Raw genomic sequence first — 144,179 nt, 5'->3', positions numbered from 1 at the left:
GAACATGTCTCCCCTGACTCTATGTTGCCTACATGTTCCGAGATACGTTGTCGCAACATGCGTTTTGTTTTCCCTATATAAAACACCCCGCAGGGGCATAGAAGAAGGTAGACAACCAATTTGGTCTTACAATTTACAAAATGGGGCAATTTAAATCTCCTTCCTCCAGGTAGAACAATATGTTTGCCCACTTGTATGTAGCGGCAATAATCACAACCCCCACATGTGTATGTACCCTCAACCTTACAGTGGGCCAGGGGAGACGAGCCCATGAAGTGACTGCGGACCAATGCGTCCCGCAACGACCGTGCCCGTCGGAACGTGATGATGGGTGTGGGCGGCAAATATTGGCCCACAGTGGGATCATTTAATAATAGGTACCAATGTCTGGACAGAATCCTGCGGATTGAGGGATGCTGCTCACAATATCGCGTGTATAAATGTATAGACCCTTTGTCCCGATTTCTCATTATATTAGATGTTAAAAGTTCTCGACGGTTGGCCGATTTCGCTCGATTGTATGCACTTGTATGATTTCTGTCAGGGTAGCCACGCGCTCTGAACCTTTGTCTTAATTGTGCAGACTCTTTTTCAAAAGTTTCTATTTGAGAACAGTTACGACGTACACGTAAGTATTGGCCCATTGGGATACCCCTCACTGTGTGTGGTGGGTGGAAACTTTGTGCATGTAACAACGCGTTACTGGCCGTCATCTTACGAAATAATTTAGTCTAAATGTATCCATCCTTATCAATCGATATAAAAATATCAAGAAAGGGTAGACCAGTGGAACTGATCTCTAGCGTAAAACGCAAGTTTCTGTCATTAAGATTCAAGTGCTGCACAAATTGTTCCATGAGCACGCGGGTGCCCGTCCACAGAATCAAAATATCGTCAATGTACCTGTGCCACGCTAACACATGACACAGGTACATCGCCAAGCCCTCATCAGAGAACAGGGTACGTTCCCAATTCCCCAGGTACAGGTTTGCGTAGGATGGGGCGCAAGTCGTCCCCATCGCCGCCCCCTGCACCTGGAGGTACAGGTCTCCATCAAATGTAAAAATGTTGTTATTTAATAAAAATTGCAATAACCTCAACAAAAAACAATTGTGGTCAGCATCCTGCGTCCCCAACTCACCCAGGAACGAGGCGACGGCCCGAACCCCGGGGCCATGGGGGATGTTCGAATAAAGGGCCTCGACATCCAGGGAGACCAGTAAGGTCCCTGCTGGGGCCTGAAGGTCCTCCAAAACTTACAACAAATGTGTAGTGTCCTTGATATAGGACGGCAAGGCTCGCACATGTGGCTGTAGATGACGATCTATATACATACTAATTTTTTCAGTCAAAGCACCTCTACCCGACACGATCGGTCGGCCGGGTGGGTGTACCAAACGTTTATGAACTTTCGGTAGAGCATAGAACGTTGGAAGGATAGGATGCAAAACTTTCAAAAACGTAGCGATCTTGTCATCCACAACCCCATAGCGAACCGCCTCATCAATAATTTCAAAAAGATGACTCTGACATCTTTCAACTCTGGATGCCGAGACCCTACCATAGCACCCCCGCTGGCCCAAGAGGTCCAGACACATCGCCCGATATTCAGATGTGGTCATAATGACCACATTCCCACCCTTACCAAACACACAGGAGATACTCACTTCCCAAACAGTTCTCTGCTGCTTATATAAAGCCTGCAGGCTGCTTGTAAGCCAATCAAGAAGTGCACATACACATTACACCTAGTCTGCAGTGATTAATTCAAACAGAAGCTGAGCTACTCAGCTAGTCATAGGAGAGGGTTTCAGTTGCATATAGATAATGGCTATATGGCCAGCAGGAGGCACCAGCGTGCAGGATATACCCTCTCATCTGCCCTCCTCCTAACTAAACTGCATGGGAATCTACATTAAAATTTAAAAACAATAATGGTGCACAAGCCATTTAAATTTTAATGTAGATTCCCATGCAGTTTAGTTAGGAGGGGGGCAGATGAGAGGGTATATCCTGCACGCTGGTGCCCCCTGCTGGCCATATAGCCATTGTCTATATGCAACTGAAACCCTCTCCTATGACTAGCTGAGTAGCTCAGCTTCTGTTTGAATTAATCACTGCAGACTAGGTGTAATGTGTATGTGCACTTCTTGATTGGCTTACAAGCAGCCTGCAGGCTTTATATAAGCAGCAGAGAACTGTTTGGGAAGTGAGTATCTCCTGTGTGTTTGGTAAGTTTCAGAGCAGTTGGGGACAAGCTCCTGGGTGTGGCAGATCCAGGGCTTGGCTGCGCTCACATATGGTGTTGCATGCTGGTTCTGGGGCCCCGGGCAGTGAGAGTTCCTGGGGCCCCAGGCTGGCTTGTGCACCATTATTGTTTCACATTCCCACCCTTGTCGGACGGTTTAACCGTCCAGTCCATGTGTGCCGTAAGAAGGTCCATCGCTTCGCATTCATCCGCAGTCAGATTCGACATGCCCTCTCCTTCCGGGCCCAGGGCCGAGATGTCCTTTTCCACAGCCCGCATAAAGGTTCGTATGCCTATATTACTCGAGAGTGGTGGAAATACTTTAGATCGATTAAATATGGTCTTATTAATCTCGGTAAATCTTGGTTGAGCTAGGAGGGGTCTGCCCTCCCCAATGTTCCCCTCTATATCCGAAAAATTGAGTAGTCCTGAGGATGATTCAGCCTCCAAAAGGTTGAGATCCTCTAGGGCCTCACGGTCGCTCTGTGTCAGAGTAACCATACTGTCAACTGATGGTAAACACCTATCATCCTGATGGTATTGTTTCAAAAATAACTTTCTACAGAATAAATGTAGATCAACAATAAATTCAAAATGGTCAAGCTGTTGTAGTGGGCAGAAGCCCAGACCTTTACTTAGCAGGTCTACTACCGATTTCGGCAGATCTGCCCCTGTAAGGTTAATCACCTGTAGGCAATTTTCTGACTCGTCCGGACCCTTTACGGGTTCGCTCAATCTAAAAAATGACCCGAAGAGGAACATGAGGAGCCACCAACCGCCCCCAGCTCTTCCAAATCTCCTGTCTCTATTTCCTGTGTGCATTTTTTATCCTTAGTCTTGGACGATTTTTTATGTATATTCTTCTCCTGTAACCGAGTCGGATAAGTATGTCCAGATTTGATATTTTTTGAATTGATACCACTCGAGGCCGAGGAGGCAGATACAGAACTGTCCGTTGATATATCCGACTCCTCTGCCGTATCTGTGGGTGGTTGACCCGTGGGTTGTGCTTTTGGTTTTGGTTTACGTGGTTTTGGTTTTGGTAGGTAACCCCGTTTCCCACCTGTAAGCTGTACCCGATTTATAGGCCAGGCGGTCTTGAAAAAGTTTTTTATCACGAAGGATCACCAGATCCTTGTTATATTTTTTAATATGGTTTTCAAGTTGTTCGTTGCGTTTTTTATAAAAGGGTTCCTCAGTTAAGGGTTCTACTTCTTTTGAAACTTTTACAATCTCTACCTCCGTAGTACCTAGTTCAATCTCATCCAATTCTGTCATCAGAGAGAGACAGACCTGTGCACACTTTTCAAAATTATCTTCCCATCTTTTTTTTAAAATCCGTAGTTAAATTCTTCCTATGTGGGAACGTTTGAAATCGCAACCACATGGGAGCGAAATGATCATGAGTATATTCTTTATTGTATTTGATATTCCACCACAGCCGCGATTTTTTTTTCGTACAAGCGTTCTAACTTTCTAAATGCTGAATTAATGGATTGTTGTGCGTCTCTGCTCGCCGATGTGCGTGCACAGTCACCTTCCACCTGTGTCACCAACTCGTTCCAACGTAACATCGTCGGAAAATAGCTGAACTCTCACTGGAGTGGCTGCTTACTAGAGGGAATTTATTTCCCTATAACCCACAATATTGGGGTCTCCACTTCCACTAGTACAGCAGGTCACTATCTATAAACTAATAAACTATCAACACTGTCAATTAACAATCAATATACCCAAAACAAATGGGAAGTGGCGTGTAATTATTGACTAGTGCGATATGAATACTATACAGGCATTGATAAGTTCAATTATAGAAAATGTTTATTGATACAAAAATCACCTAAAAAGAATTAATAAAAACACATGGGATGGCCACCCCACCACGCGAACCTCTAGATCCACACACACCAGGTGCACCACTCATACTAGCCACTGACTGAAGTCATGTAATGGAACCAAAAAATTGTAATAAGGATCAAAGAGTCACTGTTCTGGAGTAATTATTTTTTTTTCACTTTTACTGTGTGATTTTATTATCATCTGTAGTGTGTGTAATAAATAAGAGTTACAACACATACAGGACACCACCAGCATCCGTTGTTGTGAGTGACCTGTGACTGTCTGTCGCCTGCCCGAGCCTATTGATTGATTGCGTCTGACCGTGTGTGACCGTTTGTAATTGTCACCGACTGTCTGCCGCACGACTTACTTGTAGCGTAGTACGCTAGGTGTTTCTTAGTTACCTGCGTGCGTGCTACTACTAGTGTCTACTACTATACTACTAGTCTACTAGTACCTGTTCAATTATATTTTTTTTTTCACTTTTACTGTGTGATTTTATTATCATCCGTAGTGTGTGTAATAAATAAGAGTTACAACACATACAGGCCACCACCAGCATCCGTTGTGAGTGACCTGTGACTGTCTGTCGCCTGCCCGAGCCTATTGATTGATTGCGTCTGACCGTGTGTGACCGTTTGTAATTGTCACCGACTGTCTGCCGCATGACTTACTTGTAGCGTAGTACGCTAGGTGTTTCTTAGTCACCTGCGTGCGTGCTACTACTAGTGTCTACTATTATACTACTAGTCTACTAGTACCCGTTCACTTATTTTTTTTTCACTTTTACTGTGTGATTTTATTAGCATCCGTAGTGTGTGTAATAAATAAGAGTTACAACACATACAGGCCACCACCAGCATCCGTTGTGAGTGACCTGTGTCTGTCTGTCGCCTGCCCGCGCCTATTGATTGATTGCGTCTGACCGTGTGTGACCGTTTGTAATTGTCACCGACTGTCTGCCGCATGACTTACTTGTAGCGTAGTGCGCTAGGTGTTTCTTAGCTACCTGCGTGCGTACTACTACTGCCTACTACTACTACTAGTCACCACCAAGTCACCACCAACACAGACTTTATTAAAGTTTACACCCTTTCCCGCCCTCTTCTACTTATTTTTTTTACTGTATTTGTACAGTGCACAATGACTGTCAGAGGTAGAGGTAGAAGGCGAGGCACCACCAGGAGAGGAAGCGCCATTGCAGGAGCCACTGCCAGCAGCAGCAGGTCTGGGACTGGTCCGCCGCCAGCCACTGACCACAGGGAGGAGGGAGCAGAGGCGCAACAGGGTCATCGCCCATGGCCCATTGTGGAGAGTCAGGTGCAGGCTGTGGTGGAAATGATGGCGGGGCAGGAAGCCACCTTTTCCAGCCAGGCCTCCAGCACCAGCGAGACTAGTGCCACCAGCACCAGCACTCCTGTCCGCAGCAGGCCTCCACCAGCGCTTGAGGCCATGGTCACGGTGACCCCATCGACCAGCCTGCCCTCAATGAGCACGCTCTTCTCCCCTGAGACTGTGACCATGTACAGGGATGTTTTTGAGAAGTATGAGTTGGAGATGATGGGGCCATCCAAGGAGGAGGAGGAGGAGTTTGAGGTGCAGAAGTTTGTTGTTGGCGCTGAGGAGGAGGGGCGTGATGCAGGGGATGTTGGGGTAGAGGAGTTGGTTGAGTCGGGCTCACAGGATTTGTTTGGGGTTGATGATGATGATTTGATAGATCCTCCCTATGTGCCACCAGTATCACCAGCACAGTTGGTTGAAGGCAGCTCGTCATCGGAGGAGAAGGCGTCTCTGGCGCAGAGGCGCGGCAACAGCAAGGCGGCCAGCACAGGGCGTGGAAGGCAGGAGCCACAGCCTGCTGCTTCCGTTGCTACCACCACCCGCAGCAAACCTCTAACTACAACCAAAAAGGCACAATCCTCCAAGGGCACCCAAAACCCCCAGCCCTCAAGCTCAAAGAGCAGGTTGAAGTCCCCAGACTGGCAGTACTTCACCAAGTGCCCAGTGGACCCGACCAGTGCAATTTGCAACAGTTGCAATCTCAGTCTCAGCAGAGGTCACGATATCCGCAAATTGAGTACCTCGTGCCTGCAGACCCACTTACAGAGCAGACATTTTGAGGACTTTAATGAGTTGGAGAAGCTTATGCAAAGTGGTGCGGCAGTGGTCACAGCCAGACAGCCACTGCACAGATTTCAGCAGCAGCAGCAGCAGCCGACCCTCCTGCCCATCCAGCAGCAGCAGTCGACCCTCCTGCCCATCCAGCAGCAGCAGCAGCAGCCCCTTCTGGCCATCCATCAGCAGCAGCAGCAGCAGGAGCACAGCAGCAACTCACTCCCCCCCCCCCCCGGGCAGCCAGTCCTCAGTGGCCTCATCAGCTCCCTCCACAGTGGCCTCCTCATCCTCCTGTGCAGGCAAACGCCGACAGACCCTGCTCAGCGAAGCATTCCCCGGTGTGACCAAGGTGCTGCCTCCCGCCCACAGGCGCATCCGGTTGCTGAACGGGTTGCTTGCCCAGGCCATGTGCTCCCAGCTCCTGCCATACTCCTTTGTGCAGGAGGGGAGTGACATCAGAGCGCTGCTGCAGGTTGGGATCCCAGAGTGGCAAGTCCCCAGCCGCCACTATTTCTCCTGCAGGGCGATCCCAGCACTGCACCGCTCTGCCATGGAGAATGTGGGCCGCGCGCTGGATCATGCTGTCAGTGCGCGGATCCACATAACCATGGATTCCTGGAGCAGCCGGTTTGGGACAGAGCGCTATCTGTCCTTTACGACCCACTGAGTCAGCCTGGTGGAAAGCCCGAGTGAGGAAGCAGCAGGTCCATCCTCGGGCGCAGCAGCACCAGTCGCCCACTACGTGGTGCCACCGCGCGGGGTCAGGGGAGAAGCAGCAGCTCCCACCACCAAGCGATCCAGTCTCTCCAACAGCGTGAAGGCCCGCCACTGCCAAGCGCTGCTGGAGATGAAAAGCCTGGGGAAAAACTCCTTGACGGCATCCAACATGCTCCGGTACCTCAGGGAGCAGGAGAGGACGTGGCTGACCCCCAGAGGCCTCACTGTGGGATTGGTGGTGTCCGACAATGCTGCCAACCTGCTGTCTGCCATCAGCAGTGGGGACTTGCTCCACGTCCCTTGCTTGGCCCACGTCCTGAACCTGGTGGTGCAAAAGTTCATGCGCACCTACCTGGGGATGGAGGAGCTGTTAGAAGCGGCGCGGAAAATTGTGCGTACTTTCCGCCGCTCAGCAACTGCCGCAGCAAAACTGGCAGACATCCAGCAGCAGGAGGGCCTGCCACGACACCGCCTCATCATAGATGTGCCAACTCGCTGGAACTCCACCCTGGCGATGTTGGAGCGGCTGGTTGGGCAGAGGAGGACTGTCAACCGGTACATCTATGATGCCACTGTCGCCGGCACCAGCAGCAGAAGCAGCACCACACTCCAGCTCCTCACCAACGTGCAATAAGGGCAGATGCAGCAGGTCTGCTTGGTGTTGGCTCCCTTCCTGCAGGGAACCAACCTGGTGAGTGAACAACGGGCATTCCTCTGCCAGTGGGTGCCCTTTGTTTGTCTGCTGGACAGGGCACTTGGCGATTTGGTGGATTTGGGAGAGGAGGCCCTGAAGCAGCTGGAACAGCAGCCACCTGCGCAGTCCACCTCTCCGCAGGTATTTGAGTCCCTGGAGGAGGCGGAGAAGGAGTTGGAGGTGCTGGACGTTGCTGCTGGGGGGGAACATCGGAGCGCAGCAGCAGTGGTGCGAGGGTGGAGAGAGGAGGAAGAGTCTCAGGGGCAAGAGGAGGAGGAGGAGGACGCTGACTCTGATGTCTCTGTTAGACGGTCCACCCTGTTCCCCATGGCAGCGCACATGCTGCGCTGCCTGCGCACAGACCCCAGGGTCAAGCAGATGCAAGCGAGGGAGGACGCCTGCATCAGCATGATCCTGGACCCACGGCTGAGGGAGGTGGGATCAGTTTCTGCCTGCCAGAGACCGTGAGCAGCGAGCAAGGGAGTTGCAGGAGATCCTTGTTTGGCGACTGGAGGAAGCCTTCCCCCCGCCTTCCACTCCCTCTGTCCCTGTCAAGCAGCCAGCAGCACAGCAGCAGGTGCCTGTGGCCAGCAGCAGCGTCAGGAGACCTGCTGTCATTGACGCTGGTGTTCTACATGAAGGTACAGCAGCCGAGAGAGGAGGTGCGGGCAGCAGCCACCTTTGGTGAGCGTCACAGCCAGCGCATAATCCGGATGGTGGCCGACTACATGGGGTCCTTCAGTGGGCTTGACACCGGCAGCGAAGAGCCTGTGGACCCCATGGAGTACTGGGTGGAGCGCTTGCACATCTGGAGGGAGCTTGCGCAGTACGCCCTGGAGGTATTGTCTTGCCCCCCTTCCAGCGTGCTGTCTGAGAGGTGCTTGATTTACCTATGAATTTATTTATGCATTTATTGTATTTCTACCTGACTCCTCCTGCTGCTGCTGGCCTGCTGCATTGATTTACCTATGAATTTATTTATGTATTTATTGTATTTCTACCTGACTCCTCCTGCTGCTGCTGGCCTGCTGCATTGATTTACCTATGAATTTATTTATGTATTTATTATATTTCTACCTGACTCCTCCTGCTGCTGCTGGCCTGCTGCATTGATTTACCTATGAATTTATTTATTGTATTTATAAATATACAACATATTACACCGCGCTCATTTTCATCCTGCTGCTGTCAGTGGTCCCACCGCCAGGGTCAACACAATGCATTGCCTGCTGTCAGTGCCACGTGTCACTCCACCTCCTCCTCCTGCTGCTGTTGTATTTATCCTGCTGCTGTCAGTGGTCCCACCGCCAGGGTCCACACTATGCATTGCCTGCTGTCAGTGCCACACGTCACTCCACCTCCTCCTGCTGCTGCTGTTGTATTTATCCTGCTGCTGTCAGTGGTCCCACCGCCAGGGTCCACACAATGCATTGCCTGCTGCCAGTGCCACACGTCACTCCTCCTCCTACTGCTGCTGTTGTATTTATCCTGCTGCTGTCAGTGGTCCCACCGCCAGGGTCCACACTATGCATTGCCTGCTGCCAGTGCCACACGTCACTCCTCCTCTTCCTGCTGCTGTTGTATTTATCCTCCTGCTGTCAGTGGTCCCACCGCCAGGGTCCACATTATGCATTGCCTGCTGTCAGTGCCACATGTCACTCCACCTCCTCCTGCTGTTGTATTTATCCTGCCTGCTGTCAGTGGCCCCACCGCCAGGGTCCACACTATGCATTGCCTGCTGCCAGTGCCACACGTCACTCCTCCTCCTACTGCTGCTGTTGTATTTATCCTGCTGCTGTCAGTGGTCCCACCGCCAGGGTCCACACTATGCATTGCCTGCTGCCAGTGCCACACGTCACTCTTCCTCCTCCTGCTGCTGTTGTATTTATCCTCCTGCTGTCAGTGGTCCCACCGCCAGGGTCCACACTATGCATTGCCTGCTGTCAGTGCCACACGTCACTCCACCTCCTCCTGCTGTTGTATTTATCTTGCTGCTGTCAGTGGTCCCCTGCCAGGGTTCACACTATGCATTGCCTGCTGTCAGTGCCACACGTCACTCCTCCTACTGCTGCTGTTGTATTTATCCTGCTGCTGTCAGTGGTCCCACTGCCAGGGTCCACACTATGCATTGCCTGCTGCCAGTGCCACACGTCACTCCTCCTCCTACTACTGCTGTTGTATTTATCCTGCTGCTGTCAGTGGTCCCACTGCCAGGGTCCACACTATGCATTGCCTGCTCTCAGTGCCACACGTCACTCCACGTCCTCCTGCTGCTGCTGTTGTATGTATCCTGCTGCTGTCAGTGGTCCCACCGCCAGGGTCCACACTATGCATTGCCTGCTGCCAGTGCCACACGTCACTTCTCCTCCTACTGCTGCTGTTGTATTTATCGTGCTGCTGTCAGTGGTCCCACTGCCAGGGTCCACACTATGCATTGCCTGCCGCCAGTGCCACACATCACTCCTCCTCCTACTGCTGCTGTTCTATTTATCCTGCTGCTGTCAGTGGTCCCACCGCCAGGGTCCACACTATGCATTGCCTGCTGCCAGTGCCACACGTCACTCCTCCTCTTCCTGCTGCTGTTGTATTTATCCTGCTGCTGTCAGTGGTCCCACCGCCAGGGTCCACACAATGCATCGCCTGCTGCCAGTGCCACACGTCACTCCTCCTCCTACTGCTGCTGTTGTATTTATCCTGCTGCTGTCAGTGGTCCCACCGCCAGGGTCCACACTATGCATTGCCTGCTGCCAGTGCCACACGTCACTCCTCCTCTTCCTGCTGCTGTTGTATTTATCCTCCTGCTGTCAGTGGTCCCACCGCCAGGGTCCACATTATGCATTGCCTGCTGTCAGTTCCACATGTCACTCCACCTCCTCCTGCTGCTGCTGTTGTATTTATCCTGCCTGCTGTCAGTGGTCCCACCGCCAGGGTCCACACTATGCATTGCCTGCTGCCAGTGCCACACGTCACTCCTCCTCCTACTGCTGCTGTTGTATTTATCCTCCTGCTGTCAGTGGTCCCACCGCCAGGGTCCACACTATGCATTGCCTGCTGTCAGTGCCACACGTCACTCCACCTCCTCCTGCTGTTGTATTTATCTTGCTGCTGTCAGTGGTCCCCTGCCAGGGTTCACACTATGCATTGCCTGCTGTCAGTGCCACACGTCACTCCTCCTACTGCTGCTGTTGTATTTATCCTGCTGCTGTCAGTGGTCCCACTGCCAGGGTCCACACTATGCATTGCCTGCTGCCAGTGCCACACGTCACTCCTCCTCCTACTGCTGCTGTTGTATTTATCCTGCTGCTGTCAGTGGTCCCACTGCCAGGGTCCACACTATGCATTGCCTGCTCTCAGTGCCACACGTCACTCCACGTCCTCCTGCTGCTGCTGTTGTATGTATCCTGCTGCTGTCAGTGGTCCCACCGCCAGGGTCCACACTATGCATTGCCTGCTGCCAGTGCCACACGTCACTCCTCCTCCTACTGCTGCTGTTGTATTTATCGTGCTGCTGTCAGTGGTCCCACTGCCAGGGTCCACACTATGCATTGCCTGCCGCCAGTGCCACACATCACTCCTCCTCCTACTGCTGCTATTCTATTTATCCTGCTGCTGTCAGTGGTCCCACCGCCAGGGTCCACACTATGCATTGCCTGCTGCCAGTGCCACACGTCACTCCTCCTCTTCCTGCTGCTGTTGTATTTATCCTCCTGCTGTCAGTGGTCCCACCGCCAGGGTCCACACTATGCATTGCCTGCTGTCAGTGCCACACGTCACTCCACCTCCTACTGCTGCTATTCTATTTATCCTGCTGCTGTCAGTGGTCCCACCGCCAGGGTCCACACTATGCATTGCCTGCTGCCAGTGCCACACGTCACTCCTCCTCTTCCTGCTGCTGTTGTATTTATCCTCCTGCTGTCAGTGGTCCCACCGCCAGGGTCCACACTATGCATTGCCTGCTGTCAGTGCCACACGTCACTCCACCTCCTCCTGCTGCTGCTGTTGTATTTATCCTGCTGCTGTCCGTGGTCCCACCGCCAGGGTCCACACTATGCATTGCCTGCTGCCAGTGCCACACGTCACTCCTCCTCCTCCTGCTGCTGTTGTATTTATCCTCCTGCTGTCAGTGGTCCCACCACCAGGGTCCACACTATGCATTGCCTGCTGTCAGTGCCACACGTCACTCCCCCTCCTCCTGCTGCTGCTGTTGTATTTATCCTGCTGCTATCAGTGGTCCCACCGCCAGGGTCCACACTATGCATTGGCCACGCCCCTTTGGAGGTCAGTGTGTGTTTGGCTGCTGAGGAGAGAGGACCTCTCCTGCTGAGCTCCAGCAGATCCGGCTGCTGGTGTGGATTCCAGTGATTCCTGTCTAAGACCCAGGACCCTGTCAAGGCTGAGTGAAGGAGGAGGGAAGTAGGACTTCGTGTGGAGGTTTAGGCTCCCCTGGGCTGGACGGCTCTGGGGGGCCTGAGCCCTGAGAAGGCATCCCTGTCCTCCAGGATGGAGGCTCATGAAGCTAGGGACAGTGCTCCAATGGCAGGTGGAACTGTGAGTACGGTTGTAGAGTGGCAAAGGAGTGTCAAATCTGTACAGGAGACTTTGGACTCCCTGCAATATGACTTGAAAAAGCGTATTAATAAGTATGGTCAATCGTGGAAACCGGCTTTTTTAAAATCGAATCCGCAGCTACTGAAGCTGCAAGAGCAGATACAGCTGAAGAAGCAACAACTGGAGGAGTTAATTGCAAGTGGTGGTGTGTTTGCTGAAGGTTTGAAAAACCAAAGGCGGTTTGCGGCAATAGAGACTGGGAATGTGGATGAAAGTGTGCAAGGCACAAGTGGAGGAGAGAAGCCAAATGCTGTGCAGAATGCAGGTGTTTTGAAGGAAACTGGATTACCTGTGATGGCTGGAAGCAGCAGTATGCAGTCGCAGGTTGTGCAGGAGACTGCCAGTTCAAACTTTATGCAACAGGGCTTTAACAATTTTTTCCCTCCACAGTATGGACAAAATGTGCAACATTTCCCTGGACAGTTACAGCAATATGGGATGTATCCCAATATGCATTATCAAAGCTTTGCAAACAGTATGAATAACCCGTTTTTTCAGCAGCAGAGTATGTCTTTATCCCAATCCCCCTCCTCCTTTCCTAATGTATCCCCAAACCTTTTTCCCAGTGTAAATTTCCCAAATGTTTCAAATCCCTACCTTGTCAGTCCTTCCCTTGTCTGTAATACTCCAAGTTTGTCAAGTAATGTCTATGGGCAAGCTTTGCCCTCACCCAAGATGGCGCCGGGGCATGGCCTAACGGCGAGGGGGCATGGCCTAGCGGCGAGGGGGCGTGGCCTGACGGGTGCGACAGAGAAGGTGAAAAAAAACAATTTTTAGGCATTCCTGGGGCTGGGGGAGCCTTTGCAGAGGTGCCTGCAGGTGGGCAGAGCTCCCCCAAACCCCCAGCAGTGGCGAAACAGGCGGCGGACGGGTGCTCTGAAACTGGAAGTGATGTCAGCGTGACCCCACAGGTCACTTCCGGGTCGGCTGGCCAGCCACAGAGTGTGGCTGATATTTCAGGAAATGCTTCTGGTGGGGCAGCATTATCTGATGTTGCCCCAGAAGGTCATGCTGGCAGGATTGACCAGAAGGGAAAAGATGGAGGCATTGATAGGGCAGCGTCATCTAGCACTGCTCTACAGACACACAGGGAGGATAAGGTAACAGGCACTGCTGCAAAAAGGAGAAGAGAGGATGGTTTGGAGAGAGAGGGTATGGCGAGTGAAGAAGGTGTGCAGGGGTATGGGAGGGTACTAAATGTCTCTGGGAGAAAGCCTGTGAACAAACATATTGCAATGCCTGCTGTTGGTGTGAAAAATGTGCCATATGCTAATGTGTTAAAGAAAGCAGTGAGCAATGAAAGTGTAAAGTGTCTGTGCATGATGTGGCTGGTCAATCAGCTAGTAACAGAAGAAATGTGGTGAGGGTGAGTTACAGAAAGGGTGATAGCGTGACTTACACACGGAAGACTTTTATTCAGCTGCTGCTGAAAATGGGCTTCAAGGCGGTGGACTTTTATGCCATTTTGGCCCCTGAGAGCCCCCCTCTTTTTTCAATGTCAGCTTTTTGTCCCCGACCGGCTTAGACACATTCTGGGAGAAGTCTGAAAAAACCTGGAAGGCAAGTGAGGAGTGGTCTGGGTTAGTTCCCCAGTCTGTGTCTGGTCGCTCGCTGGACAAAAAGGTGACGATCGTGGTCCCGAACGAGTCCATTCCTGTACATGACCTCATGGTTTGGCTGAGGAATTATGGAAAACCGTTGAATGAGCCAAAGAAGGCAATGGACGAGTTCGGGATCTGGGGGGGAGGATGGGAGCTGATGGTGAGGTTGGACAGAGTGGGGAATGTGGTCAAACATATCCCTACTTCTGTCTTTATCGGAAAAGACAGGGTGGCGGTCTACTACCAGGGGCAGCCTCGTGTATGCTATAAGTGTGGTTCTCGCAGCCACTATAGCATTTCTTGTAAGGAGGTGAAATGTTCACGTTGCCATGCTTTGGGGCACTTAGCAAAGGACTGCAAGGACATCCATTGCAGTATTTGTCTTAAATTGGGTCATCTGTATTTGCAGTGCCCTGAAGCATGGGCTAATGTGGATGAAGAAGTTGTTAAGGAGATGGAGAAAATCTTAGAGGAAAATTGTGAAGAGGAGGCCTCTGGTAGTGGACCGTTACACTCGAGGCCTGCTGCCTTGGAGCCCAAGACTATTGTGCCGCCTTTCCTGTCTGTGTTAAAATCGATGCCTCCACCTTCCCCTCCCCCTTCCTTGGTCCCGGTAATTAAAAAAATACCGGAGGTGGGATTGGGCGCTGAAGCAATTTTTAAAATTGCTGTTCCTGGGGAGGGAAAAAATGTATTTTCTGTCTATAAAGAGGATGTTGTTCAAAAGGGAGAATAAAAGCCCTTCTGAAAAAGCCCCTGAAGGTAAAAAGATGGGGGAGGGTGGGAAAGGAAAAAATGGTAATACTAAGCTCCCTAGAGAAACAAAGACGGAAGTTGCAAATAAAGTTAAAGGGAGGAATAAACAGAGTGAGGAGGTGGAAGAAAAAGAAGTGGAGGAGTCAGAAAGGTTTATAGAAGTAAAGTCAGCAAAAGAAAAAAGGAAGGAGAGAAGGAAAATGGTGACGGAAAAGAAAGCTAGTGAAAGGCTAGAAGAGATTAGGAAGAAAAAAATCTGTTATTGTAAAAAATAAGTTTAATGCGTTATCTGACCAGTCTGAAATGTTTGATGGAAATATTGTAAATAGTGATGATGGTGAAGGGGAAAGTGTGGATATGGAGGTGGGTGGTGCAGTATAAGAAAGGCTAGGCAATCTCTCTCATTTGCCCTGATGGAGGCCCCCCCTTTAAAACTGGCAACCATTAATTTTGCTAGTATGAGATCTGTGAGTGCTCGAAGGGAAGCCATATTTTTTCTCGGTCAGTTTGATGCCGACATTTTATTTTTGCAAGAGACCAGGTTGCAAACGCTTGGTGACATACATGAGGCTAAGAGGGATTGGCACCATGGTCCCTCTTACTGGTCTCCTGCGGCTGAGCCTTACACTGGGGTGGCGGTCCTTTTTTAGACCGACATGGTAACTTTCCGGCGGGTAAGTGAAGTAGAGATGGGGCGATGCTTGGTCATGGACGTCTCTGTGAGGGGGCCGAATTTGAGGCTGATTAATATTTATGGGCCTCAGTCTGAGAGGGAGAGGAAGCGCCTCTTCACAGAGATCAAGCCATTCCTGTTTACAGCCCAGGAGGTGGTCTTTGGTGGTGATTTTAATACCGTAGTCAGGTTAAGGGACAGGAGAGGTACCAAGACCCGCCTGGGCTACGATAGCAATTTTTTGAATAATATGGTTAGGGATGCGCAAAGTCAGTATGACCGGCATGCTTCTTTGCTTCTGGAAAGGGATTACGGTAAAAGTCACTCGCCGGACCCTTATCAGAATTGCAAACAAAGTGTAGCAGTTAAGGTCGTCTATGGTCTCAAGGATAGTACAGGATCTCTGGTGCAGTCTAGAGCAGGGATTCTGGAAATCGTGAGATGCTTTTATGCTGAACTGTTGGGTAGCAGACCTCTTGATGAGACAGAGATGGAATCTTTCTTGTGTGATATTCCAGGACTGGTGAATTTAGATGTTTCTCTTGCGTTTTTGACAAAAAGAATTTCTGCTGAGGAAGTGGCGAAAGCCATAGAGCAGCTTGCTATTAAAAAGACTCCAGGGCCTGATGGCTTGACAGCTGAATTTTATAAGGTTTTCAAGGACATTCTGGCACCTGAATTAGCAGAGGTTTACAATCGCAGTCTTGCAGAAGATGAGCTTCCTCCTTCTATGAGAGAATCAGCAGTTATTCTTTTGTCAAAGGGTAAAGATTCTTCAAGGATTGAGAATTGGCGTCCTATCAGCCTTCTCAATGTTGACCGAAAGATTCTGGCCAAAATAATTTTCTGGCGTCTGAGTCAGGTGACAAATGAGGTGCTTTCTCGCCAGCAGCACTGTTCTGTCCAGGGGAAAAGCACTTTTTCAGCCGTATTAACGGTTCGGGAGATTCTGGAGAGATGCAGGGCTGCTGGTTGGGGAAAGTACTTACTGGCGTTGGATCAGGCAAAGGCATTTGATCGTGTCAATCATGAGTATCTGTGGATGCTCCTTAGTAAGTATGGTCTGCCGGGGAGGTTTATCAATTGGCTTAAAGTTTTGTACAAAGGTGCTGAAAGTTTCCCGCTTGTCAATGGTTGGGTTGGACAGACCTTTGAGGTTAGATCTGGGGTGCGCCAGGGGTGTCCTTTGAGTCCCCTGCTATATGCTTTTGCCATTGATCCTTTCATAAGAAGGACTGAGGGTGGAGCCTTGTGTGGGGTGCTGTCGGGCATTGCTGGTGTGCCTCCTCTCAAGGTTGTGGCTTATGCTGATGATGTGACTGTGGTGATCTCTGGGCAAGAGGAGGTAGAGGGCGTTTGTGCAGAGATTGCCCGTTACTCATTGGCATCAGGTTTCAAGATCAATCAGGATAAATGTGAGATTTTCTGGATGGGTAAGGAAAATGAGAGCTTCTTGCTTCCGGTCTCTTTTCCAGCACCAAAGGAAAAGATCAAAATACTCGGCATAGAATTTGGCCCGGGTGACTATGGTCACCAAAATTGGGAAAGCAGACTAAAGTGTGCTGAGGCTAAGGTGGTCCGCTGGAAAGGTTGGCGATTGACTTTCAGAGAAAGGATTGACATAATCAAAACCTATCTGATTCCAATTATGTTGTATGTCAGTTTTGTCTGTATTTTGCCAGTGTCTCTTCACACAAGGATCTACAGCTTGTTTTTTCAGATGCTCTGGGGAAATAAGATGAACCACGTTAAGAGGAATGATCAAGGCAGAAGGGTGGCTTAGGGATGGTCAACCCAGTGGTTTTCTTTTCTCTGTTATTTATTAAGCACAATCTTGGTAAAATGTATGCGGAGGAACTCCCTGGATGGATGGGTATCTTCCAGTCCTGGTTTAAACCTTTTCTCAGGCAATGGGAAAGTGGTGGTTTGGTGAAAAGACTGAGAGCTGGTCCTGATTATCTCCCGGCCTATGTTGCACCTTGTCTGAAAGTGATGAGGCAATGGGAACTGACTAAGGAGGAGATTATCTCAATCCCTAGGAAAGCCCTAGAGGAGAGAGTGATTGAAACTTTTTTTCAGGACCCATTGGCCCTGAAAGATTGCCCAAGCCCAATTATGGAGGAGGGTTTGCGCTTGCTATGTTCTCCTAGGATTCCTAACAAATTCAGGGACTTGGCTTGGCTTTCCTTTCATGGCAGACTCTTTGTTAGAGGAAATTTGAAGTTCATTGGGGATAGGGATCGTGGCTGTCCTCATGAGGAGTGTGGTGGTGTGGAGGAGACCATGGATCATTTCCTGGTGGACTGTTCCTTTAAGAAAGAAGTATACAAACAGGTGCTTTAGGTATTTCTTTCCTTGAGCGGCTTAGTGGACTTATGGAGCATTCAATAACTGGGGGTCATTTAATTTGGACACTTTATTTTTAGTCAGTTTAGTGATCCGGTATTAAACTTGGAATGCACGGTGTCAAATTGCGATCCATCAGAAAGTCCTCCCTGTCCAGGTGGTGGTGCATGGCATTATTGGTGAGGTTGGGAAAATTCTGGGTCTTGAGGAGGGAAGGTTGAGTCGGGGGGAATGGTGTCTGCTTTGGCGGAGCATCAAGCCTCCATGACTTGGCCAAACCTTCTCTTTGGTGAGCTTTCTTTCTCTTTCCACTTAGATGACCTAAAAATAAGGAATGGTTTGCAAGCATAAGGAGGAGTAAGATTGCCTAGTCTTTCTTGCTGTAATATGTAAATAGGGTGCAGTGTTGTTGTATATAGTGTATATAGTAAGCCAGAGTGGCATGATTTATGGTTTCAGTCTTTCAGTTGGACTTGATATGAACTAAAAAATGAAGCCAGAGTGGCATGATTTAAGTTGTGTTGAATTTTTTAGTTCTTTTCTAGGTATGGACTTATTATGGACTAAAGTATTAAGGTACTTAAGGCGGTTAGCCTAATGTTTTGTTATTTATTTACTTGGATATTTTATAATTTTTGTATATATGTTGCAGTATTTTTAATAAAAGAGTTACTATGCATTGCCTTCTGCCAGTGCCACACGTCACTCCTCCTCCTACTGCTGCTGTTGTATTTATCCTGCTGCTGTCAGTGGTCCCACCGCCAGGGTCCACACTATGCATTGCCTGCTGCCAGTGCCACACACACGTCACTCCTCCTCCTCCTGCTGCTGTTGTATTTATCCTCCTGCTGTCAGTAGTCCCACCTCCAGGGTTAACACAATACATTGCCTGCTGCAAGTGCCACACGTCACTCCTCCTCCTGCTGCTGCTGTATTTATCCTCCTGCTGCTGTATTTATCCTCCTGCTGTCAGTGGTCCCACCGCCAGGGTCCACACAATACATTGCCTGCTGCCAGTGCCACACGTCACGTTTTTAGTTTTGTTTTTATAAGTACACATATTTCAATGTGAATTCCCTTTAAAAAACACAAAAAAAACCCAGAATTCACGAACACGAATGTTTACAGAATTTTGAGGCGTAACCCCGAACCGAATATGAATTCGAACCGAATTTCGTGGTCGAATGCGAATTCAAATTCGAATGTCATGCGGACCCGAATTTAAATGTACCCAAACCGAATTTTAGTACATCTGAGCATGCCTGCATTGCACTTCCTCCACGTCATTTATATGTGGAGGTTTATAACAGACTCCACTTACTCATAGGGCTCATTCACACTGTAAGAGCTTTTCTAAGCCTTTTTGTGATTTTAAAAGCTTTTGGTAATGTTATCCTATGTGTGTGTTCACACTGGAGCAATGTAATTTTGTAAAAATCCCCCATAGCATTGCATTAGCAAGAGCTTTTAAAATCTCTAGCGTTTAAAAAGCTCTTGTAGTGTGAATTAGCCTATACAGAATCCACGTTGTTAGAGTCCTCAGCCATGTCATCCATCAAAACTAGAAATACGGACATTTTTAGAAACATTCAGTCAAAGCTCCCTCCCCTCTTCCTTTATTGGATCTTTTTGTTTTCTAAAAACACATCTAATCTACCATCCAGTCATGGCTAGCATTCCATTCTGTTATGACTCTAATAGCTGAGTCTTTATCTCTCCTAGCAACTCTAGTTTACCAATTTTATTTGAAAGCTTTCTAGAATTGATTAGCATGAATTTTATGTTATTATCACAACACTTTACTTGTTTTCAGTATCAAATACTGAGACAGCAGAAGTTTAACCACCTCCTAATGGTTAGTCCTCTCCTTACTCTTTGAGCTTCCCATACCCACCTCTCCAGCCTCCATATTCCCAGGATCCCATTGTCTATCTACTCTGTTTAACCCCCATGTAGATTCTACTTCTACCCCCGCCCCAGGTCCTAGTTTTAACCTTCTAACCATCTTTCCCAACAAAGCAGCACCGCCCCCATTTAGGTGCAGGCCGTCACTACAGTGGAGCCTGTAGCCGACTGAAAAGTCTGCCCAGTTCTCTAAGAACCCAAACCCTTCCTTCCTGCACCAACTTCTTGGCCATTTATTTAACTCCCTAAGCTCCTGCTGCTTTTTTGGTGAAGCACGTGGCACTGGCAGTATTTTGGAAAACACCACCTTGGAGGTTCTTGACTTGAGTTTGTCTCCTAGTTCCTCTGAAATAGTTTTTTAGGACCTTCCATCTTCCACCAAGTTTGTCATTAGTACCAATGTGCACCAAGACAGCTGGGTCCTTCCTAGCCCACCCATCAATTTGCCTATGCGATCCATCACAACCTACAGTATGGCATGCACGGTCTCTTCAACAAATTACCCGTCCTCCTGCTAATAGAGTCCCCTACCACCAACAACTACCTGGCCTTAGCTGCACTCCTACTCCCACTCTCCTTGAAGCAGTAGGTCCTGTGGTTGCTAGATGGCATATCCTGATGCAGACTTGCTACTCCAGAATAAGTTTTCCCCAAATCCTGCAAACATGCATATTTGTTAGGATGTGCTAATCCAGGACTAGCCTCTCTTAAACACCACTTCAGGATCACAGTTTTTTTCGCCTTCAGGACCAGAGCAATTTCATTTGCCAATAACTTTATTGCTACTTATCATGCTGAAATGATCTATATATTATTTTTTGTGGGACAAACTAGGCTTTCTCTGGGCAGTACTTTTTGCTAACCATTATTTTATTTAAATGTATTTTGCAAGGAAGAAGTAGATTAAAAAGAAAAAAAAATCACCATTCTCAGCTTTCAGCCAATGTAGTTTAAAAATAAAATGTGCTATTGATGAAGAAACAGACACATTTTATTTGCTCATTTGTCCCGGTTATTACAACATTTAAATTGTGTCCCTAGCACAATGTATGGCAATAATATTTTATTTGGAAATAAAGGTGTCTATTTTTCCGGTTAGTGTTTTTTATATTATAATAATAATTCCAAGACTTTAATTACAAAATCCACAGTAATGACATACATAGTAAAAAATTCCCTAAGGTAACTATTTATATATATTATTTTAAATGGTGTAATTTTTTAAAAAAATGTTTTTAAGTGTTTTGTTTTGGTATCTATGGTGTGGGGAGGAAGGGGTTAAAAATAATTTTAAAAAAACGATGTAATTCTATGAATTAGTGTTTAGAGTGCATTTGGATGTATTTTTACTTTTTGGCCACAAGTAGGTGCTAGACTGTGTTCCGTGTTGAGTAAATTTAACACGGAACCAATGTTTACATACTGTTTCTGTCGGATTTTTTTCTGATCTACGCTGCAGGAAGCTGTAAGTCATAGGAGACTCAGTAATCGGGGATGGGAACAGCTGTTATCCATTCCCCAATGACGGAGGGACAGGATTGCGGCAATTGCAGACGGGAGAAATGCGGCGATCGTGAGCGGTGTCAGTAAACAAACAGTATGCTTATCTACTCCCCTGCAGGGGTGTAGATAAGCATAGCAGAGATCCGGAAGTGGTTAATCCTTTTCCCATTCCACTTCTTACTGTGACCCAGGAACCTACCTCACTATACTATTGCCATTGCACTCCACACTCATCTTCACTAATCCCTGCCAGCTGCCAATACTTGTTCAGTGAAAACAAGGCTTGTCTCCATATTGTTAATGGATCTCCGTGTTTCAAGCTGCTCATTTAGCTCCCTGGTCAATTTTTCTAACTCAACAACTTGCACACATCAAGGACAACAGTACATACCCTTGAACGCTTGCTCTAGGTATGTGTACATTGCACAAGATGTACACTAAACCGCATTGGTCAAGATGGAGGCCATGCTAAAACATAAGGGGATATAATTTAAAAAAGGTAAATAAAATGTGGCGGTAAAATAGCCAAAGAGTTAAGGTCCTGTTTTCAATATCTGTGCCACTTGTCTGAAGCCACAGACCGAAAGAGTCCTAAAGTTGAATAAATCGCTTCTGTTTCAGCTAATCCCCTCTCCTGGCTAATCCTGTCTGCTATTCAAACCAGCGGGGAAAAAAAACAAGGAAAAGTACAAGTTGAAAAACTGACACAAAGTAGAAAGTAATGTTGCTATTTTAGCAGATGATACAAAGTTGAGCAGACTTATCATCAAACAGGAAGATAGTGACATATTGCAGAAGGATCTGAATATGATGGCTATATGGACATCTAAATGGCAGATTAAATTCAATGTTGAAAATTGTTAAGACATACATCTTGGTTGTACCAACAGTCTAGCACCATACAAAATGAATGGGATATAGATGGGGACATCAAGCAAAGAGAGAAACTTTGTAGTAGTCATTGACAGACACGTTAAATAATCATTTTCAACAACAATCTACTGCAGCTAAAACAAAAAACATTTTGGGAGCAATAAATCGAAGTAAAAACACAAGATGGTAGCATAATACTGCCCCTGTTTGGCACTCTTGTAAGGGACCATTTGGAATGTGGAATGTAGTTCTAGGCACACATTACAGGAGGGACATTTCAGTTTAACAGTAGGTGCAGAGACAAGAAACAAAATTGATTGGAGGTCTTACTTACAGAGAAAGGTTAGATAAACTGTGTTTATTTGGCCTGGAGGAAATATGCTTTAAAAGATGCATTAGAGGAGATCTAATTTACATGTATAATAGGTCAGAGGACAATATAAAAGCTGGTCAGATGAGCTTTTGTAACTAGTGTGACATCGCCCTTTAATTCCTATTGCCTTTGTCACAGCGTACAATTCAGCCTCAGACCCTGAGTGAATCCTGAAGGCTTTCAGCACTGCAGGCAAAGTAACCATTTGGATTGGTCGGTGAGTCCACACACAATACAATTGTGATTGTATGTACAATCGGTACAATATGCGATCTCCTATAGAGATCAGGTAGCATGTGAGTACTGTGGAAAGAATTTATGAAGATTTATAATTAATCATATGTATATCCTTTATATTCCCACGTGGCTATAAGAACCACATTAATGTAATCAGACCAGTGTGCTAGAGTGACACTTTAAACAATATGATTATAGGAATTAAATTGTTTTAGGAATTACACAATGTAACCAAAATTAATGTGTATGTAGAATACAGTTACTGTTTTGAAGTGTTTCTATTTCAGGACGACCTCCCCCCCCCCCCCCCCCTTCCTTTCCGTTCTAGAGGACACAGAGAAAGAATCCTTTGGAAAAGCAGTAGCAGAACAGAGGCGCCAGCAGGATAAAAGCGGATAGAAACTTTAAAATTTGCTGGGAGGAAGTGGTGGACTTACCTCCATAAAGCAGACACGAAAGACTGTCTGAATAGTAGCAATCACATTTATTAAATAGTACCCCAAAAAAGTGCAGGCCCAGCCCGCTTCATCAGGCAATAAACGTGGGGACAAAACAGAATTTCGGCATTAGCAGGTGTAGCGCCTCCCCTATAGCACTTTTTTGGGGTACTATTTAATAAATGTGATTGCTACTATTCAGACAGTCTTTCGTGTCTGCTTTATGGAGGTAAGCCCACCACTTCCTCCCAGCAAATTTTAAAGTTTCTATCCGCTTTTATCCTGCTGGCGCCTCTGTTCTCCTACTGCTATACCGTGTCCACCCCTGGTGGAGGGGTGATCTACCCCCTTTCGCATCTACAGAGAGCGACTTCTTATCCCTGAGTGAGGACAGGTCTAATCTCCTCACCTGCCTATACAGTGGTTGCCTTTGTGGTAACCCATGTTTGTGAGTATAATTTTCTCACGATAACCTTTATTTCATGTATGCTTAACATACTGCACTATATTGGGCTCTCAGTTTCTCTACACTTTACCTTTGGAAAAGCAGTTTGAACCAGATTCTGGGGGCAGGTTATCCTTGGGAATCACTTTGAAAGAAACGTAACTGTTCTGACTTCTGACGTCATTTCACTAAAGTGGAAGTTAACTTTACAGGAAGTCTTTTGAAGGACACAGGTGATCCTGCCCATGAAGGAGGTCTAAGTCACCTTAACATGATGCTGATTGGATTCATACCAGAACAGAATGCCCGGAAGGAGGAATATGTTAACATATTAACTGGGGTATAAAAGATGGAGCACAAAGAGGAGTAATTACTTTTTCTGTGTTAGTTGCGGTTTCTGTATGCTGGCACATGAAAAAGTCCTCAGCTGAGTAAATAAAGATTTCTACTGTTTTTGGCACCAATTGGAGAGGTCTCATCCTGTAAGTTATTTCTTTTAACATCTGGTCCTCCGGACCGGAAAACCTATAGTCCCGAGGAATTGAGGCCTAGGAGCGTGTTTGTGACTGGCGAGCAATCTAATAGTAGCCCAGTAAAAGACCCCCGGAGCAAAACATTCCCTTCAAAAAGGTGGCCAGATGCAACTAGGTCTCATGTCCTTGTGACATACGGTTTATTTCGAACCGTGAGACTTCTTCAGCCAAGGTCGGTGAAAGCGCCTGCTTAGGATTTTAAAACAAAGTTCTCGGGTGTCCTGAAAAGTTCATAATTGTAAGTACTACTTTTTATTTTTGTATCTTCTCGTACACAGGGCTGCGCTTAGAGTATAAGTATTGATGTGTTGTCATATTGTTTTGCATGACACAATCCGTGGTCAGTCTCCTAAGCTACCGTGTGCCTCAGCGGAATTGTAAATTCCTTGTAACAGAATACAGCCACGTAACAGGCAGTAATATCGGAGTGGATCTACACCACTGATTGTGTCAGTACCTTAGGTGGAGGTGCCTCTCCATAGAAGTTCAACACACGGAAGTTGTGTCAGGTACCCCATGCCTATATTTAAGTGCGGATAGGGGATCCAGGTGACTAATAATCCTTCAAATAAGAGGTGTGTGAACGGGGAGGTAAAGAATGGGTCAAGGTACAAGCAAAATTATGGCAACTAATGATGAATGTGTTATGCGCAGGAAAAATGGCAACTGAGTAAAATATCGCAGCCTGTGGAGGGATAAATATGGGTTTTTAGGACATCTGCATCTTGAAAGTTGTAAAAAACTTGTTTCTCAAATTAAATGTGATGCTCAAGGTAATGCGATTTTGGAAAAGCAATATGGTTTACCAGAGGCTCAAAGATGGCTACTAGAGGCATATACGAGGAGGGGCCAAGTCTTAACATATTGGTTAGAAAAGGAGAACAAAGACTTGGAGGAGGTACCATGTACTGTATGTCAGGTTCCTTAGAAACCTCCCCAAGCCCAAGACCAAACCAAGCCCCTTCCACAAAAAGTGGATGGGGCCTCCCAGACACATGAGGTGAAAAATGATGCAAACGGAATAGATATAGATGAGCTAGTGGATAAAGTGATGGAGGTTTTCAGTAAATATAGAGGTATAGCTCCCCTACTGACGAAGTAACAGATTCCCTGTATGAACAGCTTAAGATTGCTATACGTGAAATTTTGACTGAAGGGATATGCAAGGGTGTCACACAGTATGTGGTGGATCATAGAATTTGCGGACTGAGTGATTTTCTAGAATGCACCTGATACCCTGTATGTGTGATCAAGAAGAAAGGGAAGAAAGCTGCCGCATATGCTTATGATTGCAATGAGGATGAAAGTAATTGTTATGTGAATGGCGGTGGCAGCCACACGCGCTCACAAAAGCGCAGATTTAAGGAATACGAAGGTCGCAGAGAATGTTTTGAATGTGGTTTGAAAGGTCACCTGGCCCGACAGTGCCCCCAGAGGGCTTGAGGTCCACAGTGACAAGGTGTGGGTAAGGGTACCGCAGTTGTGGAAAATCGCTGCAACCTTGAGGTCACCCTAGTAAGAAGGCAAATGTGTAAGTGAATTTATTGATGGACACGAGAATGTGAGAATAGAATGTTAAGGTGTAGTATTAAAAGGATTGTGTAGATATGTGAAGCTGGGAATTCAGGAGCTCTGAGATCTCATCACCAGAGCCCCTGGGAGGTATAAGTATCCAACAGTGGGGGGGAGGAGGGGGTCACAGGAGAGATTTCCCCCACCAGTACAAGTTACGAGCTGCTGTTTGTTTGTCTTTGTGTGGTTCTGGAAGTAAAGAAATGTTTGTAAAAGTTTTATAATCTGTTTGTCTGATGTTTTGTCTGAAGATTGGAGATTCAAAAGCGATCCTTACTGTCTGTAATTGTCTGTCTGTATATGTCAGTTATGTTGGATTGGGTCTGTAATGTTAAATTCTGTAAAATTTAAGTGGAGTTTCTGCCTGGGATGTGTGTGATGGTGTTCAGTTTCAATAATGTATGGTTTACGCCCACATTCCTGAGGTGGGGGCAAGAAGCCTCATGGACTACTGATCCCAGCTAATAGTGGATTTTGTGTGTGTGTGTGCAGGCAGAGAAGAGTGATTTGAAAGAGTGCATGTAGCAAAATAAGAGGTTTGTTTGAAAGAAATATATATTCTGGGTAACCCAGAAAGCGGGATATATATAAAAAACAAAACAAAAAAAAAAAAAACAAACAACTCCGCAATACTACTTTTAGTTATAAGAACGAATATGATGATTTTCTTTTTCTGGGAACAATTGGTTGCTGTATTACTGTGGAATATGGGTCATTGTCATTGACTGATTGACTGTTTGATTGTCACATGATTAAACTTTTATAATTTATGGGTATGTTAGAAGAAGTTAAGTAAAATGACTGATGGAACATTTTGACCACAATGTTTTGTCTAATGACGAACTGCGGAGAGGGATGCATGACTGTAGTTCTCTGCCAAGAGCCCGCCACCAGTCACCACCCCACCCCCGCCAGCCCCACCCCACCCCACCAGATCCACCCCCACCCCCTTCTCCCCACCTCTGCTGCACAGCCAGTTTGCTTGGGCACCTACGTATCATTGTCTAAAGCTGCACCACCCTGGCCCCGTGCAACTTTGCTCTCTTTGTTGTCTACTGACCAGTCTTCATGTAATAGTTTTGAGGATGTCTTTTCCCCGTCCGCACCTGCACGGTGACCTTTCCGCAGGGGAGCTACAAGATCTTTGCGGATTAGTTCTATGTGCACAGGAGGGAATAAGCCAACAACTAAGCTGGTCTTGCAGTAGTGAGCTGAAGAACATCGTAGAATAGATAAGCTTCTTTCTGCGTCTTTGCTCAAGCTGTATGTTTTATCGTTTTCCCTACGCCAGCCTGCTGCACGGGATTCAATCACCCACTGTCCTTACTGACAGTCTGTATGCTTTTCCATCATGCTTACATTTGCGTCTTAATGACGTCAGCAGGGTTAGGTGACAGCAACTGGGGAGCCCACCCGTCCCGCAGAGAAGCTTTCCGGGCTCCCATAACACTGGCCATTTATATGTGTGCAACATCCCAATCCCCTGATCTCCCGTGGCAACGACTTGGCAGTCCTGACGTCTACAACTACAGCTCCCTCTGCTGACTTGCAGTCTAAGACTCTGGATGATAGAACATGTAACTATATTGCCCTATGAGTCTTTTAAAGTTTTGGTGGATAAAAAGGTACACCGGAGTAAAAGAGACACCAAAAGGGAGTTTGGACCCATATGTATATTTTGATGCGATAGGGGTCCCCAGAGGGGTGCCAGATGAGTTCAAGGCTAGGAACCAAATTGCTGCAGGTTTTGAATCAATTTTCCTATGGTCAACAGTTAACAAAAATGTGGATTGGATTAATTATATTTACTACAATCAGCAAAGATGTTAATTATACTAGAGATGCTATCGAAGGTTTGGCAGAACAACTGAAAGCAACATCATTAACAGCATTGCAGAATAGAATTGCATTAGCTATGCTGTTGGCAGAAAAAGGGGGTGTATGTGAATTTTTTTGGGAACGATGTTGTACCTACATCCCAGATAATACGTCCCCTGATGGAAAAGTGACAGTGGCTCTTCAGCAGTTAAAAGACCTATCTGAAGAGCTAAAACGGAACTCAGGTGCTTCAAACCCAATAACAGACTGGTTACAGAAGTGGTTTGGAAGCTGGACCTCATTTTTTCAGAGTTTTGGTATCGCATTCCTAACTGTTCTTATGGTTCTGTTCCTGCTAGCCTGCTGTATTTTCCCAATGCTGAGAACATTTTTTGCAAGATTGATAGATAAGCATATGAGTACTACTATGTATGCAGCCTTAGCGCAGCATGATGAAGAATCATACGGTGATCTGGGAGGAGATTATGATGGCATGCTGGAGGGGGATGGCCAGGCCAACGTGTGAGGCAATTATTCCAGCTCACGGCCAGAGCCTGATTTTCTTTTTGGTCATTTCACTTCTATGCCCTGACTTGTTGTAGTGCATACCCATTTGCAGTAAAGAGGAATAGAAGGCTGTGTTTGCTTGAGTCTCCAATCCCTGTAGTGGAGACACATTTGCAGATAACCGAGGCTTAAGCAAGCATAAACACAGAAATGTGAATGTAAATATTTTCACATATATAATCAAACCACAGTATTAATTATAAACAGGAGGGAAATGTGGAAAGAATTTATGAAGATTTATAATTAATCATATGTATATCCTTTATATTCCCACGTGGCTATACGAACCACATTAATGTAATCAAACCAGTGTGCTAGAGTGACACTTTAAATAATATTATAGTATTGTTTTAGGAATTACACAATGTAACCAAAATTAATGTGTATGTAGAATACAGTTACTGTTTTGAAGTGTTTCTATTTCAGGACGACCTTCCCCCCCTTCCTTTCCGTTCTAGAGGACACAGAGAAAGAATCCTTTGGAAAAGCAGTTTGAACCAGATTCTGGGGGCAGGTTATCCTTGGGAATCACTTTGAAAGAAACGTAACTGTTCTGACGTCATTTCACTAAAGTGGAAGTTAACTTTACAGGAAGTCTTTTGAAGGACACAGGTGATCCTGCCCATGAAGGAGGTCTAAGTCACCTTAACATGATGCTGATTGGATTCATACCAGAACAGACTGCCCGGAGGGAGGAATATGTTAACATATTAACTGGGGTAAGCTAAGCAAACCTGTGTTAGTTGCGGTTTCTGTATGCTGGCACATGAAAAAGTCCTCAGCTGAGTAAATAAAAAGATTTCTACTGTTTTTGGCACCAATTGGAGAGGTCTCATCGTGTAAGTTATTTCTTTTAACAGTACGCAAAGCTAACACTACCTAGTACTGTACGGAAAAGGGTTATTTTAACAACTTCTTTAGATAGCAAAATATAACAATATCAATAAAAACAGTTATGGTAACATTTTCTTCAGAAAAGCGGGGCTCTTTGCAGAGCTATTCAGAACAAGCACTTAGACAAAAGATTTTTAATCATTTATTTTATAGGAAAATAATGCATAAAACTGAATATAGAAAATGTTAAAGTATCTAACAAATTAACAGATTGATATAGTAAAATAAAGGGAATAAAAGTGAAAATAACTGGACATAATATGAGCAGTAGAATTACCATGTTTTTTGGAGTTGTAAATTCAAAACAGAAGAAATAATAGTCCATAAAAAGCCCAGATCCTGGGTTGTATATGAATAGGCAATGCAAAGATTCCCTTACAGCAGGGGTCTCAAACTCGCGGCCCGCGGGCCATTTGTGGCCCTCGATACAATAGTTTGTGGCCCTCGCTGGCAAAAGCTTCCTTATAGTTCGCTTCAGCGCTCCCAAGTAATCCGCTGCATCCCCGCCGCTAAACAAGGGCTGCAGAGCCCACAAATCGCCCGGGGGGCAATCCGCCTGCATTTCCTGGAAGGGGCAGAGCTGAATGTCAATCGCCGCACGGATCGCCGCCTCTCCCCGCCCCTCTCTGTGAAGAAAGAGTGAGAGGGGCGGGCAGAGGCGGCGATGCGCCGCGATTGTGAAATTCCTTATGCGGCCCAGCCTCATCCTGACTTTGCCTCCTGCGGCCCCCAGGTAAATTGAGTTTGAGATCCCTGCCTCACAGTCTTTGTGTCCACATATTTAACCCTCTACTTGCTAGGGGTGGATCTCGTAAGGAGAGATGATCCCCCAACCCTAGCAATCTGACCTCAGGCTGAGACCAGCCCCTTGTCTTAGCGAGAGAGTTTTGGCATTTTCTCAGATTATGCCAAAACTCTAAGGATTTTTGGTATATGAAATAAAAACCAACCTTTTAGACTATCATGCGCTGAGACCATAGGAACCAATCATGCTTGTTTTACTAGCTTCCCTGTCTAGGGGATCGATATCTCAGGCTGTGGACCAGCTAGAAGAAACATTAATCTCTTAAAAGTTGTATTGACCTTGGCGTATTACGCACTGTGAACTGCGAATGGCTGGGCCCATGTGTTTCCTAAATATACCTCAATTTATGAGGAATTATATATAGCAGAGTTGAATAAGAGAACAACAGAGTCTATGTTCCCCTGACAGGAAATGTAGCTCGCGACAGTTAGGGCCCGTTTCCACTTGTGCGGCGCGATTTCGACGGGAAAATCGCGGCAACGAATCCGCATGCGGTTGCGTTGCCGTTTCAATGCGGATTTTCACACGGAAATCGCTCGTGGATTGTGCAACGCGATTTTAACCATGTCAATGCCGGCAAGCATTGACATGGGATTTTAAGCGGAAACGCAAGCGGAATCGCCAGGAAAGTTTTCCTATTTAGTTACATTACCGACGAATCACGCGTGGGTGTGCGAATTCTGTGTGGTCTACCGTGCAGATTTTTTCTGCACAGAAAAACGCTCAGAAATCCTGAGATGTGGAAACAGGCCCATCCACTTGTATTGTCTATGCGAATCTGCATGCAGGAAACACATGCAGATTCGCTCTACTGGAAACGGACCGTTAGGGATTTTGGGTCTATCCTTTGAGGTAGACCCAATACGTAAAAAGGGAAGTCATTACGTGGAGAAACCAGACCCATAGAAGTAATGATTTTATGGCCCCTCTCTCCCAGCAGAAGTGTTTGTGACAAAACACTTAACCTCCCTGGCGTTCAATTTCCCCAGGATTTCTGTGCAAAAAGTGATAAAATTAATTTTTATAACTTTTTTTTTCCTGTAAACTTGCCAAAATGTGTCAAGCAAGGGTCTAGTATACAGTTCAGGAGAGTATTGATGTGTACGCACGTTTATACTGTTCACAGCATGTTTTGTATGGATGGATAATCTGTCAATACCGCTAGGGAGGTTTTTAAGTCAAATGAAAAAGATTATTCTGAATCGTGCTTTGGTGCGCATATTTTCACACAATGGCGCAGGTGAATCCGTCAGACCTAGGCTTGTGCAAAAGACTAGGGGACATGATTTGTGCTTTGGGGGCTTAGATGCTTACCTTGCATTGATAGACATCCATGGCTATAATTACTAGGTAGATCTCAGTGGTGTTGATCCAGGAATTTTATCTGCCATCTGGGGCTTGATTCACAAAAGAGTGCTAACTGTTAGCATGGCCGTTTTTTTTCACGCAAATTTTCACGTTTGCGCGCAAATAAAAGTTTTTGCGTGCAATTATTATCGTTTTTGCATGCAAACGCGAATTTTCACTCAAAAATGTTAACAATTGTTTGCACGCGAGAACGAAAACGATTGCGCGCGAAAACATTTAATTGCGCGCAAACGTGAACATTCGTGCAAAAAACGCCGTGCTAACAGTTAGCACTCTTTTGTGAGTCAAGCCCCTGGAGTCGGGAAAGAGAAAATAAATTCCCTTTTAGGGCTAATTAGTCCAAGCCTTAGGCTAGGTGCACACATAACATAGCGTGAAAGGCTGCGTTTTATGTCATTTTTTATGTTGCGTTCTTTACCGCAGATGCGTTTAAGCGTTTTGCGTGCATTTATGCGTTTTTGGTTCGCATATACAAAACGCATATGCGTTTGTATGTGTTTTTCATGCGTTTTTCTTTTGTGTTTTATACAAAGCACTAGGAAGACAACAGGAAGCGGAGATTCGTCATAAAACTATTTAAAAAAAAAAAAAAAAAAAACACATAAAAAACACATGGAAAATGCATACCATTGTGTTTCCATTGACTTTCATTATGTGCGTTTTTTATGTTTCTCTAAAGATCATGCAACAAAACCAGCGTGTTTGAAAACCCATATGCGTTTTTATATGCATTTTTTCCTGCGGCCCATTTACTTCCATTAGCGGCAAAAACACAGCGTTTTCCGCAACGCTAGCGTTTCTGCTATGTGCACCTAGCCTTAGGGCTCTTTCACAATGCGACATTAAGTAATAACGCAGACTAACACACAGCAACACAAAGTATGTGTGACATTCACAGTGCTCACGTTGCGTTGTGTGTAAGTGCTGCATGCTGTGCGTTCTCTGCATTATTAGCTAAGTTGGACTCTTTGCACATGCTCAGTAATGTTTTTGATTCTTTTTTTTTTAAATGTGACGCATGCGCCGTTTTCGTTCTATCAGTATGCAACGAAAACTGCATACCGTGAGACACATAATGCAGGGCAATTTAACGGCACACTTCAAAAAAAAGTGACATTGGTTGCGTTAGGGGCACGTTGTGTGATCATAACGTCGCATCAAACGCAATGTCCTAGTGTGGAAGAGCCCTTAAGGGTTTTTCATCTTCCTTCTGCATCAAGAGATATGCAAGTTTACTACTTTTACAGTTATCATATTTGCTTTTGTGCACGAGTATTATCATTCATTTACAAATTTCAAGTTCCCAAAGTAAAGTTTATTTACTCTAAAACCTGCCATTGCATTTTATTCATAGCTGCCGTATTTATATATTGTAATGTACCCAGTGATTTCTTCTGAGCTCCCTCTCATCTGCACATGCTATGTACACACAATACAATTTTCTGGCACATTTACCTGCCAGATTGATTTTTTTCCAACATGTCCGATCTGAATTTTGATTGCTTCTCTGATCATTTTCCATAAAAGTGAGCGGAATTCAATCGGAAAATTGATAAAAATTCAGATCGGACATGTTGGAAAAAATTGATCTGGCAGGTAAATCTGCCAGAAAATTGTTTTGTGTTTACTTAGCATAAGAAGGAGTTTCAACACTGCCGGGGAATGTATATGTATGTATACAGGTAGTCCCCGGTTTACGAACGCCCGACTTACGAACGATCCGCCGCAATGACGTCACGCAACCGGGGACTACCTCTTCTGCTGCGGTTTTTAAAACAGAGCAGGCGCAGCGGCAGGCAGATAGGGGACATCTCACCTGTTCCACGGTGGTAGAAGGTCCCAGCGTGCTGCCCGGAAGATGCACGGCCCGTCCTCGCTCTTCATTCACTGTCCCCCCGGCGGCTTCACATGCGTCGCATAATGACGCAATCAGGAAAAGCCCCCTAGTGTTGGCGCCTCCTGATGCGTCATTATGCGACGCATGAGAAGCCGCCGGGGGGACAGTGAACGAAGAGAGGACGCGCTGTGCAGCTCCCATGCAGCACGCTGGGACCATCTACCACCGTGGAACAGGTGAGATGTCCCCTATCTGCCTTCCGCTGCACCTACTCTGCTTATAGAATGTGGGCAAAGGTGGCTATCCCGACTTAAGGATGGATTCAGGTTAAGAACTAAGCGACAGTCCCTATTTCGTTCGTTAACAGAGGACTACCTGTACTTAATTGTAGCAAGAGAGGAATGTAAACAATAGATAATGTTATCAGCTCTTGGAATGCGGATCACAAGATGAAGGAGCTTTCCAGTGAAAAAGTAAGTCCTGTGTTTAACTGTTTGAATGCTAATCTGCTTTAAAAATTGTGGTAGTATATTATATGCTGTAAATAATCTTTTAGAGCAAAGAAAAAATGCCGACTTTAATACCACTTTAATGATTAAGAAGATAGAATACAGAGTAATGCAGCCATCTTAGCAGATGATACAAAATTATGCAGAATTTGGGAATACCAATGGTAGAGCCATTTAAAGTAAATGGCATACAGCTGGGAAACATCAGACTTGGAGAAGGACTTGTAAATGCTGGTCATTAATAAGTTAATTAACCGTATACAATGCCAAGCAGCAGTAGCTAAAGCAAATTAAATTCAGGGGTGCAACAAAAAAAAAAAGGCTAATAAAATCTCAAGATGCTATTATACTACTCCCTCTGTATAAATCACTTGTGAGACCATAAGTGTGAGATACAGTTTTGGGCACAACACTATAACAACACTATCTAGAACAGATAGACAGACTGGTATCTAAATTAATCAGAGGGATGGTGATCGAACTTGCAAAGAAAAGTTGGGCAAATTGGGCTTATTTAGCTGGGAAAAAAGGCGACTGAGAGGTGATCTGATTAACATGTATAAATACATCAGAGGGCAATACAAAAGCTTAGCAGATGAGATTTTTGTCTCTAGGGTTGTACAACAGAAAAGGGGACGGTTTGTGAAGGGAAAACATTTTTGCTGTCTACTTAGAAAGGGGTCCTCCGCAGTAAGAGTGGTTAAAATCTAAAATAACTTACCTCAGGAAGTAGTTATGACAAACTATCTTCATTTAAAGAGGCCTCAAATGCTCTCCATGCATTGAAGGGCATCCATGGCTATAATTACTAGGTAGTTCCCAGGAGAGTGATTTATCTGACTGCTATCTGGAGGCGGTATTGATTTTTTTTCCTTTTAAAGACTAATTGGCCCAAGCCTTGTATGGTTTTTCACCTTCTCATAGATGACCTGGATATGTGCAGGTTCAGGACAGTTTTTTTTCTTGCTGGTTGAACTTACATAGTTACATAGTTATTTGGGTTGAAAAAAAACAAACAAAAAAACATTAATCCATTGAGTTCAACCAGAAAATAAAGTACCCCACCAGCAAAAAAACCAAAAAAAAAAAAAAAAACCTACAATGCATGGACCAATTAGCCTCAGAACAGAAAAAAAAAATCCTTCCCGAATCCAGATGGCAATCAGATAAAATCTCTGGATCAACACCACCAGGAATTACCTACTAATTATGACCATGGTTGTCTTTCAATGCAAAGAAAGCATCTGAGCCCCCTTAAATGCAGATATATAATTTGCCATAACTACTTCATGTAGTAATACATTCCACATTTTAATCACTCTTACTGTAAAGAACCCTTTCATAAATAAATGGCTAAAACGTTTTTTCCTCCCCTAGTCCTTTGCACAAATCTAAGGACTAAAAGCTAATCTGCCAAGCTTTTATATTGCCCTCTGATGTATTTATACATGTAAAAGGTGGCCACTAAGGATTTCATCTTTTTCATGCCATTTTATCAAATCTATGTAGTATAAGGGTAAATTGAATGAATATATTGAATAGACAATTTAGGCAGTTCCATTATATTACATAGAAATGGTAAGATTGGATGAAAAAGATTGGATCATTAGTGGCCACCATTAATTACATCTCCTCTTAAGGCGTCTTTTCTCCAGACTAAATAAGCCTAGTTTATCTGACCTTACTTGGCAAGAACTTCCATTCCTCTTGAAAGACGGATGTCTTTTTTCCAGTCAAACAAACTATGTTACTAACTTTGCTTGTATGTATGAAATGTAGCTCTAGTGTAAGTAGGGTTCTGTTTATATTTGATCAATGGGAAATCGAGTAATTTAGGGGTACCTTAAATTATGTGAAACAACAGAGCACGAAATACAGTAACTTGGAAAGATTTTTTTAGCTATCAGTTTTATGTTGTATTTAATGCTTTAGATTATGACTTGCACTTCATCCCACTCTAACCCCCTTGCCGTTACAATTCTGGCGGCAAGGGGGCAGCGCAGCACTTTTTAAATTTTTTTTTTTTTTTTTTTTAAATCATGTAGCGAGCCCAGGGCTCGCTACATGATAGCCGCTGACAAGCGGCATCTCCCTATCCACTCCGATCGCCTTCGGCGATCAGAGTAAGCAGGAAATCCCATTCAGAACGGGATTTCCTGCTGGGCTTCCCCGGTCGCCATGGCGACTGGGCGGGATGACATCACCGACGTCAGAGGGAATCCCGATCCACCCCTCAGCGCTGCCTGGCACTGATTGGCCAGGCTGCGCAAGGGGTCTGGAGGGGGGGGGGGGGCGGCACGGCGGGTAGCGGCGAATCGGCGGTGATCGCGTACCACACGCAGCTAGCAAAGTGCTAGCTGCGTGTAGGGAAATTTTTTGGGGGGAAAATCGGCCCAGCGGGGCCTGAGAAATCCTCCTACGCAGTTTACCCCGAGCTGAGCTCGGGATAACCGGCAAGGAGGTTAAATCAACTTTAAAATGTACCTAAAACTGTGTAAATAAACATGCACGACAGGTCTATTGGAAGCTCTTCTAAACCGCCTAATGCTTGGTACACGATGGGATTTAATGGCAGATTTACTGTCAGATGCGATTATTTCCCACATTTCCTATCAGATTTCCGATCAAATCGATTTTCTATAGAAGTAAACAGAAAATGTATCAGAAAACAAATCGTAAATCAGATCAGAAATGTTGGAAATAATCGATCTGACAGTAAATCTGCCAGAAAATCTCATTGTTTGTTCCTAGCATTAGTAGTAGGGGAATTTCTCCTGCAGTTTTATCAAACCATTTTATTGATTTTAACATAACTAGAGGACACAATCCAAACAGGTTTGTGCATAACAAGCATAGATATTAAAATATTGTTGGACACATCAAAACAGTTTCAAACCGCATATTTCTTATACATGAAATCTGGTCATACATTCTATGATGTATTACAAAAAAATCCATAACTCCTGTACCAGGCGCACAGTGATCTTCTAATACAAGGTATCAGTGGTATTGCATCGTCTTATAAAATTGACCACAGTTGGGAACAGAGACGTTAAAAATGAAAGATTTGATACTTACCCGGGGCTTCCTTCAGCCACATAAGCACCACTGAGTTCCTTGCGGTTCTCCCCCGTGCCTCCGTCTAGCCGATATCAGCCCCAGTAACTGGCTTAAGTCGCGTCAGTCGGAGTCTTCTGCGCATGCAGATCAGGCACTCTCATTCCACTCTGACTGTATTAGCAGCATGCTTGTTTCAGGATTGTGACTCAGATACTACTGATTCCAGAATGTCAACAGGACTGCCAGGCAACTGGTATTGTTTAAAACCCTCCTGGCGGTAAGCCCGAGCTGAGCTCGGGGTAAGCCGCCGGAAGGCACCGCTCAGGCCCCGCTGGGCCGATTTGCATAATTTTTTTTTGCTGCACGCAGCTAGCACTTTGCTAGCTGCGTGCAGTGCCCGATTGCCGCCGCTACCCGCCGATCCGCCGCTATCCGTCGCGCCGCAGCCGCCCTTCCCCAGACCCCGTGCGCTGCCTGGCCAATCAGTGCCAGGCAGCTCTATGGGGTGGATCGGAATCCCCTTTGACGTCACGACGTCGGTGACGTCATCCCGCCCCGTCGCCATGGCGACGGGGAAGCCCTCCGGGAGATCCTGTTCTTTGAACGGGATCTCCGGATCTCCGATCTCCGGCGGCGATCGGAGGGGCTGGGGGGATGCCGTCTCGCTACATGAAAAAAAAATAAAAAAAAAAAAATAAAAAAAAAAGATTTGCTGCCCCCTGGCGATTTTTTAGCAAACCGCCAGGAGGGTTAAAAGAAAATAAATATAGCAGCATCCATATCTCTTTCATGTTGGGTTCTCTTCAAAAGCCCAAGCAGACATTCACCCAGGGCTGTGGAGTCGGAGCAATTTTGGGTGCCTGGAGTCGGAGTCGGGAAAATATGCACCGACTCCGACTCCTAATGAATTTGTAACTGTAATTAAAATAGAAAATATGATAAAATGTTCTATTTCTCACATAATAGTCATTAAAAATAATGTATATATACAGTAATAGCTGTGTTCAGTCCACAAAAATGAAATAAACCAATCAAAATTAGTTACTTGTGCTGCTTCAATAAAGCAGTCCCCGTATTTTTAAAGTCAGATATACATACCGTATCTGATTGTGACTGTACAGTATATACGATGTGTTCCCAGGAATCTCTTATATATACGAAATAACATCTATGCTGTAAGTATAAAGCCTGATGTGTAACCGTGTCACTAATAGAGATGGTCAATAAGATGGAAAAAATTCTGCATTGATGCTGGTTTATGCAAATGTATGCATTGTCTTTGCTCATGAAATCAAATAAATTGATATGTTGTTAAAATTTGGTTTGGTGACTATGAATTAAAGGGTACCTGAGGCGAATTAAAAGAAAAGCTTTATACATACCTGGGGCTTCCTCCAGCCCCCTTCAGGCCATTCGGTCCCTCGCTGTCCTCCTCCACCACCTGGAACTTCTGCTATGAGTCCAGCTAATTCAGCCAGTCAGAGCAGTCTGGCTACGTGCCGCTTCCACAGCCAGGAGCGTTCTGCACCTGCACAATAGTGCTGCGCAGGTGTAGTATGCTCCCGACGGCGGAATGTGTGCATGCCCACTACACCAGACTGGCTCAAGTACCTGGACTCATAGCAGAAGATCCAGGTGGCGGAGGAGGACAGCGAGGGACGGATTAGCCTGAAGGGGGCTGAAGGAAGCTCCAGGTATGTATAAAACTTTAATTTCATCTGTCTCAGGTTTGCTTTGTTACACAGTAGTACTATACTCTACATATGCTCTCCCCACAGAGCTGCAGGGAATCCACTGAGAATGTTGTGCACATTGAACACAGAGGTGTTGTCTATCACCCATAAACCTTGTTCAGATTGTGCATGAAGAATGTGTAATAGAGGAGGAATCTCCTCATTCCCCTGCAGAGTACCTGCACATCACTCTTACATGTACCCACAGTTACATTGCCTAGGGCCTGATAGATGTTCAGATTGTGCATGAAGAATGAGTAATAGAGGAGAGGAAGAATCTCCTTATTCCCCTGCAGAGTACCTGCACATCACTCTTACATGTACCCACAGTTACATTGCCTAGGGCCTGATAGATGTTCAGATTGTGCATGAAGAATGAGTAATAGAGGAGAGGAAGAATCTCCTTATTCCCCTGCAGAGTACCTGCACATCACTCTTACATGTACCCACAGTTACATTGCCTAGGGCCTGATAGATGTTCTTTGTTCCGGTCTGTACCTTTTACAAGTACTCTTACCAAGGACTAGTTTTAGTCTAAAGGGAATAAATATAGTAGTCTATAGTAGTCTACATATCCTTCTCACTTCAGTTGTCTTGTAAAATTCCTAAGCGTTGGCAGTTAAGAGACGAATTTCACGTTACATACTGTTAAACAAAATTGTAATATGCAAATTAGAGGAGTCGGAGGAATCCTAAACTGAGGAGTCGAAGTATTTTTGGACCGACTCCACAGCCCTGCATTCACCAGAAATTACAGAAACAGAGAAGTAAATAGCAAATGGTAAAAGGACAAAAAAAAACAAAAAAACGTACACCTCTTTAGCCCCCTGCGTCTTTGTCAAATCATCCTCCTCCTGCCTCCTATTGTTACTCTGCAATGCCAAAAATCCCAGAGTCAACTAAGCAGCAGTATGTTTGATTTTAGGCCAGAAGTTAAGCCACAACCACTCCAGTCCAATCCCAATAGGTTACATGGCTCCCAGACCCAATAGACACAATAGTTAAGTGAGTCTGCCCCTGGTGATGAAAACTACAGACAAAAGAATAGTTTTTTTCTAGAAACACTTGTTATCACTGGGAAGGCCCATATTATCATTTTCAAATTCCTACAAAGACACAAAGGACAAAACAGACTGTTTAAGTAATCTTTCAAGGAAACGTACCACCAAAGGAAAATAGAAGTGCGCACTCCATCGCTTTAGACATTGTGCGTATGACACGCACCATTGGGCAATAGAGGGGGCAATCACAGCAGGGTGGACAGATACACATACATACAGATGGATTGGAAATTAATATTACAGATTGCTAACCGTAATGATACTTTTATGAAAACATCATCAAGTTCTCCTTAAAGAGTGATTGTCAACCACAAAATCAAATTCCATTTACCCACTGCTCTGTGTTTAACCACCTGAGGACTGCAGTGTTAACCCCCCCCCCCCAAAGACCAGGACATTTTTCACCTAATTGACCACTGCAGCTTTAAGGCATAGCTGCAGGGTCCCACAACACAGCACACAAGTGATCCCCCCCCCCCATTTCCCCTCACCAACAGAGCTCTCTGTTGGTGGGGTCTGATCGCCCCCCCCCCCGTGTTTATTTTTTTATAAATATTTATTGTTTTATTAATAAAAACGTGTTTTTTTTTCCCCCCTGTTCCCTCCCTTCCTCCCCCGCCAGCCAATCAGTGTGATCAGCTGTCATAGGCTTCAGCCTATGACAGCCGATCACTCACCAGCCTCAGGAGGGGACAGCCGTGTCACACGGCTGTCCCCAGTACAGCGCTGCTGCCGATCGCAGCGCTGTGCAGGTAAATAGACGGCGATCACGCCGTCTAACAGTCTCCCAAGCGGCGGTAGCCGCTCGGAGACTGAAGAGGGGGCGGAGCTCCGCCCCCCCCAAGCATGAGATACGTGCGCAGCGTGCGCGCGATCTCATGCAAATTAGAGCCCCAGGACTTGACGCCAATTGGCGTTAGGCGGTCCTGGGGCTGCCGCCGTGACCACGCCAATTGGCGTGGGGCAGTCGTTAAGAAGTTAATATGCGGCCTGCAACCTTACCCTGCATTGCAAGCATTCAACCTATTCAGAGATGTTTCTGCTGTAATAAATCTTATCTCAGTCAGCCTGGTTCTATTTTTGCTATTGCCAATGGAAAGCAAGCTTGTCATTACCTCTCCCACATTCCTGCTCCTCACTTATTGGCTGAGGGCAGTTCAGCGAGCTGCTGAAATCTGATTTATGCTGTGCTCACATGCGTTTACAAAGCAAGCAAGCTAGCTATGGCAGTGCAGTTTCTAGGAGAAAAAAAGTAAGAGAGGAAATTACATCAGGATTGGCTTCAGTCAGAGGGAACCAAGATGGCAAATGCCAGGAACAGAATTCTCTTTATTTACTATACAAAATTCGTTGAAATCAAAACGTGGACAGTACAATACATCTGTTATGGAAGTAGAACAATATGTCTTTTTTCCCCCCTGGGATAATTTGGTTGTCCTTTTAAAACAGTTGTGAAAGAAATAAGCATCAACTTTATACCTTTCTTTGCTCTGGTTTTTAAATATATTTCTGATGGAGCTACACAATTAAGTATCCTATTCAAGAAGTCCTTTGGCTGGATTTTTCTTCTACTTGTACAGAGTCCTTGGTATTGCAAACCTCTTCTTTTCCAGTGTTTTCTTTTTTTCTTTGCAACATTTTTCCTCCTGTGAAACCTAAAAGTCCACCGCCAATTGCAGTTGCAATTCCTGCTACTTTGAATCCAGCCAGCAGACCAACTGGCCCTCCCAGAATTCCACCAATGAGAGCGCCTGCTGCTGGAAGCACTGCCAGTTTGTATTTTAATGCCTAAGGACACACACACAAAAAAAAAAAAAAAACACTTGCGATAAGTTTTCAAGACTACACAAATAAAAACAATATTTTACTGTAAAATATGATAACATATAAACTGTAGTCAAAAAGGTATACCGTATTAATGGCGCCTATTAAAAAGGGCGTCTCATTCTCACAAATGCAAAAAAAAGTGTAAAAAATAGGGCGCCACGTTGATATAAAACAATTATATTGCTTGTTATCTTTAGCTTTCATTTCCGTACCAAATTTATAAATTAAGATAACCCATTATTTAACAAATCGTTTCTAAAACTGTTCCTTATGCTTTCTCAGAAAAAAATATTTAACATTTCAGCTTTTTGAACCACAACGAACAGCTTCCACAATTCTCACCTATGATACAAATTATCATTTTTCAACTTAAACTTGTATAAAAAAAAAAAAAAAAAAAAAAAAAGTTTATTTTTACATTTTGACAGATCAATTCAATTTTTGTTGATTCTATGTTAAATAACAATCATATACTAATTTATATTTCACAAACAAATGGGGAATAAGCACCACCAGAGGGGGTCTTCGGGTTAGGCACCACCGGGGGGTGAGGGGGGGGGGGGGGTCTTAGGGTTAGGTACCACCAGGGGGTTTTAGGATTAGGCACCACCAGTTGAGGGTTCTGTGTTAGAGTAGGGAGAGGTTGGGTTATAGTAAAATATCGGTAAGTATTAAAGATATTTTACTATATGAATAAAGTAGTACAATATCCGTAAATTAATCACTTTTAATAGTCCTCATTTTAGTAAACGTAAAAAAAGGTTAGAGTGGGGAATAGTAGCATCTCAGCATTATAAACAATATTTTACGTCATATGGCGCCCATTTTACTAAACGAGAACTTTAATATCGTTTATATCTGGCACCCTTCTTAACCTGAGCCTTTATTATAAGCATGCATCAAAAACACTAAAATACTGTTAGGCCTCATTCACAGTGGGACATTGCATTGTAATGCGACGATAAAGTCACAACGCAGCAGTACAAAGCAAAAAAAAAGGTAGTAACGCACATTGCTTTACCGTTGCATACAGTAGGTACAGTAAAGCATACAGGCGATGAAAAGTATGCTTTCTTGTACCTAGTAACGTGTGCGTTTAAAGGTAATGCACTTCAAGCAGTGCGTTACCATACCGTTACAAGTTACAATACGACGCTAGCGTTGCACTGTGAATGTCCCCCTACGCAACTAATGTCCCATAGCATTAGCATTGCAGTGTGGTAAGCTGTGTTATAAGAGTTTATAATGCAGCTCCGCAACGTGCCACTGTGAATGAGGCTTTAGGCTTTGTGAAGCGAAAAAGATTGCTGCTGTACGGCAGGCATCTGACAGCTAAGAATCACATTACTCATGATACTCACAGTCATGATATCTTTATTACCACTACCAGCTTAAAGAGAAACTCCGACCAAGAATTTAACTTCATCCTAATCAGTAGCTGATACCCCCTTTTACATGACAAATCTATTGCATTTCACAAACAGACCATCAGGGGGCGTGTATGACTGATATTGTGGTGAATCCCCTCCCACAAGAAGCTCTGGGACCGCGGTACTCTGGGCAAACTGCCACAATGTAACAATGTTCACCGACAGGAAATAGCTGCTTACAACTGTCTCTAACAGCCAGAACAGCTAGAAGCAGCTACATAACCTGCCCACAGTAACAATGTCACCATGTAATACATGTCAGAATGTGAATCTGGGAGAGGAAAGATTTTACAATGAGCAAACACTGACTAAATCATTTATACATAATTATTGTAAAAATGAAGCACTTTTTTTATTACATTATTTTCACTGGAGTTCCTCTTTAAAGTGCAACAATTTGTTCTGATTTTGCATTGCAGAGAAAGAGTCATTATGTTAATTCTCTTTGTTCCCCTCCACTTTCTGGGTTTTCCTCTCTCACCCACTAGCAGTTTACGCTGAAACCAGCATGGCATAGGGCATTATTATACATATTTGACTGTACCACTGCCTTCTGAATAGCAACAGAGATATATTTTCTGCAATCAATACTAGTTTGTGATGATTTCCAGTGCTCCATTTTGCATCACAGTATGATTACAAGATACTGTAGAGATGTTACTTTACCAACAAAGATCAGGAGTTAACCAGTTCCCCAGCACACATTATTTCCCCTTAAAAAATCAGAGCAATTTTCACATATCATGCTCCTCCCATTAATTTGCCAATAACTTTTAATGATCTCCTCACAGCTAAATCCAAAGGCTATTATTCCATACTCATCCTTCTAGATCTGTCATCAGCATTCGACACTGTCGACCACACTCTACTCCTACCGATCCTTTCATCTATAGGAATAAAGGACCTCTCTCTCTCCTGGATATCTTCCTACCTCTCTGGAAGGTCTTTCACTGTTTCTTATTCAGATCAGGCCTCCTCTTCACATCCTCTGTCTGTAGGGGTACCTCAAGGCTCTGTCCTCGGTCCCCTCCTCTTCTCCATCTACATGCACGGTCTTGGTAACTTAATCAGCTCATTTGGTTTCCAATACCACCTACGGTATATGCAGACGATACACAACTGTACCTCTCGGCCCCAGACCTTAACTCCCTCCTCACCCGGGTTCCCGACTGCCTGTCCGCTATCTCCTCTTTCATGTCCTCTCGTTTCTTAAAACTTAATATGAATAAAACTGAACTAATAGTCTTTCCACCATCCCTGTCCACCCCTTTGCCTGATATTACAATAAATGTTAACAACACGTCTATAACATCAGTTCCCAAAGCACGGTGCTTGGGGGTAATATTTGATTCCTCTCTCTCATTTACTCCTCACATTAACTCCCTAACCAGCTCCTGCCATTTCCAACTGAAAAACATAGCACGTATCCAACCTTTTCTCTCCCATGACACAACCAAAATGTTAGTACATGCTCTTATTATATCTCGATTGGACTATTGCAATATATTGCTTGGTGGACTTCCAACTAACCGACTAACACCGCTCAATTCTGTACTGAACTCTGCTGCTCGACTCATTCATCTCTCCTCTCGCTCTTCCTCTGCTGACCCTCTCTGTCAAGCTCTTCACTGGCTACCAATTAATGAGAGGATTCAGTTCAAACTCTTAACCATAACCTACAAAGCTCTCCACAATCTCTCTCCCCTGTACATCTCCTCACTAGTCTCCAGATACCAACCTAACCGCAATCTCAGATCTGCACACGAGCTTCTTCTATCCTCTTCTACAATTACCTCCTCACATTCACGTGTACAAGACTTCTCACGTGCCTCACCCCTCCTCTGGAATGCCCTTCCACAACACATCCGCCACTCTTCCACCTTCGAAATCTTTAAACGCTCCCTCAAAACCCACCTTTTCCGACAAGCATATTCTCTAGCTTAGGCCATGCACCCACTAAATAACCTAATTACGCACTGCCTGTACATATACTGTATACTTCCCCCACCTCTTGTTTCCACCCCATTCCTTTAGATTGTAAGCTCACAAGGGCAGGGCTCTCACCCTTTTGTGTCATGGAATGTTATTAATTCAATTGCTTGCACACTGTTAGAAATGTATACATTTTTAGTCATCATGTTAAATCAAGTTGTAATCAGCAGTGCTGTATCTTGTATCAGTGTTCATATTTCATGTATATCATTTTCTGTATCATTATGTATCCCTTGTTTGTTTTCTTACATTGTACAGCGCCACGGAATATGTTGGCGCTTTATAAATAAATAAATAATAATAATAATAATAACAACAACTTTATTAGTACTTATCACACCAAAATGATCTACAGTGCTGCCCATAATTATTCATACCCCTGGCAGATTTTGACTTAAAGTTACTTTTATTCAACCAGCAAGTAATGTTTTGATGGGCGTTTCCCAAAAGATGGTAAGACGATGTACAAGAGGCATTATTGTGGAAAAAAAAGCCTCCATTGAAGCAGCAGATGCTGAGAGTGCATAAGGCGTTTTCCCTATCCCTCTGCTGTACATTTTACCTCGGTAAGCCATTGCACTAGATGCACTTTCTTATTATTGCACTTATTGTATTTATTTTATATTCGTATTTATTTATTTATATAATGCTGCACTATCTGCACTTATCTGTGAAATATTGCTCAGTATCCAATACCTGCCATCACCTTAAGGCGCGTACACACAGACAGCCTGTACTCACGTGCTACTGTTGGCAAAACGACCGCCCCAGTCGTTTGTAAAAATACAGTGTGTGTACACGCCTTTACATTATCCACCTACTTGATGTTGTTAATATAGCCACATATCTTTTGGAAACAATTTTTGCTGGCTTGCATTGCAATTCATTACACACACGTTGGCCCACAGCCCAACCACCATTTTTTTTTTTTTATATTGTACCTGCCACTACCTCATTTTTCACCAAAACTTTTTCTTGATTGTGTTTACACAGTCACATATTCTTTGTATATTTTTGTTGGTACACAATTGAACTTTGAACACACTTGTGCTTCCCCTTTTTTGGGGGGATTTGTTTTCATTTTCTCCAGCTTTTGGTTCACTCACTTACAGTTGTATATTTTTTGTTCCCCACCTTTATTTTCTTGGATAATATATTTTTTGCACCTGCCACAAATCCCAAATCCCCCCTTTCCTTCCCACACATACATATTTACACACAATAAATCCCCCCCCCCCCCCCCCCCTTTTAGTATATTTTTTCAATTAATTCACTGTTTGGCCTACCCCGGTATATCTCATACAATACATATTTATACACTCACCTAAAGAATTATTAGGAACACCTGTTCAATTTCTCATTAATGCAATTATCTAATCAACCAATCACATTGCAGTTGCTTCAATGCATTTAGGGGTGTGGTCCTGGTCAAGACAATCTCCTGAACTCTAAACTGAATGTCAGAATGGGAAAGAAAGGTGATTTAAGCAATTTTGAGCGTGGCATGGTTGTTGGTGCCAGATGGGCCGGTCTGAGTATTTCACAATCTGCTCTGTTACTGGGATTTTCAACGTTGACTAAAATAACCACTCGTATAACTGACGTATGCAGCAAAGCATTTGCAAAGCCACAACACGCACAACCTTGAGGCGGATGGGCTACAACAGCAGAAGACCCCACCGGGTACCACTAATTTCCGCTACAAAGAAGAAAAATTTGCATGCGCTCACCAAAATTGGACAGTTGAAGACTGGAAAAATGTTGCCCGGTCTGATGAGTCTCGATAGAGTCAGAATTTGGCGTAAACAGAATGAGAACATGGATCTATCATGCCTTGTTACCACTGTGCAGGCTCAGTTTGCTGACAAAACTGAGGTTCTTGTTATCGAGGGTCAGGGCTCAACAGCAAAGCAGCCCCGGTCTCAACCAACACCCCTAAGGATAGGGAGCTCAGACCTGAAAAACTCTGTGTGCGCAGCCTGGGAGTACTGATTGACAGGAAATTAAGCTTCAGGAATCAAATCTCAGCTGTTGTGAAACATTCCTTCTTTCATCTAAGAAATATTGCAATGATTAAACACCTAATTCCTTTAGACAATCTTCAAACCCTAGTCCATGCCTTCGTCACATCAAGGTTAGACTACTGCAACGCCCTCTACACAGGCCTGCATAAGAAAGACTTACGCCGCCTGCAATTAGTACAGAATGCCGCCACAAGGCTGTTAACGAGCCAACCCCGCCATTGCCACATAACACCAACCCTGAGCTCACTCCACTGGCTACCGATAAAATGGAGAATTCTGTTTAAGATTGGCTTACTGACATTCAAATCCTTGCACAATCTGGGCCCTGGATACCTGAAGGACTTGTTGCAACTGCATCACACTCCCCACAATCTTAGATCAAAAGGACGTAACACCATGGTCACCCCCAGAGTCCACCTCAAAACCTTTGGAGACAGAGCCTTTTGTCATGCTGCCCCTACACTTTGGAACTCCCTGCCACACCCAATCAGGACAGCTCCATCCCTGGAAGCATTTAAGTCTAAACTGAAAACCTACCTCTTTAGTCTGGCATTCATGAACATCTGACTATCTCCTTTGTAACACAACCCAGCCTGCAACCCTGTATTAATCTGAGACACAACTATGCGCTTTGAGTCCTATGGGAGAAAAGCGCTTTACAAATGTTATTGTATTATTGTATTGTACTACTGTATAAAGAAGTGTAACAGTAGATATATGCATCCTGCCTTTCTAGGAATTGTTTTCAATACTTACACTAGACAACATACATGCTTTCTTGAAAGTGTACTTGAACAGATATGACATTATGGATACAGAGATGCAGTGTTCACCCCAAGCTCCATTAGCTGGGCGCTCCATCCTGCTAATTCTGGTGAGCGCCAGACTGTTGGCTCTCCTCCTCACTCCCCTTCTATTACAGCAGCTCATGGAGAGGAGGTGGGACCAGCCATGAGTATTGAATATTAATTAGAGGGCATGATGTACAGATTTACAGCTCTCAGTCCTATGTGACAGCAGAAGATCAGGAGAAAGTGTCTGTTGTACTCAGTGTACAGCACTGCTGCCCCCTAGAATTTGCAGCCTGAATTTCATGATAGTAATTCAGGTAGTAAACTGTAGGGGGCAGCAGCGCTGTTCACTGGGTAAAGCAGATGATCCTTCTCAAACTTTCTCCCGATCTGCTGCTGCTGCTGACATATGGTATAGGAGAGCTGCGAGTCTCTGCATCATTAGTATTCACTATTCTTCTGCTTGGCTCCATCTCCTCTCTGTGTGCTGCTACCCTCCTGGGGAAAGCTTCTCTTATAATCAAAATTAGATGAGGCTGGAGTATATAGGCTCTAAATTTAAGATTAGCAATTTTAAATTATAATTGGTATTAATCCTAGTAATTTGGAGAGGTAAACTAAATCTAACTAATCTCCTAATAAGGTGGCGTTTCACTTACAAAAACCTTTAGATATCTGCCCAATCTTGCCATTTCTGACTGGATTAGTAACAATCATGCCTACATATTCTCTGCAATTACCTGAGGCTTATTTTTATTTGGAAAACTAGTCATATTATGTTTGCTCCTTCCTGGATGCACTGTTGGTATGTGTACAGAGGACACTATCAATTGGAAGGAGACTAGAGGCTCCATTAGCCGGTTCTGGGGCCCTGGGCAATTGCCCAGCCCCTACGGAAGCGCAGGCCCTGTATTTCCCTATACCGGCCCACCTGGATAATTTGTGGGGGGAGTACACTGGACATGGTTATCTTGTTTTCCCCATGTTACTTTTTAGTTTAATTAATCGATTATTATTTTGGTCAGTTGTAACGATCGGTATCAGCACACAGAGAGAATCTGATTATTGGTGATCTGCAGTATCACCAAGAATACAGATATATACCTGATTATTGATGATCTGCAGAATCACCAATAATACAAGTATAACTAACCTCTGGACACCGGATAAAGTGTAAGTGTTTGGTGCAACAGTATATGAGCCTGGACCACCTGAGGAGCAGGTGACCCTAGACCGTATAACGAGTATCTCCTAGTCAGGGTTGGAGATAACCAGAGAGCCAGTGATTCCCTGAATTGCTGGGAGTCAGACTCTACTGCAGTCAAAGGACTCCTATGAGATAGAGTCCCTGACTGGATTGCAGAGAGGTCCCTCTGAGGGACAGGGAGTCCCTGCAGCTACTGGACACTGCACCGGGGGGGGGGGGGGGTGTCACAGGTAGAAGGGTCGGCCAGGCCGGGTCGGCAACACACGAGCAGATAAGGTACAGACACAGAAGGCTGATTCGGTAACCAGGGACAGGCAGGGTTGGCAACAGGTAATCCGATATGCGTAGGTACCGAATAAGAAAGCAGAAGAAGGGTCAAGAGAGCAATAGGTCATAACAGATATCAAGCAGAGGCCTAGTCTAGAGTGTGAGGTCCGTGGTCTCAACACCCAGGAACTGGTCTAAAGAATAACACAGCAATGACACAGTATCTAGTCTTGGGTGTGAGGTCCGTGGTCTCAACACCCTGGAACTGGTCTAAAGTATAACACAGTAATAACACAGTAATCTGGCTAAGTGTGAATTCCCAGGTCCACCTGGTTTTAACACACTATGAGATCTGACTATGGTCTGAGTGCTAACACATAAGCATTCGCAACGGCAGACAACCAGCAACTGACAGGCAAATAGCTGAGCGTTCCTCAGCGCCGCCCAGTCCCATTCAGCCAATCACCTACTGCGCTGGGATCAGCTGATCGTCCTGATCAGCTGATCCCTCTCCTACTGGCATAAAGGGCCTGCCTGCGTAGCTCTCCATCTGTGTGCACTACTAGGCTCAGACAAACCAGACACATGCTGCTGCGGAGAAACCGCCGGTCTGAGCGCGGAACCAGCCGCCTCGCTGTCAGACCACGCGGAGGTGTCTTCGCAATCCATTAAATCAGTAAGTTTTCACCTTTTGTTTCCTGATTTCATTACAACTTTTCCTTCCTCTCGCTGCAGACACACAGGCAACTTTGTGCCTTATTTTCACCTGTCTAATGTAATTTGCTTAACATATTTATCCTGTGACTTTTATTTTCAATTATCTTAGAAATTAATTTCAAGCCGTTTGAAGAGGATTTCAAATGCTTGAAATACCACATTCATTAGAAGTATGACATTTTAGGGGTGAATGTTAAAATGTAAATGTAAAATGTGAATGTATAAATATTTTTGTAATGAACGGGGCAGCTGCGGCGAACAGCACCGCCGCCGCCTCCGTGCCGCTGGCCGTCCTCCCGGTGTCTAGGACGCCAGAGGACAGAACCTTTGCTCTCACAAGGGGTCACAGTCTCGCGCACAGACGGGACCTTTATGCTAAGAGGAGGCTTGTCAACTGACCTGCTGGTCAGCTGACGTCAGGGGAGCCTCACGGTGCCCAGGATTGGCTGGCTGCAGGGGGCGTGCCAGTGAGGTCTCCTCTGCTTCTTAAGCCTCCGGGCTTTATTCAGACACTGTCTGCTGTCGTGAATACATCTCGTGTTAGCGCTCAGACCTTAGACTAGATCCCAGGTGTTGAAACCAAGGACTTCACACCTAGACTAGGAGATTATTACATTGTTATTGATTATTCTGTGTATGATTCTGGCTATCCTCTGACTTCGCTCTAAGCTTACTGATTCTGTACCTCTACCCATCTGATTAGTTGCTGAACCTCTGCCTGATTACTCTTCTGCCTTACGATTATATTCTTATTCTGTCCTCTCTGTTGCCAACCCTTGCCTGTTTGACCATTCTACTCACCAGTGAGCCCTTGCCACTGGTGAGGCGTTAGCTTCTCCAGCTCCTCTGGTGAAGTTATTTGCTAGTGACCGGTAGCTCCTGCTCCTAGGCTGCAGTACGGTCTGAATCGCCTGCTCCTCAGGTGATTCACTAGGCTGCAGTACAGTCTAGTTATTCTGCCCTTCAGGTGATCACTAGGCTGCAGTACTGTCTGAATCCCCCGCTCCTCGGGAGGTTCTCTCTCTTCAGTGTTAGTATCTCCAGCTTGCTGGGGTTGGTACTATATTGTACGGTCAGTGTACCGATAGTACCTCACCAGCCCCTCTGGTGAGGTCTCGCCAAACTATTAAGTTACGTTTGCACCAAGCACTACTCACTCATCTCCTTGTGCTGCTATACTGGTATTATTGGTGATTCTGCAGATCACACATAATCAGGTATAGCGTCTGCATTATTGGTAATTCTGCAGATCACCAAATAATCAGACATCTGAGCTGCGACACCCTACCGTTACAGAACAGCAGACCAGAAAAAGTATGGAGACACTCTGCAACCGGGTCGATGTGTTAGCCACCACCGTTAATGAACTCATCAAGACGGTTAACGCACAACAGACTCAGATTGAGCAACTGACTGAGTCAGTTAACTGCTTACTAGACCCTAATGCACCAGGTTCAACCCCTTCTGTGATCGAACCGAGGGTGCCTCCACCTGAGAAATTCTAAGGGCATCGCTCGGATTTTCGTAATTTTAAGCATAGATGTTTGTCATATTTTGAATTACGACCCGTCTCTTCTGGTACAGAAGGTCAGAGGGTCACCTTCATTAAGACATTGTTGTCTGGAAATTCGCAGTCCTGGGCTTATAGTCTTCCTACTGGGCATGAAGCCTTGGTTTCAGTGGCAGAATTCTTTAAGGCTATGGCCGTAATTTACAATGATCCTGATTTGACAGTAACTTCTGAAAGGAAGTTAAAGACCCTCAGGCAGTTGAAGTTTATGCTGCTGAGTTCAGGAGATGGGCATTGTCAGCCAGGTGGGGGCAATACGCACTCTTAGACTGTTTTTTATCAGGATTGTCTGATGCCGTGTCTGATCTCATGTTGGGTCATCCTGAGCCCAAGACCTTGGATGAGGCCATATCCTTGGCCATCAAAATTGATAGGCGAGTTCGCTATCAAAAGCAAACTCGGGCTAAGGCCCCAGGAAGGTTCTCTTCTTGTACTTTCTCAGTTTCTACGCCTTCCTCTCCACCCGCTGATGAGCCAATGCAGATTGGACAGGCCAAGCTCTCAGAGGTCGAGAAAAATAGAAGGCGTGTAGAGAAACTATGTTTGTATTGCGCCGACAAAGGGCATATGGTTTCTGCTTGTCCCAAGAAGGCGGAAAACTCTATCGCCTAGGAGTAGCTGGAGGTACTACCCTAGGCGATCCAGTTTTACCTCTAAATAACAAACGTGTGTTACTTCCATGCTCTATCACTTGGGAGGGCCAGGTTCACACTACCCAGGCTTTTATAGACTCGGGTTCCGCGGTTAATGTCATGTCTAAAAAATTTGCTGATCAGTTTGGGTTTCCTTTAACTCCTGTGGGACAACAGATTAAGATTACGGCTGTGGACGAATCCCTACTGCCGCTTACCATCACTCAGACTCCTGTATTGTTGTGTCAGATTGGGGTTTTGCACAAATAACAAATGCAGTTTTTGGTACTTGAAATGTCCACTTCCATCATCATCCTAGGGATGCCGTGGTTAAAGAAGCACGGTGGAAGAGTACCAGACAGTTGATAAGTTGGTCTCCATACTGCCATGTTCACTGTCTGGAGCAGGTTTCTCTCGCGGCTACTGAGTTACAGGTGCATGAGGCCGTTGAGCAGGATCCAGAACCCTCTGAGGAGGAGATCGGGGTAGATTGGGCGTCTGAGTTAGCCCCTTTCCAACAGGAGATCCCTGAAGGAAAACCAGAGGGGGTTCTTTTTGTTCCCCTCCAGTTTAGATATAAAGTCTTACAAACATTTCATGCTCCTAAAAATGCTGGTCACCCTGGGGTGGCTCGTACCCAGGAGCTATTAAGTCGTAGTGTGTGGTGGCCCTCAATCAATTCTGACTGTAAAGACTTTGTAGGGAGCTGCGCTATTTGTGCCAGGAGCAAGACGTCTAGGCGGGCTCCTGCTGGTACTTTGCAGGCACTCCCGGTGCCCGAGGAACCTTGGACACAAGTCCATGGACTTCGTGGGCGAACTGCCTTCCTCTGAGGGTAAAACGGTCATATGGGTGGTAGTCAACAGGTTTAGTAAGATGGCACACTTCATCCCCTTGAATGGACTCCCCGCCGCACATGAACTGGCAGAACTTTTCATACTTCACATACTCACCAGTGGGCCCTTGCCACTGGTGAGGTGTTAGCTTCTCCAGCTCCTCTGGTGAAGTTATTTGGTAGTGACCGGTAGCTCTTGCTTCTAGGCTGCAGTACAGTCTGAAACGCCTGTTCTTCAGGTGATCTCTAGTTACAGTACGGTTGTACTTCCTGCTCCTAGGCTGCATTACGGTCTGAATCGCCTGCTCCTCAGGTGATCACTAGGCTGCAGTACAGTCTTGTTATCCTGCCCTTCAGGTGATCACTAGGCTGCAGTACTGTCTGAATCCCCCGCTCCTCGGGAGGTTCTCTCTCTTCAGTGTTAGTATCTCCAGCTTGCTGGGGTTGGTACTTTATTATACGGTCAGTGTACCGATAGTACCTCACCAGCACCTCTGGTGAGGTCTCGCCAATCTATTAAAGTTACTGTACACTAGTACACAGTCAGGGTACTCACCAGCCCCTCTGGTGAGGTCTCATCAAACTATTAAGTTACGGTTGCACCAAGCACTACTCACTCAGCTCCTTGTGCTGCTATACTGGTATTATTGGTGATTCTGCAGATCACACATAATCAGGTATAGCGTCTGCATTATTGGTTATTCTGCAGATCACCAAATAATCAGACATCTGAGCTGCGACACCCTACCGTTACAATTTTACTATTATTACCACATCGGTTTCTAAAAAGGCTTTTTCGTGTGGTATTTCAAATGTTTGAAATGCTCCACCAAAGCTTGAAATGAATATCAATAAAATAACATGAAAAGCAAAGTCAGCAGCACAGCTCATGGAAAAAGGTAGTTGTTTATTAAAAAATTTAATTAAACTCACATGTCAAAAAGAAGTGTCTAAAGCCCATTTTTTGACTTTGGCTTTTGACTTGACTTTGGCTTTTTTGGCTCGTGACCCCGAAGGGCAACAGGAACTTATCAGCTATAGCACTCTCTGTCTCCATTGGAGTTCTTGGTCTAATCATGTTTTTTGAATAAAATAACAGTAAAATTGTTAGTTTATAGGTCTTGGCCAATTAGCCTTAAAGTGAACCTGAAATGAAAAAAAAAAATGATGACATAAATAACTATCTTGAGTATATTCCAACTCCTTTAGATATCACATACTTCTATTTTATGTTGAAACAATGATAAATTAGATTTAATGTTTTTTTGTCTTTTTGATTATTTTCAGATTTAGAGTTTCAAAGCCATGCAATTTTTCTCATGCTTTTAGATCCTAAAAACAAGAAAAAAATACCACAGAGAAATCTGCAGCAGCTCCTGCATGCAACACACAGGATTACAGGTCTGAGCTGTGGATATCTGTCCCGAGCCTGAGTCGGGATTACCGCTAAAGAGGCTAAGTGTCCCAGAGCTAAAATACATGATCTATTAACCTTTTTTATCCATCCCCTGCAGTCACAAGCTCTTCTCAGCTAGAAAAAGAGTTCAATGGCTGTAATTCTTTGTCAGTGAGGTTTATGCTATAATCCGACAACGGTCTGAGAAGAGAGAAGCTGTCACCTGCATGCCTAAAGTTTAAGGCCCTGTTGCCAGTGGTCAGTTGTGTTGCAGAATAATTCTGGATGTCAGCTCACAGTCCATACAATTCTATGGGGCCGTTCACAGTACTGCGCTGTAACTTATCGCATTTTTCTAACACTGCATGCAGGCTTTGTATTAAAGAGACTCTGTAACAAATTGTTTATCTTTATTTCTTCTATGCTATAAGTTCCTATGCCTTTTCTAATGTGGTCTGGCTTACTGCAGCTTTTCCTAATTGCACAGTAGCTGTGTTATCTCTGTTATATGATCTAATCTTCTCTCTATAGTCGGCACAGTCAGGCTGAGGCAGTCAGACTGGAATGTGCAGGGCTGCTTGTGATTAGCTAGAAGCTGTACACACCCCCTGCAGGCTCTGTGTGACTAACACACTCTGCTTAGCTGAGCCTATTAGAAGCTGGTTAGTTTGTTTGTAAACACTGCCTAAAACTGGCAATTACAAGCCAGGTTTGCAGCAGAGAATGGCAGAAACAGCACAGAGGGGACCAGGAGCACATAATGAATAGAATGGTATGCTTTTTATTGTAAGAATTTCAGAGTACAGATTCTCTTTAAAGTCTATGTCCTCGACATTACAGTAATGGTACAAGATCTTCATCTATGATATCCTCTTTCCTATGAATGAATATTTGGTCCTATGACAGATAAGATTAGGACTCAGAAACCATAAAAAAGTACCTAAGTCTATTTCTTCCCTTTATTATTGTATCAGTGACTGTTGTATGCACCATATGTTGTAACGTTTGCTGAAATGACTGATTCGGATTTAACGGTTACTGAAGGACAATCTACTTGTATCTTCTTTGTTCTTTAAATGTTTTTTCCTCTTTGTGTTTAATTGTAAAAACTGTAATAAAATTCTCTTAAAAAAAAAAAAAAAAAAGTCTATGTCCAGTCTCCATTGCAGTTCAGAATCATTATAAGGCATTATAGCTTGTGCGTTATGCAACTAATCACTGTGAACCTAGCCTAACTCTTTCAGGCAGTAGAAGAAACGCAGCCTAATTCATTTGTTTTGCGCTGTACATACACAGGTTTATCTCGTCATGTCACCACAAGTACACTTTAACCACTACAGGACCACAGGCTTACACCCTCCCATGACCAATTCAGCACGCTGCAGCTTTAACAGTGTGCTGCACGGCCATACAACTTAGCACACAAATGAATCTTGCCTCCTTTTGTTGCTACCAACAGAGCTTTCTGTTGGTGGCATCTGATTGCTTCTGCGATCAGTATTTATTTATTTTTTCGTAATTTTTTTTTTTTTTAACAATAAAAAAAGTATTTTCTTTTTATTTTATACTTCTCTTTCGCTCCCCCCCGACAGCCAATCTCTGCGATCGCCTTTCATAGGCATCAGCCTATGAGAGACGATCCTTTGTGAGCCTCTCCTGGAGACAGCTCAGTGACAGAGCTGTCCCCTGTACAGCACTGCTGTAGATCTCAGCGCTGTACAAACGAATCAGCGGGTCTTTTTCAGTTTAAAGCCTGCCAGCATCGATCACGGCTGGCAGGCTATTTGTGGCTGTCTTCTCTGTCCCCCTGGAGGGAACGCACATCCGCGGGATCGCTCGTTCCCTGCTAATCTTGCTCACCGTGAGATGACGCAATTCTGCGTTAGGTGGTCCTGAGTGGTTAAAAGGGAAAGAATTTTTTTATGACTCCAGAGGACTGTCAGATAAAATCCCTGGATAAATTCCATTGGAAATTACTTATTAATTATAGTTGTGGGTGTCTTCCAATCGAAAGGAAGCAACCAAGACCGCTTTAAATGCAAATATAGAATTTGTCTTAACTACTTTCTATGGTAATATATTCCACATTTTAACCACTTCATCCTCAAGGGTTTTTAATCTAACAGACCAGAGCAATTTTTCACCTGTCAGGGATTCTCGCTTTCATTCGCCAATAACTTTAACACTACTTATCACACCAAAATGATCTATACCTTGTTTTTTTTTCCACCAGAAATCAGGCTTTTTGTGGGCAATACTTGTGAGTGAGTAAAAACTGACTCATCACTTTTTTTCCTCTGTTTTCTCCTAGGTGATATTTTTTCACCTTATCAATAAAATGTCTTTTAAGCAACTAAGCAATAGAAAAAAATACTCAAAATAATTGTGACCGCACTTTTCACCTATTTTTTGGGCAATTTTTGAATTGCAAACTGAAAAGTTATTTTAAACAAAAGATGAACAGAATAATCTTATTTCAGTTCGACAGCATGGTTTTACTAAAGACAGGTTCTGTCTCACCAACATGCTCAGCTTTTATGAAGTGGTGAATGAAAATGTATATCTTGGGAAAGCTATAAATGTAGTGTACTTGGTGTAATGATCAGCAGTGATCAGCTCAGCGCGCTACTGAAGTCAGTATACTTTAATAGATGTATTATGCAAGTGATTGGTGCATACGTTTACACATCAATATTTATAATAGCAATACAGAATAGAAAGGTTAGGGATAAAATGAAGAGGAAAAAGAATGCCTATAAGGTCCTAAAACAGGAGGGGACCGAGGCTGCACTAAGCAATTATAAAGAGTGCAATAAAAATTGTAAAAAAGAAATTAGGCTGGCAAAGATCGAAGCTGAAAATCAAATCGCTAGGGATATCAAATCTAACCCAAAAAAGTTTTACAAGTACATCAACTCTAAAAAAAGAAAGAAAGGTCGACTGTATAGGAATCCTAAAGGATGAGGGTGGGTACTCAATGGTGGATGACCAAGGTAAGGCAGAGTTATTAAATACTTTCTTTGCTTCTGTCTTCACAAAGGAAACAGCACTGTTGCAAATTACAGAGGCAGAAGAGTCTCAATCTTCTAACTGTAATATTAAATACTTAACGCAGGAAGAAGTGAAGGCAAGACTAAATAAATTAAAAATAGACAAGGCACCTGGCCCGGATGGCATGCATCCTCGGGTCCTAAGGGAATTAAGTTCAGTTATAGATAAACCCCTTTATCTTATCTTTTGTGACTCTCTTTCAACTGGCAGAGTCCCAGTGGATTGGCGAACAGCGCACGTTTTCCCATTATTTAAGAAGGGCAAAAAATCTGATCCAGGAAATTATAGACCTGTAAGCTTATCAGTTGTATGCAAACTATTTGAGGGGTTATTAAGAGATACTATACATGACTTCATAGTAGAAAATAAACTTATTTCTCAGCATCAACATGGGTTTACTAAAGACAGGTCCTGTTTGACTAACATGCTCAGCTTTTATGAGGTAGTGAATGCTAATATGGATATTGGGAATGCTGTAGATGTGATATACTTGGACTTTGCAAAGGCCTTCGACACGGTTTCCCACAAAAGTCTGGTGCAAAAGTTAAGGATGCAAGGACTGGGGAAGAGTCTGTGTGCATGGATAGGGAACTGGCTAATGGACAGAAAACAAAGAGTTGTGGTCAATGGATCGTACTCAAAATGGGAGACTGTTAGCAGTGGGGTTCCACAGGGGTCTGTACTGGGTCCAGTGCTCTTCAATTTATTTATTAATGACCTAGTAGATGTAGTAGTAAGCAATGTTGCTATTTTTGCAGAGGACACAAAATTGTGCAGAATCATCAACTCTCAGGAAGATAGGGACATACTGCAACAGGATCTGGATAGGATGGCTATATGGGCACATAAATGGCAGATGAAATTCAATGTTGCAAAATGTAAAGTCATGCATTTTGGTCGTACCAATTGTCTAGCACCATACAAAATAAATGGGATACAGTTGGGGACATCAAACTTGGAGAAGGACTTAGGAGTACTCATCGACAACAAGTTAAATAATCGTACTCAATGCCAAGCCGCTGCAGCTAAAGCGAACAAAATTTTGGGATGCATTAAAAGGGAAATAAAAACTCGAGATGCTAGCATAATATTGCCCCTGTTTAACTCTCTAGTAAGGCCACATCTGGACTATAGAATTCAGTTCTGGGCACCACATTACAAAAAAAGATATTGCAGTTTTAGAGCAGGTGCAGAGACGAGCAACAAAATTGATACGTGGGATGGAAGGTCTCGCTTATCAAGAAAGGTTAGATAAACTGGGTTTATTTAGTCTAGAGAAAAGACGCCTTAGAGGAGATCTAATTAACATGTATATATACATCAGAGGGCAATATAATAGCTTGGCGGATGAGCTTTTTGTCCCTAGGCCTTCTCAAAGGACTAGAGGACATGATCTGCGCATGGAGGAAAAACGGTTTAGCCATTTATTTAGGAAAGGGTTCTTTACAGTAAGAGTGATTAAGATGTGGAATGCATTGCCACAGGAAGTCGTTATGGCAAACTCTATACCTGCATTTAAAGGGAGCTTAGATGCTTTCCTTGCGTTGATAGACATCCATGGCTACAATTACTAGGTAATGCCTAATGATGTTGATCCAGGGATTTTATCTGATTGCTATCTGGAGACGGGAAGGAATTTTTCCCTTTTGGGGCTAATTGGACCATGCCTTGTAAGGGTTTTCTCGCCTTCCTCTGGATCAACAGGGATATGTGAGGGAGCAGGCTGGAGTTGTACTTTGTACTGGTTGAACTCGATGGACGTATGTCTTTTTTCAACCAAAATAACTATGTAACTATGTAACATCAATATTTATAATAGCAATACAGAGGTAGTAACCCCCAGTGGCGAGGGCCCACTGGTGGGAGCGAGGTCAGACAGGCAAAAGTTGGCAACAGATCAAATTGGTAAAGGTACATGTCACGGACGATTGCGGGGACGCAGGCGCGTCCTGGAACCGCCCGTGAAGAAAAGAACGATCGCACTCGATTCCTGCATCAAGTGCGCCTCAGATCAATAGAACCAAGAGTTGACGTGTAGTATCCCTCTGCTTAAAACAGCTGGGGAATCTGTCTTAGCTGAGTGAAAGCCTGGGGGGAGGTGTTAATTAGCTTGGACATATTCCCTGTGGAAGGCCCAATTTCCCTTTTGGCTCTGGGAACCAGGTGACACTTAGCTGATCTCATGGAGATGTTAATTAACCAAAGGATGCCTAGGTGCAGCCAAGCAGGCTACGAATCCACGGGAGGTCTGGACACTCTGCTCTCTGCTAAAGATCAAAGGAAAGTCAGCTGTTAGCAGCTAGAACACAACCTCAGTCTCATGGCATAATCCATAACTTCCCAGATCTGTAATATTTCTGGGGTTCCTGAGATGGCCGCTTCACCAAACATGGGGGAAGTGTAGCATGAGCCCCGGTGCTGGTTCTGAGGAAGTTTCAGAACCTTCGGAGGTAAGGACTGCCAGCTAGGCAGTTTCAAAGTGCCCTGATGATACCACAGGGGTCCCACCCCTCATGTCTGGTATCAGGGCGCTGGGTAAATCGAGACAGACCTGAAAATGTTAATAAATCTGCCCTGACCTGTACGGTTCTGTGAGATAGAGCCCATATATGGGTAGATATGATTTCTAGCCCCAGTACAAGGGGAGGGCTCATCTCATCTTTGAAGGGGGTGTATGGCTCCCCGCCCTCACTCCCTCCTACTGAAGCAGGGGCATAAGAATGGCTGAGGACCCAAACTCAGTGTCCTCCACACTGAACCATCTTGCACTCATCAGATGCCAGCTTGAGGATATGCTGGCATCCACCTGGTCTGAACTCTGGACTTTGAAACCTAGAACTTTATGATTCTTCCCACAATAAGGACATCTTTCCAGGAACTAAGTATTTTTCTCCCTTCTTTTATTTTTCATACTGGCTATTACTGTTTTAATAATTGTTGATTTTCATAATTGTCTGTATATATTAATTATTTATATTGCGTGAATAAACGACTTTCCCCAAGTCATTCACTGTTTCGCTACCCTGCTTATCAGCACACACAGAAATGATCCCGGGTCTCTGAAGATACGCTACTGTTTGTTTGTTGTTGGCTAGACAGAATATCGTGTGTTTAACCGTTTTATTCACAGGATTAGTCAGTCAGTTAGTGGGCCCCACGGTCCCATAGTAACCGCGGTGGTGGCAGTTTACTCTGAACCAGTAGGTGACGTTGTAATTACCCGTGTCTCACAGGCTCCCTTCTGAGTTGTCTGCGGCTAATTCTTAACGGTTCCTGCGCATTGACTGCGACCAGAGTTCGCACGATCTGTGCGCTGGCACCGTTTAGAAGGCTAAGTGCGGTCAGCCACGAGGGCCCTTGTGACAGTACAGAATCGTAAGGCAGAATCAGAGTAAGTATTCAGGCAGAAGTCGGCAACAGATCAGATTGGCAGAAGTACAGAGTCGACGATGCGGCGACAGCCGCCATGATGTCAGACGCGGAAGTGGCGGTCGTGTTGCTTTCTGACGCTGAGGTAATTCCACCATTCCTAACATTTGGACTTTGCAAAGGCTTTTGACACTGTTCCCCACAATAACCTGGTACAAAAGCTGAGGATATACAGTGGTGTGAAATACTATTTGCCCCCCTCCTGATTTCTTATTCTTTTGCATGTTTGTCACACTTAAATGTTTCTGCTCATCAAAAAATGTTAACTATTAGTCAAAGATAATATAATTGAACACAAAATGCAGTTTTAAATGATGGTTTTTATTATTTAGTGAGAAAAAAAACTCCAAATCTACATGGCCCTGTGTGAAAAAGTGATTGCCCCCCTTGTTAAAAAAATAACTTAACTGTGGTTTATCACACCTGAGTTCAATTTCTGTAGTCACCCCCAGGTCTGATTACTGCCACACCTGTTTCAATCAAGAAATCACTTAAATAGGAGCTATCTGACATAGAGAAGTAGACCAAAAGCACCTCAAAAGCTAGACATCATGCCAAGATCCAAACAAATTCAGAAACAAATGAGAACCAAAGTACTGTAATTGAGATCTATCAGTCTGGTAAAGGTTATAAAGCCATTTCTAAAGCTTTAGGACTCCAGCGAACCACAGTGAGAGCCATTATCCACAAATGGCAAAAACATGGAACAGTGATGAACCTTCCCAGGAGTGGCCGGCCGACCAAAATTACCCTAAGAGCGCAGAGAAAACTCATCCGAGAGGCCACAAAAGACCCCAGGACAACATCTAAAGAACTGCAGGCCTCATTTGCCTCAATTAAGGTCAGTGTTCAAGACTCCAGCATAAGAAAGAGACTGGGCAAAAACTGCCTGCATGGCAGATATCCAAGGCGCAAACCACTTTTAAGCAATAAGAACATTAAGGCTCGCCTCAATTTTGCTAAAAAAAATCTCAATGATTGCTAAGACTTTTGGGAAAATACCTTGTGGACCGACGAGACAAAAGTTAAACTTTTTGGAAGGTGCGTGTCCCGTTACATCTGGCGTAGAAGTAACACAGTATTTCAGCAAAAGAACATCATACCAACAGTAAAATATGGTGGTGGTAGTGTGATGGTCTGGGGTTGTTTTGCTGCTTCAGGACCTGGAAGGCTTGCTGTGATAGATGGAACCATGAATTCTACTGTCTACCAAAAAATCCTGAAGGAGAATGTCCAGCCATCTGTTCGTCAACTCAAGCTGAAGCGATCTTGGGTGCTGCAGCAGGACAAGGACCAAAAACACACCAGCAAATCCACCTCTGAATGGCTGAAGAAAAACAAAATGAAGACTTTGGAGTGGCCTAGTCAAAGTCCTGACCTGAATCCTATTGAGATGTTGTGGCATGACCTTAAAAAGGCGGGTGATGCTAGAAAACACTCAAATAAAGCTGAATTGCAACAATTCTGCAAAGATGAGTGGGCCAAAATTCCTCCAGAGCTCTGTAAAAGACTTGCTGCAAGTTATCACAAACGCTTGTTTGCAGTTATTGCTGCTAGGGGTGGCCCAAACCTGTTATTAGGTTCAGGGGGCAATTTCTTTTTCACACAGGGCCATGTAGGTTTTGAGTTTTTTTTCTCACCAAATAATAAAAACCATCGATTAAAACTGCATTTTGTGTTCAATTATGCTATCTTTGACTAATAGTTAACGGTTTTTGATGAGCAGAAACATTTAAGTGTGACAAACATGCAAAAGAATAAGAAATCAGGAAGGGGGCAAATAGTTTTTCACAGCACTGTAGGGACTAGGAGTATATACTCGCATATAAGCCGACCCTCAACTTTTTACCCTAATAAATCCCGGAAAAATTATTGACTCGCATATAAGCCGTGGGTAGCAAATTAAGCAGTAGTAAAGGTGCAGGTGGAATTTCAGAAGGAATTTCAGTAATGGCTGTGTGTTTCCTTTAATAGTGACACTGCACCCCAAACTGCAGTACTGCCTCTTCACTGCTCCGGTTCCCAAAACTGCCAATACTTTCCAAGACACTGCTTCTTCTGCACACCACAGTGCCAATACTGCCCCCATTCACCTTCTCCTGCACCCCAAACTGTCTGCCACTGTTGCCTTCTATACTTTCTCTCCCCCCCCCCTTCCCCTTGTGCCCTTCACTGCTCCTCCTGTACCCCCCTCCCACACTGCCATTACACACAGCCCCAGTCACCCAGTCAGTACCACATCTGCACAAAACTTCTCCTCCTGCACCCCCCATTACCATTATGCTGAAATGTGAAATTCATGGGCTTTGTCCTCAGTTTCCTCTCCGGCCCCACCAGACGTGGGGTGGCATATTTACTGATCCCCGGCTGCGGATTTGCACTGAAAACAAAGTGATGACAGTGTGCTGTGTCCCCCGTCCCCTTCCCAACCCGAGCTGCACACATATTTAATGATCCATGGATTTGCATTGCAAACAAATTGGTGGCTCTGGGCTGTGTCCCCGTCCCCTCCTCACCCCCTGCGTGACATATTTACCATACATTCATGTGTTCACCGACCACTGTACACAGTGTCCCTGCTGGCATATAGAGAGCGGTGCCTGCTTCTTATGCACGCTAATCCACGCAGCTAGAAATCCTCTTTATTGGTCAGTCGGAGTCTCATTTGCTTTGATGCCCTCTAGTGATGTCACTGAGATGAGACTCCGACTGACTAATAAAGAGTATTTCTGGCGGCGTGGATTAGCGTGCATAAGAAGCAGGCACCACTCTCCATATGCCGGCGGGGACACTGTGCACAGCGGGTGGCAGACACAGGAATGTACGGTAAATATGTCACACAACGGCGCTCTGGTGGGGGTAAGGAGGGGATGGGGACACAGCCCAGAGCCAACAATTTGTTTGCAATGCAAACCCACGGATCGGCAAATTAGCGTGCATAAGAAGCAGGCACCGCTCTCCATATGCCGGCGGGGACACTGTGCACAGTGGGTGGCAGACACAGGAATGTACGGTAAATATGTCACACAACGGCGCTCTGGTGGGGTAAGGAGGGGACGGGGACACAGCCCAGAGCCAACAATTTGTTTGCAATGCAAACCCACGGATCGGTAAATATGCGCACAGCTTGGGTTGGGGAAGGGATGGGGACAAAGCACACAGTCACTTTGTTTGCAGTGCAAATCCGCAGCCCGGGGATCGGTAAGTATGCCGCGCCGCTCTAGTGGGGGACTGGTGACACAGTAGTGACTTGCATATAAGCCGAGACCCCACTTTTGGGACGCTTTTTTGTTCCAACAATTCGACTTATATGCGAGTATATATGGTATGTGGATAGAGAACTGGTTGAGGGATAGAAGGCAAAGAGTGGTGGTAAACGGAGCATACTCAAAATGGGAAACTGTTAGCAGTGGGGTACCACAGGGGTCAGTATTTGGTCCTATTCTTTTTAATTTATTTATTAATGATCTAGTAGACGGAATACAGAGTAGTGTAGCCATCTTTGCTGATGATACAAAATTATGCAGAATTATCAACACAAAGACTGATGGTGATATATTATAACAGGACCTTGACAACATGGCCATATGGGCAGGCACGTGGCAGATGAAATTTAATGTTGATACATTTAAAGTCATGCACCTTGGATGTACCAATGGTAGATCATCATATAAAACGGCATACAGCTGGGAACATCTGACTTGGAGAAGGACTTAGGAATACTGGTCGATATCAAGTTAGGTAATCCTATACAATGCCAAGCAGCGGTAGCTAAAGCAAATAAAATTCTGGGATGCATAAATTGGGAAATAATATCTTGAAGTGCTAGTATACTACTCCCTCTGTATAAATAACTTGTGAGGCCACATCTGGAGTATGGAATACAGTTTTGGGCACCAGACTATAGAAAGGACATTGACCTTCTGGAACAGGTACAAAGACGGGCAAAGTAAATTAATCAGAGGGATGGAAGCTCTCACTTACCAAGAAAGGTTGGAAAAACATTCAGGGAAATATGATAGAGGAATCAAGCAGGACTTGTATTTATTTCTGTGAAAGGATGATAATAGAATACTCACTGTATACCCAACCATGCCGTAAACATGTTTCAGTGCATTTGCATTATAAGGCCAATTTTAACTTTTAAAATTCATTTTTTTTAAACTCTGAACTTCACAAGTTCAAGCTATCTGCTTCTTAGTACTTGAAGAATGCATGTGATAGCATATCACAACAGAGATTGATTTCTTCTGTACTAAGCCATCCTTTCTACCCATGTGTCATTCCTTTCTTATTCCCTTAATTGCCATTTCCCTCAGCATTTAAGACGGCAGATCAATTGGGTTAATACAGAAGATTGCTAGTCGCCAGAGTACCATTGATTCAACAGCAGGAGAATATCCCTACCTTCTCCAGGTTTGTAGTTCCCTCTTCAACATTCACAGCAGCAGTGTTGACATGGTCTTCAATGCTGTCAATCTTCTCCTGCTGAGCCTGGATGCAAAGGAATTATGAGTGAGATTTCTTGCTGTGAAGCAGCAGAAAGCCAATACACACTATTTAATTTTTGTAATCAGGGACCCTGCAGCAGCTTTCATCTGTAGCACTAAGTAGCTGCACAGCTGTTAATGGCAGCTCACTAATAGCACCTGATAAACAATGCTGGAAGGAAAAGGGAATTCAAATTAAAGCTTTAACTATTAGACATCCATCTTCTTTTTTTTTTCTTTGCTCCTGCTTCTACAATGAACATGTCTTTTGTAGAATTCACATTCAGCTCATCTTTTTCCTTAAAACTATTCACCAGTAACAAACTAATTCCCATATATCTTTGAATATAATCTAACCTCTCAATCAAGATGTGAAAAAAATAAAATAAATAATAATAAATATATATATATATATATATATATATATATATATATATATATATATATATATATATATATATATATATATATATATATATATATATATATATATAGTTCAGTTATGCGCTCAATACTTGGTCGGGAATCCTTTTGCAGAAATGACTGCTTCAATGCGGCGTGGCATGGAGGCCACCAGCCTGTGGCACTGCTCAGGTGTTATGGAGGCCCAGGATGCTTCGATAGCGGCCTTAAGCTCATCCAGATTGTTGGGTCTTGCGTCTCTCAACTTTCTCTTCACAATATCCCACAGATTCTCTATGGGGTTCAGGTCAGGAGAGTTGGCAGGCCAATTGAGCACAGTAATACCATGGTCAGTAAACCAATTACCAGTGGTTTTGGCACTGTTAGCAGGTGCCAGGTCGTGCTGAAAAATGAAATCATCTCCATAAAGCTTTTCAGCAGATGGAAGCATGAAGTGCTCCAAAATCTCCTGATAGCTAGCTGCATTGACCCTGCCCTTGATAAAACACAGTGGACCAACACCAGCAGCTGACATGGCACCCCAGACCATCACTGACTGTGGGTACTTGACACTGGACTTCAGGCATTTTGGCATTTCCCTCTCCCCAGTCTTTCTCCAGACTCTGGCACCTTGATTTCAGAATGACATGCAAAAGTTGCTTTCATCCCAAAAAAGTACTTTGGACCACTGAGCAACAGTTCAGTGCTGCTTCTCTGTAGCCCAGGTCAGGCGCTTCTGACGCTGTTTCTGGTTCAAAAGTGGCTTGACCAGGTGAATGCGGCACCTGTAGCCCATTTCCTGCACACGCCTGTACACGGTGGCTATGGATGTTTCTACTCCAGACTCAGTCCACTGCTTCTGCAGGCCCCCCAAGGTCTGGAATCAGTCCTCCTCCACAATCTTCCTCAGGGTCCGGTCACCTCTTCTCGTTGTGCAGCGTTTTCTGCCACACTTTTTCCTTCCCACAGACTTCCCACTGAGGTGCCTTGATACAGCACTCTGGGAACAGCCTATTCGTTCAGAAATGTCTTTCTGTGTCTTACCCTCTTGCTTGAGGGTGTCAATGATGGCCTTCTGGACAGCAATCAGCTCGGCAGTCTTACCCATGATTGTGGTTTTGAGTAATGAACCAGGCTGGGAGTTTTTAAAAGCCTCAGGAATCTTTTTCAGGTGTTTAGAGTTAATTAGTTAATTCAGATGATTAGGTTAATAACTCGTTTAGAGAACCTTTTCATGATATGCTAATTTTTTGAGATAGGAATGTTGGGTTTTCATGAGCTGTATGCCAAAATCATCAATATTAAAGCAACAAAAGGCTTGATCTACTTCAGTTGTGTGTAATGAATCTAAAATATATGAAAGTCTAATGTTTATCAGTACATTACAGAAAATATTTAACTTTATCACAATATGCTAATTTTTTTAGAAGGACCTGTATATCTACTGCCTTGTGGCTTAGATGAAGTCACAGAGGACGTATATCTACTGACTTGTGGATAAAGTGGTTAAAGGACAACTGTAGGGAGAGGTATATGGAGGCTGCCATATTTATTTCCTTTTAAGCAATATCAGTTGCCTGGCAGCCCTGCTGATCTATTTGGCTGAAGTAGTGGCTGAATCACACCAGAAACAAGCATGCAGCTAATCTTGTCATATCTGTCAAAATTGTCAGAAAAACCTGATCTGCTGCACGCGTGTTCAGGGTCTATGGTTGAAAGTATTAGAGGCAGAGGATCAGCAGGATAGCCAGGTAACTGGTATTGCTTAAATGGAAATAAACATGGCAGCCTCCATACACCACTCTCTTCAGTTCTCCTTTAAAGCATGACTACAGTAACACGTGACATGATGAAATAAACATAAGTAAATATACTACCAAACCTACTTGAAACTTCCCTGGGTTCTATTTTTTTTATTGCAAGTGTTTAGGTATACAACTGAGGCAGTCAGCCTGCCACTTTCCTGAGAAGTACTGTAATTGGAAACAAATCACGTTTATCTGGCTGTGAAGACAATCCTGGTAGCAAAAAAGGTGCAGAAAAGCTATTTATTTGCTTTTTATGCAAATAAAAGCACAGAGGGAGCTAACGAACTACAGGCAGCTGGAGGAAGCCCCAGGAAAGTATAAATCCTTGTGATATCTTTGTCTCAGGTTTACTATAACCTGCTCTATTGCTAAGAAAATGAATACTGACCCTGTCAAAGCTGAAATGGGTACCAGTTTTACAATAAACTGATAAGAACTAATCTTGTTATTTTGTTGATTGAATGTTCTCTGCAGATCAGAAAAATGTGGAATTGTCATTCACACATGAAAAAAATCATCGACCGAGGACGTAAGTAAATCAAATCTATCTCATCATAAGAAGAAAAGAAACAACATTTGCAATAACTAATTGACAGTAATCTATTTTCCCAAAGGACAGTCTAATATAGGTACAGACAATACAATAAATTGTGTCACATTTTATTATACCTAATTTGCCCTGCAGACATTTTAAATTTACAAATCTCTTTTGATCTTTGCAAATGTAAATATGAGCAATATGAAAAATTATAATGCAATGACATGAATAAAATAGATAATTGCGCTCATGGCACGTTCGTCTAATCCCTTGTAATTTACCAGTATTGCAGCATCTTATGACACAACCTTTTAGCCATCATATTTTCTTCTACCTAATAAACCAACTATGCAGCTATGCTCCTCTGACTGTGCTCCTCAGAGTAGCAGCTATGATCAGATAGTCAAAAAGTTGATGGACGTTACTTGTGCAAATGTTACTACTTCTTATAGTGCTTGTGAGGTTTAAAGTGTACCTGGGATGACGGAAAAAATTTTTTTTATATACATACCCAGTGCTTCCTCCAGCCCCCTTCAAGCGGTTGGCTCGCTTATCATCCTCCTTGGCCACCTCGATCCTTCGCTAGCTGGTTTGTTAAATTCTTCAGTCCATTTGAATCAATGCATGTGCAGTTTGGACGCGCATGCCATTGCAACTACACAGGCGCAGAATGCTCCCAGTGACGGGAGCATGGTGGGGGCACACACGTGGCCAGACTGTGCATGTGTCACATCGACTCAAGCTGAGTGAAGAATTTACCAAACTGGCTAGTGAAGCGCCAAGGCAGTTCGGGGGGTGGCAAGGGAGCCATTGGCCTGAAGGGGGCAGGAGGAAGCCCTACACATACAGTATATTCTTTTTTTTTCTTGTCAGGTTTCCTTTAAGTACATGCAGGGCTGATGTAATCTGGCTGTGGTGATGCTCGGTGGCTATTTATAATAAGGTAGAGGTAGAAAACTATCTCCTATGTTCTATACACTAATAATGCAGCAAAACGTGTACTGATGTCATGTTAGCAAAGAAATAAAATCTGAACTTTTTGAGTTTTAGAAATTCTTAAAGGAATACTAGCGATGTATGAATTTGTTTTTAAATGCTGTATGTTGTAGCACACATTAGGGCAAGTACTAGGAGCAATTTGATTCCTCACACAGCTGTTCCTCTCAGCTGTAAAATCCTCCGTCAGTTTTGGCGTCAGTGTTGGATACAAAATGTATCTAATACTGAGCTCCCAGAGGGCTAGACCATGTCTCTGCAAAGGGGAGTTGCTAACAACTCCTCAGTTTATAGTTTAATTATCACCTTGCTGAAAGAATCTTGTTGATATGGTGGTAAGGGGTTAAAGATTCTAGCAATGTGTGTTTATTATCTTTGCTTCTCTTTACTGATAAAGATACTAATAATGCTAATTGTAGACAGTGGTCTGCCACTCTCAGCAGCTTGTAAAGTGGATGCAGCCTGGAGTGAATCACCTCAAGCAGGCAGCCAGTCTGAGGGTAAACACAGACTAGTGTTATAGCTAGTTATATTCCAGCAATATTACAGCTCATTTAGTTACCTGTTACCACCTCAGATCAGCCTATTTCTCCTCATGTCTGCTGCATGCTGTGAGTGACACAGTGAAATATATTTGTGAGCTGTGTGACAGAGTAACGAAGCAGCTCAGGGTGACCCAAACTACTATGAGCTGTATGAGAAATGAATTTTTAAGCAGGGATAGCGAGAGAGAGACCTGGGTGAATAAATAAAGTGCCCCTAGCACTAGTGGTAATGTGTACACTAATATAGAGTATTAAAAATAAAAAGTCGTTTCAATCGATAGTATTCCTTTAACTGACACTAAACATAAATGCAATGGTCATTTTTAAGATCTGAAGTTAAGTGAAGATAGGTTACAACATCTGTCAGATATTCATTGGTACCCATGAGCAACGGTAAAAATTGCCATCCACAGGTAATTTTCCTAGTACTAATGGCAGGGGGCAGCGTATGTCACGCTATTAGGGTGTAACACAAGGATAGCGCATTGCTGTGGTAACGCATGGTATGGCATGAGTGTACAACGCGTTACCATAGTAACGCACATGTAAACTCAGTAAAGTGTGTTGCGCTAATAGAGTAAAGCACACTCCAAATGAGTAGTTTCCTTTTTTTTGGTCACCCTGCTATTGAGACAGGAAGTAATGAGTAACTTCTTAAAGTGGACCCAAATTAAAAATACAAGATTTCAGAGATAAAATCTATTTTCTAAATTAGAATAATAAATAGCAGCCTTTTTTCAGCTGCATGATGACAAATTTAAAATATTTTACATTTATTGGAGGAACCCCTCCCTTCCTTTCATATAGCTGGGACAGAATCTGGCAAACTGGTGGAGGAGATAAAAACAAAACACAGGCTGCTACTGATGATGTCACAGGGGAGGTGGTCTGAGCTCGTGTGAGATTTCACATAGACGACGCCCCTGTGAGGGAGGGCAGCTGATGACAAACACACCCATGATCTAAAACCTCCTCCTAAGCTCAGAAGTAATGGCTGCCACCTGTATAACCTTAGTTATGTAAAGAGAAGGGTGAAAAGCATGCACTGAAATGCTCTTAGGCTTGAAGGAATGTTTATGTTTGTATGTGCCAGAGCGGTGCAACTAAATATTTTGAATTAAAAAAAATTGTTTGGTTTGGGTCCGCTTTAAAGGTGCACTATGCTTAAAAAACGATTTTTTCTGATAACTTTGCTAAAATATGAATAATAGGAAATAAATGTGTTTTCTATTTATTAGTCTTGTAGAAGTACCAGCTTCTCTCTCATCAGTAAGGCTGCTTATTGAAATGTAGTCCCCTCTCCATTTAATTTGCTCTAATCGCTTTCTGTATCGCTCTCTGAATCGGGAGCAGCTGTTTTACAACTCAATTAGTCCCTACACTAAGGGCTCTGAGTGCACCATTTAATTGTGCCACAAGAAAATGTGGGCATGGCTATACTTTCAATGTAAATTTACTGGTTACAGAATATCGTAGGAGCAGCCTGTGTCAGGTATATATAAAGTCAGGGCCGGTTTAAGCAACAATGGGGCCCCAGGGCAAAATAAACCTGGGGGGCCCCCCCAACATATACCCCGGAACAAAAATCGGCATTAGGGGACCTTTTTTGCAGCTGGTATAGTCAGGGTGTGAAGTCCCAATCGGTCGGAGCTCCACATTCTGGCTATCCCAGCCTGCATGGGGGACAAGGGGTTAAAAAGTTTCAGGAGGGGGGACCCCACATAATTTAGAAAAAAAAATTCACACACTCTAAACATAAAAAAAAAAAAATTGGGAAATTAGGAAAAAATGCCAGTGATCTTCATACAGCCATATTGTGGCTGTATAGCGATCCCTGGCCAAAGCGCTGCAGGTGCGTATAGACCCCTTGGAAACCCCGTCAGGAAATTTATTGCGCTTTCATTTGATGCATGTAAAATTACACTACCGTTAGGTTTGCTACTAAAAGTGACATTTACCGCATTTAGAAGTATACTTTTTTCCTTTGAAACTTTAAATTCGATTTTCTCAAAAACTATAAGGTCTTTTTGAAAAATAGTTTTTTCCTCTTATTCCTAATGATCTCCTTAAAGTGAAGGTCCAAGCAAAATAGAAAAATGAGTTTAACTTACCTGGGGCTTCTACCAGCCCCATGCAGCCATCCTGTGCCCTCGTAGTCACTCACTGCTACTCCAGTCCCTCGCTGGCAGCATGCCGACCTCAGAGGTCGGCGGGCCGCATTGCATACATTTTTACGCATTCCCGCTAATGCAGAAACATTAACACATATAATTTTACGCGTTAGTGGTTTAATGCGTAAAAATTTACGCATTGAACCACTAACGCGTAAAAATGTATGGGTTAATGTTCCTGCACTAGCGGGAATGCGTAAAGATGTACGCAATGCGGCCCGCCGACCTCTGAGGTCGGCATGCTGCCAGCCGGGAACTGGAGAAGCAGTGAGTGACTACGAGGGCACAGGATGGCTGCATGGGGCTGGTAGAAGCCCCAGGTAAGTTAAACTCATTTTTTTATTTTGCTTGGACCTTCCCTTTAACATATCCTGCAAATTTCGGGTTTCTAGCATTTAAGGTGGATTTGCTATTAACCATTAAAGTTGGCAGGTTTTTAAATGTGTATTTTTTTCCTTTGAAACTTTAAAATCGATTTTCTCAAAAACTATAAGGCCGATTTCAAAAAAATTTTTTCCTCTTGTAGCCACTGGGGGCCCCTACAAGCTCTGGGGCCCTGGGGCAGCTGCCTCCTTTGCCTCTATGGTAGCGCCGGCCCTGTATAAGGTTAGTGTAAAACTGTTATATACCAGATTGGTTATATAAATCATTTACAAAGACATTTGCAGACCCAACAGTTTAACGGTTTCAGGGAGGTTAGTGGGGGTGAAGTCCCTGGAAGTGAGAGAGCCAGGGCTCGCCCGCATTTGCCCCTAGGTATCGCATGGTGGTTTGGGGGCCCCAGCCAGTGAGAGAGACCTGGGTCCCCCGGCTGTCGTGCGAACCAGTGTGTGTCAGGTTAGTGTTAGGCACAGATGGTGGAAAGGTTAGTGTTCGGTGTAAGTAGGCTAGTGTTAAGCATAGATGGTGGAGGTAAATGTTAAGCATAGGTAGGTGGGTACTTACATATTGTGGTTAGGCATAGATGGGAGGTTAGGGTTAGATCCGGTTCACATTGGTCTTAAAAATGGTTCATTTAGCTGAGCTAAATGGACCAGCTCCTAACAGAGTTAAACGGATCCTTTAATCAACAGGATCTGTGCACATTGCTCTGTTAGAACAGCCCGCAAGCTTGGGTCTGCAGCCATTTTTTTGGGGTCATCAGGCCGTTGCATTTACCACACTCTAACGGAACAGAGGATCACAAACCAAAAACTGATGCCGATTAAAAACTGATAAGTTTCACATCAGTTTTTATCCGTCCAGTGTGAACCGGGTCTTAGGCGTAGGTAGAGGGTATGGCGATACCATGGTGTTTTTTTTAGTCCAGGCACGCATTAAAAGGTAGTTATCATATTTTAAAAAAAAAAAAAAATTCCATTAAAACATTTTGGAGTTTTTCTCCCCAGACTTTGTGCAATATTTGCCCATCTTGCTGGCTTATTATTATCAGTTCCTGTAATCTCTGTTATACGTGATTTTAAAAAAAATAAATATATTACAGGCATATAGGGCTTGAAGTTTATCTCAGACTTCTAGTAACCTAATCTTTTACATAGCTGTCACACACAGATGACTTACACACTTAGGGCTGGTTCACACGGACGTTTTGCTGGCATAGAGGCTGGTTCACATGGGCTTCTGCTGAGCTTCTGCTTAGCATTTCGTTCAAACGCTGTGTTTTTTGTTTTTAAGAATGCCAGCATTTAAAGGGAACCAGAGAGGAATGCTTTGTCAAAATAGAAAAAGATTTTATACATACCTGGGGCTTCTTCCAGCCCCATAAGCCTGGATCGCTCCCACGCCGCCATCCTCCGCTTCCTAGGTCCGGCGGTACCGGGCCCGTCACTTCCGGCGGACGCGGCCAATTGTCCGCATCACAGGGGCTCCCTTCATACCCGTATGTATGCCGCTGCGCAGTAGGCAGCCACACGCGTAACTGTATGGAGGGAGCCCTCGGTGATGCGGAGAATTGGCCGCGTCCGCCGGCCGACTGGCGGTAATGACGGGGCCCGGTATCGGCGGATCCAGGCAGCGGAGGACGGCGGCGGGGGAGGGATCCGTGCGTATGGGGCTGGAGGAAGCCCCATGTATGTATAAAAGCTTTCCTTGATCCTCTCTGGTTCCCTTTAACAACTTAGCTTTTAATGGCTTTTGAAGGCTTTTAATGGCTTTCAGGAGAGCGTTGCATTTTCTGGGCTTTTGGTGGCTTTTACATGAAGTACAGTGGCTTGCAAAAGTATTCGGCCCCCTTGAAGTTTTACACATTTTGTCATATTACTGCCACAAACATGAATCAATTTTATTGGAATTCCACATGAAAGACCAATACAAAGTGGTGTACACGTGAGAAGTAGAACGAAAATCATACATGATACCAAACATTTTTTACAAATCAATAACTGCAAAGTGGGGTGTGCGTAATTATTCAGCCCCCTTTGGTCTGAGTGCAGTCAGTTGCCCATAGACATTGCCTGATGAGTGCTAATGACTAAATAGAGTGCACCTGTGTGTAATCTAATGTCTGTAAAAATACAGCTGTTCTGTGACGGCCTCCGAGGTTGTCTAAGAGAATATTGGGAGCAACAACACCATGAAGTCCACAGAACACACCAGACAGGTCAGGGATAAAGTTATTGAGAAATTTAAAGCAAGCTTAGGCTAGAAAAAGATTTTCAAACCCTTGAACATCCCACGGCGCACTGTTCAAGCGATCATTCAGAAATGGAAGGAGTATGGCACAACTGTACACCTACCAAGACAAGGGCGTCCACCTAAACTCACAGGCCGAACAAGGAGAGCGCTGATCAGAAATGCAGTCAAGAGGCCCATGGTGACTCTGGACGAGCTGCAGAGATCTACAGCTCAGGTGGGGGAATTTGTCCATAGGACAACGATTAGTCGTGCACTGCACAAAGTTGGCCTTTATGGAAGAGTGGCAAGAAGTAAGCCATTGTTAACAGAAAAGCATAAGAAGTCCCATTTGCAGTTTGCCACAAGCCATGTGGGGGACACAGTAAACATGTGGAAGAAGATGCTCTGGTCAGATGAGACCAAAATGAAACTTTTTGGCCAAAATGCAAAACGCTATGTGTGGCGGAAAACTAACACTGCACATCACTCAGAATGCACGATCTCCACTGTCAAATATGGCGGTGGCAGCATCATGCTTTGTGGGTGCATCTCTTCAGCAGGGACAGGGAAGCTGGTCAGAGTTGATGGGAAGATGGATGGAGCCAAATACAGGGCACTCTTGGAAGAAAACCTCTTGGAGTCTGCAAAAGACTTGAGACTGGGGCGGAGGTTCACCTTCCAGCAGGACAATGACCCTAAACATAAAGCCAGGGCAACAATGGAATGGTTTAAAACAAAACATATTCATGTGTTAGAATGACCCAGTCAAAGTCCAGATCTAAATCCAATAGAGAATCTGTGGCAAGATCTGAAAACTGCTGTTCACAAACTCTGTTCATCTAATCTGACTGAGCTGGAGCTCTTTTGCAAAGAAGAATGGGCAAGGACTGGCAGCTGTAATTGCAGAAAAAGGTGGTTCTACAAAGTATTGACTCAGGGGGGCTGAATAATTACGCACACCCCACTTCGTAGATGCCTAAAACGTTACTTTTAAAATGCTGCATAGTCTTTTAGCCATACTAGTAAAAACTGACGAGTGTCCACCATCATCACCACCACCACCCTCCGTCTCTCGATAGAATTGCAAAGAAAAAATGTTTCCATTAAAATTTTGCGGTGTTTTACTCCCTACTGTTTGATATTTTCCCATCTTGCTGGCCAACCTTCTCAGCACCTTTCTGATCACAACTTACCTTGATGCAAATGTTTTGGGGTTTTGTTCTGTTTTTTTGGGAGGTGAGAAAAACACTGCTTCGGCTGTACTATACTCTGCATTATAGACTAGGGGAGCATAGGAGGAGGTACAGAGTAGGACTAAAGGTGGCACGAGGGACTAAATGTGGCACCAAGGTGATGGAAGGTGGCAAAAGGGATGGAAGGTGGTACAGAGGTTGCAGCATAGTGAAACACTGGAGGCACGGGGGTCAGAGGTGGCACAGACAGGGATACTGAAGGGATAGGAAGACAGAGTTAGCACAGAGGGACACGGGTGAAACGGGGGCAGAGGTGGCACAGACAGGAACACTAAAGGCACAAGGGGACACAGGACGTACAGGGAACAGAGGTGGTACAGAGGAAGACACTGGAGGCACGGGGAACAGGCGAAAACTGGAAGCACATGGGGAAAGAGGTGGCACAGAGGGACACAGTTGAGGCACGGTGGGTGGGGGAATCAAAAGTGGCACAGACAGGGACACTGAAGGCTCAGGGGCACACAATGAAAGCACAAAGAAGAAACAGAGAACAGAGGTGACACAGAGGGGGACCCTGAAGGCAAGGAGGCATACAGGAGAGAGGTGGAACAGTGTTCAGAGTTTAAAAAAATGGATTTAGGTTGAAAACAAACCTACAGTCCCCATCTCATTTGTTAACTGTGGACTACTTGTATTTTAAGTATTTTGTACAAAAAAGGTTTTCTAGGCACACAGGATTTCATACTGCTAGTAACTGGAATGTAGTCATCTGTGTGTGATACACAGAAGACTAGCCCCTGATGAGTCACACATCATGACGAAACCGGTAGGGCGTGGCTTAGGAGCAGCGAGGAGGACGCTGGAAGCGATAGACGACGGGAGACAAGCTGAGCCATGGCCCTAGACCGGGGGATCGGTATTATACTTGTGACATGCCTTTTTAAAGTTTTTATCATGTACGTGCATTATCTTTATAAGGTTTATTAAATGAAAGTGTCAGACCGCACGGGCCGGTCCTTGATCGGGTCAATCACTCAGAGTCAGAAACTCGGTCTCGCTGTTGCTTTGCGCATAGATGCCCATATGTGGATTCACAGTCTATGAACCGACTAGCCGAGAGCAGCGTCCTGACTCCAAAGAATTCACCACACACGTACAATTCAAAAGCTTGCCACCACCTGTGAGAGACAGCACAGGACTGTAAATATTTTAGTACACTGCGAACACTGTGAGGTTAACCCTTAGCTGTATGCAGGGATCTGTTTATCTGTGCCCGATTCCAGCATACGAGTTATAAATACAAGATACTCTAGAACACAAGGTAACATTTTCGGAGTAGTAAGTACGAACGTGTATGTTCAGCAACAGGTCCTAACCGCTAAACGATTTTTAAACGTTTAATAACAAAAATGCATTAAACACATTTACATACACACAAAGCTTAAAATAAAAGGGAATAATTGTGAAAAGGTTTACTTAGCCGGAATGCAGTCTGGGTGGGGATATTTCGTTTTGGGAGAATAAACGCAAAGTCCTTGGTTTCAGAATCAGAGGCCTTTAGGTATACTTTGTAATCCAAACTGAGGTTCCAGTTCCAAGATGGCTGCTAACCACATGGTCCTCTGGTTAGCAGCAGCAGGTCGAGTTGTAATCCAGATGATGTTGAAATGGAGGACTGAAGTCCGCCTGCTGGCAATGTGCTTTTGATGAAGCTGGTTTGGGGGTGTGGCAACGCCTGCCCCATCTGAATTACCTGCCGATGACAGTCCACCTCCTCCTAGGCGGATTTTGAGCTTAAACTGTAAAATACTGTAACTCAAACTATACATGTCATATTTGGGTGGATAGCAGATTCATAATCGTCAGAAAATACCGATTAATATGACATCTTGCATGAGTGTGTTAGGCTGTTCGGTCCCCAAGGAGAACCTCCTTATACACCAATAACTGGACAGGTTATTGTTATGAATTTTATATCAGCACATTGGGCAGATTCTAACGAATAAGACTATATTAATTTCATAGCTGCGCTATACATGGTTTTCATGTAATAGACCGAAATCATAAAACCACATGTATTCAAATCTGCTCCCCAGCGGTGCCAGCCTGTCTGCGTTCGTCAGTTGACTCCTGCGGAGCTAGCTTCCTCTGGGTGAAAAGAACTTTTAGTGCTCAATTAGCATCTGAGTGTGACTGGCCAGCAAGGAATTCTTTTGAACAAAGTTAATTAAATGTGGGTGATGGGTTTGCTTTCAATCAGCAGAGAAGGAAAGACATCTGTTGTACATTAAAAAAGAAAAAAAATGTCATTCTGCTCTGCGGAACGATACAGAATTGCTAATCGTCTCGATTTCGGTATCATTCATCACAGAAAGGTTTTACACATTGGCGATAATTGTTTTGAGGTTGATATAAAGATAAAGATAGAGACACTGAATAGCCAAACACTAGTGAAGCATCAACTGCACATAGAAGAACGCTGAGTGAAGGCGACCCTGCCAGTCCTTTACCTGGTTGCATGACGGTGTATCTATGCCCAGAGGGAAACCACAGGAGCAAGTGGACCCCCGGATGCTTGGACTGAGCGCAGCTATCTTTGAACTGTTGGTCTGATACTCAGGATTGGTAACTGTATATAGCGTGCACCGCCTATAACTGACTGATCCCTAGCGCTGTAATACTGTGTGTATAATCTGTGTGTAATAGCTAAAGAACGTGAAACAAAAGGGACACCCACAAAGAAATGTGGCGGTGCTCCACATGCAGGATCTGGAAGGGGTCATACAGGGTCCTGCAATGTATCAATGTAGCAGCAGCATCTTGAAGGCAGTGCCACAAAACAAAGAGGTCAGAGATTTTTCTTTAGGACCTTTTGCTCAGGAGTTCAAGGGGCTTACAGAAGCACCATATGAGTCTGCAGCTGTGCTTGCTTATGAGGACTTTGATGGAAATTATGATAATGGTCATATGACCTGGGAATCTCATCTGCGTAATAGGGCCAGTAGTAGCAGCTCTGACACTGATAAGTAAGTGCAACAGCACAGATGGGAGGAAATTGAACTCCAAACCAAGGGTGTCAAACCAAGTTGGGAGTGCAAACATGGGCACTTTCCATGAAGTTACACTTAGGTAAATGGAGGAGGTGCAACAACAAAAAGCAAAAGTGGTTGCACAGAGCTCTGCAGTCTGGTCCTTCTTTATTCTCCAACCAGATGATGAGTATGCGGCATTGTGCACCGTTTGCCGACAAGCAATTCGCAGAGGAAAGGCCAATTCCCATTTAGGAACTTCACTAATCTTACATATGAAGAAAAGCCGCAAAGTCAAGTGGAAGCAGTACCTAGAGCCATAGAAGGATGATCAACATCATCCTCTACAATTCCTTCACCTCCAACACCTACCAGCAGTGGTTCTTAGGATGGCGCTGCAAGTCTGTCCTCAAGCAGCAGGTCATTGCAGCAGGATCTTCTGGGGTCACAGTTTGTCACCTTTTGCATCCAATGACACCCCCCTTAAGCTCCGAAAGCTCTCAGTCCCTTCAGCCCTCTCTTACAGAGTCACTAATCATTACTGAACTTAACAAAAGTGTAGCACAACTGCTGGCATTGCAGCTCATTCCATATAATGTTGTGAAGAAAGCTATCTTCTGTGAGGTGATGTGTTTTCCCCAGTGGAAAATTCTCAGTAGACACTACTTTGCTTGCAAAGCTGTCGCCGCTCTGCGCCAGCATGTGGTGGACATTTCCCTGGCATTAGGCTATTCCGTTGTTGGCAGGGTTCATGTAACTATGTACAGCTGGACATCACTGGCACTGGGTATGTTGGTGTCTTCACCACTCACTGAGTGCCCTTACATTTGTCTGGAAACACATCTCTGCAGGACACTGTATTTTTCGTAATTCCCCCAAGAGGGGTTGAGGGAACGCAGTGCCACACCACTCCTGTTCCACCTCCACCTCTGTCATTCCTTCCATTGCCACTATGGATCCCTGAAACATTCTTGTTGCCAGGCAGTTCTGAAACTGATGTCCTTGTGGGAAATAATTCACCATACCCAAGTGTGTTGCAAAAAGAGGTTAAGGCTTGGCAGAAACACCCTCAGGTAGCAATTGCTCCACACATACCTCAATTTGGAGGAGGTGCTGAGAAAGGCGTGCACCAGATGCAGCTATTTTGGCAGATCACCAACTACCACAGCCATGCTTTCTAAAATTCAGATGCAACAGAGGCTGCCACCACACAGATTTATTTATTTTACAATGTGGACCTCAACCCATCATATCCTTGACCCTCTGAATGAGCAGAATGAGCAGGCACGATTTAGTAAGGTTGATGCATGAAGGTGTCAGGGGCTGGGGTACAACTGACTTGTATTTCTAGCAACCAGTAGCTGCAGATGCACATGCTGTGCAAGGTCTTAGCCCCCTTTGAGCAGGTATTAAGTGTTGTGAGTAGAGAGCAGTCAAAACTATTCACATGTCTTTGCACATGTAGCAGTGCTTCGACAGGGAACTCCATATTCATTGTATTCTGGCCATTCTTCTTAATCACCACTTCAAAGGGTACATTTCTGAGTTTATACGGAACACTGTCAAGGAAAAAGCAAAGCTCGGTCACCTAAGCAGAGCACAGTTGTGTGAAGATTTCCCCCCCACCAAAATCCACCCAGGAATGTCAGGTGAACACACAGCATCCGCTTTTTTACAGTTCTAGCACCAGGCCATGCACATCTCCCTCTCTTTGGCAAGACAGGGAGATCTTATGAATGTCTGGATCAATCTACTGCAACCTTCTCAACCATATGACTCACAGGGCAATAGCTACTGCCAACGGCTGAAAAGAATGGCACACTATTATTTAGATTTGTTTGTAGGTGTTGGTGGTAGTGGTAATAATGATGATAAGGCATGTCTGGGAAACTGTGACCCATAAAGTTTTGAGCTTGACATCTGCCCCCAATTGGCACAGCATGTCATTGAAGTTCTCTCTTGCCCAATATCCGGTGTTTTCTATTCAAAAGAGCCTTCAGTACTACCCGATACTACATTTAGATGTTCTGTTTTCTTTAAGGCATCTTAATGACATGTATTAATGCTTGCAAAAAACAAAAAAACTATGCAAGCCTTTTGATGTTGCACGTATATAGCTGTCTGTTCCAACATATGGTAAGCAAAAAGGATTGAAGTCTGACGAAGGCTGCACAGCCGGAAGCTTACTCTTATTTTTTTTAAGTTAGCCAATAAATGGTAGCATCCTGATTCAAAACGTCTTGCATTTATAGGCGAGAAAAAAACTACAATTATTACAGAGGATATATTAGGGAATAGCACTTGTCATGAAAGACTGAGCTGGTTATAGCTGGTGACGGAGCAGAGTGGTCTGTACATGCAGATAGGCACCCAGTATAACAAGTTAGAACTCTTTACTGAAGAAAAACATGCAGAGATATATCATACACCACCATCAGGTAATGCAGCTTACTTAAAACAGAGTGAATCACAAAAAAAATGCACATACAATTACAATACCACATTTTATAGACGGTGCTATCTTGTGGTTGCTTTACTATACTGCGGTTTAACTAATAACGTTGTTACTACCAACAGGTGGAACTTGACATTATAATAGCACTTGTTATACGGGTACTTGTACATGACACCATGTCTTGTTGTTGACTTGTGATTTCATCCAAAATACTATACTTACACAGATTTGATGAGAAAATTCATTTACAATGTCATTCAGATCAAGTAAATCCTATTACGAAAAAAAATATAATTAAAATTAGAATCATGCTTTATGTTATTAAGAAATAACAAAACATTGAAATGTTTTAAAGTGGCATTTTGAGAATATATTGCAGGTAAACACATTTGAAATATACCTTTTCCAGAGTATGCCAGGATTCTGAAGTGACCTGTTCTTGAATTTGTAGAAACTGTACATCAGATAGGCTATCAGATTCATAAATATATAATGCATCTAGGAACAAAATATACAGTTACAGAAAATAGGAGTAATCACTGACGTATCAAGGAAAAATATGGCAAGCTCTGAAATTGACCCCCTACACAAAATATCTGATGCCCATCTATTAGGGCCCATTTCCGCTAGGGTTTACGAATTAAATGTAGCTTCCACGCTGATGCAAATTCGCACTCCATTCCCTCTAGCCGTATCATGCACACCTATAGGAATTAGGATGCAATGTCCCCAAATTGATTTCAAAAGGCTCCAATTCAATTTGCATGCATGGAAACACAAAAGATTCCCACAAGTGGAAATGGGCCCAGTAAGAATAGTCTTAATCTCAACTCAAAAATTGAAATCAAGCTTGTTAATCTTTTAATTCTGAGATTTTTTTTTTCTTTTACAAATGACAAACAGAGAATATGATTTATAAGCAGATATCAACGGCATGCCGATTTTACCAATGAAGTAGGGCAGCACGGTGGCGTAGTGGTTAGCTCTCTCGCCTTGCAGCGCTGGGTCCCTGGTTCGAATCCCAGCCAGGGCACTATCTGCAAAGAGTTTGTATGTTCTCTCCATGTCTGCGTGGGTTTCCTCCGGGCACTCCAGTTTCCTCCCACATTCCAAAAACATACGGTTAAGTTAATTGGCTCCCCCTAAAATTGGCCCTAGACTACAGTACTTACACTACATAATATAGACATACGGCAATGGTAGGGATTAGATTGTGAGCTCCTTTGAGGGACAGTTAGTGACAAGATATATATATATATATATACACTGTACAGCGCTGCGTAATATGTCGGCGCTATATAAATACTAAATAATAATAATAATAATAATAATAAAGTAGAAAAGATCAAAAACAGGATATTTGAATGACATGAACCCAATATTGGCAATACTGTTATGTAGTACAGTTCTGGGTGCCCTATTCGAATCTGGGCTAGGACACTATCTGTATAGAGTTTGCACAGGTTTCCTCCAGGTACTTTGGTTTCCTGCCACATCCCAAAACCATAGATAAGTTAAGTGGCTAACACAAAATTGGCCTTAGTCTACAATATAGGAATATGGTAGGGTTCAAAAGTCTATACTGTACATTGTGCAAAGTTGGCCATGCACTTACAGATTTCCATACACTGGGCTCGATTCACAAAGCCGTGCTATACGTTTAGCACGCAATGTGACGTGCGCAATCTAACAGAGTTATGTGCCCATTACTGCGGCACAATGTGCGCAATGTGTAGCTGTAACGCGCGCAAAACTTTGTTAGCACGTGCGCTTAAACCATTGCGCTCGCAGACCTTTGCGCGCATCACATTGCGTGCTAAAAATGCATAGCACGGCCGTTGTATGCATTAGCATGGATCTGTGAATCGAGCCCATTGTTCCAAAATGATGGATTCCTTTCTGAAAATAATTGATTCAAAAAGGTATAGTTTTCTATCACACACGGCACATCAATTTCCCAATAGATTGCAACAGGGAATCTATTTAAAATTGATTGAACCGATTGGTTACATTGTTTAATGCAGTGCAATGCTATGCGCCATTGATCAACCAATGCTATCGCCCCCCCCTCCCCCCCCCCCCCCAGATCAACCTAAATTTTCCATCCTGTCTGAGGTTTTTGATCGATTTGTGGTCAAAAATCCATAAAAAAAAAAAAAAAAAAAAAAAAAAAAACAATCTGACATTTTTGGGAATAGATTCCCAGCAGATAAATTGAATCTGCAGAGAACCAAATGGGAAAAGCAATGCGTATATGAGTACCTTGAAGCTCTGTGACCAAACGCAAGTGTGCGGCTGTATTTTGCCAGCCCTACCTGAGCTCAGGCTTTCCGCTTCCAGCTCCTGAAACGGAACCCAAGCTCAGCTTGGGATTACCGCCGGGGGGTTAAGCAAACTGAGATTGTCTATTGTTGTGACTTGGATGAAGATCTGATCACATTTTATGACTTAGTGCTGATTCCGCAGAGACTCAGGCGGAATCCGACGCTTCCGGGTCTCAGCGCTTGTTCCCCGATGATGACGCTGCCGGTGGCTCACAGGCCACATACTGATAGCCAGGGGACGCGTTCCCAGTACGCCCTCTGCAAAGGTAAACAATAATCAGCTGACAGAGCGGTGTCAGCTGACTTTACAGGTGACACCTAGGCAGGGCCTTGCTGTGTGATTGGATGTGCGGAGTGTGGCTGGTCACTGATGTTGTATTGTATTTAAACCTGCATAGTGCTCCCAGTCATTGCCCGTGATAAGCACAGCTTTGGCTAGTTGCTGGGTGCACACTCAATTGCAAATGATACTCTGGATATTGACCTTGCCCTGTATTTGACTACTTTTGTCTGTTGTGATTAACCTCTGCTTGATTCCTGGAAATCCTTGTCTGCTGCCTGAACTGACCTTGCCTCTTGTTGGATACCCCTCGCTTGCTGTCTGGACCGACCTCTGCCAGTTACTGGACACCCCTTGCTTACTGCCTGGATCGACCTTAGACTGTTACTGGATATCCCTTGCATGCTACTTGAACTGGACGATAAGTAACGATAAGTATCGGCCTACCTTCCTTATCAGAATCAGAAGTACTTCGCCAAGTACAACGGGAAACGGGGGGGGGGGGGGTGGGTTTGGGGGGGCGAGAGGTTTTACCCGAAATTAATTTTTGGCACATACATGGTTGGTGATAGTACAGCAAGTACATACAGTAAGTACATGCAATAGAATATCAACACAAAAAACATAGCGTAGGAGGACCAGAGGGGGCATTTGAGTACTATGTTGAGTGGAGCTGCCACAATCCCGTTGCGGTACTCAACAGCTCTGCAGCAATTCAGATGCCCTACAGAAGGTCTTTGGAAAGAGAGAGTGCACAGAGAAGAGAAAAGAGAGAGAGAGAAGAAGATAGCGATAAAAGAGAGAAAGGGAAGAATAGAGGAGTAAAAAAAGAGAGTCCGAGAATCCCCTGGGGTTTTGATGGTGGCTGGCTGGCGGATCGGATAACTGCTCTGGATGGAAGGAAATAAGTCCCTAGGCTTGGGCGTGTTGGCCTAGTCGTGTAAGCCTAGTAGATGCACAGATAGCAGATCAGGCCTGCTGATGGGAGGAGTGCAAGAGGGCCTTCCTGGCTGCAGGTATCCCAAACCTAACAGATCACATCCATGTGGCAGTGTTAGGGGTTTGTCAGTATCCGGCAGTGTCCTGATGGCTGGATACCGTTGTCCCTGTGAGAGGGGTTCAGTGGCAAAGGTAGCGTCCCTGATGTCTGATGGGGCAGTGAATCCAGTGACCCAATGGCTGATGGGGCAGCGTGTAGCCGGTGTCCCGATGGCTGCTGTAGTGAGTGTCTGATGGCTGGAGGGGCAGCATAGCCAGTGACCCGATGGCTGGTGGGGCCCGCAATAAGATCCAGGAGCCTGCCATGCCCAGAGCAGTGGATCGGCTCCCATGTAGAGTGAAGGGCTGGGAGCAGCGGTGGGGGTACTAGCTAGCTGTGGCTTTCCTCTGTGCTCCAAGTGGCTATGGTCGGCTGTGAGCGGCAGCAGGGGAACTGCTGTGGGTTCCTTCCTAGCGGCGTCCAGGTGTCCATGGCAGCGGCTTCAAGCAGCCCACATCCCCGCAAGTGAGAAGGAGAGCAGGCGGGTGACCAGAGTCCTGGAGAGCAGCGACGCAGCCGCATGGAGTGCGGATACGCTCCGGGGCCAGCATCTGCAGCATCACGTGGGGTCAGTAGTTGGGGACCTCCACGTGGCAAGCCGGTCCTCAGAGCGAGTGTTGGGGAACTGGAGAACGGGGAGCGAGCGCAATGCTCCCCACTTCGCAGCGATGGAGTGAAGATGCTGGAAGGAGCCTCTGTGGTGAGCCATGGCCTGGGGTGGACCCAGGGAGAGGAGAAAAAAGAAGTTATTGCCGGAGCCCTGTGGCCGTGGCTTCCTATCCAGGCGCCATCTTGCTGAAACTAAAATCAGCCAACTAAACAGTGTGTATGCAGTCTCGCATAAACATTGTTACATATCACCTGGAGCATCTGTTACCTGTTGAATAACTTTGCATGCAGACTAAGGAACTGTTTCATAACTTGCATCAACTACTACCTGTTGCATAATACTGCATGCAAACTTGCTTGAACTATTTTATAACCCAGATCAATCATTTTCCTGTTGAATAACTTTGCATGAAGACCTGTCTGAACTGCATGATCCCTAGTTTACTCATTACCTGAACTTTGCCTGTGGATTGCTTGATCCCTCTCTCGTTACTGGAGAATCTGCAATCGATATCTCTGCTATTACTGACACACAACGCTGATTGCTTCATTCCTCTGAATCCAGGTAATAACCCTGTGTGATACTGCTGAACTGTTGAACTGTGTTACTAGCCTCATTAGGGCTCTAACAGGTTATTTCCTTATATCAGTTTGTATGCCTTGCACGTTAAGACCTGGGGGTACCCGTAGTCAGGAGACAAATAACGTGTCCTGTTCACGCGGGGGCTTGTCTATAGGTGAAGACGTGGGCCGGGCTCAGAGCCGTGGTAATAGATTGGGGCATAGAGACTGAGTGAGGACATAACCTGACAAGCCTTACAAGGACCAATTTGTGCAGAAATCCAGATAATTCCACAGGGTTCACATACTTTTTCTTGCTACTGTAAATATGTAATAATACACAAATATATAATGTGAAAGATAAAAAGAAATTTCACTCAAGGGCTAATAATAGCAATGATAGGCAGATAGTGATAGATATGTTTAGTGACAGGAAAGTACTAATGGTTGTATTCTAGTGACAAGGTAATGGCAATGGCATGAAGTAGTGATAGGTAGTAAGTGATCAATGTGTAGAAGTAATGGCAGATAGTGCTAAGCAGGTAATAGGCAGGCAGTAGTGATAACAAGTAGATGGGGAGGTTAGGTTTAGGCAGGGGATTTTATTAATGGTAATATCTGGCACCCTTTTTTTGTAGGCGCTTTTATTACATTTATGCTCCCAGCTATCTACAGAAAAGCTACAGCTACAATAACACACACTGAGGGCAGAAGTGAGCAATGGTCATTTCATTGCACTCTTCTGTTTCCACATTATCAGTACAGTGTGATAGAAATGCAGCTGTTCACAGACACAGAATACCTCATCAAATATGTGCCACATAATAACTAACTCTACACTACAGATTTGGAAGTGCTCTATATAGTACCCGTCAGGCTTGTCTGGTCACCTGCTGTGAGTCAGGTTGTTTGCCCATATGAGTGACATAAAACCTAGCCCTAACACCTGCGAGAACTCCTGCCTGATAAAACTACAATACCCTTCAGGCAGATGTAGCATACAAACTGGCAGACAGCAATTACCAAACACAGCAAGGCAAAGTAAAAGTATACAGAATAGTCACCTGTGGCCTATAGGCTGAGGAAATCCAGATGAAGACAAGGAAGCAGGCAATGGCAGAAGTATCACTAGACAAATGCGTGGTCAATCAAGCCAGAGTCAGTCCAGGCAGCGTTCATGCAAATCCTTTAAAGAGACTAACAAAATTTCCAGCCTGATTTCTTCTATCCTATAAGTTCCCATACCTGTTCTAATGTGGTCTGGCTTACTGCAGACTTTTCTAGTTGCACTGTCCCTGTATTATATCTAATCTTCTTTCCTTTGTCGAGCCTTGTCAGCCCTGAGAGGAATGTGCTGTGATAGGGAGAATTTATGCACACCTCCCCCACGCCCCCTGCAGGCTCTGTGTGTACATGAGTCACAGCCAGCGTCTCTGCTCACAGCCAGCCTGTCTGTGACCTTGTGAACAGCTGTGAGTGCAGAAAGATCAGTTCAAAGCCCAGACAAGCAGCCAAGGCAACAAGTGGGAGAAATATTCCAGCAGTGAAGTCACGTTTGAGAGGAGCCTCTGCAAACTAGCACCTGCTCTGATGATTTATTTCCTGTTTGGCGGCCATCTTCATTGTTTACAAAAACAATTAATAAAACTGATTTTATCACCAAGAAAGCAGCAGGAGCAGTGAAAATGTCACAGAGGGGGCTAGGAGAAGACTACAAACAGGCTGGTACTTTTATTTATGTAAGCTTTTCATAGTACAGATTCTCTCTTTAACAAGCCGAGTCGGTAACAAGTAATCCAATACAGAAGCGTGGTCAGGTGCAAGCCAGGTTGGTAACAGGTAATCCAATACAGAAGCGTGGTCAGGTTCAGGCCGGTAACAGATATCCAATCTGGAAGAAGTCGGCAGCAAGACAAGCACTTGGTGTGAGCGCAATCTCAGCAACAAGCCCAGCATAGGCTATCACAGGCGATGGTGCTCACAATTCATTTATACTAGCACTAACCAATCAGAAACTAAAGGAATCCAAAATAACCAATCAACAGAAAGCAAATCAGCAGAGATGCTGACACGCTATCCACACACGTGGTTAATGTTTACAGTGGCGGAGCGTGTACTGAGAGTGCGCCCGCCACTTATCCAATGGGAGCTGAGCGTCATGCACTCCAGCAGTGGGTTCTCGGCGTTCTGCCGTCATGAGCGACCACCGGATCTTACTGTAGCTCAACTCACAGGTGTTGTGAAAAAACAGGAAGCAGGAGGCAGACACAAATAGGAACGTGCACGGAATCTTTTATAGTTCAAGGATAGTTCAAGCTCTGCAGTGGAACAGTACCCCCTAGATGTTAGTGCCCAGGACACATGCTATGGTGTGCCACACAATAGATAAGTCACTGTGTAACAAGCTAGCCAGAAGCATATCAGCAGCTACTAGTAATTAAACTAGATATTGAAACTCCCTCTAACATTGTCATCTCTAGAAGCAATAGTATCTGCATTAATAAACGCCTCACTCGTGTATTACCGGTACTTGATTATTCATAAACTATAGGATCCTTGTTTGTGATCAAAACACAAATAACACCACACAAGGATTTTACACCCTGGTCTCTTCTTACAACCTAAGCTACTCATTACTCTTTTTGTACAAACCCCTGTATGTAATTTTGGGATGTGTGCAGTAGTCCTTGTAAGTCAAGATTCCCTGTTTCTTAGTCTCATAGAAGAGTAAAGTTGATTTTACAGGCCATTTGGCCCATATGCAATTACTGGTACCTTTTCTCCTAAGTTTTCTCACGGGAAATGTTTTCACCTCTTAATACCCTTTATGTCCCACAGTCCCAGGCAAGGAAGAACGAGGATCAAAATAAATGTGATATCACCTTTTTTCTTACTTTCTGTACTTTCAGTTCTAATCTTCTGAAAAGTTATTTTACAAACAAGTCTAAAAATTATCTCATAAGGGGCAAATTTGTTTTAACAGTGCAGGCCCAGACAGAGTTAAGAGATGAACTGGTATTCTATTTGTAGTGTAAGTAGGTGAAACAATCCTAAAAAAATAAATAATAATAATTCAGGTATAGAGTTCTGTGCTTTTGAGCCCAGTATATGTTTTTTTGCTATAAAAAATACAATAAAATGAATTGGGCCAACAAATAAAGATACCCAACTGTAAATCCTCTGAGAGATCAGTAGTGTGGTATTATATTTGTAGTGTAAGTAGGTGAAACAATCCTAAACAAAATAATAATTCAGGTATAGAATTATGTGCTTTCCAGCCCAGCATATGCTTTATGATATAAAAAATACAATAAAATGAATTGGGCCAACCACTAAAGATTCCCAACTGTGAACCCCGTGAGAGATCAGTAGAGTACACACCACTGGCTGTGTTTTTACACCTTTTGCCATTTACCTTTTGAAATTACAGTATCCTGCTCCTCTTTTTTTTCAAGCAACATTAAATCTTCAACTGATTTTGAATGAAGTTCCAAAAAGCTACTTATTGAAGATAGAGCTAGATCTTTTACTGGTAATAATACTGCTGCCAAGGTCTGGATATCTTTAGTTCTCACTTTAAGAAAAAGTGTTTCCATCTCTTTTATGTTGGCACGAAGTTGCTGCAAAAAAAAATATTAAATACTTGAGTGAATTTTTATTTAATTTAAATTGTCGATAAAAACAAAAAGCTTAAAATTAGAGGTTAGCAGTTATTAACCATTATTATTATTTGCAGATGGAAATTAATACCCAATGCACATTTAAACACTGTATGAATTAAACACCTAGGCCTTGATTCACTAAGCTGTGCTACAATGACAATGGACCCGAAGGGACTCAGGGTGGGATTAAAAAAAGCGTCCAATACTTAGAAAGGAGCAGGCGTAAGTTATCAACGTGTGCTAAGCAGCACTATAGCATGTAGCTTGCGCATAAGATTTTTAACTTGCGCTGCTTAAATTATGTTGCGCTGCTTTAGGTCCTAGTCTCTGGTCTTGCCACGTGAAATGAGACAGCCATCAAACATAAAACATCACTTTTATAAAATATGGTAATATATTGACCAGTAGACATTCTGAGCACACTACATGTATATATCCTGTGAAACCACACACTGCAGCTGGCCTCTTCCAGCTGCATGTACAGGGTCCTAGCCTAATGACATCAACAAGCTAGGACCCAGTACATGTGGCAGAGGAATTGTAGGAGGGAAACAGAAAGGGACACCTAAAGCCCAATATAGTGTAGTATGCATTATAACCAGGTTATGGAGAAAGAAAACATGTACTGTTATACTCACAAGTGTGAGTTACCTCAAAGGAAACTACTGTATAGGAGGGTAGGCAGCATTAGGACCTGACCTCACTCAGGTTAAAAAGTAGCTCTCTGTAGATAGGAGACAAGGGGTCACCTAGGGTGGACTTGAAAATTTAGCACGGATGGGACAAAGGTGCCAATAATAGGATAAAACCGTTAAAAAACATTGAAAAGAGGAGGTAGTGGTGGACTTAACTCCCCAGTAAGTAGACACCGAATTGGTTGATTATAGTCAACAATGAAATGTATTTATACACTCCACAATGCAATGCATTTCTCAGGATCAAACCCACTTTATCAGGCAAATAACTGGAGCAATAACTAGTATCTGTATGTTTTAGGATACATTGGACAAAGCATAGAGGTGTGATATATCTGATGTAACTATAAGCAGTGTTCTTCCCAGAAATTATTCCCAGCTGGATGGCATGAAAAAGTAGCTGGGTGAGGTGCGACGGGAGAATGGACTGGCACTTCTCTGCTTACCGCATAGGAGGAGGATGAGAAGAGACAATGACGACTGGGTGCTCAGCAAAATTAGCCAAGTGGAGCACCCAGCTTTAAGAGCCTGGGAAGAACACTGTACAAGGGGGACACTCTAGGGGACACTAAAATGGGCAGAAACCATAATGGTGGCAACTGAAAGGGAAAGACGTGGAATTAGGACATGCAATACAACTGTCATAACAGTAGGGGTGCAATCAAAACAGCGCTACTATAGAAAAAATGTTGAGGCCCATCTGAATCCTGCCAAAGTGGAATTCAACTGGTCCATTTTTTAAGCCCCATAAATTGCATACAAAATTTGCACAATCCTGCATTAATTCTAAATTATCATCTCATTGAACATCCCTGAAAAGTCGATGTTAAAGTGAACCAGAAGTGAGAACGCTACTTGCCTATGTATACCATAAAGCCTTCCCGAACTGCAGCCCATATCGTTGCTCCTGCACTATCCTTTTTTGGCAATCCTTAGGCAACCTATAAAATGGCGTCCCTGAGTACTTTGGAAGATGACTGCATCTGTACTATGCACGCGTGAGTTTAGGCTCACGCATGCGCATTACGGAGGAGGATGCAAGAACGGAGGGATGGACCGAGGTCTGGGTAGAATCTATGGTATCAATCGCCTTTCCTCTATATAGGTATATATCTAACCTGAGGTGAGTTTCCTCACTTCAGGTTTGCTTTAACAAATTAACAGTCTTGCCAAATTCAATGTCTTCAACAAGAGCTTGCCAAACGTGTTTCCATGGCCATGCTCCCATCCATGTATGAGCACAGCCATACTGCGTATGCACAAATATGGTCGGCACATGCCCAGTGGCACAAAGCCACTCATACATGCCTCTTTCCTCTATGCACAAGAAGTTTTGTGCCACTGGGCATGCGCCGATCGTGCTCACGCATGCGCAGTACAGCTATGCTCGTGCATGGATGGAAGTAGGGTTGTCGCGATATACCGGTATCGCGATATATCGCGGTTTCAATGTGCATGGTTATCATACCATGCACATTGTCAAAATACCATTTTTTCGCTTCTGCATTCGCCGCCCGTCACCACTCAGCGAATCGGCTCTCAGGCGCCGGATATGATGCGCGTCCAGTGAGGACGCAGCTGCTGGAACGCAGAGACTGCCTCCCAGGCTCCCACCAGTGGCGAACTATGCAGAGCACTTCTCCTGAGTCCTGGGCTGGCGTAATTAATGACGCTCGTTCCCGCCCAGCGTCTCTACACTCTAAGTGAATGAAGCACTTAGGACTGAGGACTTGGCTGCTGAAAAGTGAGTATTTGTCCCCTGACTCCCCTCTCCCTCCCTCTGCCTGTCTCTCCACCTAATTATAGCTACACCTATCCCTATGCTGCGGCCACCTACCACTAGCTACACCTATCCCTGGCTACCTATGCTGCGCCACCTACCACTGGCTACACCTATCCCTGGCTACCTATGCTGCGCCACCTACCACTGGCTAAACCTATCCCTAGCTACCTAAGCTGCGCCACCTACCACAGGCTACACCTATCCCTGGCTACCTATGCTGCGCCACCTACCACTGGCTAAACCTATCCCTAGCTACCTAAGCTGCGCCACCTACCACAGGCTACCTATGCTGCGCCACCTACCACAGGCTACACCTAAACCTGGCTACCTATGCTGCACCACCTACCACTGGCTACACCCATCCCTGGCACCTATGCTGCGGCCACCTACCACAGGCTACCTATGCTGCGCCACCTACCACTGGCTACACCTATCCCTGGCTACCTATGCTGCGCCACCTACCACTGGCTACACCTATCCCTGGCTACCTATGCTGCGCCACCTACCACTGTCTACACCTATCCCTGGCTACCTATGCTGCACCACCTACCACAGGCTACCTATGCTGCGGCCACCTAACACTGGCTACACCTATCCCTGGCTACCTATGCTGCACCACCTATCACTGGCTACACTCATCCCTGGCTACCTACAGTATGCTGCAGCCATCTACCACAGGCTACCTATGCTGCGCCACCTACCACTGGCTACACCTATCCCTGGCTACCTATGCTGCACCACCTACCACTGGCTACACCCATCCCTGGCACCTATGCTGCGGCCACCTACCATAGGCTACCTATGCTGCGGCCACCTACCGCTGGCTACACCTATCCCTGGCTACCTATGCTGCGGCCACCTACCACTGGCTACACCTATCCCTTGCTACCTATGCTGCACCACCTACCACTGGCTACACCCATCCCTGGCTACCTATGCTGCGGCACCTACCACAGGCTACCTATGCTGCGGCCACCTACCACTAGCTACACCTATCCCTGGCTACCTATGCTGCGGCCACCTACCACAGGCTACCTATGCTGTGGCCACCTACCACTGGCTACACCTATCCCTGGCTACCTGTGCTGCGGCCACCTACCACTGGCTACCTATGCTTTGGCCAGCTACCACTGGTTACACCTATCCCTGGCTACCTGTGCTGTGGCTACCTACCACTGGCTACACCTATCCCTGGATACCTATGCTGCGGCCACCTACCATTAGCTACACCTATCCCTGGCTACCTACTACGCTGCGGCCACCTACCACTGGCTACACCTATCCCTGGCTACCTATGCTGCAGCCACCCATTACTGGCGGGTGGGGGCACTTTATTTAATGTAAGGGGGTGGGGCCCAGGTCCAAATACTTGTATACCGTAATAACGTGGTATTTTTTTTGACGGTTATCATACCGTGGAATTTCATACCGTTGCAACCCTAGATGGAAGCATGGCCACGGGGATGAAGAGGGTTCCGGCCAGCTGCAGTGGGTTTGCGGAGGACCTGGGTGGCCTCTGTATATGACTCAAACAAGTAAATAAGTCAAGGTGCTTCGTAACTGAAAAGAGCTATAACAAAACCTTAATTCTCCTCAAATACAATGACCTAAACTCAGAACGTTCTCTCTGCTCTAAGGCAGGGGTCACACTTGTCTTTCAGTTTTCTGAAAAGTGTAGGAAAACAAAAGTTTGCCTTCTTAAAACAAAGTACTGTATTTGCGATAATTCAGGTTGGAGTGAGCTCCGAGATATCTCCCAGTTCATACATTCCAGCGGATCAGGAGGTGTGTTTAGCTTCCAAAGACAACAATGGTTGTTTTGCATATTTCAGCAGTGATGCACTGGGAGACATCTCGGAGCTCACTCCAACCTGAATTATCGCAAATACTCTCTGTTTTAAGAAAGCAAACTGTTTTCCATAGCATAATTAAGAGGGCTTTTTGGACAATTGTAGGCCCCTTACACGCTCCAATGAGTTCTGGCTCACCATGAGCTTGCTGGTTAATTTGTACCTCTGAAAAGTGTAGAAAACTGAAAGACAAGTGTGACCCCTGCTTTACAGCAGCTAATGTAATTTATAGATAAAACTGACAAAATGTGAAGGATGTCAATTTTTTTCTGCGCGCAAAATCTGCAGTCAAGTGTGACCTAGCCTATTGATTAACTCGAGTTCTCAGTTGAAATCAGTTTTTCCGTGCAGAAAACGCACACGAAAGCAGACACGTTTGACCCCTGCCTAAAAGATACACAACAGCATGATAACCTTTAAAAAAAAAAACATTTCTTTGTTACAGCTGATACAAATCACTTCCCACTTGCTGCTTTCATGGAAGCAGACATATTGTTAACATCCTGTGCTTTCAAATGAGTTTATCTGCCTTATCTACCATGGCAGTCAGCTGACACGGCAAGAGATCAAATTACAACTTGTGATTAGACACAGATGAGTGGGGACTAGACAGGCTAAACTCTCTAAATACATTCAGGGTGCATTTCTCCATGTTTTCCTTGTGTCATGTGCAAGAATTCAGGTCCACTTTAAAGAGAAACCGTAACCAAGGATTGAACTTCATCCCAATCAGTAGCGGATACTCCCTTTCCCACGAGAAATATTTACCTTTTCTCAAAAGGATCATCAGGGGGCTCTGTATGGCTGGTATTGTGGCGAAACCCCTCCCACAGTGTGATGTCAGGACCATAGTGCTGACATCACACTGTGGGAGCCTTGTTGCATTGTGGGAAATAACAGTGGTTTCCAACTGCCAAAAAAGCAAGCAGCAGCTACTTCCACTGACATCATCTGCCAGCACCAAAAATGTCGCCATATGATATATGTCAGAATGTAAATCAGGGATAGGAAATATTTTACAGTGGGCAAACACTGACTAAATCATTAATACATAATTAGTGGAAAAATTAAAGCACTTTTGATCATTATATCATTTTCACTGGAGTTCCTCTTTAAGGACCCGTTTCCACTAGGAGCTGTGCGATGCGGCTACATAGCCGCATTGCACCACAGGTGTCCTGAAACACATGCACGGCAATGGAAGAGTTTCCACTGCATGCATGTTGTGCGGAGCGATCCGAGAATCTGCAGCATGCTGCAGATTCTCGCACGGCCGCATCCGCCCGCAGCCGTGTCCCATCTCCTCCATTGACTTCTGCATCGGGAGATGCGGAAGTGATGTGGCCGGCGGCGGAAGTGATGCGATGCGGCTAGGTAGTCGCATTTGTATCATTTTGTAGTGGAAACGGGCCCTAAGACATCTAGATGGCCTAGTATTTCAATGGAACAGTTACCTGTACTTGAATCATTACAACACATTTTTGTCAGTTTGATCTGAGTTAACTGCTACAAAACAGCTAATACAGTAATTCATTAAAAGCAGGTTGATATGTTGGGGTTTCTGACTTCTGTTTGGATTTATTTTTTACCCACCTTAAAGCGGAATATAACCCTGCATTTCAACTTTGCTCTAAAACATTATTTACAGTATATTATATGCAACCAGCAATTTTTTTTACTAGACCAGCATTGGAAGGGTTACACAGAGCTTTAAAGTTCCTGGAGAGAACTGCAGACGCATCAGAAGCTTACATAGATACATTTTGTTTACATAAATGTATCTAAGTGTGGAATGTGACTCACTGACTGAGAAGGAGTTGGAGGACAGCCAAAGAGTGTGTAACATTTATCACTTGTTACATTCTATTTAGTTAAATGTATCTATCTGAACTTCTGCATAGCTCTCCACGGAACTTTAAACCTCTGTGTGTAACCCTTCCAATGCTGGTCTAGTAAAAAAAAAAATGCTGGTTGCATATAATATGCTGTAAATAATGTTTTAGAGCAAAGTTGAAATGCAGGGTTATATTCCGCTTTAAAGTTATAGTGCACACTTATTTCCCTGCTGTATCTGCTGAATTTTCACATCCCGCACCAACACTGACACCGAGGTGTGTCTCATTTACGACTGCGTGTTTTTTTTTTAACATATCCCTCTTACAAATAGAATCTCTAATCTGTGATAGGGCCTGCCTTCAGAAACCTGACCACTAACGCCCTATTACTGACTACAAACTGTATAGCAGCAGTTTAACCCTAGTACAGGGACTCCCCCCTTCAACTTAACTCCTCCCATTTTACTTCTCCGCCACCTACTCCACTCCCTAGTATTTGGCTGTAGACACAGTAAAACTGTATGGCAGACCCTAAACCATGCTTATCTTGAGGAAGAGCTCAGTACTATCAAGTATCCTGTTTTTAATTATACAAACCTTTTATTTGTAACAGCCTGTGTATTTCATATTTGCTCATTTTTCTTTGGCATCTTTCATTGTCTTATACTCTCTAATGCTTTGCACAAGCTCACATGTATTGAATGTCATTGATGCTCCATTTGAAAAAAAAAAAAAAAAAAAAAAAAGTCTTTTATGGCACTGTAACATTACCATTTTCTGCAAAATACAGATTGGCATACATTGGTTAATTCTCCAGCTAAGGATACTGCAATGGTTTTGGCTGCAGTAATTATTTAAAGAAATATTTAATAGCCTTTAAAAGGGGAAAAAAATCCTTTCAGACTTCAGGTGGCAGTCAGATAAAATCTCTGGATGAACTCTGCCGGGAATACCCAGTAAATATAACTGTGGTAGTGCTTTAATGGAAGGAAAGCATACAAGCATCTTTTAAAGTGTACCTGAGACGGGGATAGAAATAATGATACATACCTGGGGCTTCTTCGTGCCTTCTTCAGGCTGATAGCTTCCTCGCCGCTCCACTATTCAGTCCGGTAATACCTTGAGTCCATGCCAGTTAGAGCATGTGCAGTCCGGCTGCGCGCTCCCCCATCGCACTCCCGTCAGCGATGGGAGTGCGATAGGGGTGCACGCACAGCCAGGTATGTACAATTGTTTTTCTATCCAGCCCATCTCAGGTTTCCTTTAAAGGGGGTTGTAACATCCAAAAATTGCTAAAAAAAAAAAATAGTTAGTGCCCCAAAAATAAATGTAATCCCCTTTTTTCTTCTAAAATAGGTCCCTACATGTCCCCCAATTTTTTTTTACTTTTTACCTGGTCTGGGTGCCTCTGCCTAACTGCAGGAACTGCGCAGTTCCAGCGGGATTGTGGGAATTTTTTTCTTTTTTACACTAATGTAGCTTCCTTTCGGTTAAGATAAGGACACTATGACTAGAAGGTTATTGAATCCCCCCTCCCTTTGAAGAGTTTACAAAGTGATGTAAGCCTGTAAGCAGAAGTAATGTCACTTTGGGCAACACAGAGAAACAGGAAAGATGGAAACCTGCAGAAATATTATTTTCTGTTTTTCATACCATATTTCTCCTAAATCTGACAGAGAATACTAAAAACATAGGTAACCTAAAAAAAAAAAAAAAAAAAGCAGCAATTTCTTATTGGATTTTTTTTTCTTTAAAGAGGAGCTGTTAGGTATAAGGTCTCAGAGAAAATAAACACATATCAGTAGCTAAAGATTGGCTGTACTTACATTACATATGCATTTCACTGTCCACGTTTGGATTTCACAGAATTTGTATATAGTATATGCAGAGATAGATGCTCCTGACAGCTCATGGCAGGCTCCATGTTTTTCTGTCAAATGTGTCGTCATGTCCTGCCTGCTTCCTGATCACAGAAAAGCTGGTACTAAATAACACAGTGTGCAGTGAATATTAATGAGCCATGTGGCTAGGAACAATAGCTGACTCCTGCAGTGTACTCTGCCCGAGATTTATCAGTGCTACGCGCTGGACTGATTACACAAGCTGCTGTAACGTCTCATTAGCAGCCGAGGGGAGGGCCCCAGAATGCTTTGCAGTTTAGTATGCGGCTTGCGTCCTTATGGGTCTATAACAGCCTTTAAGATAAGCACACATCAAAAGGTAACTGAGATTTTTATCTTCACTAATTGCTTTTGGGCTTCCTTCTAAACTGTTTAACACAGGAGAATAGAGGTTTAAATTAGCTTCTGCAGCCTGACAGTTACTCTTTAAGTTAATATGGAGTTTCATCCTATTTAAATACAGATATAGGATTTGCCATAACCAGGCCCGGATTTACATCACAGGATCCTATAGGCACAGATAACTTGGTACCATAGACCTACATGAACCTACAAACCCCCGCCGAGCTGAATCACAAGTGTGCTGGATGTCCCAGCTGTCACTTCTCCCTTACTTCACTTGCCCATCATAGGTAGCTACAGGTGCCTCTTAGTATCAGGTAGCCAGAGCAATCTTCAGTATTAAGTAGTTATGGTGTCCCCAAGTATTAGGTAGATAGAGAAGCCTGCAACTGAAGGTAGATCTGGTCAGTGGAATGATGAGACCTGGGTGAGTAATCTCTCATTTACACTGCGCTCGGGACTCTGCATAGGTATAGCAGTAGGAACTTGGGGAGGGGAGACACATTTTTATCATCAGGTGCCTGTAGGCATGTGCCTTCGGCCCTGGTCATAACTACTTCTTGTGGTAAAATATTCCCCATTATTATTTATAGAACGAGATCTTTTGCAGTGCTTTGCAGAGTATACATAGTCTTGTCACAAACTGTCCCTCAGAGGAGCTCACAAACTACCATAGTCCTAGGTTTATCTTAGTCTAGGGACAATTTTTTAGGGGTAAGCCAATTAACTTATCTGTATGCTTTTAAAATGTGGGAGGAAAACAGAGTGCCCGGAGGAAAACCACACAGACATGGGGAAAACATACAAAATTTGTGCAGACAGTGCCCTGGCTGGGATGGGAACCAGGTACCCAATGCTGCAAGGTGAGAGTGCTATCTAATACACCACCGTGCTGCCCATTTAACTACTGTTACAATCAAGAATGAATAAAACTTTTTTTTCTTCCATACACAGATCATGTACCCTTATCATTTGTACACGCCTAGGGACCAAAAAGTAATCTACCAAACTTTATTTTAAGTGTACCCGAGCCGAAGCTTGGGTATACAAAATTGGATACTTACCTTAAGAGGGAAGCCTCAGGATCCTATTGAGGCTTCCCTCGCTACTCCGTGGTCCCGTCGCTGAGCGCAGTCCCCCGGAAGATTAGTGACAATGCATTGTTATATGCTTTAACATGTTTGTCAGTGGTCAGAGATTGGAAAGGTGATGGATGACCTAGTCAGGAGGCCTTACCTTCAGTTGGTGTGTTTGGGAATTGGTGAATTAGATCATGTCTCTAAATGTCAGAAAATACTAATAGGGCTATTATGTAATGACACTAAGAGAGAATTCCTGGAGGGGTTCGTGGGGAACACTTTAATGGAACTGTAAATATTTATATTTATTTTACTTACTTGCACTGTACATCTAGCGTTGACATGTTCCTTGTGCAACTGATCCCATGATCTACATCTTTGATACTAAAAAATGCAAAAAATATTGTTAGCTTCCAACAACTAACAAGTTTTGATCTTAAATACAATATGTTTTTCTTATTCAACATATAACTTGGCCACTGAGGGTTTTTTTTTTATCCCTTTATAACCAGAGCAATTTTCACCAGTCAGCGCTCCTCCTATTCTTTCGCCAATAATTTAATCACTACTAATTACAACAAAATGATCTATGTCTTTTTTTGCCACCAATTAGGCTTTCTTTGGGAGGTACATTATACTAAGAATTATTTTATTTTAGACTCATTTTAATTAGAATAATAAGAAAGAAAAAAGAAAAAAAATTCATTATTTCTCAGTTTTTAGCCATTATAGTGGTAAAATAAAACGTACTACTGTGGATGAAAAGCCACACTTTTTATTTGCCCATTTGCCCCAGTTATCGCAACATTTAAAACATTTCCCTAGTACAATGTATGGCGCCAATATTTTATTTGGAAATAAAGGTGCATTTTTTTCAGTTTTGCATCCATCACTAATTACAAGCCTGTAAATTAAAAATTAACAGCAATATACCCTCGACATAAATATAAAAAAAAGTTCAGTCCCTAAGGTAACTACTTATGTATATTTATACAAAAAAAAAGTTTGGGTATTATGGGAGGGTGTGGGAGGGAAATAGTTAATTATAAAAGTCAGTGTTGGGATTTTTATTAAATAAAAGTGGATTTTGGTGCAATTTACTATTCGGCCACAAGATGTCCTCAGTCATTCTTTCCAATTCACGTACCTAAGTAGGTGAATCGGAAGTAATGCGTGGCACTGTAACAACAGGAAGATACAATGAATGCAGGAATCTCTCATAGACGCCGGCGTTCGTTGAATCAGGGACTTAGATTAATGAATGGGAACTGCGTTCCCATTCATTCATCTCTATGCTAACTGGCGACAAAGGGAGCGTACGGCGGCCGCCCACCGCTGAAGACTTATATTCACGTCAACTTCAAGTGAAGTTTTGCCGGGCCGTGAATAAACTGCACATGATGCAGAAAGTAGTTAAATTCTGTAAATATTTTCAACCTCTGATTGTTCATGAAAAAGTAATCTGTAAATGAAACCAAAGCCAATCTATTCAGAGAATTTTAAAATTACACATTTCACAAACCTGGGCAATCAAAATATATGTATTATAAAAGAGGTTGCTTTCCGGTTACTCTGGCAAAACAGAGGGGACTGACCAAAGCTGCTTATTGTTCATAGCACCATGTAATGGCCAGAGTACTATAGGCCTCTCATGCTCAGTCAGCATTTGTTCATCTAACTTCTCTTTGGCACAATGTGGAAGCAGGGGGGGTAACTAGAAATCACTGGCCCCACTGCGAAACTGTGAATGGGCCCCCCCCCCCCCACACACGTATAGGTGCCCCCAGTATAGCCAGGTATAAATGTTCCTAGTATAGTCAGGAACAGGTGACCAAAGTATAGACAGGCAGAGGTGCCCCCACTATAGCCAGACATAGATGACCCCAGTATAGACAAGTATAGGTGCCCCAGTATAGCCAGGTAGAGGTGTCCCCAGTATAGCCAGGCACAGATGCTCCCAGTATAGACAGGTATAGGTGCCCCAGTATAGCCAGGTACTAGAGTTGCCCCCAGTATAGGCAGGTATAGGTGCCCCCCGTATAGCCAGGCATACACTCAACTAAAGGATTATCAGGAACACCTGTTCAATTTCTCATTAATGCAATTATCTAATCAACCAATCACATGGCAGTTGCTTCAATGCATTTAGGGGTGTGGTCCTGGTCAAGACAATCTCCTGAACGCCAAACAATGTCAGAATGGGAAAGAAAGGTGATTTACGCAATTTTGAGCGTGGCATGGTTGTTGGTGCCAGACGGGCCGGTGTGAGTATTTCACAATCTGCTCAGTTACTGGAATTTTCACGCACAACCATTTCTAGGGTTTGCAAAGAATGGTGTGAAAAGGGAAAAACATCCAGTATGCGGCAGTCCTGTGGGCGAAAATGCCTTGTTGATGCTAGAGGTCAGAGGAGAACTGGCCGACTGATGCAAGCTGATAGAAGAGCAACGTTGACTGAAATAACCACTCGTTACAACCGAGGTAATGCAGCACTTGTGAAGCCACAACACACACAACCTTGAGGCAGATGGGCTACAACAGCAGAAGACCGCACCGAATACCACTCATCTCCACTACAAATTGGAAAAAGAGGCTACAATTTGCACGAGCTCACCAAAATTGGACAGTTGAAGACTTGAAAAATGTTGCCTGGTCTGATGAGTCTCGATAGAGTCAGAATTTGGCGTAAACAGAATGAGAACATGGATCCATCATGCCTTGTTACCTCTGTGCAGGATGGTGGTGGTGTAATGGTGTGGGGGACGTTTTCTTGGCACACTTAAGGCCCCTTAGTGCCAATTGGGCATCATTTAAATGCCACGGGCAACCTGAGCATTGTTTATGACCATGTCCATCCCTTCATGACCACCATGTACCCTCTGATGGCTACTTCCAGCAGGATAATGTACCATGTCACAAACCTCGAATCATTTCAAATTGGTTTCTTGAACATGACAATGAGTTCACTGTACTAAACTGCCCCCCACAGTTACCAGATCTAAACCCAATAGAGCACCTTTGGGATGTGATGGAACGGGAACTTTGTGCCCTGGATGTGCATCCCACAAATCTCCATCAACTGCAAGATGCTATCCTATCATTATGGACCAACATTTCTAAAGAATGCTTTCAGCACCTTGATTAAATGTCACGTAGAATTAAGGCAGTTCTGAAGGTGAAAGGGGGTCAAACACTGTATTAGTATGGTGTTCCTAATAATCCTTTAGTTGAGTGTAGATGCCCCCAGTATAGCCAGGCATAGGTGCCTGCAGTATAGTCAGATATAGGAGCCCACAGTATAGGTGACCCTAGTATAAGTAGCCAGGATCGCAGTGCATTGGGGGGGGGGGGCAATGGCCACAGAGCGGCAGGGTGAAGGGCCCATCCCCCCCCCCACCCTCAATCACCTCGGGCTCCCCCGTCAGCATACCTCTTCAGTGTTCCATGCAGCGGTGGTTATACTCTGAAGCGCTTGGCGCTACTTCCTGTTTATCAGGAAGTAGCGTTAGAGTATAATCACTGCTGCATTGAACGCGGAAGATGTATGTCCGCGTTCTATGCCGGCTTCCTGCTGCCGTTAAGACTGGAGGGGGAAGTGCTGACGGGGGAGCCCGAGGTGAGGGAGGGGGGAATTGGGCCCCCCTCCACGTCGCTCTGTGGCTACTGTTCCTCCCTCATGCACTGCGCCTACTCCTGCTCCAAAAGCGCTCCCCCCCCTGCATCCCTTGCAGTCCCTATAGTTGTGCCCCTGTGTGGAAGTAAAGCTAGGTACATACATAAGATAACTGTCACCCATTGGGATTGAGAAACAATCCCTCGGTCGACAATTCGGGGAACAATGTTGTACAGACAAATCTAAACTAGTCATTATCGGCCATTTTGGCCAACAGTTAAAGCATGTGTGTATGTACCTTGAGGCTCTCAGCAAGCGTTCATACACATACATAGGCAGCTGAAAACACTGAAGTAGGTAAACAAGCTTGAGACTTTTATTGTACTTGAATAAATGTTAAATTGGCCATGCTTGATTGTCTCTTTTGGCCACAGCATGCACCTACCAAGAATCCATTTACCTTTTGGATTTCTTTGCAAACCTCTAAACAAGCAGGCCGCCAGCTCTACAGATTATGAGTGACTAACCACTATAGTTCAGAAATGGACACACGAATAACACTACTGCCAAGGGCACCATCTATTATGTTACAATCACTAGTTTTAGATCTATTGTAAGCCGCACAGCACCTATTTTATTACATAAAAAAATAAAAACAAAACCAAGAACATTAAATTAACCTTCTCTATGTTTAAATGGTGGTTCTTCAACCTTTCCAAATCAGTTGGAATGACTACTTTGGTAAATTTTATCACAGCTGGTTCAAGGCGACGGTAGGGTACACTTTGCTCATTTTCCAACATACTTTTACTCAGGAGCAATTACGTTTTCTTCAGAAAACCCTGCAAAATATCATAGAAGTATTAACAACATTCATAATCTCTGAAAATAAAATAATTAATGATATATGTAGAGGATGTAGAAGTAAAAAAAAACCAATAATAATTCAAAATGTTATATAAAAACATAAAAAGCCTACTTTTGTCAAAATAGAGGAAAGAAAACAGTGCACAACCTCCAGTTAGATTGCCAAGAGAGGACCTCCTCTAATTTCCAGCAATGCCCAAATTGTATTTAGATAAAGAGAGAAGAACATCCCAGAGAGAGTGCAGAGAGGACCTCTCTGGGATTCTTACATTGTACAGTGAGTCTATGTGCTGGCCAATACCACCAATTAAGTTTGTATACAACTTTTTTTTTTTTATTATCATATAATTGATTAAAGTTCACCGTTTTATGGGCTGTGCTTCTCTTTCTCTCTCTCTGAATATTACTATCATAAAAAGCTGTACAATGTTACATTTAAAGGGAACCTGAACTGAGTAAAATTATTTAAAATAAACAAACACAACTTGAAATGAACATTACATAGTTACTTGCCATCAGTTCCTCTCAGAAGCTCACTATTTTCTTTTGACAATGCTCCCTTCCAGTTCTGATAACATTTTGTCAGAACTGAAATACTGTATATCAGTTGCTGTCAGTTATATATCAGTTGCTGTCAGTTATAGCTGAGAGGACAACTGATGTGTCAGGTTTTGTCCATGTATCCCTATTGCTCAAGTGGACAATTTTACAGTTTAACAGTGTGCCGACCAGAAATGTGTTATTGGATAATAGCCATTTTCAAAATGGAGGACAGAAAATTCCATTAAATTACAGTGGAAAAACAGGACGCAGGAGAGGAGAAAGAGATTGAGGAGTAGACTACACAGGAGGTATGTATGACCTGTGTATGGTTATTTTGACTTTTAATTTTCAGTTCAGGTTTTCTTTAAGAAAATTGTTCCAAAATAAAATGTACAATTCTGGCAGTTGGACAGTGCCACCCTTGTCTGCATTTACATTTAACAAATACCCCATGAGGAGACAGATTAGCAAAAATCCTGTCAGATTTATCAGTTTTTTTTCTACCTGCTGTAAGGAACAGCGACAAGGAAAATGAAGTCCCAACAAACACAACTTGGGTTAGTACATTTTATGTTAAGGTATCTAGAATTAGCATATTGCCGTGGTCCCATATTAACTTTAAATAACAGTTGTTGGTTAATTTAGGTTATACCAAGTTAGATAGATTGTGTTAACAATTTTACAACTATTAAACTTATAGAACCTACAGTTGCTAATTCCAATGGTTAAAGACTTAAACTTGGTACACACTTTCAATTATGATTGGCTAATCCGTGACCGATTTTACCACCTCCATGTAGTATGAAGGTTTACCTATACAATCAGCTCATATTATTCACAATCTGTAGACCATCATACTACATGGAGGTGGTAACCATTAGACAACATGGATGTGGTAAAATTGACATTGATTGGCCAAAGTTGAAGGTGTGTACTGTACCAGGCTTTAAGTCGGCTTTAGTTTACAGCATTAGCTTCTGCAGCTGACTTAGTGACTTAGCGGTTACTATTGGTCAGATTTCAACAGAGGCGATTAGTAGACCAACTGATCTTTATAAGGCGTCCACTACCTCATGGAGGTAATAAAATTGGCCAGCGATTGGCCAATGAAAATTGGATGTGTGTATCAGGGTTAAAACACCTTATAAGGATCAGTTGGTCTACTAGTAGCCTCTGATGAAATCTGAAAAGTAACCACTAAGTAAACTGCTTACTCGCGTATACGCCTAATTTTTCAGCATTAAAAGAAAAAAAATGTGCTGAAAAGTTACCTCCTTGGCTTATATGCGAGTCAGTGGAGCAGAACGGATGGTGAAGCAGGTTTTGTTACTGGCAGAGAAGCAATAAGGACGTGCAATTGTCATCCTGCTCTTGCCAGCTGGCTTCCTGCTTAGTCCGTTCCCCCCCTTTCACTGCAACAGCGTGGGCAGAGGGCAATGCTCAAGACTACCTGTGTCCCCTGGCTTGTAGAGAAGAGCATGCAAGCAACGTGTCAGTGGTGCAATGATCAGGGATTATTCCTGTATGGCAATCTATGACGCCATCTAGTGACGCTTTGAGACACAGCTGTATAATCCTACAGGCACATCTGGCTATGGGGAGGGGCGCTGACTTGTACTGAGGACACATCTGTCTACTGTGGAGAGGGGGCTTATACATGAGTCAATCACTTTTTCCTGGTTGTTGAGGGAAAAGTGGGTACCTCGGCTTATACGCAGGCTGTCTTATATTCGAGTATATACAGTAGTTAGTAGGTTTCATGATAAATGGCTTACAAAAATTATTCAGTAATGGGTCTGATCTATAGTTACCAACCATTCAGAAGCATTTTTATGTATGTTAGGCAGGGGTCACACTTAGGAAAATGTTCAGCGTTTTGCTGTAGTTAGAAAAAAACAAAAAAAACTGGTTGAGAAGTTAAACACCCGTATTAAATGCCAAGCAGCAGCAGCTAAGGAAGAATAAAACTCTGGGATGCATAAACCGGGAAATAAAATCACAAGATGTAGTATACTTCTTCTGTATAAATCACTTGTAAGGCTACACCTGGAGTATGAAATACAGTTTTGGGCATCACACTATAGGAAGGAATTTTTTAATTGACAAACAGGAAGTACACCCTTGCCCAGAAATTAAAGTCTTTTAAGGTGAATTTGCTTGAAAAATGCTTTTAAAAAGAGAAACTATTCGCCAAAAAGTGTGCCCCTCCCCCCCAAAAAAGCAAACCACATGTAAATAGATACATACTTGATCTACTTACATCACATATGTATTGTAGTGTCCACATTTGATTTCACTGAATTTGATATAGTAAAATGTTGAGAATTCTGTTCCTGGCAGGGGCCATCTTGTGCCCTCCAGGTTAAAGAATCCCCCCCATCCCCCTCCTCCCCGCACTGATTGTGAGCACAGCGGGGAGGATAAAGCCAGCAGGCACAGACTCACCTAATAATGGATCCAAGCGCTGGTGTTCCCATCTGTTCTCTGCACTACCACCGGAGGCAGTGCAGAGAGTATAGAAGGGAACTGCAGTGCCTGGAACCATTATTCCAGGAGTTTGTGTGCACCGCCTTTATCCTTCCCCGAAATTCAGCACGGGGAAGAGGGAGAATGCAGCGGGCAGCAGAAGGGCAGAGGGAGGGAACGGACAGGCCTCTGGAGGAGGGGGGCCGAGGCAGAGACAGCCTCTGGCCCCCCCCTTGCGCACTAACAGCGGCTGCAAGATGACGAGTGAAGGGGAGACCAGGCAGCCAATCGCAGCGCAGAGAGGTGAGTGACAGAGGCTTCAGCCAATCAGGCTGATACAGCATGCCTGTCACTTCTCTTCTGCGGCCTTGCGTATGTTTATGGAACCTGGAGGCATGGGGAGAGAAGACCTAATTGGAAAAAAGTAAGATTGTTTTTATTTGCCTGGTTAGCATTCTGTTTAACATTGTGACAGCCTGCAATAGAAAATTAATTTTGTATTTAATGCCTAACAGTTACTCTTTAAAGCGACTTTTCCTATACCTTACATTGAAGAACAATCACCCAAAAAATGGTGCAGGACTCGATTGGAAGAAAAGCTCAACGCTCATGTGAGAACAACCCCATAGGATTTAATTACACGCTTTTACAGCATTTTTAACACCGCTAGCGAATAAAAAAAAACCTCAAAATGCTCATAGTGTGAACCAGCCCTTAACCCACATGGCACTAAGTTTGTTGGACTTTAGTTGAGGCACCAGTTATATGGTTATTTATGCAGTTTTCTGCCCTCCAGATGTAGATGGCTGCACTGCACTACTAATCACATTGGTGCGTCAACTGAAATGCCAAGATCATGCGGAGATCATCTTGACGCACAAGATCTGTGAGTATATGGCTACCGGCCGGAGTCTCTCATTATAGATCTATACCGCAGTACTTGGGAGGCTGTTAACGTTACCACGTGACTGCTTCAATTTTTACAATCAGGTTGCTACTCTAATGTGCTATGGAGTAGGTCATATATTGGAGCCTAGACATGCAGAATTGTGTGTCACCCTTTTTTAAAGGAACTTGAACTTGCCCTATACCAACTGACTGATATCAGGATCCAACTTTTCATACCTGGAGCAATCATTTACAACATGTTTTCCCCCTTTTTGGAACTTCAAAAACCTTTTTTTGCAAAAGGAGGAGGCATGTGTGATTCTGTATACTAGGAATATAGCAAGTTTATTTTAGGATTGGAATATTGTATTTGGTATTTTAGCCCAATAGTGGCATTTTAATTGCATAAAACTAAAACGGTTTTCTAGTGCAACCATTTTGTCCTTTGAATTTTTTCGTCACTCAGTTTGCAACAGGCCACCAAGCTGGTGGCTTAGTGGTTAGCACTCTTGCCTTGCAGCACTGGGTCCCAGATTCAAATACCAGCCAGGTCAATATCTGCAAGGAGTTTGTATGTTCTCCCCATGTCTGCATGGGTTTCCTCCGGGCCCTCAGGTTTCCTACCACATCCCAAAAACATACAGATAAGTAAATTGGCTTCCCCCTCAAAATTGGCCCTAGACTATGATACATTCACTACATGATACATACATAGACATATGAGTATGGTAGGGATTAGATTGTGAGCTCCTCTGAGGGACAGTTAGCAACAAGACTATATACTCTGTACAGCGCTGCGGAAGATGTCAGCACTATATAAATAATAATAATAATAATAATAATAATGGAGCTGGTGGTTCATGCAGAGTCAAAACAATCCAATGACATATTAATGGGATATGGACTGTAAAGGATTATAATTGATGTGAAATCCAAGTCACTGGATCAATTGTAGTAGGCTGCACTCCTGTGATAGGAAGATCTGCCTGGCAACAGGGTCTCCCAGCACCAGAGTCTCCCAGCAGAGCACTGAAGAAAGTAAAAGCCGGCTTCTACTTTCTTCAGTATCCACGCAAGTCACTGTATAAGCTGTTTATTTTATATTAGAAAATCAATAAAATACTTGTTAATTGGAAAAAAAAAAAAAAAAAGACAGTACAGTATTCCAATGATGTAGATTGAGGTTGGGGGCTCTAATTTACAAGCCAGCATACACTTACAATTACAGTACAAGCACTATCCTCTGAAAGTTTAAAAAGAGGGTTAGGCTCCAAGAATATCCAGTGCTGCTCAAAGAACCAAAGAAGTAGTAGACGCATGGCTGTGCACAAAGGTGGATGTGGCTATAATTGTGGGCAGGGTCAGATGTGTAAGAAAAAGTGCAGCCCTGCTGCTCCAGCAGACCTTAAATAGGAAAAGCAGACACTAAAGCATGTGGCCAAATTAACCACTTTGGGACCGGGTGGCTATGGCCAGAGCCGTCCTTGCCCTTTTAAGACGTGATTGCCATGATTGGTTCACTGCAACCAAGAGGTAAGGAGCCAATGAAATTCTCAGCATGACAGCTAAGCGAGCGGGTGCAGAGACATTGGGCAGCAGTGAAAACAGCAAGAGCAAGTGTATGGTGCAGTGGCGGTGAGTCCCTAGCAAGAACAAGTGGCCTTGAACAGGGCATAGATTTCAATTGCCGCCATCCAGAAGAGGTTAAAGGATACCCAAACTGACATGTGACATGCTGAGATAGACATGTGTATGTATATTGCCTAGCACACAAATAACTATGCTGTGTTCCTTTTTTTCTTTCTATGCCTGAAAGAGTTAAAAATCAGGTATGCAAGTGGCTGAGTCAGTCCTGAATCAGACAGGAAGTGACTACAGTGTGACCCTCACTGATAAGAAATTCCATCTATAAAACAATTTCCTAGCAGAAAATGGGTTCTGAGAGCAAGAAAGAGATAAAAAAAAAGAGGAATTTCTTATCAGTGAGGGTAACAAGCAGTGACAGGTAATAAACGACAAACAGTAGCAGTTAAAGGGGTAACTTGAAGTAACAGGTAGGGGGGAGAAAAGCTGTGTCAATATGGGGTAATAAGAAGCGAACAAGAGGTGACGGGCAGTACCAGCAGGAAATGAAACAATGTCAGCATAGGGTTATAATCCCTTTTCTCTGGTAATAGTGGATGGTAAACAAAACTGAACTCCCTGGTGCAGCATGCTCCTGACTTCTCTCCTCCTGACTCCTGCCTGCACTGCTGTACTCTACAATGCAAGTGCGGTGATAGGGAACTGCTCTTCCTATAACCAGGCCAGCCCATCAAATCCTGCCCATGCATTGCACTGGATTTTCTGCCTAATTACATTGCAGGAGGAGAGAGATGGATGGAAGATAGCAGAAGACCAGGCCAAGTTCCCACATCTGTAAAAATCCAAGCCACTCCAAGTCTATACCTGCAAAGTCCTCTTATTCTGGTCTTCAGGCAACTCCTTAAAAGGGAAGGTTCACGGTCCACTAAAAAAAAAAAAAATGCTAATCCACTTACCTGGGGCTTCCTCCAGCCCGTGGCAGGCAGGACGTGCCCTCAACTCCGCTCCGGAGGCTCCCGGTCGTCTTCGGTGGCGCGCCCGACCTGGCCAGGCCGGCTTCCAGGTCGGGCTCTTCTGCGCTCCAAAATGCATCTCACTGGTGCGCGCTGACGTCATCGGACGTCCTCCGGGCTGTACTGTGCAGGCGCAGACCTGGAAGCCGGCCTGGCCAGGTCAGGCGCGCCACCGAAGACGACCGGGAGCCTCCGGAGCGGAGTTGAGGGCACGTCCTCCCTGCCACGGGCTGGAGGAAGCCCCAGGTAAGTGGATTAGCATTTTTTTTTTTTGTGGACCGTGAACCTTCCCTTTAAAGAAGTCATAAGGCAGTATTAAAGAAAAGAAGTGGGGGGCTTCCTCCAGCCCCAAGCTCCCAGCACGTCCCTCACCGCAGCTCTCCCCGCAGCCCCGTCCCGGTCCGCGGCGATGACGACAGGGCGACCTCCAGGTCGGCCTGTACTGCGCCTGCGTGAGCGGCACTGTCAATTACCGCCACGTGGGCCGGAGCGGACTGCGCAGGCGCAGAACTGTGCACCTGAACAGAGGGAGATATGTCGGCTGACTTTATTATTATTAATTATTGTGTTTTTAAAGAGCCAACATATTACGCAGCGCTGCACAATAGATAAATGGGTTAACATACATGGTAGGGCAAACAGGAAACGCACAACAAAAACAAGATCATGCAAATGATTTGATAACAGTACAGTGTCACAGGTCAAAATAGAGACTGTTCTAGTCCACAAGAGGGACGATTGACGGTAAGATTGCATAATCAAGCTGGAAACACTAGGGAGGAGGGCCCTTCCAGAGGCTTGCAATCTAAAGGGTAGGGGTGGAGACAATAGGTGCATCTGTTGAGGGGGTGTCCAACAGAACATATTATGGTGCTGGTGTAAGGGGGTATGCAAGCATAAAAGTGAGTGAGTCTTGAGGGCTTCTTTGAAGGTATTAAAGCTGGGGGCGAGTCTGATGGCTGGTGGGAGCGAGTTCCAGAGAGTCGGGGCAGCCCTAGTGAAGTCCTGCAATCGTGCATGGACAATTTCTACAGCTCCCCCGAACTGTTTGAGTTCCTCATCAAGCGTAAGACTACGGCACTGTTAGGCCTGGTTTACACTTGTGCGTTTTGGGTCAGATTTTTCTCTCAGAAAATTTGCATCGATGTTGCAACTAATGGTTGTGAATGGGGCGGTTTCCATTCAATGCGAATGTTCGTATGCGTGAAAAAATCTGAGGTCCTGTCATTTTTTCAGACATCGCGTATGATTTGCGTACAATGCTTTGTATAGGCAATGCGAATTTTTGCGTTATTTGCCCGAAAAAATTCGCATTAGATCCATGGTTACAGGAAGTTGTCAGCAGTCATGACTAAGCTGTTACATGTAACTAATGCGAATTTTCACGCACAAAAATTTGCATAAAAACACGTAAAAATGTACATGTGAATTTTCAGAACAATCTTATACAATTTTTTTGCAGGCGAGAATGTCACGCTACAGTGGAAATGTAGCCTAGGGCCTAATAGGCGGGAGATGCCATCAGCATTTGCCAAGCAGAAGCTGAACACTGGGGACATAGTTGCTTGGCAAAAGGGGAAAATGCTGGCTCTCCGCTGGCATGACAAAAAAAAAAATATGTCTCTACTCAGCACAGTCCACAAAACACCTCCACTGTCACCGCCAGAAGGAGAGCAGAAAAAGACATTGAAAAACCTCAGGTCGTGGTGGATTATAATTTCATGATTGGTGGTGTGGACAGAGCCAACCAGGCAATTACCTTTTACCCCACAGTCCGCACACAAAAAAAAAAAAAAAAAAAAAATACTACAAGAAAATATTTCGGCATCTCCTTGAACAAAGTCTGTGGAATGCACACATCATCTACAAGCAGCGAAGTGACAGGCCAGTAACTCACGCAAACTTTATATGGAAGATGTGTGAGTGCATCTGCCTAAAATATACGTGAGGGGGCGGTACCCGGAAGACTCGCTGCACCAGCGCTCCCCGTGCCTCCGCCACTCTTCCTCCTCCTCTGCCGCATATCTGACGCCGACCCGGTCACAACATCGGGCTACCCGGCTGGCCCCAGCAATACGGCTACACCGCACAATTAGAGGTTTGGATACTCTGGACTGCTGACGCACGCAATACAGCCATTTCGGGGTCACGTGAGTTTTGATGGTCCTGTCTATAGAGCCTATGGGCAGGACGAAGTAGAGGTTAGACACCAGTCAATAGTCTCTGTAATGAGGGCATTTGTGCTATCTGCACAGAGGCGTGCTGCTAATTATACAGCACACGGGTGGATTACATATGCTCAGTGCAGAAGAAATTGAGATGCTTCTGGAAACCGCCTATTACCTGGCTATGTGCTTCTGGGGCCCGAAGATTAAAATCATTTGACATGTCAGCTCTGCTTTATCTCCACTCCTGGTGGAACTGCGGGGTTCCCCATTAGATCCATGGCCAGGATCGCTTTGTTTTTAGGGGGTATTGTGAGAATGAATTTATCACTGTTTGCCGCTTTTTCGATTACCAATTAATACATTTTGTATCTTTGTAACTAGCCTTAGGCTCCCCATACCATTTTTTCTTCTAAAATATAAGACCACAGAAGATGCCAGAGTGGGGCATCGTGCCTCCTACTTTGTGAACCCGGATTGCCTCACTGGCCGTCATTCAACCCAATCCCCAAAATAATACAACAACAAGGACATGTGTGGTTTGCTGCTCTAATTGTTGGCCATACACGGTATGTTTTGTACTGTGTAATCGAGCCGCTGATGGCTCGATTGATAATTTCCGACGTGTCCAAAACCCCGCCAGATCGATTCCGCGCTCGATACCGGCGCCCGGCGGGCAGGACAAAAGAATAAAAACGAGCAGAAGATAAGAAGCTGCCTGCGGGGACGAGCGGGAATCGATCTGGGCGCCCGCGAGGACGAGCAGGAATTGATCTGGGCGGCTCGATTACACGGTACAAAACATACCGTGTATGCCCAGCATAAGACTGATGATAAAGGGAAAAAAAAGTCTGTAAGGAATCCTGAATGTACTGCACTGATTGTAATGTTGGACTCTGTGCTGTTCCCTGCTTTAAGATTTACTATATTAGGTATACATGTACATACTGTATATCTGCTGCTAGGGCAGTTTCTTCGGCAGTGCGGGCAGGGCGACTGCCCTGGGCGCAGACTGGCAAGTAGAAGAAGGGGGCGCAGGCAGAAGGACATAACCGCTAGGCAGCTGGTGACGCGTGGTGCAGCCAAATGGAAGAAGAAAGAAGATTACCAGCTCAATCACCTTGACTCCTCCTGGGCTGCCTACGTCAGACGTCAAGTCATCACGTCACCACCGCATGATGACACCTGATGTCCTGTAGCGGTACTGCAGGCTATCAGTGCACAGCGCCCATGGAGGAGTCGTCGGCTATCCAGGCTCTCTTCGCCTGTGTGTGTTCCTGGTCCCTGCTTCCTCTTTCTGGTCACAGCAAGTAGGCAGATCTACTTGTGACCTGTGGCTGTGTGACTGTCCCTATAGAGTAAGGGTTCACAAGTCCACGGGGATGGGGGGGGCAATATTTACACCCTCGCCCTGGGCGCAGTTTAGCCTGGAAACTGCCCTGTCTGCTGCCTTATTTGTACAGTTTTCCTATTTTTTCAGTTTAGTGATACATTTAATTATTTCAACAAATTTGTGTTCTAGTCTTTTATTTCTATGCAGAATGTCAACCAGGCTTTTATTTTGACATATTTTGGGGAGTTAGGAATTGGAGGCCTAAAATTCTTGGGGGGGGGGGGGGGGGGGGGAGTACCGCTTTTAGACTCATAATTCCACACAGAAATGCACCGGCAGGGTGGTTAATATAGCTTTAAAAGACAACTCAGCTGAGAAGAATATGGAGGCTACCATATTAACTTCCTTTTAAACAATACCAGTTGCCTGCATTGGCAGTCCTGCTGATGTATTTAGCTGCAGTGGTATCTGAATAGCGCCAGAAACAAGCATGCAGCTAATCTTGTCAGATCCAACAATAACGTCAGAAACACCTGACCTGCATATACTTGTTCAGGGTCTACGGCTAAAAGTATTAGAGGCAGAGGATCAGCAGAATAGCCAGGCAACTGGTATTGTTTAAAAGGGAATAGATATGGCAGCCTTCATATCCCTCTCGCTTCAGTTGTCCTTTAAAATTCGTAAGCGTTGGCAGTGATGAGATGCCTTTTACGCTATATACTTTCAATCAACAAGATTGTAGAGAAGTCGGAGTCGGGGAAATCCTAAACTGGAATCCAGGAAACAGGTCGCTGCAACCACTGCACCTACTGTGATCGGGAGCAGAACACCAAAGAGCCAGGGAAATGTAGTAGATAAGAATTCCGCTGCACCGATCTCAGGATAAAAGTCCAATTTTTATTGAAGCAATTGTGGACAAACCGCAATACAGCTCACACGTATCGGAGCAAACTGGAGTCGGAGGTTTTTGTACCAACTCCACAGCCCTGGTTAGGAAATACAATATCTGGCAGGATTATAGATTTTGAATCTGGGCAACCCAATGTACAGTAAACAGTGGTGGGGAGACAATATTGAAACAAAATAATTCTCAATGTCCTGAGAGAGTGGAAGTTAGAAGCAGCATAATCTCGTGTTAATTGTAGTAGAAATAACTGTGCACTGGTAGTAAATTAATCACAGCAGCGAAGTACAGCTTTCCCAAAAGCAATAGCTGTATTCATTCTTAAAGTAGTCTTAAAGCGGATCCGAGATGAAAAAATAACTATAGCAAGAAACTGGTCTATATATCTTACCTAAAGTTTAGATGGTTTACACAGTAAATACAGCTGCAAACTGCATCTACAGTAAATTATCATTTCTTCTTGTGATACAACGAGCGCGGCCATGTTTTGCTTGTCATCACACACACAGGCAAAGCTGCTCTGTATCTCCACCCCTCAGCCTGTGAACTCCCCTCCCCTCTCCACCCCCTTGCATCTAACATGAGTGTATATAGTATAGTTGTCCCCAGTATCCCCAATATTGTTGGCCTCAATATAGTTGCCCAAGTTAGTATAGTTGCCTTCCCAGTATAGTTAGCCCCAGTCCGTATAGATAGTGTAGTTGCCCCCCAGCATAGATAGTAGTTAGCCCCAGTCAGTATAGTTTCCCCTGGTGTGTCGTCCTCAGGAAAGGAGGGGGCGCCGATCGCATTACCTTCGGCGGCCGCTTCCCCTGTAACTGTCTCTCTCTCCCTACGCTTCACAGACCGCATGTCAGAGCGACCCTCCTCACTGTTATGACAGGACAGCGGGTCACCTATCAGCATGCATACAGGAAGACTGCCTGTATGCACGCTGATAGGCGACCCGCTGTCCTGTCATAGCGGCGCAGCGGGTCGCGCTGACATGTGGTCTGTGTAGCAGAGAGAGACAGCTACAGTGAAAGTGGCCGCCCGCTGAGATGCCAGTACGTGCTGTCCGGGGTCCGCTCCTGGCACATCGGCTTCCTGCTACCGCTCCAGCCCTCTGTGTGCCTCCACCAATCAGCGCACAGGGGGCAGGCACATGATAATGAGGATCCTCCTCGCCAGGCTCAGCTCCCAGCAGCATGGGACTGAACGCCGCGGCGTTGGAGGAATTGGGGGCGGCTCCAGCAGTTTAGATTAGTTTAAACTATTAATGTAATAAAAAATTAAGCATTTGAGAGGAAGAATGCCCCAGAAACTATATGTAAGGGGTACAAATATGAAAAGTGCAAACGTTTGTCTCTGATCCACTTTAAGAGCGGTGGTGCACATCCAGCTTCAAGAACACTTTATTCCCAACTTGATAAAAGTTAAAAAGGTAGAGTTCAGCAAGCTGTACCTTTAAAGAGAAACTGACCAAGAATTTAACATCAATAGCTGATACCCCTTTTTACATGATAAATCTATTCCTTTTCACAAACTGATCATCAGAGGGCTCTGTATAGCTGATATTGGGGTGAAACCCCGCCCACAGGAAACTGTGAGGACCATGGTCCTGGCAGTTTTCTGTCTGAACCTTGTTGCATTGTGGGAAATAACAGCAGTTTTACTGTGTACAGCTGTTTCCAACTGCCAAAAAAACAAGCAGCATCTCCTTCCAGTGACATCACCTGCCAGCAGTAAAGATGTCGCCATGGGATAAATGTACGAATGCAAATCAGGGAGAGGAAAGATTTTACAATGGGCAAACTCTGACTAAATCATTTATACATAATTATTGTAAAAATGAAGCACTTTTTTTATTATTTTCACTGGAGTTCCTCTTTAAGCACTCCCACTATAACCCCTCCTGTATTTAAGGGGTCGTAGTGGGAGTGCTTATTTGTCCTGATGAAGCCCCACACCCTTGTGGCGCGAAACGGTGGTTGACCCGCATTGCTTTGTAACTCTCTCCTTGTTTGCAGAACTGTACCTTTTTAACTTTTATTAAGTTTTGGAATAAAGTGCACTGGAAGCTGGATGTGTGCCTCCCCTTTACATTAAGATTGGATAATTTCTTGTGTTACTGGAAAAGATTTAACAACAGATCCTTCAGTAAGATATTTATTGTCTATCCATTAGCTTGGGATGGGTATCTGATGTTAAAAAGCAAATGAAGAGTCCAGAAATATTTTTCTGTGACTAAAAAGAAAGCAATGGAGATGGTTAGATGTAGATAATTTTGTGCTGCAGGTAAAACACAAAAAGTCAAGAAGTTCTGATGGGGTAGTGTCACAAGAAATGACGAGATTCTAAATAACATAGGCAGAGACTCATGCAGTTACAACTGTGGTGTTCTTCAGAATAAATTGCAGGTCTGCTTGATCCAATCTGCCCTGGTTTTGGGTATGTCAGTCACAAATGAAGCAGCAGATGTAATGAGGTAAAGAAGTTGTAGATTCAAGGGAAAAATTGGGGCAGAACCAAAACTGGGTTTAATATCCTAGATCTTTCCACCCTTCCAGGACCCTTTTCCACAAGCAGTTGATAGGCAATGAAAACACTGTCGAACTCTTAGGCCTAGTGCACACCGAGCGGTTTTTGGAGCGATCCGCCGGCCGCATCCGCCTGTAAAAACGCTCACACCGCACACCGGCGGTTTGAGGTTTTTGCCAAGCCGCAAACGCGCCTCCTGCTGCATGTTTGCGGTTTTCGGAAGCGTTTCGTCCTCAATGTAAAGTATGGGAAAAACCGCAAACCGCTCTGAAAAACGCTACTTCAGAGCGGGTTGCCAGGCGTTTTTGTTATAAAAGCGGTTCAGTAACAGCTTTTACTGTAACAATATGTGTAATCTGCTACCCAAAAACGCACCCAAAACCGCTAGGTGTGTTTAGAAAACGTCTCTAAACATACCTAGAATAGCGCTGAAATCAGCTCCAAAAACCGCTAGCGGTTTGTGGATCTGCTAGCAGTTTTGGTGTACACTGGGCCTTAGGGCTGTTGCACACCAGAGCGGTACTGGAGCATTTTTAAAAACTCTAGCTGTTTGAAAACTGCTTGGGTAATGTATTTCAATGGACTGGTGCCCACCAGAGCGGTTCAATTTTTTCCACAAACGTAAAGTCGGGGGCTGCAGCATTTTTTAGATTTCTGAGAGGTTTCTGCCTCAATGTTAAAATATAGGAAAGTGGAAAACCACTCTGAAAAACACTAGATCAATGCGTTTTTTTCCAGGCATTTTTGTTACAGAAGCTGTTCAGTAACAGCTTTACTGTAACAATATTATGAAATCTGCTACACAAAAACGCTAGGCATGTTTAGAAAATCTCTCTAAACATGCCTAGAATCATAAGACAAAATGAGGTGGCACTTCAGAATTACCATGAACGGGCAGCAGGTGCAGCTAAAGTAGCACTTATAGCTAATCCCACTGAGGATAACTATACTACCTGGCAAAAAGCACGCCGTGATCTTGCATTGACAAATCTGGAAAGAACTAAGCGGAAATATATTATTGACTCACAACGTTTTTTTGAGTTCAGAAACAAGTGTAGCAAACTACTTACATATATGCTGAAAGCCAACTCTGACCTCAGAGCCATTCCAGCTATAAAAAAACCCTCAGGGCTTCTCGCCGACACATCGCCTGAGATAGCTGAAACCTTCACAGAGTTTTTTTCCGATCTGTACACTACTAAAATTGGAGATGTGAAGGTAGAAATTGATGAATTTCTGGGGGGCCTGGATCTGCCAACATTATCAGATGAGTCAAGAAAAGACCTGGACGCACCTATTACATTTCAAGAAATAGCCATAACAATTGCCTCTTTCAAACATAACAAAACACCAGGCCCAGATGGCATTCCTATTAAATGGTACGCTAAAAATAAAACGCTGATGATCCCTCACCTCCTATCTTTATATCAACACATCCTTAAAACGGGTTCCATGCCACCCTCTATGTATGAGGCCCTCATTACGCTAATTCCCAAACCCAATAAAGACCCCTTGTATTGTGAATCATACCACCCAATCTCGCTAATTAACACCGATATAAAAATTCTTACCAAGATTCTAGCAACCAGACTTAAAGGGACTCCGAGCTCATCTAAAAAATAAAAGTTGTACTCACCCGGGGCTTTTTCCAGCCCAGTGCTGGTCGGGAGGTCCCACGACGGCGTCCTGGCTCCTCTCCTACTCCCCGCTCCAGAATGGCTGACCGGCCGCAGCCCGGGTGACACTCGGCCAAGTGTCGGGCTGCTCCTTCCGCGTTTGACGCGGCTGACGTCACACGCCGGCCGCCTCGCATCATCACGGCGGCTGGCGTGGCAGTACCGCGCATGCGCGCTTTAATCGCGCATGCGCAGTACTTTCACGCCGGCCCCCGTGATGACGCGAGGCGGCCGGTGCGTGACGTCAGCTGCGTCATACGCGGAAGGAGCAGCCTGACACTCAGCCGAGTGTCGATAGTAGTAATTGCTGCATATGACAAACTCATCAATATTAAATGGTTTCACCAAACATATCTTACTCCACTAAAACTCTCTAAAATGGGCCCAACTCAGTTTGGTAAATGCTTCAAATGCAAAGCTGATGGAGCAGATTTCTTTCACTGCGTCTGGACGTGTCCACTGGTAAACAAATACTGGAGGTCAGTTGTGCACTTCTTTAGGGATACGCTACAGCTGCCAGTTGTCCTTGAGATGAGGTTGTGCCTTTTGGGAATAGTAGGAGATATAATTTGCAGTAAGGACCAATTGATCCTGCTCAGAATCTTATTATATTACGCTAGGAAAGCTCTATCGATCAAATGGAAGCTTCCAGAAACTCCCTCTCTATCTGATTGGAAGAGGTTAGTCAATCTCGCCTTACCTTTATACAAAATGACCTATCAATCACGCAATCAATTCAAGAAATTCAATAAAGTATGGTATAAATGGGTTAAAAGGACTCCGAGCAGTGCAGAAACTATGGAAAGATGCATATCATTTTAAAGCTCTCTTTCTCCTCTTTCCAGTGATATATAAACCGCCACCCTACTCCTTTTAGTTTTCGCCATTTTCGCAATTAAAATTGCTGCGGCCGCAATTTCAATCAAAAATAGAGAAAACTAAAAGGCGTAGGGCGACGATTTAGGTGTCGCCAGAAAGAGGAGAAAGAGAGCTTTAAAATGATATCCATCTTTCCATAGTTACATTGTATTACACTGGGCGACTTTTTCTGCTGAATGGAGCTGCTTACAATGGGGAAAGTTTCGTCCTGTGTAATTCAAGTAACTATGGAAAGATGGATATCATTTTAAAGCTCTCTTTCTCCTCTTTCTGGCGACAGCTAAATCGTCGCCCTACACCTTTTAGTTTTCTCTATTTTCGCGATTGAAATCGCGGCTGCGGCAATTTCAATCGCAAAAATAGCAAAATCTAAAAGGCGTAGGGCGGCGGTTTATATATCATTGGAAAGAGGAGAAAGAGAGCTTTAAAATGATATGCATCTTTCCATAGTTTCTGCACTGCTCGGAGTCCCTTTAAATCCACAGACACCTTGATTCCCAATTTAGATATGCCTTAAGAATATCTGTTTCTGTTAATTTCGAGATAGAGGCAGTGTTGCTAATTTCCTATGTCAAAAGTGTATATTGATACCTGTTGCTCTGTTGTAATACCTCTCTGATAAGCTCAAATGTAAGATGTGTGAGGACACTAGATAGCATTATTGTGTAATGTGTTGTTGTGTTTAATGTTTTTATTGAAAAATAAAATAAAAATTCTCTATAAAAAAATAAAAAAAAAACCACATGCCTAGAATCGCTCTGAAAATCTGCTTCAAAAACCTCTAGCGTTTTACGGATCTGCTAGAGGTTTTTGGTGTGCACTGGCCCTTACAACTGCTTGCTGCTGTCTATTAACCTTCCTGGCGGTAAGCCCGAGCTGAGCTCGGGCTATGCTGCACAGGAGGATATCTCAGCCCCTGGTGGGGCGATTTGCCCCATTTAAAGTGCTGTGCGTGCAGCTAGCACTTTGCTAGCCGCGCGCACAGCTTGATTGCCGCCTAACCTGAACTGAGAACCTGAACTGAAAAAAAGTCAAAATACCCATACACAGGTCATACTTACCTCCCATATAGCCTACTCCTCAATCTCTTTCTCCTCTCCTGCGTCCCATTTGTCCACTGTGATTGATGGAATTCTCTGTCCTCCATTTAAAAATGGCCAATACCCCATAACAGCTTCCTGGTCAGCTCACTGAGGTAAGTATGTAATATTCATTTGCAGGTTTATTTTAAATAATTTTAATCGCTTCAGGTTCCCTTTAAGCCCCTTTTCCACGGGCAGTTGATAGGCAGTGAAATGCGTCTCAAACTCTCATGACTGCTTGCTACTGCCTGGTTATACTGCTCACTGCTGCATGGCAATTGCTTGCTGAGCACACCGTTCAACTGTCCATGGAAAAGAGGCCTTAAGGTGCCCATACACTTGCCCGATTTACCGCCGATAGACAGCAGATTCGATTACTGTGATCAAATCTGCTGTGAAATGATGCGCAAACGCTGGCCGTTCAACCGATTTCCGCCCAAATACGATCAATCCCGTCGATCTGTCCACACGGAAAATTTAGCTTGATCGCCGGCGGGTCAGGAGTGTGTCGATAGCGGTGTTCGAATGTCCGACGACCGACGCTAGCGGCAATACATTAGCTACTCCCCAGACACGTGTCCCCACGGTCCCTTCTCCGTGCTGGGCTCCGGCTGGCTTCACTTACTTCCTGTCGGGGGCGAAGTGTAAACAGTAGAGCGCCCTCTACTGTTTAACCCTTTCAGGACCGGCCGCCTAACCCCCCTTAAGGACCAGGCACTTTTGCATGGGGGGGGGGTGCATTTGGGGGGTCAGGCAGCTGAATCCTGTTAAGGCTTGCTGGTGTGTGCACCCCCTGTGCATCCAGGTGACCCCCTTTTCAGCAGCAGCCATCACTCACCTTCCAGGCTCCAGCGATGAGCCGCTACGGACACCACCGTTCTCTCCGACATCCCCACTCGTTCTGACGCTAAGTCCCGGGTCACGGCTTGATGACATCATCAAGCCGCGGCCTTACGTCACAACGAGCAGAGATGCCGGCAAGAGCGGTGGGGAGCGCCGATCGTCGCAGGAACGGCAGGGAGGCGAGTGGATCCTCTTCTTTCCCCCCTGCCGCCACAGCTGTCAAAGCGATCACCACGATCCGCCGGTGATCGTAGTGATCACGTGATCAGCAGCCAAACGCGATGGCTGCTGATCACTCAGGGGAGATGTCAGCTGTCATACGACAGCTTAATCTCCCCCTCTGGGTGCACACGATCGCGTCGGTAGCGGAAACAGTGGGCCGGCGTAGATTCTACACCGCATCAGGCTAGAACAGCCACAAGTGCGGCATAGAATCTAATGCACGCGGTCCTCAAAAGGTTCAACTTCCCCAGACAGGAAGTAAAGTGAAGTTGGAGCCCAGAGCGGAGAAGAGACAGAGATCAGGTAATGTGTGCAGGGGACTGCGGCGGCAGCTTCACAGATTGTGAATCGGTTTCATTGTGAAATCGATTCAAAATCTGTTTGCAGTGTAGGCAGCCAATAGATCCCTCTTTGATCAGATTTGATCACAGAGGGATCTACCTGCTGGTCGATCTGGTGGCATAATTGACCAGTGTATGGCTGCCTTTAGAAAGAAAACAACTTCTAGAGGTACTTTCCCTGCAGTGGACAGAGAAGGGAAGGGAGTTGGACAGACAGAGAAGGGGGGATGGTGGACAGAGAAGGGCAGGGAGTGGACAGAAGGGAGGAGGTGGACGAAGAGGGGGTGAGCAGAGAGCAGAAATGTTTTTTTGCACACATTACCCACATGTTGCAATCATATGCTTTAAATAGATTTCACCTATATGTTCATCTGTATACTCTGAATGCAAACGTCTCACAGTGAAAGAAAGCATTCCCCTTTTCTCACCTGAACACTCATCATAAATTTAGGGAGAAGTTAAAGGGATACTCTAGGGGGGGGGGGGGAGAAATGAGTTGAACTTACCCGGGGCTTCTAATGGTCCCCCGCAGACATCCTGTGCCCATGCAGCCACTCACCGATGCTTTGGCCCCGCCTCCGGTTCACTTCTGGAGTTTCAGACTTTAAAGTCTGAAAACCACTGCGCCTGCGTTGCCATGTCCTCAATCCCGCTGATGTCACCAGGAGTGTACTGCACAGACACAGACCATACTGGGCCTGCGCAGTATCCTCCTGGTGACATCAGCGGGATCAAGGACACGGCAACGCAGGCGCAGTGGTTTCAGACTTTAAAGTCTGAAATTCCAGAAGTGAACCGGAGGCGGGGCCAAAGCATCGATGAGTGGCTGCATGGGCACAGGATGTCTGCGGGGGACCATTAGAAGCCCCGGGTAAGTTCAACTCATTTTCCCCCGACCCCCCTACAGTATCCCTTTAAGTGCAGCTGTTTAGAGCCAAGTGCAGGAGGATCATATTGCACTGCAATCACAGTGCCTGCCCTGTCATTCTAGCCTAGCAAGCTGTCTGCAGAGTTACGGAGCTGCGCTTCTGAGCCAAAAGTTTCCCATTTGTTCACAACGACAAAAGTTTACAATTTGTTCACAACTACAGTTACATGCACGATTGCAGGACTTCACCAGGGCTGCCCCTACTCTCTGGAACTCACTCCCACCAGCCGTCAGACTTGCCCCCACCTTTAATACCTTCAAACAAGCTCTCAAGACTCACCTCTTCACGCTCGCATACCCCCCTACACCAGCACCATAATATGTTCTGTTAGACACCCTCTCAAAAGATGCACCTATTGTCTCCACCCCACCCTTTAGATTGTAAGCCTCTGGCAGGGCCCTCCTCCCTAATGTATCCAGCTTGATTATGCAATCTTACTCACAACCACCCCTCTTGTAGACGTGGACAGTCTCTATTTTGACCTATGACACTGTATTGTTATCAAATCATTTGCATGATCTTGTTTTGTTGTGAGTTTCTGTATGTTCTACCTGTATGTTAACCCATTTATCTATTGTGCAGCGCTGCGTAATATGTTGGCGCTTTATAAATACAATAAATAATAAAAAACAATAATAACTATGGAACAGACAGCCTAAAATGAGCAGCACATTACAGCCAGTAGGTGTGCTTCACACATATTTGGCAGTGGCACCCATGTCCCTTCTCTCATCTACCTGTCCCTGCAAGGCTGGCTCCCCTCCAACTAGGGTGGCCATCCGTCCGGATTTAGGCCGGACAGTCCGGATTTTGGAGTGCTTGTCCTCCGTCCGGCGCAAGGCAAGGAAGGACAGCCAGATGTCCTCATTTTTGGATGCTGGACTGTGTGGAAGAGGGAGAGAGCACAAAGAGGAAGCGGTGGGCACAGTGGGAAAGGGGGGACATATCCCCCCCCCTCTCCTCACCTTTGGGCTCCCCCTTCCTCGCTCTCCCCTCTAGAACTAAAGTTTTGGGGTGACTGGTAGCAGGCGGGACTTACCTCTTCCTCGCTCCAAGCGCTGTGTAGTGATGTCCGGTTCATGAGTCATTTGATTCTGTTCTTTCCTGTGAGTTTAATGATCCGAATCAGTTCAGTGGATGAAACAGGAACTGCAGCTAAACACTGTGTGCAGTTCCTGTCTCATCCACTGAGCTGATTCGGTTCAGTGGATGAGTCGGATCACAGGAAAGAACAGGCCCAAAAGACTCATGAGCCGGACATCACTACTGCTTCGCCGTGGAAGGAGGCAGAGGTAAGTCCCGCCCGCTGCCAGCCACCCCAAAACTTTAGATCTAGAGGGGAGAGCGAGGAAGGGGGAGCCCAAAGGTGAGGAAAGGGGGGGGGGGGAAGATGTCCTCCGTTTCACCTACCGCTCTCCCTTCACTGAGCTCGCCCCTCCTGGGGGGGGGCCTGGCTAACTATTCTGGGGACACCTACAGACCTGGATAACTATTCTGGGGACACCTACAGACCTGGCTACATATACTTGGGACACTCATAGACTTGGCTAAATATACTGGGGACACCTATAGACTACTTGGCAATATATACTGGGAACACTATACACCTGGCTATCTGTACTGGAGACACCTATACACTTGGCTAACTATTCTGTGGGAACCTAAAGACATGGCTACATATACTGGGGACACCTAGAGACCTGCCTAACTATTCTGGGGACACCTCAAAACCTGGCCATCTGTACCGGAGACATCTATAGACTTGGCTAACTACTCTGGGGGCACCCAAAGACCTGGCTACCTATTCTGGGGACATTATACACCTGGCTACCTATTCTGGGGACAACTATACTCATGGCTACTTATACTGGGGACACCTATAGACCTGGCTACCTATGCTGGGGGTACCTATTTTGGGGTAACTGCTGTCAGATTATCTGCATTTATGGGAACCGCTGTCAGATTATGTATGTTAGGGGCACGGCTGCTGCCAGATTTTGCATATTTTGGGGAACTGCTGGCAGATTGTGTATGTTTGGGGGACCACTGCTGCCAGATTACATGTATTTTGGGTGTTATGTGTATTTTGGGTGATCCGCTGCCAGGTTTCGCGTATTTTGGGGAACTGGTTCCAGATTATGTGTATGTTGGGGGGAACTGCTGCTGCCACATTGTCTATTTTGGGAGAACCACTGCCATATTATCTGTATTTTGGAGGAACTTCTACCAGATTACGCGTATTTTTGGTGAAATGCTGTCAGATTATATCTATTTTTGGGGGCTACACTACGGCAGAGCTCAAGCTTCCCCTGCAGACCATTTACACCACTTCTAAGGTCATGTATGTTTGGCCCCACCCACGACTATGCCCACTTTATGCTTGACCACGCCCACTTTTGGCATGCTCAGTATGATGTCCTCCTTTTCAGGGTGCAATGTCCTTTTTGGGGTTCTGCAAGTGGCCACCCTACCTCCAACTGAGCAATCCATCTCTGCTCTGCTTCCAGGACCCCGCTGCCCGCTGAGAGAGAGTGGGGTGTGCCGCTCCTGGCTCCTCCCCCTTTTTGATCCGAAACGTTCATTTTGATGATCCGGATGATTCGACTCACAAATCGGATCAAAGATCCGAATCGTTCATGATCCGGACAACACTATTGTACAAGTACAAGCTTAAACTCGTGCTAGCTCAGCCTACACAGTAGCATACCTCCCAACTTTTTGAGATGACAAAGAGGGACACTTAATTTAAGCCTTGCCACACCCCTGGCCACGCCCCCATCACACCTCTAGTCACGCATACCATAAAGATTTCATTCAAAAAATATGTTGTTTTATAATTCAAACCACACTGGCCCTTTCTATCCTGGTTCATTTTCCTTCATATAAACATTTTTTAAATTAGTAATATATCAATTTGAAGGATGAGAATAAAGAAATATATATATTTACATAGAAAGAGGGACAAAAGGCCCATACACACGTCGGATTATTTTAAACAACGGGTCGTTTGGACGTCCCGTCGTTCAGTCGTCCGAACGTCAAATCGGGCGTGCGTACAGTCCGTAGTTCAGCTGATAAGACTGGTCTTGAGCGATCCGCCACAATCCGACATGTGTATGGGCCTAAAGTCCTGAAAGAGGGATAAATGAGGAGGAAAGAGGGACAGGGCTCCCAAAGAGGGACTGTCCCTCCAAAAGAGGAACAGTTGGGAGCTATGCAGTAGCCTGTACTCTAATACAGCAGTTACCAATATATGAATTACTCCCGATAGTCTCTACTCCTGTCGGCGTCTCAGTGAATGTGCAAAGCAAAATATCAATCTTCCAAAATGGTAATCAAATAAAGCCACTCAAAATGTACCTGCTTCACAGCACAGGACCTAATTTCAGACTTACAGCCTGAAGTATTACAATGTATTCGTTTCCCTAATCAAGATATAAAAACAAATCCTTGAAAATGAGCAGAATCATAAGACCACAGAAACAGCCAACTTCCGCTTATAGAACGCAGGATCTGTGCGAGGCACTCACCACATCCACTACGCTACGGGTTTTGTTTTTGTCTTTACACTCCTTGTGTGCGGCTTGTGACCCCCGTTGTCACGTGATGTTTCGTCAGGCGGTAGCGTGACGCTAGTTCACAGACTTCTGCTCATAGTTCTTCATACACAAATATATTTGTCTCATCTCCGTATCCTACATCAAACTCCACCTCTTAAAGCTAACCCCTACCATTTATATTCCTCCTACAACACTTGCCTGAAATGGAAAAGGTGCTAGTAATACAGTCACCAAGGCATAACACGTCTATTCAAACCAGTGGTGGTTCTATCTTCAGATTATTTATTAATATTTTGAGAGGGGGGACAATGGTAAGCTGGTACCCAGCAATAATGTATTATAGCATCAGGCCCGTATTTCTTAAGAGGCAAAATAGGGACTGGCCCCTAGTGGCCCTTCAAGGGGGGCGGCGCCTAACCGCCTGCTGTTTTTAGTTTCGTTTCTAACAAATGCCCGATGGGCATAGGAGAGTTGGCTGCCAGGGGGGTGTATTGTAGGTAGGCGGGCAGCGGAGCCGCAGCAGAGATGAAATGCTGGGCTGAGCATAGCATGAATAAGAGACTGCAGGGTCCATGCGCCTTGTACTTCCTGTTTCTACGATTGAAACACAGGGACTGCCCCGGCTGCGTGAGTCTCTCATTCGCCGCTATGTTCAGCCTGCTCTGCTCAGCACTGCGTCCCGGCTCCGCTCCCCGTCTGCCTGGCTACCTACATCCCCCTTCATACACACAGGGGGGTGTAGGATGGGCATGTGTTAAAAGCAAAAAAGCTGACGTGGCTCCGTTCCCCGGCTGCCTGACTACCTATACCGGGTAGTAGTGTTGTCCGGATCATGAACGATTGATCCGAATCTATTTTGTGAGTCGAAATGAGTGATTCGGATCGCAAAAGGGGCGGGGCCAGGAGCGACACGCCCCCTCTCAGCGGGCAGCGGGGTCCTGGAAGCAGAGCAGAGATGGATCGCTCTGTTGGAGGGAACTCAGGGGAGCCAGCCTTGCAGGGACAGGTAGAGGGGACATGGGTGCCACTGCCAGATATGTGTAGAGCACACATACTGGCTATAACGTGATGCTCATTATAGGCTGTCTGTTCCGTAGTGCTGCACAGTGAACACATTGGAAACTTTTAGCTCAGCACAGCTCAGTAACTTTGCAGGCACTGTGATTGCAGCGTAATATGATCCTCCTCAGGCCCGCCATCAGGGGGGTACAAGCGTGACTGCCGTCACGGGCCCGGGGCGGGCCTAGGGCCCGCAGCCTCGGGCCGCCCCCCCCCCCCAGGCATTAACCTCCTGAGAGGTCTTTTCCCACCTCCCCTCCCCCAGCGGCCGCCGCTGTTAATACCTTAGCAGCGGCCGCTTTCCCCTCTCCGCCGCACGTACTTTTCAGCAGCATCTCCCGGCTGCTCTGTGTGAGGCGGCAGGAAGCATGGCTCGGTTCCCATAGTAACGGCAATACAGATCGCCGTTACAGGAAGCCGCTGCCATGCTTCCTGCCGCCTCACACAGAGCAGCCGGGAGATGCTGCTGGAAAGTACGCGCCGGAGAGGGGAGAGCGCCGCTGTTAAGGTAACAACAGCGGCGGGGACGAGCACCACCTACCCATACTGGGGCACTATACTGACTATACTGGGGCACTATACTGACTATACTGGGGCACTATACTGGCTATACTGGGGCACTATACTGGGGCACTGTACTGGCTATACTGGGGCACTATACTGACTATACTGGGGCACTATACTGGGGCACTATACTGGCTATACTGGGGCACTATACTGGGGCACTATACTGGCTATACTGGGGCACTATACTGGGGTACTGTGCTGGCTATACTGGGCACTGTACTGGCTATACTGGGACACTATACTAGCTATACTGGGGCACTATACTGGGGCACTGTACTGGCGCGCTATACTGACTATACTGGGGCACTATACTAGCGCGCTATACTGACTATACTGGGGCACTATACTGGCTATACTGGGGCACTGTACTGGCTATACTGGGGCACTGTACTGGCTATACTGGGGCACTATACTGGCTATACTGGGGCACTATACTGGCTATACTGGGGCACTATACTAGCTATACTGGGGCGCTATACTGGAGCACTATACTGGGGCACTATACTGGCTATACTGGGGCACTATACTAGCTATACTGGGGCACTATACTGGCTATACTGGGGCACTATACTGGCTATACTGGGGCACTATACTGGCTACACTGGGGCACTATACTAGCTATACTGGGGCACTATACTGGCGCGCTATACTGGGGCACTGTACTGGCTATACTGGGGCACTGTACTGGCTATACTGGGGCACTATACTGGCTATACTGGGGCACTGTACTGGCTATACTGGGGCACTGTACTGGGCGTGCACAGCAGTCTGTAGGGGGGCCCAGGCTTGATGTTGTGTGAGGGGCCCCAAAATTTCTGATGGCGGCCCTGATCCTCCTGCACTCGGCACAGCTGCACTTATCTTTGGGGAATGCTTTCTTTCACTGTGAAACGTTTCCATTCAAGGTATACAGATGAACATATAGGTGAAATACATGTAAAGCATATGATTGCAGCATGTGGGTATTGTGTGCAAGCAAACATTTCTGCTCTCTGCTTCCCTCCTCCCTTCTCTGTCCACTCCCTGCCATCTGTCCATCTTCTCCCCTTCTCTGTGTGACCACCCCCCTCTCCTTCTCCTGCCCTGCTAGTCATTTCAACCCCCGAATGCTTCCCTTGTAAAATGATCCGAGATTCGGATCAAAGATCCGGATCTTTTCAATGATCCGATTCGAATCATCCGGATCATTGAAAAGATCCAAACTTCCCATCTCTAATACAGGGTAGTGTTGTACGGATCATGAACGATTCGAATCTCTTTTTTGAGTCGAATCATCCGAATCATCAAAATGAGTAATTCGGATTGCAAAGGGGGTGGGGCCAGGAGCAACACGCCCCCCTCTCAGCAGGCAGCGGGGTCCTGGAAGCAGAGCAGAGATGGATCGCTCTGTTGGAGGGGAGCCAGGGACAGGTAGATGAGAGAGAGGGGATATGGGATGGGTGCCGGAGCAGTGCTTTTCAGCGCTGCTAGATTTGGGCGCAGCCGGCGCCTCCATGGACTTCAATAGGAATCATTCCTATTGAAGCGCTCAGTGAGTAACGTCGGCTCAGTCAGACGACGGAGCCGAGGTTGCTTAAAAACATAATAATTCGGCCTCCAGCAATCGCTGGAAGCCAAATTATTTCATTCCCCCACTATCCATGTCGGCCTGGAGGGGGAATAGTAATTAAATCGGCCCGGACTTGTGCAGCAGCAGGACCAGCCATATAACAGCTGGATCCTGCGCCCAAGTCTACCGGCGCCGATTTCAAATGTACTCCATGGGTGCCACTGCCAGATATGTGTAGAGCACACATACTGGCTATAATGTGCTGCTCATTATAGGGTGTCTGTTCCGTAGTTGTGCAGTGAACACATGGGAAACTTTTGGCTCAGCACAGCTCAGTAACTTTGCAGGCACTGTGATTGCTGTCAATGCTGTGCAATATGATCCTTCTGCACTGCTCTAAACAGCTGCACTTATCTTTGGGGAATGCTTTCTTTCACTGTGCGACGTTTGCATTCAGAGTATACAGATGAACATATAGGTGAAATATATGTAAAGCATGATTGCAGCATGTGGGTATTGTGTGCACAGTGCACACAAACATTTCTGCTCTCTGCTCGTCCCTCCTCCCTTCTCTGTCCACTCCCTGCCCTCTGTCCATCTTCTCCCCTTCTCTGTGTCCACCCCCCTCCCCTTCTTCTGTCCTGCTAGTCATTTCACCCCCCCCAATGCTTCCGTAGTAAAATAATCCGAGATTCGGATCAAAGATCCGGATCTTTTCAATGATCTGATTCGAATCATCCGGATCATTGAAAAGATCCGAACTTCGCATCTCTAATACCGGGAGCCTATCTATGCCTACCTACCTATACTGGGGTACCTATCTATACCTGGCTAGCTACCTATACTGGGGCACATACCCGCTATGCCTGGCTACATGTACTGGGGCACCTAACTATGCCTGGTACCTATACTAGAGCACCTAGCCACCTAACTATGCCTCGCTACCTATACTGGGGTACCTACCTATGCCTGGCTACCTGTACTGGGGCACCTTCTACAGCCTAACTACCTATACTGGTTCACCTACCTATGCCTAGCTACCTATACTTTGGTACCTACCTATGCCTGGCTACCTTTACTGTGGCACCTTCTAATGCCTAGCTACCATACTGGGGTACCTACCTATACCTGGCTAGCTACCTATACAGGGGCACCTACTTATGCCGGGCTACCTATACTAGGGCACCTAACCACCTACCTATGGCTAGCTACTTATACTGGGGCACCTATCTATGCCTAGTTACCTATACTGGGACACATAGCTATGTATACTGGGGCACCTACCTCCCTATACTGGGATACCTACCTATGCCTAGCTACATATACTAGGACACCACAGATGCCTAGCCAACTACTGGGGCCCCTACCTATGCCTAGCTGCCTATACTGGGGCACCTACCTATGTCTAGCTACCTATATTGAATGCTTACCTATCTATACTGGGGCACCTATCTATGCCTAGCTACATATACTGGGGCACCTACCTACCTATACTGGGACACCTACCTATGCCTAGCTACCTACTGGGGCACCTTCCTATGCCTAGCTGTGTATACTGGGGCACCTACCTATGCCTACCTACCTATACTAGGGCACCTACCGTACCTACTGTGTTTCCTTTTATATAAGTCATGCATCCGTCCCTTCCCATCCATTAGTATTGCTGTCACTCTCTCCCCACTGCAAGCCCCCCTTGTGATCGATGTGGTGGCTGACGGTTTGTCCTGCAATGTTGCGGGGGCGGTGGGAGCTGGTAAGAAAGAGCGGCGGTGAGTGCGGAAGAAGGAGATAGTGTGGAAGTTCTCCCGGGACCAGAGTGGACTGAACTATCGGCGCGTTGTATCGCCGAGTACATGAGATAGGAGGGGGGCCTGGAGTCATGAGTGACAAATTGCCCAGGACCATGTGAGTATTCTGGCAGCCCGTGACCATCATGTTCCTGCTAGCACCTGTTTGTGTTGGGGCACCACTTTGCTACCGTGCATGCAGTACTGAGCAAGCTCCTTTTGAATTTGGTTCATTTTCTGCCTGTCTTGTGTCTAGTGGCTGGATAGTGTAATGGTTAAGGGCTCTGCCTCTGACACAGGAGACCTGGGTTCGAATCTTGGCACTGCCTGTTCAGTAAGCCAGCACCTAGGAGACCTTGGGCAAGACTCCCTTACACTGCTACTGCCTATAGAGCGCGTCCTAGTGGCTGCAGCTCTGGCGCTTTGAGTCCGCCAGGAGAAAAGCGCAATATAAATGTTCTGTGTTTGTCTGATTCATGTTTAGTAAAAGCACATTAACTGCCTATTAATCGCAATACTGCCTGATTATCTAGTAAGATTTGTTGCACAGTCAATTAGAATCAGTAGTGTTTGATTTACTGTTTTGATCCTGACTGTTTCAAGTCGTCTAAAGATTAATGCTACCCGTGTTTCCCCAAAAATAAGACATCCCCTGAAAATAAGCCCTAGCACATGTTTTGGAGCAAAAATTAATATAAAACACTGTCTTAACCGCTTGCCGACCGCGTCACGCCAATGGGCGTGGCCGCGGCGGCAGCCCCAGGACCAGCTAACGCTGTTTGGCGTAAAGTCCTGGGGCAGCAGTTTGCAGGAGATCGCGCAGGGTGCGCGCGCATCTCCTGCTTGGTGGGCGGAGCTGAGCTCCGCCTTCAGTCTCCGAGCGGCGATCGCCGCTCGGAAGACTGTTGCACGGCGAAACCGCCGTGTATTTACATGTACAGCGCTGCGATCAGCAGCAGCGCTGTGCTGGGGACAGCCGTGTGACACGGCTGTCCCTCTGGGGGACAAGAGAGCGATCGGCTCTCATAGGCAGAAGCCTATGACAGCCGATCGCCATAATTGGCTGGCTGGAGGGAGGGAGGGATAGCATTTAAAGAAACAGTTAAAAAAAAAAAACAAACAAGCAATAATGTTTATTTAAAAAAAAAATAAACATGGGGGGAGCGATCAGACCCCACCAACAGAGGGAGGGAGAAAAGGGGGGGAGGAGGGGGGATCACTTGTGTGCAGAGTTGTACGGCCCTGCAGCTTGGCCTTAAAGCTGCAGTGGCCAATTAAACTGAAATTAGCCTGGTCACTAGGGAGGTTTAACACCATGGTACTCAAGAGGTTAATTTCAGAGAAACACGGTATGCCTGGCTACCTATACTGGGGGCACCTATGTCTGGCTACCTATACTGGAGCCCCTATGCCTGGCTGCTTATACTAGGCCACCTATGCATGGCTAAAAAGGCTAGGGAAAACAGAGGTGGCACAGGGGGACAAAAGAGGCGCATTGGCCTGGTGCACACCAAAAACCGCTAACAGATCCGCAAAATGCTAGCAGATTTTGAAACGCTTTTTCTTATTTTTCTGTAGCGTTTCACCTAGCATTTTGCGGTTTTGGGAAGCGTTTTTGGTGTAGTAGATTTCTGATATTGTTACAGTAAAGCTGTTACTGAACAGCTTCTGTAACAAAAACGCCTGCAGAACCGCTCTGAACTGACGTTTTTCAGAGCGGTTTGCGGTTTTCCTCTACTTTACATTGGAGGCAGAAACGCCTCCGCAATCCAAAATCTGCAGCAGCCCGGGAGTATGCGTTTCTGCAAAATGCCTCCCGCTCTGGTGTGCACCAGCCCATTGAAGTACATTACCCTAGCGTTTCCACATCCGCAATTGGATCTGAAAACGCTGCCGAACCGCTCTGGTGTGCACTAGGCCGGAGTGTGTATTTTGTGGGAACGCTGCCACATTATTAGTATTTTGGGGTATTATTATATTTATATTGTACTGCCATCTTCAGCAGTACTTCACAGAGTGCATAGTCATGTCACTGATTGTCCTCAGAGGAGCTCACAATCTAATCCTAATATAGACAGTCTAATATCCAACCATATTATTATTATGTATTTATATAGAACTGACATCTGCAGCACTTTACAGAGTACATAGTCATGTCACTACTGTCCTGGCTCTGAGGAGCTCACAATCTAATCCTGCCTGTAACGATTGTGGGATATCTCTGTGGTCAGCGCACAAGATGTGCGCTGACACTGCGGAAGTCCTCCACAAGCGTGTCAAAATAATAGAACCCAGCTTTTGGTGCTTAGCACCAGTAGAGGGGAATTCCCACCGGCAGATGGAGCTGTGGAGTGCAGAGGAATAAACCCTCTGCGCTGCCACAGATGCCAGCTGGAAATTGTACGAAGAGAAGCAACACAGGGCAAGATAGCCCCTAAAGAGAAAGAGCACAGAGACAGAATCAATGTGTGTCCACCAAACTAGTCGCCACCCAGCGACGGTGAGCACACAACAGCGGAAACAAAGTGGGAACGCAATCGCAAGAATGGCGATTGCCGAATAGTGACACCAGACTAAGCAGGACAGAGCACGAGAGTAGCAAAGGCACAGCAAACAACAATCAGAGGATAAGGAAAATAACAAACGCTAGCTAAACGCAAACACCGCACTCATTCGCAACAGCGAACGCGTTTAAGACACGATCACCACGCGATAGGCGCCCAGTGATAAGCGTGCCACCCTAACTAGCCACAAGTAACACAAATAAGCACAAACAGACAAGACAGACAAATGAGGTAGCCAGTAGCAACCGCTGCTCCAGCTTACACTCCAGGAACACAGATCAGAAGGATCCACAGCCGCTACCACTAGAGGCTAGTGCGATCCAAACAAGACGGACAGATGAGGTAGTCAGTAGCAACCGCTGCTCCAGCTTACACTCCAAGAAAACAGATCAGAAGGATCCACAGCCGCTACCGCTAGAGGCTAGTGCGATCCAAACAAGACAGCGATTCGCTATCAACCGCCGCTGGCGACAGCGCAATCGCGACAGAAAAACAAGACAGGACTGGATAGGCAGTACAAATTATACACAAACTGACTGCACTAAATAGGAATGCAAGGAGCACTCCCCAAGAATTAACTATACTAAGATAGCAGTGGCTGACACTCCAGGTGAGTCCAGCAGGAACAAACCTCTATGAGCAGCAAAGGATTCTGGGATCACATGGTATTTATACTGCAAGCCTTCGAAGGAGGCAGCTAGGCCGTTTGCATGCCAAGTGTATGCAAATTGCTCAGCAGCAGAGCAGGTCTGAAACTTGCAAAGCACAAGCAGGTCTCTTTTCCAGAGACCTGCAGCCCTCAGACTTAAAGGGATACTGTAGGGGGTCGGGGGGAAATGAGCTGAACCATCCGGGGCTTCTAATGGTCCCCCGCAGACATCCTGTGTTGGCGCAGCCACTCCCCAATGCTCCGGCCCCGCCTCCGGTTCACTTCTGGAATTTCTGACTTTAAAGTCAGAAAACCGCTGCGCCTACGTTGCCGTGTTCTCGCTCCCGCTGATGTCACCAGGAGTGTACTGCGCAGACACAGACCATACTGGGCCTGCGCTGTGCGCTCTTGATGACATCAGCGGGATCGAGGACACGGCAACGCAGGCACAGTGGTTTTCTGACTTTAAAGTCAGAAATTCCAGAAGTGAACCGGAGGCGGGGCCGGAGCATCGGTGAGCGACTGCGCGGACACAGGATGTCTGCGGGGGACCATTAGAAGCCCCAGGTAAGTTCAGCTCATTTTCCCCCGACCCCCCTACAGTATCCCTTTAAGGAATGGACAAACAGCTGTCTGCCTGTGCCGACAGCTGAGCAGATCGTTACAGTACCCCCCCCCCCTCCCCAGGGAAGGATTCCAGACGTCTCTCAAAACTGACGTTTCCAAAAAAAATCTAACTGAAGACTCATGAAGGTCAGGTCAGCCCGACAAGGCCCAATTCCAGAGTCAATCCTCCCAAAACCGACCGCATCGGAAACAGAAACCACCGAAACATGCCCATCAGTACTACAAGTCTCAGCGTAACACCCAACAGAACTGTGAATGCCAGAGAACAAGCCATTAACACCCTCCAGGCAATACCCACCACTTTCCAGGGAGCGTCCAAAAATACCAAACCTGCCACAATACCTATTCGAAGTGTCCCTTTCAACAGAGAAGCCACTGTTGATCCCATCCAGGTCACCCAAAAGATTTTCTCCCAGAATCTCCAAGAACACTTTGAAGCTCCGCAGAGATCTCAAGAGGCCAGAACGCTTACCAGGCTCACATGGAGAACTACCATGGAACCTATGATTATTCCGGATTCAGGATTACCAGGACAACCATCAATATCAGGGCTGTTAGGGACCACTTCTGGGCATGCAGGCAGGCAACATCAGAACATGTCTCCACCGGGGAAGCATCTGAGCATGCTGGTAACCGAGGCACACTTGGGCTTTTTGGGTCACAGAGCACATCGGGGTACACTAGCACAGGAGAAACCTCAAGACATGTCGGGGAACTGTCAACCTCAGAGTCCGACACGACAAGACCAAAACCAGGACTGGGCAGAAAATCATCATGAGTAGTGGTCACAGGTACTGGTCTTCCAAAAGAAGACTTGGACTCAGACTTAGAAGTTTCCGTGACTATAATTGTATCTAACCAAAACTCATCATTGACAACGCATGACTGAAGCTCCACAGGAGTTGCAAGGGTAGTCAGCATAATGGCAATGCCTACAGAAGTGGGCAATACCTCAGACGGATCTGGGGGGCAGGAGGCATCCCCCAAAAGTTCTGCACCCTTTGGAAGGAACTTGGGAACCTCCAAAACATCAAACAAGACCTCAGAAATATCATTTTCCAAGTTTTCTGACAAGGATTCTGAACTATCCATGTTACAGGGCCTAACATTGAATACCTTCTGCAGACAGGGCAGATGTCCCAGGAATGGTTCTACCATATGCTGAGACTGAATTTCATCATCAAGACAAGGATACACAGGAATATCTAGTGAAACTAGCTTTGATTTTATGAGTTTCACTGCAGGCAGAATCCTCCATAGCAGTCAAACTAGACTGCAATTCTAAAATAGCAGAGAAACAGGTGAGAATAGTAGCAATACTTAGACGAGCCTCTAGGGTCACTGCAGAAGATTTAAGCAAGGCAATATTGACTCATCCAGAGTACAGGGTGGAGAGTCAGTACTTTCTTCAGAGCAAGAAAGGGACTCACAAATGTCAGTGCGAGTGGACATCATGTTTTTATTCATGGTACAGGACAGGCTCAGAGAAACCTCCTCTGGACACAGCAAAGATGCTTCAGTATCAGATTTGCAAAGCCAAAGCGCTGTCTCACTCTTAGACTCGGCTAACGATGTCGAATCCGAGGAGTCAGAATGCACAATTTGCGAATCCAAGATCGCAATCGATTGCGAAACTGGACATTTCGAAGACAGAGATTCTGAGGTCTCCAGGCTGGATTGCTGGATCTCAGAAACGCCAGCTGACAATGTGCTTATATAAACATCAACTGAGTGAAGTACACGTTGTTCATTCAGAATTATTTTCCACATACAAATCAGCGGGCTCACAAAGTCATATTCACACACCTTTCCTTTTCTTAAGGCAGAAGCAGAACTTATACATGCTCTCACGACAGACTCACTTCTGGCAATGTAGTACTCACAAAACGACTTTGAATCGTTCTCCAATTCATACACCAGCACTTCAAGCTGCTTTTTCTGGAACGGGGGCTCCCATTCACACCTGACTAGGTCTGAACATTCATATTGAACAATATTTGTAGAAGAAGTTGTGACAACACCATGAGAAACTTTATTCTTCATATTAACCTTATTCTTGAAACTGCATAGTTTGGGAATTTTCCCCATAGCAAGATCATAGATGGAAGATCTTAAAGTGGTAATGGGAGAAGAAGATCTGTTTTTACATGACAAGGGATCCCACATATCATTGACAACACTGACACATTCATGTTGATCACCATCTGCAGGAACATCTGAGAAACAGGCTTTACATCACATAGATTCAAACTCCACACAATCAGGAGAGAATCTTTCAAGATTCGCACAGGAATCAACCACAGTGGTACACCCATTTATTTCAGGTCGCACAATATCTAGACTCACATGCTTTACTCCAGAGAGGCAGGAACAATCATCCGATAACGATGTCTCTTTATTGAAGTCAATTGATTGGTGTGTGTGCAATTCATCCAAAACCGTCTGCCACACACCAATCACCGGATCCACAATACATTCGTCACACTCATCAGAGTCAACCAAAGTGTACACCGAATCAAGACAAGCATAAAGAATTTCTGCTTTTTGCGATGTAAAAATCGCAAAAAGCCTTCCAATCAAATTCAAATTCTTCCATCAAGGCTCCAATTTCCCATGAGGCAAATGGGGGCTCAAACAAGCCTGTATCCAGGTAAGATTCATATGGGTTGGGCTCAGGAACATGTATAGATTCTTTTACTCCTTTAATATACTGAATGGCTTTGCATGTAAGGGATAGAACAGCTGACTGGTTAGCAAATACATACTCATAAAAATGGGTGGTAAAGAAGGCAGTTTAAACCAGTGGGAAAAAAAACAATGTAAGAAACTGATAAAGATTATCCTCCCAGGAATTGCTTCTCAAAATATCATGAGCCCACACAAACAGATCTCCTTGCAACAGCACATAAGCTAATTGGAGAGCAAACGTGGACGGATCAGTAATTTGAAAGGTAGGTTTCAGACAAAATCTTACACATTCAGAGAGGAAATCCTCTTTCGTCTCTGAATCTAATCTTTTAAAGCTCTTAAAGACATAAGAACCATATTCGACAAAAACGTACAAATCGGAAATTCCCTCTACACTGGAAATTTTGGTTTGGCTGCTCATACTGTAACGATTGTTGGATATCTCCGTGGTCAGCGCACAAGATGTGCGCTGACACTGCGGAAGTCCTCCACAAGCGTGTCAAAATAATAGAACCCAGCTTTTGGTGCTAAGCACCAGTAGAGGGGAATTCCCACCGGTAGATGGAGCTGTGATATCCAACAATCGTTACAGTATGAGCAGCCAAACCAAAATTCCCAGTGTAGAGGGAATTTCCGATTTGTACGTTTTTGTCGAATATCGTTCTTATGTCTTTAAGAGCTTTAAAAGATTAGAGGAATAAACCCTCTGCGCTGCCACAGATGCCAGATGGAAATTGTACGAAGAGAAGCAACACAGGGCAAGATTGCCCCTAAAGAGAGAGAGCACAGGGACAGAATCAATATGTGTCCACTAAACTAGTCGCCACCCAGCGACGGTGAACACAACAGCGGAAACAAAGTGGGAATGCAATCGCAAGAATGGCGATTGCCAAATAGTGACACCAGACTGAGCAGGACAGAGCACGAGAGTAGCAAAGGCACAGTAAACAACAATCAGAGGATAAGGAAAATAACAAACGCTAGCTAAACGCGAACACCGCACTCATTCGCAACAGCAAACGCGTTTAAGACACGATCACCGCGCGATAGGCGCCTAGTGGTAAGCGTGCCACGCTAACTAGCCACAAGTAACACAAATGAGCACAAACAGACAAGACAGACAAATGAGGTAGCCAGTAGCAACCGCTGCTCCAGCTTACATTCCAGGAACACAGATCAGAAGGATCCACAGCCGCTACCGCTAGAGGCTAGTGCGATCCAAACAAGACGGACAGATGAGGTAGCCAGTAGCAACTGCTGCTCCACCTTACACTCCAGGAACACAGATCAGAAGGATCCACAGCCGCTACCACTAGAGGCTAGTGCGATCCAAACAAGACGGACAGATGAGGTAGCCAGTAACAACTGCTGCTCCAGCTTACACTCCAAGAAAACAGATCAGAAGGATCCCCAGCCTCTACCGCTAGAGGCTAGTGCGATCCAAACAAGACAGCGATTTGCTATCAACCGCCGCTGGCGACAGCGCAATCGCGACAGAAAAACAAGACAGGACTGAATAGGCAGTACAAATTATACACAAACTGACTGCACTAAATAGGAATGCAAGGAGCACTCCCCAAGAATTAACTATACTAAGATAGCAGTGGCTGACACTCCAGGTGAGTCCAGTAGGAACAAACCTCTATGAGCAGCAAAGGATTCTGGGATCACATGGTATTTATACTGCAAGCCTTCAAAGGAGGCAGCTAGGCCGTTTGCATGACAAGTGTATGCAAATTGCTCAGCAGCAGAGCAGGTCTGAAACTTGCAAAGCACAGGCAGGTCTCTTTTCCAGAGACCTGCAGCCCTCAGACTTAAGGAATGAACAAACAGCTGTCTGCCCGTGCCGACAGCTGAGCAGATCGTTACACTGCCATAGCGTGATGTCCTACCATATTATTATTATGTATTTATATGGTACTGGCATCTTCTTCAGCACTTTACAGAGAACATAGTCATATTACTGACTTTTCTCAGAGGAGCTCAATTTCTACTACCTACCACTATTTTGTGGGAGAGAACACTGGCTAATGTGTTTTTATGGTGGGAACATTTCCTACTTGCTTGTTTAGGGTCACTTTACTCATATCCAGGGAGGAAACATGGGCCCACCGACTTTAGGTTGTACTCTTACTAGGAAATTTCCATTGGCCACACCCACTGCATTTTGTGGCAACGCCCATTTTCTGCGTGATAGATCTGAGGTGCCTAGGGCAGCCCGAACCCTAAATACAGCCCTGTATAGTATGTAAAGTGTGTTCACAGATCAGGTTCCAATTAAAGGGAACCCTAGGTGGGGATCTAAATTAAAATAATGCACGGAGTGGGAAGGCAAGAAAGATATGTTGAGAAAGGGAGAGAGGAGTAGAATGTTTAGAGACTGGAAGGGGTGGAGGAGAGGAGGGAAGGAGGAGGTAAAGGGGAGACACAGCAAAAGAAGGGAGGAATGGAGAGCGACAACAGGGGGTAGAAGCCAGCATTCTAGCCTTTCAGAAATAGGGTCCCATGTTCTAATCTTGGCCAAAACACAATTGGGATACTGGGGGTATATGGCAATAAAGGAGACACACATGGGGGGGGGGGGGGGGGTAGTCAGGACTTTACTAGGGACTCTGAGGAAACAAACTCATAGGGATCAATTCTCCCATCACAGCACCCCCTACAGCATGAAGCATAGTAATTGGTCGAATAGCATGGGCATAGTTTACTACAACCTATGTGAAACTTAGTAATTCAATAGGGTTGTGTCCACCCAATCAAGTTACAGGAATTTCCCTGTGAGGTTTCCTGCTAGGTCCCCTAAAGTAGACTAGCACCGGATAATGTGTAGCTACAGATATTTAAATCCTAGCAATTAAGGAATAGTGGGAGAAGAAGAGCGGGGGAAGGGGGGATTCGGGGCATAGAGTGGAGTTAGGGAGCAATGCAGATTTGGTGCAAGCTACAGTGTTCTCCCCAGGATTTTTTCTACCCGGGTGGCATGAAAAAGTAGCCGGGTGGGGCACAACGGTGGGAATGCTTACAGCATAGGACATCCCTGCACCCCCTATCACATCCCATGCACCTCCGCACCCCCTAGCATACCCTATACATCCCTGACATCTCAAACAATACTGGGTCCTATTTCCTTATAACAGGTTATTGCACTCTTAAAACACATTTCATACACTATGCACCAGCACCACTATCACATTCCACATATTACTGCACTTCAGTATGCCCTCATACAGCACCAGCCAAATATTACTGCACCGACCTTCAAACTTCATATCTTTTTATCTTATTAGTTATCACATCCCATCACCCTCCTTACATTACAGCACAATACATTGCAGCACTTACATTGCAGCATGTACATCACAGCACATTACATTGCAGCACAGTACATCACAGCGCAATACATCGCAGCGCAATACATCGCAGCACAATACATCACAGCACAATACATCACAGCACATTACATTGCAGCACGTACATCCCAGCACATTACATTGCAGCACAGTACATCGCAGCGCAATACATCGCAGCACAATACATCGCAGCACATTACATTGCAAGCCACGTATTACTGCAAACATATTTATAATTGCACAACCATTCTGTACCACTATGATTATGCCCTGCTGTACAGGGCACCTCTCTGCCCTGATCCAGTGTGCTTGCACTCTAGCACCTTCCCCTCCCCTTCTTCATGTAGTATCACCCTCCCCCCTCGCCCAACCACAAGCACTCCTTACTGCTGTTTGCCGGGCTCCATGCACCCCAGGATGTTGTGGGTGAAGTTATTCAGTGGGGATGCTGGAACTGGTGACCCACTGATTCTGGACACAATTGCAGCAGCCCAAGGGAGCGCTGGCCAGGCCGATATACGGACGGAGGAGAAGTACAGGAGGATGTGCTCCCTAGTTCCTGCAGCGCTGCCTGCCCGCCTTTGTCATCTGCCAAATGTCCTCTTGGCAGGGGGGCTCTTACAGAGCGGATGAACTTCACATACAGAACGTAACAAGTGATGTAACTTCCTGTATTTCAAGTCTATGGCGCAGTACCACACATCGCTCCCCTCTCTCCTATCCCTGCGGGCTGCCGCCGATCTTGAGGTCTGACTGACTACCCGGGCGGGCAGCTCTGCAGGAACGAGCGGCAGCTATGTAGAAGGAGATCCGCTCTGTAAGCGCGGATATTCGGCACATGGCTAAGGCAGGCAGCGCTACGGAAACTAGCGGCAGCTAAGCAGAAGAAGATCCGCTCTGTAAGCACGGATATTCGGCACATGGCAGAGCAGGACAACTAATGTGTGAAAATGCAGGCGGGCCTTTGATAGCACCTGGGTGGGGCCTCAAAACAGCCGGGCGGCCCGCCCACCTAATTAGTCCTGAGGAGAACACTGAGCTAGCAGGACTCTGCATTCTCTAGCATTTGTTGCTGTCAAAGTGCAGTGGATGTAGAAAAGATGTCCCACTGCACTGATGGCAATGGTTTATCTTTATTGTCACATCTATGGACACAGGAAAAAGGCTCACTCCTACTGGAGTGTGCATGGCTCCTGAATCATAGTAGTGGCCCTATCTCTTCTTTTTCTGTCAAAGTGCAGTGCCTCAGCATCTCACATAGGTTTCAGTCATTGTAGGGACAGATCATCATAGACCTGACTTTTCCTGTGTGGGAAGGAGAGAGAGCTCCTGTCCCTTGTAGAAAGCAAATATTAGATCCCAGCTGATCACTCCAGAGACCAGAGTGGGTGATTGAATAATGCAGACAGATGTGTGTACAGATTCAATCACCAAGCAGCTTAGGACCAGGTAGTGTGTGAGGAAGTGAACAAGTGTAATGCTAAATACCGAAATTTAGTTCTCTGCACTCCCCTGTAATCTGACCTATTGCTCAGCTATCAGTAAAACAATTTGCTTACAACCAACACAAAACACACAGGTTCTTACAAGGAGTGAATCTGCCCTCTGTTTACCTATGCTACACATGGTATGTGCTGTCCTGTCCTGATCTGGCTAGCCAGTGAATTAATGAGCTGATTAGAGAGGAATTCAGCTCTGGGTTTGAAACAAAAAATGCACTATACAGGATGGAAGCAAAACACCATTTGTGTACCGAAGTCGGGAATTCCTAAACTCCGAAGCTGGTTTTCCTGTTCAGTGCACACTGCTAGAGAATGGAATGGAAACAGTTAAATGTATTACTTAGTAGGGAGGAGCAAGGGGGAGGGATTCAGTGGCTGGGGGGGGGGGGGGGGGCTGTGCCTCCCCTGGCCCCGGTGTTACGCCGCCACTGATTAAAGGGAAACTACAGTCAAAAACTGTAAAATGTAAAATATGTGCAAACATATACAAATAAGGAGTACATTTTTTCCAGAGTAAAATGAGCCATAAATTACTTTTCTCCTATAATGCTGTCACTTACAGTAGGCAGTAGAAATCTGACAGAAGTGACAGGTTTTGGACTAGTTCATCTCTTCATAGGGGATTCTCAGCAAGGCTTTTATTCTTTATAAAGATATTCCCGAAAAAGGATTTAAACAATTATACTGGCCAGCTTCCCTGCTCCCTACACAGTTTTTTGGCAGTTGGACTGAGCAACTGCCATTCACTAAGTGCTTTTGAAAATAAATAAATCCCTGAGAATCCCCTACGAAGAGATGGACTAGTCCATGTAACGATTGCGGAATCGTCTCAGTGGTCAGCGCACCAGACGTGCGCTGACGCGGCGGATTTCCTCCACAAGCGTATATTTGCAGGCACCTAGCAAAAGGTGCTACGCACCTGTAGAGGGAAATTCCTGTCGGCAGATGGCGCTGGGGAGTGCAGAGGAACCAATCCTCTGTACCTCCACAAATGCCAGACAGGAATTGTACGAAGCGCAGAACGCAATCGCAAGAGAGGCGATTGCGAATGAGATTGAGCAAAGGGATAGGTTGTATGTGTGTGCGCCAATCCAGTCGCCACCCCGCGACCGCGCACACACAACAGCAGATACGAAATAGGAACGCGATCGCGAGAGGTGCGATCGCCAGACGTGACACAAGGCAGATCAGAATAGAATACGAGGGTAGCAAAGGCACAGCAAATACAATAAGGAGATACGGAAAATAACAACGCTAGCTAACCGCGAACACCGTACTCATTCGCAACAGTGCACGCGGTTATGCGCGATCTCCACGTGATAAGCACAATAGAGACAAACACGCCTAACTAACCATTAACAGACAAACATGAAACAGAGGACGCGAGCGCTTGCTTAACGGTTACCTCACCGAGCCTGCAGCAAGCGTAGCGGACAAGACAGACACACGAAAACGGGGACAAACGAGAGATAGGATCCACAGCACTAGCGAAAAGTGGCTAGCGTGATCCAGGTACAGAGTAGCAGAACAGAAGGATCCCCAGCGCTAGCGAAAAGTAGCTAGCGCGATCCCAGAAGACAAAACAGAAGGATCCCCAGCGCTAGCGAAAAGTAGCTAGCGCGATCCCAGGAAACAGAACAGAAGAGATAGCTGGTAGCAACCGCTGCACCAGCTATACTCCAAGAACAGAGATCAGAACCATTTCCTGTCGACCACCATAGGGCCAGGACAATGGCAACAGGCAAGACAAGACAGAACAGGCAATACAGATAATACAACCTGACTGGGCTAGAAGGGGAGCCTAAAGCAACCCCCAGGAATTAACTTTACTAGATAGCAATGGCTGACACTCCAGCAGTGTCCATCAGGAACAGACCATGGAAAGGAAATGTCCAGCAAAGCATTCTGGGAACC

At 45.1% G+C, this 144,179-nt stretch overlaps 1 protein-coding gene across 4 annotated transcripts; it reads right to left on the bottom strand.

Annotated features, from left to right (window-relative positions):
* Nucleotides 1–40,436: 40,436 nt before the first annotated feature.
* On the bottom strand, nt 40,437–142,955 carry STX17 (syntaxin 17). 4 transcript variants are annotated; one of them, XM_068236493.1, is made up of 8 exons: nt 142,826–142,955; nt 102,789–102,950; nt 98,814–98,879; nt 88,764–88,968; nt 80,936–81,033; nt 80,758–80,808; nt 64,703–64,789; nt 40,437–40,915 (listed from the first exon to the last, which is right to left on the bottom strand). In XM_068236493.1, the coding sequence occupies exons 2-8, from the start codon at nt 102,909–102,911 to the stop codon at nt 40,667–40,669; spliced, it is 879 nt and encodes a 292-aa protein (XP_068092594.1). In that variant the 5' UTR covers nt 102,912–102,950; nt 142,826–142,955; the 3' UTR covers nt 40,437–40,666. The 4 variants fall into 4 exon arrangements, with proteins under 4 accessions (XP_068092594.1, XP_068092593.1, XP_068092592.1 ...); XM_068236492.1 differs by lacking the exon at nt 142,826–142,955 and adding an exon at nt 126,122–126,744; XM_068236491.1 differs by lacking the exon at nt 142,826–142,955 and adding an exon at nt 125,894–126,113.
* Nucleotides 142,956–144,179: the final 1,224 nt, after the last annotated feature.

The sequence above is a fragment of the Hyperolius riggenbachi genome, chromosome 5 (genome assembly GCF_040937935.1).
Source record: "Hyperolius riggenbachi isolate aHypRig1 chromosome 5, aHypRig1.pri, whole genome shotgun sequence".
Classification (NCBI taxonomy): Eukaryota; Metazoa; Chordata; class Amphibia; order Anura; family Hyperoliidae; genus Hyperolius; species Hyperolius riggenbachi.
The sequence above is the reverse complement of the archived record's forward strand: the minus strand, read 5'-3'. Positions and strand labels throughout refer to the sequence as shown.

What these genes read in the sequence shown, in the direction of transcription:
- STX17 (XM_068236493.1), bottom strand. Translation starts at nt 102,911, where the DNA reads ATGTTGGAAAATGAGCAAAGTGTACCCTACCGTCGCCTTGAACCAGCT. An exon ending in ACGCTAGATGTACAGTGCAA is followed by an intron (nt 88,969 to 98,813) that starts GTAAGTAAAATA and finishes TTTTTTTTGCAG; the next exon opens with CAACTTCGTGCCAACATAAA. An exon ending in GAACTACAAACCTGGAGAAG is followed by an intron (nt 40,916 to 64,702) that starts GTAGGGATATTC and finishes GTGTGTCCTTAG; the next exon opens with GCATTAAAATACAAACTGGC.